A 144,179-nucleotide genomic window follows, 5' to 3' on the forward strand; every position below is an offset into this window, starting at 1 on the left:
CCCGGTTTTATCCCAGGCTGTATCACAACTGGCCGTGATCGGGAGTCCCATAGGTCGGCGCACAATTGGCCCAGCGTAGTCCGGCTTAGGGGAGGGTTTTGCTGGGGTAGGCAGTCATTGTAAATAAGAATTTGTTCTTGACTGACTTGCCTAGTTAAATAAAGGTTAAATAAAAAATACAAAAATACATTTCAGCCACTAAAATGAGCCCGTTCTCCTATAGCTCCTCCCATCATCCTTCTCTGTTCAAAATGGCGCTGCTCGTGCTCTAACAGACGTCTTAATAGGACAGATACAATGATGCGATGTCTATCTCTGTCTATGAACATTCCTGCAATATATTTTTTCTATCGTTCACTAACTCGTACAGTAGGTGGCAGCAATACACTTTATAGGTTGAAGTCCGCTAATAAACCTCGAAGAAGAAGATTCGCCAACAATAAGGTGTTTCGATTAATCTGTCCCGGGTGACCGAAGGTAGGAAATTGATTGCGTTTGTTTTGAAACCGGGCTGCCTCCCGGGCGTGAGCCAGGTGCCCCGTTCAAAGCCCACTGCGTAGTCGCTTAAAAAAACGTTAAGTGACGTAATTAAGCATGTGGAAACTAGTAGGATTCTGTGTTTTCACATGCGAAAGTGATTGCTTTTGATAAAAACGCTTTATCTGCCTTCCCAATGAAGACTAGTTTGAAAATGCTAAGAGATGTTGTATGATTCTGGACGATCCACCGTGCTGCCTTGTGGACAACATGGCCGAGTGGCGCAGATTACTGTTCTATTTGAAAAGTGCGGTCCTCCCTCACCGCTTTTGCCCATTCACGTCACGGGCCAGAGTCCGGTGCCAAACGGTTCAGCATAATCGAACTTACTCATTGGTCCCTTCCGCCCCATGTCATTTGATTGGTGAAGTAGTTTGCACTGCAGTCACAAGGAATGTAGCAACATGAACTGTCAGACACAGACGGTGCACTTGACATGGAGAGGTATCGGTAAGCTGTCTTCTTTTTTCTTTTGGGAACTTGGAGTAGACTAGACAAAATAGCACCCGGTACAGCATGTCACCTATCTATAAATATCGCGCGTACTATATGGATAGAGCAAGGTTAATTGGCTGTCTATAGCTAACGTTAGGTAATTTAGATAATGGGCTTTTCCATGTAAAACGCCCCATGATTCACGAGCACTAACGAAGTTCATAAGAACACATTATATTTGGTGTCAAATGAATGCTAAGAGTCTATATTGTAATGAAACAGCAGGGAGCAGGCCTCGAACCCTCGACCTTCTTGCCCGAAGTCCAGTGCGCTTTCGACTGTCGATTTCCGCGCATATAAACCCAGGTCGTTACAATATATATATATATATATATTTTCTACGAAATGCGTCATTCTGTTACCAAATAGGTAAGTGACCGATAAATCAGTAACCGGATGACTGCAACTTAATTGTCTACTATGGGAACTCCTAGTAGTCACAACTCTGTTGGGTCACCTTCTACTGTAACGTTACTGTCATACAGTTGTGTTCATAACTGTTTTCTTTATGTCTTTCGTGTGGTGGTCAACGCAGATGTGTGAAACAAGTCTTAACTGTCTGTCGCTGTCTTCCTCTCGCTCTCTCTTCCTCTTTGTCTCTGTCTTTCTTCTCTCTCCAGTTAATGTCATCTCTCGCAGCTCTTATGGAGACCTACCCATGAGCCCCCTCTATCCATTTACTGTAACCAGCTTTCCCACCCTCTGAGAACTGACTGGCACCCCGGGTGTCCATGGACGTTGGAATATAGTTGAAATTTGGTCAATCCAAATCTGAACCAATCATAGACGTCTGTTTCACAAGTTTGGACAGTACAGTGAATACAACTAGAGTAGAATGTAAGTCAGTATGTAGAGTTCAGTATAGTACAGTAGAGCCCACTCGAGTACAGTATAATTTACTGTAATGAACTACTGTGCTGTACTGTTTTTTTTATTATTTTTTTATTTCACCTTTATTTAACCAGGTAGGCAAATTGAGAACACGTTCTCATTTACAATTGCGACCTGGCCAAGATAAAGCAAAGCAGTTCGGCACATACAACAACACATAGTTACACATGGAGTAAAACAAACATACAGTCAATAATACAGTGAAAAATAAGTCTATATACAATATGAGCAAGTGAGGTGAGATAAGGGAGATGAAGGCAAACAAAATATATATATAAATAAATAAAAATATAAAAAGGCCATGGTGGTGAAGTAAATACAATATAGCAAGTAAAAAAACACTGGAATGGTTTGTTTGCAGTTCGAAGAAGGTGTAAAGTAGACGTGATGTCTGAACTTGTGAAACAGATGTCTATGCTTGATCCAGACCATCCAAATTTGGTTTTGTTTTGGAGCGGAGCTCATTAGAAGTGTCAGTGTGCGAATCCTCATACTAACATACTTAATAGTATGCAAAAAAATGTAAATAGTACTCGCGTCGTATTGTGAGATTGCGTTGACACGTGCCATTCGTTAATTTTGGTACAGCGCGTCAATTCATCTGATTATCAGCTGTTGTCAAAGACGAGTGAATTGTACTAGATCAAATGTAGAAATGAGTGTGCAGTTTAAGTATGTAGTGTGCTTGTATGGGTAGTTTGACAGGGCTAGTGTGTAGAGTAATACCCAAACATGCAAAGGAGGATTTACATTACCGTTCAAAAGTTTGGGGTCACTTACGGACGCCTCACAAGTCCTCAACTGGCAGCTTCATTAAATAGTACCCGCAAAACACCAGTCTCAACGTCAACAGTGAAGAGGCGACTCTAGGATGCTGGCCTTCTAGACAGAGTTCCTCTGTCCAGTGTCTGTGTTCTTTTGCCCATCTTAATCTTTTCTTTTCATTGGCCAGTCTGAGATATGTCTTTTTCTTTGCAACTCTGTCTAGAAGGCCAGCATCCCGGAGTCATCTCTTCATTGTTGTCGTTGAGACAGGTGTTTTGCGGGTCCTATTTAATGAAGCTGCCAGTTGAGGACTTGTGAGGCGTCTGCTTCTCAAACTAGACACAATATATGTTTTCAAACTCAAGGTGTCATATACGGTAGCTGACACCCCATTCTTTCTGCAGACATCTTTGAATCTTAATTCCGAGTACATATTTAACCAAGTTATTGGAAAACGTGGTCACACAACTGAGGGAGATTTTACAGTCATTCTGTTGCTAAACTTTACATATTGCGCTGTTCTTCAAGTAAATGTCGTTTTCAAAAATCTGTGGCCTAGTCCTCGAGTTGTATGGTTTGTTTAACTTTGCAATCAAAGTTTTTTTGTTTGGCATACTTTTGAAGTAAAAATCAGTGTGTTACCATGGAATTGCCCTTATCTCAGGGCATAAAATTAACACCTGCTACCTGCCAAATGCAGTTTGATTTAGGTAGTGGTGGGTAAGAATGTCTATTTCACCTGCCACGTTGGCGGGTGGTCAATTTGCAGGGCTCTACAGTGAATTACATTTCTGAATAAAAATAGTTAAGGCAAGTTGAGCACATGTGAGTTGCAACTTATTGTAGAAAAATGCTGCAGTAGTTGTTTTCAAAGTATGTCTTCTATTTTGATTCAGAGATGCTAATCGCACAAAGAAATACAAATTCTATATCCCACATCACGCACCAACACTGCCTGGCAGGAGAGCTGTACGCTATGAGTGAAGTACTGATAGATTCATTTTTGGAGGCGCTGCGCAGAGGCATAAAAGTTGTTGGTCTAATTTAGTCTAAAGTCTACAAAGTGAGACTTTGTACTCGCTTCTTGGCTATTTAGATTGTTTTGTTCACAAGCTCTGTTATTTTTAAATGTTAGTTTGAGTCTGCTGCTTCAGCTGATAGTGAAGAGATGTCCAAATCGCACACACTGACACATCATACTACTTGAGTGACCCTGTTACCTTGGTAACCTCTTATCATTTAAAGGGGCAGCTGAACATTTTGTATCTGATATTTTGGTTAAAAGACTTGGGTCACAAAAAATGTAATTCAATTTAGCAACATACCACATTATTTCTTACTAATAATACATTTCTTGCTTTTAGAAACATTACAAGGCATGCTCATCCATTTTGTTTTTATGTAATTATGGCGAGAGAGCGAGAGAATACTCACACAGGACACCAGATAAGACAGGAGAATCTTACCCGATAGGACAGACTGACCCTAGCCCCCCGGCAAATAAATTATTGCAGCATAGATACTGGAGGCTGAGAGGGTCAGGGGACACTGGCCCTCTCTGACGATAGCCCCGGAAAGGGCCAACCAGGCAGGATATAACCCCACCCACTTCGCCAAGGCACAGCCCCCACACCACTAGAGGGATATCAATGGACCACCAACTTACTACCCTGAGACAAGGCTGGTATAGCCTACGAAGATCTCTTCCATCGCACAATCCCGAGGGGGGCGCAAAACCGGACAGAAAGATCACATCAGTAGCTCAACTCACTCAAGTCGAGTATAGCAAAAAAAAGCCTGGTACAACGTGACACAACCCTCCTAGGGACGACATGGGAGAGCACTAGTAAGCCAGTGACTCAGCCCCCGTAATAGGCTTAAAGGCAGAGAATCCCAGTGGCGAGAGGGGAGCCAGCCAGGCAGAGACAGCAAGGGCGGTTCATCACTCCAGTGCCTTGCCCTTCACCTTCGCCACCAGCCATGCATTCAACATAGACAAACATTGGCAGTAGAATGGCTCGTACTAAAGAGCTCAGTGACTTGCAACGTGGCACCGTCATAGGATGCCACCTTTCCAATAAGTCAGTTCATCAAATTTCTAACCTGCTAGAGCTGCCCCGGTCAACTGTTAGTGCCGTTACTGTGAAATGGAAACGTCTAGGATCAACAACAGCTCAACCCTGAAGAGGTAGGCCACACAAGCTCACAGAATGGGACTGCCAAGTGATGAAACGCATCGCGCGTAAACATCATCTGTCCTCAGTTCCAACGCTCACCGCCGAGTTCCAAACTGCCTCTGGAAGCAATGTCAGCACAATAGTTGTTCGATGGGAGCTTCATGAAATGTGTTTCCGTGGCCGAGCAGCCACACACAAGCATAAGGTCACCAAGCGCAATGCCAAGCATCAGCTGGAGTAGTGTAGAGGTCACCCCGTGCACAAAGCGAGGTCCATACAGAAGTTGTTTGTCGAGATCGATGTGGAAGGTCTTGACTGGCCTGCACAGAGCCCTGACCTCAACCCCATTGAACACCTTTGGGATGAGTTGGAACACCGACTGCGAGCCAGGCCTAATCACCCAACAACAATGATGGGTAGGACGTCATTGTAAATAAGAATTTGTTCTTAACTGACTTCCCTAGTTAAATAAATGTTCAATAAAATAAAACCTTGCTAATGCTCATTGCTGCGTGGACTTGCTTCCATTCAGCCATCTTCCAACATCTAGTAGAAAGCCTTCCCAGAAGAGTGGAGGCTGTTATAAGAGCAAAGGGGGAACCAACTCCATATTAATGCCCATGACTTTGGAATGAGATGTTCGAGCAGGTGTCCACATACTCTTTGGTCACGTAGTGTATGTACAGCAGGACCAAATTGGAGACATTGGTAGGAGAAAGTCCAGTAAAACCTTGGAATCAGCCCTAGCCTTAACAGGAAGCCAGTGTAGATAGGCTAGCGCTGGAGTAATATGGTCTAGTTGTCTGGTTCTAGTCAATTGTAGCAGCCGTGTTTAGCACTAACTGAAGTTTATTTTGTGCTTTATCCGGGTAGCCGGAAAGAAGAGCATTGCAGTAGTCTAATCTAGAAGTGACAAAAGCATGGATTCGTTTTTCGGCCTAATTTTTGGACAAAAAAGTTTCAGATGTTTTAATGTTACGAAGATGGAAAAATGCTGCCCTTGAAATATTCTTTATATGTTCGTCAAAAGAGATCAGGGTCCAGAATGACGCAGAGGTGCTTCACAGGTTTTTAAAATTTGAGATGGCTTTACAACCATCTAGATTAATTGTCTGATCAAACAGCAGATCTCTTTGTTTTTTGGGACCTAAAACTAGCATCGCTGTTTTGTCCGAGTTGTTTAAAAGTAGCTTACACTGTCAGAAGGTTGCATTAGGCTACAAAGTAACTACTAGCTAACTACTAGCTACATGTGTTGTCAAAGTCATTAGAATCACATTTTCTGGATGTCGTCAGTGGATAAATGTAGACTTTGTTATTTAGCTATCTTAGTGTTCAGTTTTGAGGAACATGCGTGTGAAAAAACTACTAAATTGTTTTATTTCTACAGACTTTTTCCCCAGAAATGTTTCAATTGTGTAAGACATTGTCATTACTGCTGTTTTTAGGGACTCTAAATTGAAATCGTAGTAGTTGACTGACCTCCATGTATTTTCTGTTTTCAGTGACTGGTAGTGACCTCAGCAACCCCATCAGCGTGGCCAGCCACGAGAGCTGCTATCTGAGGACTTAAGCCACTATGAAGGTCCCTGCCAACCTCAATATTTCATATGGGGACATGGATCCCTCTGACACCCCTCCCACCATGTCCATTGACCAGCTCTTCCCAGCACTCCTGGAGTGTTTTGGGATCATCTTGTGTGGCTACGTTGCTGGGCGTGCAAACATCATCACATCCACACAGGGCAAAGGATTGGGGAACTTTGTGTCCAAGTTTGCCCTCCCAGCATTGCTTTTTAAGAACATGGTTCTGTTGGACTTTGGCAATGTCATCTGGCCATTTCTGTGGAGTATTCTCATCGCCAAAGTGTCTGTGTTTTTCATTGTGTGTGTGATTACACTTCTGGTTGCCAGTCCTGACACTCGCTTCAGCAAAGCTGGTCTCTTCTCAATCTTTGCTACTCAAAGCAACGACTTTGCTTTGGGATATCCTATTGGTGAGTCTTGTGTTCTTCTTCTTTCCATCCTTTCAGTTTCCCTTCACTTGATGACGGAAAAAGGAAACCACACACTGCTCTTGATAGTAACACTGATCTTTAATAAGCTTACGTATCGGTGCGTCATTTTATTAAAGATCAGTGTTACTATCGAGAGCAGTGTGCGGTTTTCTTTTTCCTTCATCTTGTTCAACTGTTACCATGCACCTGCATAAAAGATTGCTCAGATGTGCGAGTGCCTTTTGAGTTTCACTCCACTTAAAATTTGAGAGCCTCCTCCTTGCAGATCCTCAGAACAAAGGAAATTGATGTCTTTTATACTATAAATCTTATTTGGTTGGTTTGTGACACAGATTTTGATTCACTCTGCTCTCCTCCCGAAAATATACCTTCCTAAACTGTACCTCTTTTTTTGTTTTCTTCTTCACAGTTGAGGCCTTGTATAAGAACACCCACCCAGAGTACCTACAGTACATCTACCTGGTGGCCCCAGTGTCTCTCATGCTTCTCAACCCAATTGGCTTTGCCTTCTGTGAGATCCAGAAGTGGAGGGACCAGAGAGACCAGCAGCAGAACAAACTCCAGATAGTGGGTGTGGTCATCCTTCAGGTTCTGAAGAACCCCATCGTGTTCATGGTTGTTATTGGCATTATCTTCCACTTCATCCTGGCCCAGAAGATCCCTGCTTTCATGGAGCAGTTTGTGGACGGCCTGGCTAACTCTTTTGGAGGAGCGGCCCTGTTCTACTTGGGCCTCTCCATGGTGGGCCAGTTGGGAAAGCTCACCAGGTCTACTGTTGTAGCCCTGATCCTGCTCATCACTGCAAAGCTGTGAGTGTTTTTGGGTGGAATTAGGAGGGATTGTTTGAGTTTGAAAATATTAGGGTAGATTATTACATGTGTACAGTATAATGGCTTTTTTTTTTTTACCTAATCCTGAGTTAAGCATACATGAACTGTAATTCATATTCATATAGGCCTGCAGTTCATCCTGTTCTTAAAGGGTTAGTTGTAATTATACATTGTTAGGACCTAAGACCACACCTGCTTGTTATTACATTTTGTGTTGGTGTAATGCCATGCAGGTCTGGGCCTGTCGGAGAGCTGACAACAACATGTTATTGACTCAGAACTAACTGTAGATCCATATAGGTCTGTCACACACAAGGGAACCGTAGGCTCAGGACTGCCGTTGTATTGTGTATTACCAACGTTCTTCAATGCTGGCACCCACCCACATTTTAGTGTTTTGACCTGCAGAACGTTATTGTCAAGGGTTAGGAGAAGAAATAAAGTCTCTTCCTTCTCACCTGACGATTCATTGTGAAGGAATCCAGCATTTCTCTGTAAACTTTAGAAACATTCAACTTTAAATAGCGTGGGGGGTTTTTGTGTGTTTTTTTCTGGAGGTTGGTGATGCCGTTGATCTGTCGAGAAATGGTGGAGCTACTGTATGCCGACCACACCAACTCTGGTCTCAACCAATCCAGTCTCTCCAACTATGCCTTCCTCTATGGAGTCTTCCCTACCGCCCCCAGTGTGGCCATCTATGCTGCTCACTATAACATGGAGCTACAAGTTGTAAGTCATCAACCCTCTCCTGTATGGATAGAAATTAGGGATGCGCCGATATGACATTTTTGACCGATATCCAATATTTTCCTTTCCCCCAAAACAACGATACCGATATATATTTTTTAAATGGTGGCCTTTTAAGCATTCTAGTACAGTTAAATAGTTGAAACATACACACTGACCAAAAAGTTATTTTGTTGGCATTTACGTATGTCCCCATTACCAGTAAAACGTAATCAAAACCTATTTCTTTCACTTATTTGCTGTGCTGTTTTGTTGTTCGGTCTCAACCAGGATTTCATCATACATGTCAAGCAGTGAAGTTTCAGCTCTCTGTCCGTGGCGCCTCTTCCTTGGTGCGCACTGTCACTGTGTCCATTTCCATCTTGTCCAACTGTGTCTGGAACATTTCACGTAAACCCTGTTTCTTGTCTGCATCGAAGTAGCGGTCCTTATACCTAGCATCGCGCATGGTGGAGACACAGTAGAGGCTCAGAGAGAATGTTACCGAATCGCTTGTTCACAGCCTCAATTAGAGTACTTTTCCAAGTTAACCCCACAGTCTGTGTCGGCATTTTTGTTGAGCAGGCGTTTCAATGCCATGACAGAGGGTATAATGTCTGCTGCAGACACAGTTTGATTAGCTTATTTTTATCCAGTCAGTTGTTCGAATGGAGCTAGGAGTGTTCAAGTTTCAAACACGTTCTCAAATGCCATTGAAATGGCAGCAGCGGTATGAGAACAAACACATTCTTGAGCATGCAATATGGCTTTCCTCAGTACGAGATCCTCGTCGACCCACTGTGCTGTCAGACTCAATGCTCATGGGGCTGATATCGCTGGTCCAAATGCCAGTCATGAAGTTAATAGCAGTGATGCCCATAGCAAGTAGCTCATAGATGTGAGTTTCAACAATACTGTGTAATTCTGGTAGGGCAACATTTGAAAAATAGCGCCTACTTGGTAGTGTTTACCGCTGCTCGATCAGTCGGCGAAAGCCAACATCATCCACGACAGAGATCCGTTAATTGTCAAGGGCAATGAATACCATTATCTTGGCATTTAATGGATTTCGCCATTGAGTTGTCTCGCTGAAATGTTCTTACTCTTTCAAAAGATTGCTCGACTTGTTGACTGTTCGATCCACACAGCAGACATTGTGGGCTAGGTTAGGAATGCTGTGTTGCACATGTAGTGCTGTTTTATATTATGTTGTGCATCCCTAATAGAAATGTATGCCATAGGAAGACATTGACAGTGTCATAATTGTTTTCTAACAGGTTACCTCGGGGATGGTACTAAGCACATTCCTCTCAGCTCCCATAATGTATGTTTCTGCTTGGTTGCTGACAATACCATGGATGGACCCTAAGCCATTGATGGATTCACTGCAGAATGTCAGCTTTAATGTCAGCATCATCAGCTTAGTTACACTGGTGAGTTGTTGACTGCCTCCCACCATTATGAACGAAGAACTATCATTAACTGTAGTCTTTATCTCCTGACTGGCTTTGTGCTGGTTAGCCTATTTTATTTCAGACAGGGTGGTCGGATTTCAGGAAATTATAAGCCCCAAGCAGGGTGCTGTGTTGATTTGTACTAAAGTTTCTTTGTACCTAATCCCATTTATATTGTGGAATTCGGGGACAGTATTATTAGGTGATACTGTCTAGGCTGGGCTACATCAATTCTGTATTGAAAAAGGGATACAATGATATTGAAAAGCGCAGGAAGTCTATGAACAGCAGGGATGGGGATATGACTTGAAACCAAGCAGTTCAAAGTCATCAGAAGGATGTCTGTCTGGTGCCAATGATATGATGCGTGAGACTTACTTCCTCCTATAATGTGACCTCAGTTTCACTTCTGTAACGAATCGGGAACACATTGCTAGTAAAAATCTGATGGTGTAAAAAGGACTTTATAAATACATTTGATTTGGGACTGTTTATTTTCTGTTCCTGTTCCCATTCGGCTGGCCATTTTATTTTTATTTGTTTTCTAGACTGGTCATATCCAGTTTTATTTGTCACATGCGCCATATACAACTGGTGTAGACTTTACTGTGAAATGCTTGCTTAGAATGCAACTGTATACAGGGAGTACCAGTGCCAGGTCAATGTGCAGAGGTATTTGAGGTAAATATGTACATGAAGGCAGGGTAAAAAGGCTAGGCATCAGGATTAATAATGAGAGTAAAATAAAGAACAGAGTAGCAGCAGCAAATTGAGTGTGTGTGTTGTCGGTATACATGCACGTGTATATAGTGAATGTGATGGTGTCAGGCATGTGGAGGTCCTGGTCTGGGGTCTTTTTATTTCAGCTGAAACATGGGACCAACTATTTTGAAATGTTGTGTTTAATCTTTTTGGTCTAGGATGCATGTGGTGTTATGATATGGATTTATGAAATTTCAATTCTTGTTTACATGAAGACATATGGTATCGTTTTCTGTATGGTTTGTGTAGACGAGCATATCTAGTTTTGAGGTCTTTTTGTTACAGGTTTGGACAGTAACTGTCATGTTCCTGAGTAAGAAATTCAAGAGACTGCCTCACATGTTCACCCTCAACCTGTTCCTGGCACAGGCAAGGCTTTTGAATATCGGTTACTTTTCACAAAAACATTCATCAACTGACGTATTGTATGTTCAAGGAATAATGTGAACATATCATATTGTCCGTAGTAGAAAGTCGTAAGAGCAATATCACTGTGTAAAAGTTGTCATTGATTGCTGCTTTCTATTGACGTGTGCCTCTCCGTGCGTCCAGATTCTAGCTTGTGTCGGCATGATCTTGTGGAACTTTGTCGTGCGCCAAGACAGCTTCATTGGACACGTGTTGACATTCACACTGTTGTACGGCTCACTGTACAGTACTTACGTGTGGCCAGGTATGTCCGTCACCCGCACGACCATCAACGTTATACCACCACCATTCTCTCCTACAGTATGCTGTTGTGTGTTTAACATACTGTGATTCGAAAGGAAAAAGTGAAAGGTGCGGCGTCTAGCGACGATGATGATCTCGAGCTAGAGTGCGCATTGTGGTTTTAGGTCTGATAGCGCTTTCCCTTGTGCTGATGAAGAGCGGTGGTGAGCTGAAGGTTGCGCCAGGCTTCCTGCTGATTGCAGGCTGGGGGTGAGTCATGATTAATTTTCTTTTTTCCACTGAAATAATGAAATAGCTGGAAACCAAGGGATCTTTTTTTGTTTGTTGAATCTGCTGCTCAAACATAGTCCTTATCTAATGCCAACAGAGTCCCAGGCCTTGTGGCAGCAGTGCTCCTCCTAACTGGGGAGAGGATGCCTGACACCATCGACTCGGCGTTCTTCTACGGGACGCCCCAGGTGAGACGGACTGGGGAAAGTAGACATTCAGAATCGCCTCTCGTAGAACATGACTTCATCATCCTGACCTTCCGTCTTTTTGACTTGCGCAGAACATCTGCACCTCAGTTGTGCTTGCCTTCAGCATAGTGCTGAGTGGTGGCTCATTGATGGGCCTCAGTCGAGGCACGTGGGATTCGAAGTACCAGGTCCTGGAGAGAGACTCTCTGTTAGGCACTACTGAGGATCTGAGGCCCCAGAGTTGCCCCGATACCCAAACTCTCCCAGATATGTTGGAGCCAGGCAGAACCGGAAGCATCAACCAAGGTATACTTGCGTTAGCAGGATTTATGACATGTATATTACAGTAGACTTGTTAATCAAGTGTGTGATGCTGATCAAATGTATCCTCTGTGCGTGTTGTCAGAGTGCCATATGTGTGACTGTGCTCCATCCCAGCCCATGCCTGATATGATTGTCAGCACAAACAAAAATGACGCGGTTCTCATCGAGCCAGGTAGTGATTTTAAGAAACCTCCTAACCTACATCCCTCTAGTCTTCATTTGAATTTGTTGTGTCAGATACCTCCTCTTCCTGTAGACAAATGATATCGTTAAACCAAGGGCAAGGAGTTTCCCTGGTCAGGACAGGTGGTCAGACCAGGAAATCCTCCTTGCCCCAGTTATCCCCACACAAATGTCACGCTTAGGTTAAGTGATTCATTTGAAACTATGTCATTACCCTGTGGGTCACTAGCCATGTCTGCTCTGTGGCCTTCCTCAGGTCAGTGTGGGACTGGCTGTGAGTCCACAGGCTGTCTACTGGCCCAGGAGGAGCAGCAGAGGCAGCTAGCAGACAGACAGGTGGCCCGCCACGTGCTCCTATGCCTGCTACTGACCGTCAGCCTATTAGCTGTGAGTGACTCAACATCACACAAAGCTCCCTCAGGATAAGATAAAACCTAATTGGTTGGGATGTTGCTCAAGGGTCAGTCAATGTAGTGATGAAATGTTGTGATAGAGTATTATGCCTCACAGCTAGGCCTACCTTATGCAACAGAGCCTGTTGATTGTATTTTACCCCTGCCCTGCCCTTCAGTGTTTGGGTTAGTATGATGATCCCTGTTGGATTGCATGTCTCTCTCCACGTTTTTAGAACCTGTCCAGCTGCCTGTGGTGGCTGTTTAATCAAGTTCCTGGGAGACTCTACTTAGAGCTGCAGTTCTTCTGTGCTGTGGTCAACTATGGACAGGTACAATAGGCCTCCCTGGCCTAGACATAATGGCAATAACAACGGCTCTATTCATTTTAATTGTGGTGTTTACATATGTGTTTTCTGTCCTCAGGGCTTCATCTCATTTGGGATTTTTGGTCTGGACAAACATTTAATAATACTGCCATTTAAAAAGAGGTAATTGGTTCCCTGACAAGCATTTCATAGGATCTAGTAGTAAGCTGTGTGTTGAATAAGAAGCCTTGACATGTATTTTTGTCCAGGATGTCCAGTCTGTGGCATAGTATGAAGCCAGAGGAGCAGCCTCAACTGGTTGTGTCTGACGACATCATGATGACCTGCACTCAATTCACCACGTACCACAAAGAGCAGTGTGTCCGGGACATTGTCCAGAAGAAGAGGTTAGGGGTCTGACTTTGTTTATGATTTCACAGTCTGGCATAGTTTTTGTATACCCATTGATCATCCCTAATATAAATAATTTTTTTCATGGCTTTTGGTGCATGGGTTGTGTTCTCTCTTGCTTTTGTCTGTGCGCCATCTTCCTCCTGTCTATCGGCTCCCTCCTCTCCCTCTCTTTCTGTCGTTCCTATTGGCGCTGGTAGCTGTGGGGAGTGCCTAACTGGCCTGTTGGTGAATCTGTCCTCCGACACACAGGTGTGGGGAGAGGATGGTGGCGGACACTTTTCTTGGCAGTGAGCTGGTGGAGTGGCTGTTGCAGGTGGGTCTGTCACAGGACCGAGGAGAGGCCCTGCTCTACGGTGGCCGACTGCAGCAGGGTGGGGTTCTCCAGCACATCACCCAGGAGTACGGCTTCCAAGATGACGAGCTGCACTACCGCTTCACTGCGTAAGGTGGGCCCTGGGCAGGCCCAGTCTCAAGGGCTCTCCTGAGGCACAGGATGACAGAGGTCGGCTACCTACCAAACCTGAAACCAGGTCTCTACCTACCTAGCAGTAATAACCAATAGAGGTGAATTGAAGAGTGCTGCTTTTTGAAATACTCATACTCTTTTGCACATGGGAAATATGCAGTCATAACAAGCATTGAGCACTTGTTTTTCTGTTGAACTGTCCATTGTAATATGTTTGTGCGGTACTGTATGCATAACGAGATTTAAGTTTGTCAAGGAGGCAGAACTAATAATGAATAATCTTGCAAAATGATGGATGTCAAATATCTTGCATTATCATCTCAAGTTATACAGACTAGCTTGTATACCCTTGATGACACTCGTATACCATGAGGCTGATTGAACATGTTTTTATTTCGTTCGGGTGACAAGAATGGTATTTGTCAATGTGACTTCAGGTATTAAAAATAGAAGTCTGTAATGTTGCTGTGTATTCTAAAAATCCTTAATTTGGCCATTGTTTAGAACTTAAATAGGATACGGCAGCTAGATCTATTTTGAATAATGTAGATGGAATGGTGTCAAATGTTTATGGATGCAGACTTGTCTGCTAAGGCAGAATTGTGTTTTTGGTTTAGACTTATTTTAATGATTCTTGGCCAAGAAATATACATTTCTGATCAGCTATCTTTTGGGATTTTTAAATACACAATTACATTTCAGTTTGTTGGGAGAAAAGGAGTACAATACCAAATGTGCCAGATTAAATGTAATCTGTATTATGTGTTATTTTGGAGCGATGTTACTTTGTCCTTTTAATGGGGTTGTGCTTATTACTGTTGCTAATAAGGTAAATGAGCCATGTATTCACCTCGTTTGGCATTATGAATGTTTGAATGATGGTTTGTCAATGTATTTTTTTTATGTCACTTGACCGAGAATATACGGTGTCATGTACTTTGAAGCCAACTAATGCTGCATGTTCCTCTGATTCCCAGCCTGTTCTGAAAAAAACTAACTATTGCACCTCTGGTTTACGCGATTCCTTTTATACTGGGTAAAACAGAGCTGGTGGATACATGGTGTGGTAACGCGTGGGTGTGGCTCTTTAGGGCTTTTCAGGGTGTTTACAGATGCCTGACGGCAGTGGTGTAATAACGTGAACTTGTCCTGTTCTTTTACTTCAAATAAGCCTATGTAAATCACTCAGTAAACAGCTCAAATGTCAAACTAAAGGCAACTCTCTCCTCAACTGCTCTAGTATTATTGTTTGGTTGAATGTTTTAAAATATAAAACTAGGATTTTAAAGAAAAATGACAGGCTGTAATCATGATCCAGATGTATTAATACTTTTTACTGATGAGCAGCAATTTATGAAACTACCATTTACTGTTACAATGTAGTGAAATGATTGCATAGTGGGGCATGCTGGGGTTTGATCTTGAAACAACCCCTTGTCATTCCAATATGAAAGATCCCACTAAATGTTACTGTACACGCTCAGTTCTTCCTGGCTTGAGGTAGAAAACAGGTGCACAACTGAAGTAGGGTCTTCAATACCAGTTGATAAAAGTTTCTCCATCTCAGCCATCTTCTCCTTTTCTAACTCTCTCATATTCTGCAGGATCTTCTTTCCTTTGTCCTAAAAAATAAAATGCTAAATTTAAGACATATTTGCTTAATCTTAAAAGGGTTAAGATGTATAGATTAGGAAAAGTTCTGTACCTTGGTGCTGTCAATGATTGCAGCCACCACCTCGTGTTTGATAAACAGTGGATGTTTGCGATCTGGCTTGCTCTGGAAACGAGGTCTCTTCTTCACAGGGTCATCAGGGCCATAACAGGGAGAGCTAGTTTGCTTCAACTGTTTAATGTCTTTCACAAAGATGAAAGGTTTGAAAACAGACCTGTTGGGAAAGAAAGGGCCCTTAATATACAGCGATTTGCATAAGCTTCAGATGGAACAATAACAAGGCTAGGTTGAGCGGTGGCTGGCTACCTCTCAGGGTCAGGTGTTCCAGTGATGTAGTGCACCCCTGGCAGGGTGGAGTCTGTTGGTACGACAGACACCATGCTTCCTGTTGTCATGAACATCCCCTCCATGTTGATGCCACTCTCCTTGTCCCTCAGGATTTCCATCATTGTCTCAGCTGTGATGTGTCCTAAATACTCAAAAGTAATTGTAAATGGTTTGTCATCCTATATCAGGGCTCTCAAACCCTGTTGCTGGAGAGCTATGGTCGGGTAGGTTTTCACTACAAGCCTAATTTAGCGCACCTGATTCTAATAATTAGCTGGTTGATAAGTTGAATCAGGTTAGTTACAACTGGTGATGGGGCGAAAACCTAAAGGTCGGTAGCTCTCCAGAAAAAAACGGGTTGGAGAGCCCTGTCCTCTATGGATTCACTATTCAGTTTTGATTCAAATCTGATCAAACTCATTTTTCTCTACACAAACAACTAATCCCTAAAGCAATGGCCTACATTCATCTACACACTTAACTCACCTTTACTTCGCTCTAGTAGGTTCCGTCCTTCGCAGTATCTGCTGCTAGATGCCTCTATTCTGGCTGTAGTCATGAAAGAGTATGTCTCAGCAAAACTGAACGGGGCCTTCCCATCCCACCAGCCATGGCTCTTGGCATACTCCCTCATCCCAGGGTGTTCCTTGTCTATCTTGGTTGTTATGGAGTACTGATTGGAGATATTACGATATCCATCTAGAGGAGGATCAAAAACAACATTCAAAACTGTTATTGCTCTGCAAGTTCACAAGTTGGGCAAACTTAAACACTGATAGCTTATTAAAATGTACCTCCCACTTTCTCTGCTGCCCAGTACTTCCCAGACGTCTCCATCACCCAGGCCTCAGTCCTGTCGGAGATGAGGAAGCTGTTGTGGTAGGTAAAGCCAGACTGGTCCTCCATGCAATTTCCTCCCTGGCCATATTTCTCCAGCAGCTCAGCAATAACATCCACAGCCTTCTGAGCAGTCTCTGCTCTCTCCAGACCAAGTCTGCAAAGACAAATCCATCACATTGATGTGTCCCCATTATTTGCTTTACAGTGCAATGCATTTTTATTTTACAAGCAATAATTTACAAATACCTGAGCAATGCTTAGTTGAAGAAGGACAAACTACAGACAGGAACAGATATGTATGAATCAGCTGGCAGATATTCACCTGACAAAATCCATGCCAAGAAGGGCCTCCTCGTCCTCAGCACTCTCTCTGCCCCAAACTGCCTCATTTCCGATGCACACCTGATGCTCGTTAGCCCCCATCTCAGCCCCCCACAACCAGGCTGGTCTGCTCAGCACAACCGCATTGGTATGGGCTGCCTGCTCAATTTCGATGTACGTACACTAGTCCGAGGAGCAAGACCGAAAGGGGACACAGCTGTCATTGTGTACCTACTGAGTAAGACAGGTGACATTTTCACATCACTACAATATACATGTTGAAAACATGTACAGAGGAGGTCTTAAAGACTTACTTCAACTTTTTCTCCTGCATTGTAGTCTCTTGCAGGGAAGTAGACCACCTCCTGGACCTCATCACAGGGCCTGTCGGAGTTCTTTCCGAAGACGATGCGCTGTCCCTGGGTGGCAGGGGGCAGAGCCACAAAGGTATCACAGGAAGATGGGTACATTCTGGTGGGCAGAAAGAATTCAGCAACCAAACCCAACCCACTGGGCAAATAACGTTATTTCAACCTGGACATTTTGGTCATATTTGGTTGAGACGTTGATCAATAGGATTTGTACATTTATTCACCCACTCAAAAAGGAAAGACAGAAGTTTGTTGTATTCCCAATGTGTTACAACTTTCCTTTCAACCATCTAAAAGCACAAATTCCAATGGAAAAACAATGTGTGATTTTTTGGTTTATTTGTCATCTAAATGTGTTATTACTGCGCTTTCAACCATTTAAAAGCACAACAAAGTTCAAATGGGAATGTAATGTCAGATATTTTCTATTTATACAACTTAATGTAGTCTGGGTAGCCATTTGATTAGCTGTTCAGGAGTATTATGGCTTGGGGGTAGAAGCTATTTAGGAGCCTCTTGGACCTAAACTCGGTGCTCCGGTACCGCTTGCCGTGCGGTAGCAGAGAGAACAGTCTATGACTAGGGTGGTTGGAGTCTTTGACAATTTGACACCGCCTGGTATAGAGGTCCCGGATGGCAGGAAGCTTGGCCCCAGTGATGTACTGGACCGTACACACTACCTTCTGTAGTGCCTTGTGGTCGGAAGCCGAGCAGTTGCCATACCAGGCAGTGATGCAACCCGTCAGGATGCTCTTGATGGTGCAGCTGTAAAACCTTTTGAGGATCTGACGACCCATGTCAAATCTTTTCAGTCTCCCGAGGGGGAATAGGTTTTGTAGTGCCCTCTTCACGACTGTCTTGGTGTGCTTGGACCATGTTAGTTTGTTGGTGATGTGGACGCCAAGGAACTTGAAGATCTCAACCTGCTCCACTACAAGCCCGTCGATAAGAATGGGGGCGTCCTCAGTCCTCCTTTTCCTGTAGTCCACAATCATCTCCTTTGTCTTGATCACGTTGAGGGAGAGGTTGTTGTCCATGCACCACACGGTCAGGTCTCTGACCTCCTCCCTATAAGGTTGTCTCATCGTTGTCGGTGATCAGGTCTACTGTTGCGTCATCGGCAAACTTAATGATGGTGTTGGAGTCGTGCCTGTCCGTGCAGTCATGAGTGAACAGGGAGTACAGGAGGAGACTGAGCACGCACCCCTGAGGGGCCCCCATGTTGAGGATCAGCGTGGTGGATGTGTTGTTACCTACCCTTACCACCTGGGTGCGGCCCGTCATGAGCTTTGAGGGCACTATGGTGTTGAACGCTGAGCTGTCAATCAATAGCATTCTCATATAGGTGTTCCTTTTGTCCAGGTGTGAAAGGGCAGTGTGGAGTGCAACAGAGATTGCATCATCTGTGGATCTGTTGGTGCGGGATGCAAATTGGTCTAGGGTTTCTGGGATTATGGTGTTGATGTGAGTCATGACCACCCTTTCAAAGCATTTCATGGCTACAGACGTGAGTGCTACAGGTCGGTAGTCATTTAGGCAGGTTACCTTAGTCCCTGTGCCCAAGAATACTATGGTGGTCTGCTTGAAACATGTTGGTATTACAGACTCAGACAGGGAGAGGTTGAAAATGTCAGTAAAGACACTTGCCAGTTGGTCAGCGCATGCTCGGAGTACACGTCCTGGTAATCCGTCTGGCCCTGCAGCCTTGTAAATGTTGACCTGTTTAAATGTCAGTTGCAGTAGGCTAACTTCAAAATGTGGCCATGGATGTGTTACTCATTTTACGCTTGAATAAATACTGTCATGTTAGTTTAGAAGACAGCCTTAACTGTATTACTAAAGTATTACTGAATTGTGTTTGGTTGACAATGCAGCCAAATATCATAATTTAAAGAGTATCTAATGCTTGGATAGAGCCACTGGCTTAAACTTATTATTTAACTTTTAGTTTTGGTTTGGTTGGAGATGTAATTATTTATTTAAAGTGTTTTATTTAACCTTTATTTAACTAGACAAGTCAGTTAAGAACATAATCTTATTTACAATGATGGCCTCCTGCGGGGACAGGGGTTGGGATTAAATATAAAATATAAAGATGAATCCAATATATATTTGTTAACTTGTCGACTAGTAAATAGGCTATTTACTGTATTGCAAAAGTGGAATTGAATTGTGTTTGGTTGAAAACGCAACAAAATATCAACATTTGAAGGAGATGTATCTTTGGCTTTAATTCCAGTTTGTCAACAAATTAATAATTGATATGTTGGATTCACGTCTCCATCTCAACCAAGAATCAAAGTTAAAGAATAGGACTAAATCAAATCAAACTTTATTTAAAGTATCCCTTTAAAGATACCAATAAAGTTAGGGTTGGGAATTGCCAGGGACCTCACGATACGATATTATCACGATACGTAGGTGCCAATATGTATTGGGATTCTCACGATTCTTTATGTATTGCGATTCGATACTGTGATTTTATTGCAATTCATTATTCCAAACATATTGCTCACTATACAGTATGTCTGCTGCAGAGGGACAAGAAAGCCCTAGAAAACGAGTTTAGATCAGTCATGGAAATAAAAGTGCTTAAAACAAATTGACTCCCTATTTAAAAAGAAGATGGAGAACAAGCTATGAAGGGGAAATACTGGAGTTTTGGTGCAGGTACAGCCAACAAGCACAACATTAATATTGCGGATATGTAACTGTATCGATTTTTTCCCAATCACTAAATAAAGAGCATAGTTGTAGATCAACTCTCCAATCTACAGTAGGAGGTGCTGCCCACTAAAACGGTGGATATAATGTTGAATATCTGACGTTGTTTAAAAGGTACAAATTGAACATATTTTATATGTGTCTATGTTGAAAATGTGTTGAAATGATGACATAATCCTGTGGTTGAAATTTCACCCACAAAACAACAGTTTACATTAATGACATTTAGATTCCACGTCACAATACGTTGACAAATTCCGTTGAGATAACTGATTCAACCAGTTTGTGCCCAGTGGGAAGCTACTGTGACAGAAGGCTATTTACAAAGAACACACTGTGATAAAGTACGCAGAAATGGTTGATGATTTTACAACATGAACACACAAACAAAGCACTTGAACATGCACTGGACATTGCCTGTCTAGTGTACCATCTGAAATAATCTGCTGATTTCAACTAGGCATGTTAACATTACCTGTAACCGCAGCCAAGTACCGGATCACAAATTGTAGCCGACAATTTAATTTTTGTATGTGTCCCGCTGATTCATTAAACTATAAACTTTCGTCCTTACTTTCACTTTTATTTCAATCTTTACCAGATTTCACAAGTGCGCACAATGAATGTTGTGACTGCCTCACTGTACGTCAGAGGTCACGCACGCAGAGAGCTGACTCGGAAGAAGATTTGAATGACCTTGTTTTGGGTGTTTCCACTAGTTACCACAGCCACAAATTGGTTTTTATCGTAAAAAATTTATGAAAACAAAAATTTGCTTTTTGGTGTTCATTTATGGTTAGGCATAAGATCAACAGGGTGGTTAATATTAGGGTTAACGTTAAGTTTAAATCACATTTTAAGAAGAATAAATTCTACAAATATGCGGTGTTTATCTCTTTTTTTGGCTGTGGTAACTAGTAACGACAGTTTTGTTTTTGTCAGAACGAGTTTGACAACATTTCGCATTTAATCCCCTAGCTAGCTAGCTAGCTAACTAATATTCTTCAATCATGGGGAAGTCTTTTGCTAATTTTATGTGCAAGAAAGATTTTCACCCTGCATCTAAGTCAAATATAAAAAAGGTAAGTGGCAAATCTTTGGTATAGATTTACTCACCAGGAAGTAACTAGCTTGGTTAGCTAACTGACGCATATAACCTAATTTGGATTTAGCCAGCTAACAGTTATCTAGCTAGCTGAAGAAAATGTATTTCCAATTTGAACGTATCACCTCTAGATGTAATTTAGTTATGAGAAGAATGATCCCTAGCTAGCTATTATAGGCGTATATGTTCGTTAAATCAGTCAGCTAACATTGGCAAGCCAGTATGAAGCTAGCTAGCTAACAAATCAAATTGTACGTTATTGGTCACATACACATGGTTAGCATATGTTAATGCGAGTGTAGCGAAATGCTTGTGCAACTAGTACCGACAATGCAGTAATATCTAACAAGTAATCTAACAATTCCACAACTACCTAATACACACATCTAAAGGGATGGAATAAGAATATGTACATATAAATATATGGATTAGCAATGACCGAGCAGCATAGGCAAGATGCAATAGATGGTATAAAATACAGTATTAACGTGAGATGAGTATGTAAGATATGTAAACATTATTACAGTGGCATTATTAAAGTGACTAATGATCCATTTGTTAAAGTGGCCAATGATTTTGAGTCTGTATGTAGGCAGCAGCCTCTGTGTTAGTGATGGCTGTTTAACAGTCTGATGGCCTTGAGATAGAAGCTGTTTTTCAGTCTCTCGGTCCCATCTTTGTTGCACCTGTACTGACCTTGCCTTCTGGATGGTAGCGGGGTGAACAGGCAGTGGCTCGGGTGGTTGTTGTCCTTGATGATCTTTTTGGCCATCCTGTGACATTGGGTGCTGTAGGTGTCCTGGAGGGCAGGTAGTTTGCCCCCGGTGATGCGTTGCGCAGACCGCACCACCCTCTGGAGAGCCTTGCGGCGGTGATCGGTGCAGTTGCCGTGCCAGGCGGTGATACAGCCCGACAGAATGCTCTCAATTGTGCATCTGTAAAAAATTGAGGGTTTTAGGTGACAAGCCAAATTTCTTCAGCCTCCTGAGGTTGAAGAGGCACTGTTGCGCCTTCTTCACCACACTGTATGTGTGGGTGGACCATTTCAGTTTGTCTGTGATATGTATGCAGAGGAACTTAACATTCTACCTTCTCCACTGCTGTCCTGTCGATGTGGATAGGGAGGTGCTCCCTTTGCTGTTTCCTGAAGTCCACAATCATCTCCTTTGTTTTGTTGATGTTGAGTGAGAGTTTATTTTCCTGACACCACACTCCGAGTGCCCCCACCTCCTCCCTGTAGGCTGTCTCATCGTTGTTGATAATCAAGCCCACTACTGTTGTGTCGTCTGCAAACTTGATGATTGAGTTGGAGGCGTGCATGGCCACGCAGTCATGGGTGAAAAGGGAGTACATGAGGGGGCTGAGCACACACCCTTGTGGGGCCCCAGTATTGAGGATCAGCGAAGTGGAAATGTTTCCTACCTTCACCACCTGTGGCCTAACAACAGTTGTTGACTAGCACATTAGCTAGCTAACTACATTATGTAACATTCAGAAAGATGGCTAGCTAGCTATGTCCCATAGATACAGTACATATACTGGGATACAAATATGATTTGGCTATTCTCAATGTTATCCATTTTACCATTGTACAGGTATGGATAGCAGAGCAGAAATTAACATTCGAGAAGAAGAAGCAGGAGGACCTCATGAATTCTTACCTAAAAGAACAAGACACCTACAACAACAGGTGGGTTACAGAAATTCCGAGGATCTGTGGCTGCACAACATGATCCAGATACTTGGATCTCAATTATGCTATGCCTTTACATAGGACTTCTTATAAGTCTCTCATTTTTTAACCACTGGAAGTTGGTGTACTTGTCATATAACTGTATACCTACATTTTGTCTTGTGTAAAATCACAGCTCTAATTGATCACATAAGATTGAAACCCGTTGTCTGACGTTTTGGCTGTTAAAACCTTTCTCCTTAGACTGTTGATGGGGGATGATCGTGTGAAAAATGGTCTCAACTTCATGTATGAAGCTCCACCTGGGGCAGACAAAGGTAACTACATCAATCCTGGTTCTGCTGCTTTAATGTGCATTTTTTCACCATACTAAACAAACCATATGACTTTCCACTGATCTGTGCTCTCCTTTCTCATGCACTCTCCACTCTACTGAGAAGAAGAGACCAAAGAGGTAAGCACCTCATGTTTAAAATCCCCTCTTGTTCAGAGGCTTAGACTTCTCTAAGAAAGCATTAATTAATACACTGAACAAAAATACACTGCTCAAAAAAATAAAGGGAACACTTAAACAACACAATGTAACTCCAAGTCAATCACACTTCTGTGAAATCAAACTGTCCACTTAGGAAGCAACACTGATTGACAATAAATTTCACATGCTGTTGTGCAAATGGAATAGACAAAAGGTGGAAATTATAGGGTTAGGGTTAGGGTTATGCTTCCTGGCTGATGTTTTGGTCACTTTTGAATGCTGGCGGTGCTCTCACTCTAGTGGTAGCATGAGATGGAGTCTACAACCCACACAAGTGGCTCAGGTAGTGCAGTTCATCCAGGATGGCACATCAATGCGAGCTGTGGCAAAAAGGTTTGCTGTGTCTGTCAGCGTAGTGTCCAGAGCATGGAGGCGCTACCAGGAGACAGGCCAGTACATCAGGAGACGTGGAGGAGGCCGTAGGAGGGCAACAACCCAGCAGCAGGACCGCTACCTCCGCCTTTGTGCAAGGAGGTGCACTGCCAGAGCCCTGCAAAATGACCTCCAGCAGGCCACTTCCGGCAGGGGGGGGGGGGTGCTCAGGAGTATTTCTTTCTGTAATAAAGCCCTTTTGTGGGGAAAAACTCATTCTGATTGGCTGGATCTGGCTCCCCAGTGGGTGGGCCCATGCCCTCCCAAGTCCACCCATGGCTGCGCCCCTGCCCAGTCATGTGAAATCCATAGATTAGGGCCTAATGAATTTATTACGATTGACTGATTTCCTTCTATGAACTGTAACTTAGTAAAATCTTTGAAATTGTTCCATGTTGTGTTTAGATTTGTGTTCATTTATACTCTGGTAAATGTTGTAGACTTTAAAGGCATGTGTTGGTTTATTATTCAAATCACATTTTATTGGTCACATACACATGGTTAGCAGATGTTAATGCGAGTGTGGCAAAATGCTTTTGCTTCTAGTTCCAACAGTGCAGCAATATCTAACATGTAATTAACAATTCTACAACTGCCTAATACACACATCTAAGTAAAGGAATATGTACATATAAATATATGGATGAGCAATGACAGAGCGCCATAAGCAAGATGCAATAGATGGTATCAAATACAGTATATACATATGAGATGAATGATGCAAGATATGTTAGCATTATTAAAGTTATATACGTTGTATCTTCTCTTATAGGAAGGTGAATCAGAATACAAGTTTGAGTGGCAAAAGACGGCCCCTCGAGAGAAGTAAGTCGGTAATTGTGTTGATCAGTACAAACATTTAGATGACTTGAGTTTAAATGTATATTTGTTTATACTTTCTCTTTAATCTTTTTAGGTATGCCAAGGATGACATGGCTATTAGGGATCAACCATTTGGAATTCAGGTGAATATACACTACTGTTCAAAAGTTTTAGAACACCTACTCATTCAAGGGTTTTTCTTTATTTTGACTTTTTTCTACATTGTAGAATAATAGTGAACAAGACATCAAAACTATGGAATCATGTAGTAACCAAAAAAAGTGTTAAACAAATCAATATTTCACGCAGTCTCCTCTGAACAGTTGATGTTGCGATGTCTGTTACTTGAACTCTGTGAAGCATTTATTTGGGCTGCAATCTGATCTGCAGTTAACTCTGAACTCATCCTCTGCAGCAGAGGTAACTCTGGGTCTTCCTTTCCTGTGGCGGTCCTCATGAGAGCCGGTTTCATCATAGTGCTTGATGGTTTTTACGACTGCACTTGAAGAAACTTTCAAAGTTCTTGAAATTTTCCGTATTGACTGACCTTCGTGTCTTAAAGTAATGATGGACTGTCGTTTCTCTTTGCTTATTTGAGCTGTTCTTGCCATAATATGGACTTGGTCTTTTACCAAATAGTGCCATCTTCTGTATACCATCCCTACCTTGTCACAACACAACTGATTGGCTCAAATGCAATAAGAAGAAAATAAATTCCACAAATGAACTTTTAAGAAAGCACACCTGTTAATTGAAATGCATTCCAGGTGACTACCTCATGAAGCTGTTTGAGAAAATTCCAAGAGTGTGCAAAGCTGTCAAGGCAAAGGGTGGCTACTTTGAAGATTCTGAATTATAACATTTGTTTAACACTTTGTTTGGTTACCACATGATTCCATATGTGTTATTTCATAGTTTTGATGTCTTCCCTATTATTCTACAATGTAGAAAATAGTTTAAAAAAAATAAATGCGTGGAATGAGTAGGTGTCCCAACTTTTGACTGGTTGTGTGTGAACCTTTTTTAATAGATTAATAATGTGCCCATTTTATGTTTGATTTAACCTATTGATAACAATCTGCTCTTTTAATATCATCGTCAGTGCTAAATACTCTTCTGTTAACAAACATGTGTTGGAATTTGACACTTGGTGGCGCTAAAGGAGAAGGATAATGTTGAACTCAGGATTACAATGTGTTTATTTACGTTATGTCATGCATACCTGCGTAGCAGGTCCTATTGGAGGTAATATGAGCGATGGAATGAATGGATGTAAGTTGAGTCTAATCACCTGTGATTCTCAGGTTCGCAACGTGAGATGCATCAAGTGTCACAAATGGGGCCATGTGAATACAGACAGAGAGTGCCCTCTCTTCGGCCTGTCTGGGATCAATGCCAGCGCTGCACCCACAGAGGAAGCAGGTACAAATAACAATCTGTTTTTAATTGACCTATCAGGATAAGTAGAGGTAAAAAAAAGTTAGCCGGCTGGTAATTATGAATAGTATTTCACAGACGTAATGGTTTATAAAAAATAAATCTTTGTATTCACATTGTCATTCTCAACGACAAAATTAGATTTTCTTCACCAATTCCTTTGAAATAATTTGAATAAAGAACTTGTTATCAATGTATGATGCACCTATGGCGCACAAAAAATTCTATAATAATTTGTCCAATATAATATTATTCACTATTACATTGTATATTTGTAAAGAGTCTATACTAGACCTGGGACAATAAACTGAATTATCAATACCAAATACTTACCGCAGGCATTTTGCTGATTTCGTTCATTATGATAAATAGCCTATATAGAGAAATGTGAAGTTTGAAATGAAATACGTTTGCTAATATGGGTGTTTTTTTTTTTTATAGGACAACTGATGGCTACAACTATACTACTAGTAGTTTAAATGATCATTTTAAAATCTGTGGTGCACATTGTTATAAACTTATCGTTCTATTTGTTATCGTATCAATTCAGGCAGTTTATTGCAATGTGGATTTTTTGTAAATATCACCCAGCTCTAGTCTGTAGCAGTAGTTGCCATCGTTCCTCGTGTCCTGTGGAGCTGATTCTGACTGCTACAATCAGGAAGTGGATTAGTAAAGTAATGTTTACAGTGGGACAGTCCTGTGAATGGCGTTGATCGTGTAGGCCATAATGGAGCCCCTCCTGTGCTGGGAGAAAAATGAAAGTATTCTGATTCCCCTAACCACTGCTTTGGGAGAATGATATTGTATGATTTGCTCAACCAGAAGACGAGTGAGTTGATTTGGTATCCCTTTCTGTTAACAAAGCCACCCCTGAATTCCCCACTGTTGAGGCAGTGGTGGATGCGGTCAGACATCAATGGGACTTTGAGGCTGTGATTTGTGCTAACAGGTCCGTCAATGCACCCCTCTGAGTTAATGGCGGAGATGCGGAACAGTGGATTTGCCCTGAAGAAATGTGTCCTTGGGAGAAATTCTACTGTTTGTGATCCATCGCAGGTAATCTTCTTCTGTTCCTCTTCTCCCCCTGAAGAAAAACACCAACAATATCCATGGCAAATCCCTGGTCTAAATGTGATTGCTGCAAACTGCCCAATTATCAGAGTAAACCAAACCACAGCACTATTCCAGTTGCTTCAAGTTTAAAGTTAGTCTCATCACATGTGACCAATTGACTGTGGAAATTGTTTGCAACACAAGATGCGGTGGTATATACACTGAACAAAAATAGAAACGCAACATGTAAAGTGTTGGTCCCATGTTTCATGAACTGAATTAAAATATCCCAGAAATTTTCCATACGCACTACAAGCTTATTTCTCTCAAATGTTGAGCACAAATTTGTTTACATCCCTGTTAGTGAGAAATTTGCCTTTGCCAAGATAATCCATTCACCTGACAGGCGTGGCATATCAAGAAGCTGATTAAATGATCATTACACAGGTGCACCTTGTGCTGGGGATAATAAAAGACCACGCTAAAATGTGCAGTTTTGTCACACAGCACAATGCCACTGATGTCTCAAGTTTTGAGGGAGTGTACAATTGGAATGCTGACTGCAGGAATGTCCACCAGAGTTGTTGTCAGAAATTGTTAATTTCTCTACCATTAGTCGCCTCAGCATCGTTTAAGAGAATTTGACCGTACGTATAACCGGCCTCACAACAGCAGACCACGTGTAACCATGCCGGCCCAGGGCTTCCACATCCATCTTCTTCACCTGTGGGATCGTCTGAGACCAGCGACCCGGATAGCTGATGAAACTGTGGGTTTGCACAACCAAAGACGTTCAGCACAAACTGTCAGAAACCGTCTCGGGGAAGCTCATTTGCGTTCTCGTCGTCCTCACCAGGGTCCTGACCTGACTGCAGTTTGACATCGAAACCGTCCTCAGTGGGCAAATGCTCACCTTCGATGGCCAGTGGTACGCTGGAGAAGTATGCTTTTCACGGATGAATCCCGGTTTCAACTGTACCGGCCAGATGGCAGACAGCATGTATGACGTCGTGTGGGCGAGCGGTTTGCTGATGTCAACGTTGTGAACAGAGTGCCCCATGGTGGGGTTATTGTGTGGGCAGGCTTAAGCCCTTGACAATGAACACAATTGCATTTTATTGATGGCAATTTCAATGCACAGAGATACCGTGATGATCCTGAGGCCCATTGTCGTGCCATTAATCTGCCGCCATCACCTCATGTTGCAGCATGATAATGCACGGCCCCATGTCACAGGATCTGTACATAAATCCTAGAAGCTGAAAATGCCCCAGTTCTTCCATGGCCTGCATACTCAACAGACTTGTCAACCATTGAGCATGTTTGGGATGCTCTGGATCGTCGTGTACGACGGCGTTCTTGACAATATCCAGCAACTTCACACAGCCATTGTAGAGGAGTGGGACAACATTCCAGAGGCCACAATCAACAGCCTGATCAACTCAATGCGAAGGAGATGTGTCGTGCTGCATGAGGCAAATGGTGATCACCCCAGATACTGTTTTTCTGATCCACGCCCCTATCTGTGACCAATACATGCATATCTGTATTCCTAGTCATGTGAAATCTGTAGATTAGGGCCTAATGAATTTATTTCAATTGACAGATTTTTTTCCTTATATGAACTGTAACTCAGTAAAAATTGTTGCATTTGTATTTTTGTTCAGCCGATGTTATTGTCTTACTTGCCTCCTCTAACCATTTGTGACATCTCTTCTACATTAAATTATATGCACGTTTAGTTAGTATTTGCTCTTTAATTATATTGAATTGTGTTTGACTTATATTTTTTTCATTGTTTTTCTGCTATAGGAGTATGTCGCCAGTGAAGAAGAGGAGGATCCTGAGGTTGAATTCCTGAAGTCGTTGACTACTAAACAGAAAGAGAAGCTCCTCAGGTAGGAGAGCATTCATTCATAGATTTAGTTGTTTGGGATGTAAGTATGCTCATTGTAAAATAAGACAAAGGATGATTAATTCAAAAATAAAAGTAAACGTGATCTACTAACCTATATTGTCTTTTTTTTTAAGGAAACTGGATCGTCTAGAAAAGAAGGAGAAGAAGAAAGACAAGAAGGGCAAAAAGCAGAAGAAGAAGAGAAAAGGAAAGCAGAAGAAGCATGATAGTGATAGCTCCAGTGACAGTAGCAGCAGCAGTGATGGTGACAGTGACTCAGACTCTGACAGCAACTCTAAGAGCCAGAAGAAAAAGAAGAAAAAGGACAAGAGAAAGGACTCCTGTTGTGATAACACGAAGAGTGAGGGACTAGTCAACAGTAAGACTAAGGCCGCTTCTCACAGGAGCAGGTCACGGAGCCCAACCTCCAGACAGAAACGGCACAAAGACGATACCAGAGAGAAGAAACAAACGAGGGCTGAGCCAGGCAGGAGCGAGGGCCGAAAGCACAGTCCAGAGAGAAAGATGAGGGTGGAAGAACGTCAGGAGAGACACAGACACGACAGCAGGGAGAGGCAGATAACCAGCAGCAGCTCCCAGCCTGGCCCAGAAAGAAGCAGGAGCAGTGAGAGAGACAGGGAGAGAGGTAAAGACAAGGTTCAACGTAAGGATGAGGGGAAAAGTAGACGAGAGAGGAATAGGAGCAGAGATGGAGCGGAGGGTAAAGCAGCAAAAGAGGGGAGTAGAAGCCACGAGAGAGAGAGGGGAGGAGCAGGGAGGAGCAGGAGTACGGGCAGAGGGAGGGAGAAAAGAGACAGAAGCCGAGATAGAGCTGAGAGAAAGCGCTAAACTGTGAGAGTAGACAATCTTACAAAGTGGAACAGTAATGGCATACCTGTTTATTTTGCTGGCCTAAACAAAGTTAATATTTTTTTGACACGAACGTGTAATGTTTTATGATGCTACTGTAAAATGTATTTTTTTTCTTCTTTTATTAAACATTAAACAACACATAGAAATCAAAGTTTTAGTAGCCTGCACAGTATTGGTCATGTTTTGATGTTACCTGCTATTTGACTGCTACAGCATCATGAGAGCGCAGGCCCTCAAATGTTATTATTTTTCTCCACTAGAGGGCAGCAGTAGATGTAAAATAACTTGAACCACAGAAATATTTGTTGTCATGGTTGTCATTTTATTCCCGATAACTCTTCAAAATACTAAAAGAATATTATAGCAAATCGAAATGAAAATATTTTGGTTTGGTGAAAGTGTAATAACCCACTGGGCAATTATTATAATTTTTTAAACCAATGTTGTTTCCCCACGTCATTTAAACAACAAATTGTGTGACGTTGAACCAACGTGGAAAACTGATTGTCAAAGTAATGGAATTGGGGGGGGGGGGGGGGTTCACCCAACTTTTACCCTAAATCAAATGGCATGGTGAATTGTTTTGTATATATCACGTTAGTTGACAACTCAACCAAAAGTAAATCAGAACTAGACATTACTGAACAAAAGTGAAATGATGTCTGTGCCCAGTGGGAAACGGTTCTGTTCCCACATGCTTGTAACCGTGTTTCATCACATTTGTTACAAGTCTAGCCTGATCATGTAGACTTGTTTCACAATGGTATTTTGCAACAAGTGCCCTAAACAGGAGCATGGTTGACTAATGACACTCCATCTCTGAGTGATCAGTAGCCTATGCGATCCATATGAGTGTGCTGCATACGTGATTAGTGTGTAGACCTCAAGTTTGTTTCAAATGTTTAACACTGAAGACCCAATTCTGAATTGAAGTCAATTCATGTAATTTTACTTTTAGTGTACAACTCAATGCATGTTTTACGCAACACTGCGTGCCTATTGGCCTTTAGATATTACTTGTAAACTACCTGCATGACAAGATCACCATGATGGACAAAACTGAAGAAAGCATGAGGTCATTGGGGTTCATTTGACATAAGGAAAAGTGTAACCTACGAGTCCGTATTTGTTTGGGAGCCATATATTTTTGGAAAAGCCATAGCAATTGGCTTAGATGGATAACTAATGTCCATATGATATGCTTTGACGTTTTGTTTCAGTCGCTTCAGATTTGTATATTCTGTATAGGCAATTTAACTCCAATAAGGCAGGGAGATGTGTGCATCTATAAGCTTGTACTTTAAATGCTTTAGGCTATCCAATTGGTTTGATGAATTGTAATTTTGTCATCACAAGAAAAATATTTTTGCCATCTTCCATTGTGAGATGATGGACATTGTTTTACCCTGGGGAGGAGAATGGCGTGAGCCCTTTAGCAGCGAAATGTGTCCCGTGACGTCGCACTGGTTCTCTCCTTTGATCTCTCTCTTTTATTGTGGCTTGAAAACAAAGATGACTTCTGCCTAATGCTCAGTGAGAGGGCATTCCAGGGAAAGCCATAAAGCGATAACTGACAGCACTTACTGTCCGCAACACCAGGCGTCTCTCTCCCAAAAGCATTTGGACGCACTTATCGTTTTGATTTTAACCACCTATTGTAGCCATATAATTGCAAATTATGTTAATGATTTACAGCATAATACAAAATGTTTTAGGAGAATTAATTTACAGAAGAAGAAAAAATAACATCAGAAAGTCACTGCAAATAAACAGCTAATGTATCATTTAAAAAATAAGCACAATTGCAACTGCAGGTTGCATCGATGTATTATTTGTTAGTCTATATTATAGTAGCCTGATTTTGAATAGGCCTATTTTATTTGAAATCATGCCTGCACATTTAAAAGGTCACATTGATATTAAATGCTAAATATATGATATATGCCTTTGTTTGTTTTTTTGCATTTTAGTCTTCCGTTTTAGTTGTTTATTCTTGAACTCAAATTTGGTGATCATTATAGAACCTGCAAATGTTATTTTTGGTCGTTATTTTCCTGATCTCTCCCTTAAACCCAGCCACACAAAAGGAAATGAAAATAATTTTCCTCTATTGCCTTCTGGTCAATTTAACTTCCTCTTCAGGAAGAGGTTGTCTGGATGAGATGCCTCTCCCTAATGTATTCCCAGGCCTGGGCTCACGCTGTAATTATTCCCCGGGTTTTTCTTTGAGATCGGACGCTGCACTGGGTAAGCACAAAGAATTCAGAGAGCATCCTTGAACCCTTTCAGTACGGGGCCACTGATATTCAAATAACATGCAGGAACCATTTGACTGCGCCGCGACAAGAGCATTTCAAATTCAACATTTGCATATGGCTTTTTACCCCTTCTTTCCTTTTTTTTTTAACAGTTCCCATAACATCAAATCAAGTGTATAGTTTCTAGGAAAGCTTAGAGATGCTTTATCCTTATTATTGGACTGCCATCTTTCCGTTTGACATGCAAATTAAAGCAGTTAATTTGGACAATTAAAATAAATATTCAGGGGGCCTTTGTCATCAACACCCCCTCGGAAGCCCCCAGATAAAGTAAAGCTGAACAAATGATGTCTCGGCGATTAATTAGATATTTGATAAGACACGAATCCCTAATCGCAAATGCAAGACACATGGGGGCTGCGATGTGCTCCAAGTCATAATTAATACCATTTAACAAGATTTTCATTTGGGCATGAAATGTCTTTTCCGGCCATTTACTAGGCCTATTGATTTATTCCTCAGAGAGAATGCACGTCTATGTGCGATTGCCAATATCAGCAATGTATGATTGATTTTATGTAATGAACACTCTTGCTTATCTACATTTTACGTTTGGCAATCGTATTTATTTACGATCAAATCAAATACCTTTTTTCATCATTTATTTTCATTTGGAATAATGAAAACAAATATGGGACACAAGATAGTAAAACATTCCCATCACATGACTACTGCCTCAGATTTTACATCATTTTAATTATGACAAAATGAAAGGCTTATACGTGTGATTTTATACAAGTAAACATTTATATATTTTTAGCAAAGAAATGAAATGGTTAACTGAATTTAAAAAGCTGTGTACATACATATCCACAAAGTGCGTTAAAAGTAAACTCCCTGAATTTCAGGATCCCAAACACGAATAAAACAATCATAATTAACATTTACATGAAAAGAACACATTGTTTGTTGCCAATATGTACAAGATGATGGCGACTCACATGGGCCAACCAAGTTCATTTGGGTTAACTTACCCCTTTTACGCACTGATCCGTTTAAAATGTCCTCCAGCTAATTTTTAAGTTGACAGCTTTATAGTCATTTTCTTACAATAGCCTATAGAATAATTATGCTTTTCGTTTGATGGTTAATAACGAGTTGAACATTCAATCAATATGGTGGTAAGATCTAATTATTTTTAGTTTCCAAATGCTTTGCCTAAAATAATTGTTTCCTCCAATCCTGTCTCTCAAACCTAGACCCGTTTTTATTACATGTGCCAGTTTTGATGCCTACTGGTCATTTGCTTTATAAAGTTGGTTTCGAAGTCATTGAAATAACAGCCTTCAGGGCTCGTCATGAGGAGATGGGTCCTTGATCGTGATTCTGGGGTTTACCCCGTCTAAAATGAGTTCTGGGGACTCGGACCTGGGGGTCTCCAGGTTACTGGTGTCGGTGTCACTGTCGCTTCCCTTTTTGCCTTCACCACCACCGGCAGTGTGGGTTTTAATGTGCTTGCTCAAATGGTCGCTCCTCATAAAGCGCTTGTTGCATACTGGGCAAGCAAACCTTTTCTCACCGGTGTGGGTACGGAGGTGTCTCTGAAGTTCATCTGATCTTGTAAACCTTTTGCCACAAAAAAGCCAATTGCAGACAAATGGCCGCTCGCCAGTATGCCATCTCAAATGGGCTTTAAGGTGAGAGGTTTTGCCATACACCTTACCGCAGCCAGGAATGTGACAACTGTGAAGTCCTTTCCTCCGTAGGCTGGCCCCTGCAGGCCCGAGCCGCTCAGCCTCCTGACAGTTCGGACAGTCGCATGTGGCTCTGCCGGAGTACCTCCTGGATGACCTTGAGGAACCAGAACTGGAACCTGAAATCATAGCGTTGGCGGCAGAGGCGTCCGTGTATGTTGGAATGACTGTTTTGAATCCCTCTTGTGTTAACAGGTGTTGGCTAGTTGATAGAAGATGCGATGCCGTGGGACTTATACCGGTTGAGCTGAATGCCGAGTGTGTCAAAGTGGAGAAGTCAGGGTTATAGCCACTGAGCTGAGAGTGTATGGCCTGGGGGGTCCCGGAGTGCAGGGAGGTCTGCAGCGAGCTTGCAGGGTTCTGGACCTCGAGCCATGAGCCAGGGTTGGTGTGAACGTCCCACCACGCGGACGCTCCGTTCGTAACATCGCCCGAGATGGTTGAATGGAAACCAGACTTGTACCACGACTCATACGGATGTGCCATCCCTACCCTCGGATACAGGGTTTCTGCTGATGAGTGGACTTTGGAGATGAAGGCGGATTGCCCAGACTCTTGAGACGAAATGCTCGCTGAGTTGGAAAACAGACTGCTGTACTCTGTGGAAAACGCAGAGGAGGTCGGGGAGGTGGAGGCTAAGCAGAACGCGCTGTTGCCTGTGCCAGTAGTTGATGTAAGTCCGGTCGATCCGCGGCTTGTTGCTACAGTGAATCCAGGGAGACTGGATCCCAAGTTGCAACTAGAGGAGGTTCTTTTCCAAGGATGAAATCCGCCTTTTGAAAACGCACTGGAATCAGGTAGAGTGGTAAGGGGACTGGTATTGCCAATTTTGTTACAAGTAGCAGCCAGCATAGCTAGAGGGGTAGTTCCAAATCGTGGTTCTTCCTGTAAAGAGATGAATATCTGTACTTTAGAACATTGCAAGCAATGTAAATAATATAGCCTACATGTATTTGATAGAAGTATAATTTGCGTCTGCCTATGTGATCACCAACCGTTCGGTTGTCATGCTTGTTTGGATAGCAATTATTGCATAGGCTACAAAATGATTTACCGTAATAATGGATACAAAATAAATGTCTTGAAAATGTTTATTCATAAAGAGTGTATCAAAATGTGACCCAAATATCCACTGAACCAAATAAACAGCCACATTCATCGAGGATATACAGTAATGTCACTCAGTTTACTACGTGTCTCGAAAGTTTGCTCACAATGTTGGGTATAGCCTATTATGAAAGTTGGCAAAAGCTACAATTCTTTTGATTGAGGAAAGTGGTCTATAAACCGATATGAGTCACGATGTACAACATATAAACAAGCAGTTTCAATACCTATAACCAACACAGCTGAAGGATAAAACAACATTGACCACAAACTTTTTAGAAAGCGACAAAGTATAAAGCCTACTTTCACGCATGTTTTACGCATTGAATTGAAAACTAATATTTTGTCGCCTTACCCCAAGTATAGACGTAGCCATATCCAGGGTCTTTGCTATGTTGAATTGGTCACAATTCTGCAATAGTGTACTTTTCCAATTCGACTCAGGCACTGTGCTTTTTCGTAGCCACACGATTTCTCTCTTGGCTCGGAGCTCCTACACTACCTAGTTGTAGAGAGCGCGTTCTTTGAAGTACAGCTGGCAAGAGCAAGCAGCCAATCTAAGTGCTGGATTATTGGCAAGGGGGCGATGTCAGCCAATGAGAGATTCGGCTAAGGACAGAAACGCTAAAAGATTCACGTCAATCAATAACTATTGTGCGGCTCTGACTGTCAAGCAAGACACGATGTGGTGTTTTTATACATTTTAAGTATTCTCTCATCAAGGCTCAATGTGTCCTTTCATTGTAGAATCGAGCTCATTTTGGTGTAAACCAGTCCTCTGAAAGAGGTAAGCATTTGATATGATATATTTTATTTAGATGACGCACTCGGTTGCATTTCCTAAAGCTTTCTGACAAATTGTCTTGTTTTATTTCAAATGCAGCTTCTTATTGAAATAGTTTTCTCTAATTGCATATTATTGTGAGGTATACTGTTCTGATGTAAGCTATAGCTGCCACTGGCATTTATCCCTCCTGGAGTCCCAAAAAATGTTTTATGTTACATGACATGACATAAGGGGATTGGTGATTATTGAAAAAATATCTAGGCCTATAAGAATTGCGGTGCCTTCATATTTGTCAAAACTAAAGCTGTCATGCACTTTCAGGAATGGAAACGTCTTCATTTGCAGGGCATGATGTGCTTGCTCACAACGTCCATGGACATGAATTTAAGCAGAAGTTCCCGTACTCTCACCAGGAGGCCAGAAAATACAATACGCTGACCCATTATCACTGAATAATGGCTGACTGAAGTGAAGAAGCTTGCAATACAAGGTATGTCATTCAACAGGTGATTTATCTTAATGTTTCCATCGGCTCAAGCGGTGTTGCCAGGTGTGCGTGAAAGAGAGCATCGTGGACTTGTTTGTAAACTGTGTGTGTGTGTGTGTGTGTGCGTGAGCGTAAAGCGCCAGTATGCCTGCCGGTCTGTGCCAATTTACGCGTGTATGTTGAGTGTGTGCGGGGGGGATTTTTGGTCAATTAAAAAGTGACAATTAACTTGATGAGTGGTTGGTGTTCTGAAGGGTTACAGCCTGTAAACTGTACTAAAATACAATTATTTGAAAAGATATTGCAGACGTTCTCATAATAATCACATGAGATGTTGTTTCCCTCATGTCAGCCTGGCGAATGGATTTCATTCAACGATACAGGCTGATTTCATATGGCACAATGAAACCATAGAGCATTGCACACTAAATATTTAGGCTAACTAACGTTTGGAGATACAATTGAATCATAGAAACCCCATGGGGAGCTCATCAACGTTAACCTTTTTTTCCGCCAAATGACTATAGTTTTTTTCTTCCTCTAGATAATTTTTTTTAAAGATCACAATGCAATATATGTCAACGTGTTTCACAGCTTGTTAAACATTTAGGGGTAATGACATAATGTAACAATGGCCTGCTTTGGTGTGAATCATCATCCCTTTAAAAGTTAAAGCAATTTTCCAGAGAAAGGCTTCACTGAAAGCTGTGCATTACAGTATTCAAAACGGGCAAATAATGCTCCATTATAGCGCTTGAATGCTGCCAGTCAGGCAAGCGCAATTTGTTCAAAGGCTCTCTCTGCTTTAAATCCCCACCTTTAGAGAGGTGAATATAAAACAATTTCATCAAATCCATCGAACGGAGCCAAGAAAATTGCCTCATTTTTTTGGAATCATGGCAATTTGAGTGGAGTGCTATTAGCACTATCAAATGTCGATTCTGCATAAACAAATTTGATTGTAATGCCAAAGTAGCTCGAACAGCGTGAGTGTCTGATAAGATGTATGTGAGCATGTAAGAATTCATTTCTCTTACTCTTTTTGGCATTTTTGTAATTACAATTCGAAATGTTTTGTCTGGTGTAATGCACTTTTGGTTAAAATAAGGCCCATGTCATTATTGTTGATTATCTGTTGTTGATGTTCTATATATAATCATATTCTGGTGTTATCTAGATCTTTATACTGGATTTCTATTTTTGTCTGTAAATAAAAGAGGAATCATTTATCACCGAGCGAGGGGAAGATAATGCCTTCGATGGAGGACTTGCTTTTAATTAGAGTGATTATTCCCACATTATTCAACATCTAACTGATTATTGAAACATTTATAATATGAAGTCGTAAGGTAATGTATAACGAACAAAAAAAACTTTAGCGGTGTAGGCAGATAGGGACACAAGAGCACTAAAACAACGATTATGTTTCAAAATGACAGCTGTTGTCAAAATGTTTGATCACATGAGTGCCAATACTCATTTTGAAACAGTGTTAGAATATTTACTCATTTTGAATGGCGTTGCACATGTACTTGAGTTTGGAATTTTATACAAATTCATGTAGGCCTATCATAATAAAGATGTGATAGCCTGTCAATGTGCGTAATGGTTGGTACCGAAGGCCAGCATCCTTGAAGAAATCTTGTCCTGAAAAATATTTTAACAGTGTCATTCAAATGAGAATTTGAAGTTGAATCTCGCATGCAGGACTCCATCCGAAAGCACTTTTCTGTGGCAATTAGGAGCCTATTACAAGTCATTAGATTGATCAATGTACCTTAAACAATGAAAATGATTTATTTGGTAGAATATTTGGTAGAACAAAACGTTGTGCATCTATTGTGGTGAGGCTAAGTGACGCTGCATCGATCAAGGCGTTCAACAACAAAAGATACATGATTAATCCAAAACTATTCATTTAAATTATTGGTACAAAAGGCATTTGATTTCCTCAAATGTATATTATTAGAGGCTCATTTTATGCATGTTAAACGATGCAGGGGGCTGGATTAGAGCAATATTTCTGGTCAGTTCCTGCACGGATTAATTTCCTTAGGCCTTGAGGAAGGTTTATTTGTGGACAATTAACTAATCGGTGCAATCTCATGGTCGGGATTGTTGGAAATCCACAGGCCTACAGCTGTTTCTGTCCAAGGGATGAAACAGTTTAGGGGCAATGATGCCTTGCTTCAATTCTAAGTAGTTTTACATGTTCATTTATATAATTATCTTAAAACAGGTGTATGAAAGTTTAAAAATATATATATAGAGAGAGAGATTTATTTTTTATTTTTTAAGTAGCCTACAAGCAGATAAAGATGGTGGTGTTTTGGGTCATACTGGTGGTAGCCTACTTCATTTTTATGTAGAAAACGTTATTTTCTCATAAACTCGTGTTATTTTTATCTTGTAAAATCTATATCAAGATGCACAGTAGGCCTATCTCCTTTTATATGATTTGTAGACTAACGCACGAGATCGTCGAAGTGAGTAGGCTATTTGCATATGCAAAGACTTGCATGCCATATCGTTCTCCATTCATTTTGAATGTACAGTATTCAACCTGTTTCTCGTCCCCGCTCTTGCATGGTAATTATTGCTGAATACCTTTCACATTTTCCATCCGATGTTTGTACATTTCTGGTTGTCAAGGGAAGCTTTTTTTAAAGAATATGTGGGAAAGACTAAAATTCACTATGCAATGGTGCTTAACAGGCAGATTGATATTCAATCATATTCGTGTTCAGAAAAAAAACATTTATCGGGGAGGGAGATAACCCTTAGGGAAAACCAACGCTGTGGCAAGGAATAGCATAGAAGATTCACATTGTTAAAGGAGTAGTAATCCCCCAGCTGTTTACTTGCATTGATTTAACCCTCCCTGATATGAGGTACAGCCTAACCAGCACACTCTGCCACTGTAATATTCTGTGTTAGAGACTGTCATTTTGGTTATAGGCTTGACTCTTGGGTAGTCTCCTGTAATAAGTCTTGTAGTAACCTATAATGGTGTGTTGTACGTTTGAAATCAGTTGTAAGTGCATGTGTTGCAAGTCAAATGCCTTGTGCCAGACAACACAGTCAGGCACACATGAAAAGTATTTACCTGTTCCAATGTATATGCGCCAATGTGGGCATACATTTTCTATGACAAAATTAAGTTTAGCTCAGCTCAAGTAGAGTAGACCTACTAGGCCTAATATTATCGAGTGTGTGTTAAATGTAGAGACATGGGTCAGATAGCAAGCTACCAGTGTAGTCTTTCATTTCAGGCAGAATCATGTCCTATTTTGAGAGCACGGCGTTAGTGCGGTCGACATCAGCGTGGTGTTAGCGAGACACCTATTAGATTATTGTCTCTAAATCGTGCATTTATGTTTTTTCACTATACTTTAAGCGCAGTTTTAGTAGCCAGCGCAAACTGAAGAAAAGGACATGGCTCCCAAGAAGGTGTGTTTTATGTATACCACAGTAGCTCAGGCCAAAGCTGAATGTGTACCCTAGATTACATAATGCTATGAGCTCTCACGCTCAATGGACATTGACATGTTGTTTTTGTTAGCAGAAGGGAGACGATTGACAGCAGCCACCACCACTGATTGGACGGTTTGGGACCTTTTTAAAAATAGGAATCGTTGGATTGCCCATTGTAGGGTGTGTCTATAGTCTTTAAATCTAAACTGGAAATATACATTTTACTGCTTAGCAAACATGGACTATGCATTTTTAAGTACTTCATTTATTTTATGCCCCACATGAGCCAGTGTAAAGGTATTCTGGTCATTCATTGACTAGGGCAGTGGTTCCCAACCTTTTTCAGTTACTGTACCACCAGCTAAATTTTGCTCTGCCCAGAGTACCCCTGAAGTGCCTCCTCATGTGTATTTTACCAGTAGGCCAATGGTCTCATGAGTCTTCTCAAGTACCCCCTGTGGATACGTCAAGTACCCCCAGGGATCCTACTTCCCCTTGTTAGGAACCACTGGACTAGGGGTTCTCAAACTTTTTGGTTCCGGGAACCCATTTTGTCATAGCAAATTCTTCAGGGACCCCCCCCCCCCATAATCAGAACACAACTCGAGTGAGATAGAAATAGCGAACAAGGAGTTTTACTAAGACTTTGGCAGTGCAGGGCTAGACAAACCAAGTCTCAGGTCCTGGGAAAGAACATTTTAAAGGCCTGGCATTGGAGATATTTTTTGTGTGTACTAATTTCCTGCATTTCTACACATTTTGTCAGTGGCAGAGAGTTTTTGTTGTTGTTGCAGCTTTGAAGCTTTAATACTCTGCAATTCAACACATATACTGTAATTCTACACAGTTTTACATGAGGCAGAGAGACAGTTTTAAAGCTTAAATTATTGTGCATGTATGGGGAATACAAGAAGTGTTGATTTAAAAAAAATTATAATTGGTGGAGTACTGTGAATGCCAATATCCCTGTGAGCCTCCCAAGCCCATGTTGCCCGAAGTTAAAGTTCCAATACAGACGTTTTTATCTCAATATCAAGTAATTTCTGAGTAACTATTAAGTACCTTACTGTGATTGTTTTCAATTAAAATGGTAAAAAAATACACAAAAATAGCTAGCTTCTTACCAAAGAGCAATTTTTCAAGCAAAAGTGTTTCCAGGACTGTCTGTGAGTGGTCTGAGTCTTGGTAAACCCCTGGGACCAGCGACGCTGATAACTAGCACAGCTGGTCCTATTGTTGCAAAGAGTTATGCGATATTAGAATCTCGTTGTTTTAACCTTTGTTGTCTTCAACCTACAGTTGAAGTCGAAAGTTTACATGCACCATAGCCAAATACATTTAAACTCGGTCTTTCACAATCCCTGACATTTAATCCTAGTAAAAATTCCCTGTTTTAGGTCAGTTAGTATCACCACTTTATTTTAAGAATGTGAAATGTCAGAATAATAGTAGAGAGAATGATTTATTTCAGCTTTTATTTCTTGCATCACATTTCCAGTGGGTCAGAAGTTTACATACACTCAATTAGTTTTTGGTAGCATTGGCTTTAAGTTGTTTAACTTGGGTCAAACATTTTGGGTAGCCTTCAACAAGCTTCCACAGTAAGTTGGGTGAATTTTGGCCCATTCCTCCTGACAGAGCTGGTGTAACTGAGTCAGGTTTGTAGGCCTTGCTCGCACACACTTTTTCAGTTCTGCCCACACATTTTCTATAGGATTGAGGTCAGGGCTTTGTGATGGCCACTCCAATACCTTGACTTTGTTGTCCTTAAGCAATGTTGCCACAACTTTGGAAGTATACTTGAGGTCATTGTCCATTTGGAAGACCCATTTGCGAGCAAGCTTTAACTTCCTAACTGATGTCTTGAGATGTTGCTTCAATATATCCACATAATTTTCCTTCCATATGATGCCATCTATTTTGTGAAGTGCACCAGTCCCTCCTGCAGCAAACCACCCCCACAACATGATGCTGCCACCCCGTGCTTCACGGTTGGGATGGTGTTCTTCGGCATGCAAGCCTCCCCCTTTTTCCTCCAAACATAACAATGGTCATTATGGCCAAACAGTTCTATTTTTGTTTCATCAGACCAGAGGACATTTCTCCAAGAAGTACGATCTTTGTCCCCATGTGCAGTTGCAAACCGTAGTCTGTCTTTTTTATGGCGGTTTTGGAGCAGTGGCTTCTTCCTTGCTGAGCGGCCTTTCAGGTAATGTCGATATAGGACTCGTTTTACTGTGGATATAGATACTTTTGTACCTGTTTTCTCCAGCATTTTCACAAGGTCTTTTGCTGTTTTTCAGGGATTGATTTGTACTTTTTTTGCACCAAAGTACGTTCATCTCTAGGAGACAGAACGCGTCTCCTTCCCTGAGCGGTATGATGGCTGCGTGGTCCCATGGTGTTTATACTTGCATACTATTGTTTGTACAGATGGAGGTGATACCTTCAGGCATTTGGAAATTGCTCCCAAGGATGAACCAGACTTGTGGAGGTCTCCAATTTTTTTCTGAGGTCTTGGCAGATTTCTTTTGATTTTCCTATGATGTCAAGCAAAGAGGCACTGAGTTTGAAGGTAGGCCTTGAAATACATCCACAGGTACACCTCCAATTGACTCAAATGATGTCAGTTAGCCTATCAGAAGCTTCTAAAGCCATGACATCATCTTCTGGAATTTTCCAAGCTGTTTAAAGGCACAGTCAACTTAGTGTATGTAAACTTCTGACCCACTGGAATTGTGATACAGTGAATTATTAGTGAAATAATCTGTCTGTAAACAATTGTTGGAAAAATTACTTGTGTCATGCACAAAGTAGATGTCCTAACCGACTTGCCAAAGCTATAGTTTGTTAACAAGAAATTTGTGGAGTGGTTGAAAAACAAGTTTTAATGACTCCAACCTAAGTGTATGTAAACTTCCGACTTCAGAAAACTGAAAATTAGCTTTTATTTGCAGAGAGGTTTGAAACTCTCTTTCTTATTGGTCTATTAACTCATTTACTGCCTGGTGATTACACCAGGCTGGCCAAAATTCCATCCTACCAAAACAGGCAGAAATTTCAGGCTGTGTTTTAAAACAGCTCTTTCATTAAAAGGGCATTATCATAATTTTCACAATTTCCCAGTATTATTTCAACCTCATAGTGTGGAAATATATATAAAACACAAGACAATCTAGTTTTTGACTGAACTGGCCCTTTAAGAACATAAATTCTAAATGAATAAAATACATTGTATTGTATTACACCCTCTAAACTTATTCCACGGATCCCTTGGCAAAAATGTATTTAATCTGCTGTTTTTAGTAATATTATTAAAACAAAATATAAATAAATAATAATGTTGACCTCACTTTAAAAAATATATATATTTTGAGATCTGGCCGTAGACCCCCTGCAGTACCTACGCGTACGGACCCCACTTTGAGAATCCCTGGACTAGTTAATTTCAGGCCACATGCCATAAGGCTCTCACTAGACTTGTGAACACAGGAGTATGTATACCTTTCACTGTACAGTGCATGTGAACCCAAAGGTCGCGAACCCTGCACCAGTAATGTCTGGGATTACATTAGCCAAATTTAATTCAATACTTCAGAATATCAACTGACTCTTAAGTGTAATAGATTAGAATAAACAGCCACAAAAGGCTTTTGATTGATGAGTGTGTATTATAAGATTCTACCCAGATAAAAACATACAACAAAGGATACCATGCTGTCAAATCCTAAAGCCTGCCAAGGAGCAACATCTCGCTCATTATGATATTTGGCTTTTTCCAGTCATTTCCACTGTACAGGGATAGTGTGTCCACTGGAAATAATCTCTCCTGTATGAAACATTAGCAAGCCTGGGGCTTCACAATGACCCCTGCCCTCACCCTGCTCCCCAACCTACCTGGCAAGCACTGTTGTTCAATTGGCCTCATGCTCTGTGATGAGCTGATGAATACAAACATGAGAGATGATTGAAGCGACATGTTTTTGTCCACCACTGTAGGCAGAATAACACTAGTCTTCATTAACATTAAGGTCAAGTCATAAATATTCTTTGACTATATACAATCCCCTTTGTCTGGGGACATGGGGAAGCGCTCCGCTAATATCCTCATATGCCATTGTAAATCATAGGCAGATTGTATATTTCTGAGGATGATCTCAAACATCCTTGAAATATCTACGATAACAGATGGAACAATCCTGCGATATGTGAGGAATCCATGCTTCATCACAGCAATCTCCAGGCAATTCGAGTCTTGTAGATTTTGGAGTCTAAACCAACCAATCATTGAAATGCGGAGAGCATCAGGTGAGGAGACCAAGATAGAACTGTCCAGGATTATATTTAACTGCCTTGCCGTTATTACACTTGCATTCATTGGGTAGTCAGTGCAACCTAGAGCACTCTTGAGGTGCTTGTGCTGTGGAACAGAAACCTCTCAGTGAGCACGACATGGGGCTATGTTTGGCTGATCTCATTCAACAGCTCATATCTATCAGAAACGTAATTTTCTCCTGGATTCCAACCACAATTGATCTATTATGGGATTATATGACTTTGTAAATGGGCTTAATGTTTTACAATCAGGACATTTATGATTTGGAAGCTCAAATGTTCAATATATTAGATTGACCTCTTTCCCATGGTGGAGGTGAAATGTTCTTCCTGCCTTGCAGGCTTTGCTGAGGACTTTGAATAAACCAACATCATACCCTCAAGCCATCAGGATCCACAAACAGTTTCTGGGATGTGTTGACCTCTCTGCTGTTTTTCTTTCTAGGAAGTCAACCTTTTTCAACGTACTGACAAAGAGTCAAGCTGCAGCTGAGAATTTCCCCTTCTGCACCATTGACCCAAATGAAAGCCGAGTGCCCATTCCAGATGAACGCTATGATTTCCTGTGCCAATTCCACAAGCCTGTCAGGTATGGGGTCTCACTGTTCACGTATTATTCACACTTCAGACTTGGGCTCTCTGGCAAATATGTATTGGCCACCGCAAATGTACACTACTGCAACATGAAAGACACAAACATTTTGTTGACATTGAGTTGCCAGTCCTTTACAATACATATAAGGATAACTGCAGGTTTCCATGTTATTTTGTCTTTTAAGTAAGAGGCCCTAACATTTAAGTGTCAGTGGCTGGCTATCATATCTCATTATGAGTGAGGTTAGACCATCCTATTGGTTTGACGTGAGAGAGGGTCATAAATCACAGCAGGGAATTAATGTCTCTCTGTCTCTCTGGGGTTGATGGTATTGCGAAAGCGACTGTATAACATGTTCAGCACTGAGCAATGCAAAAAATATTCATTATGACTCTGCTAGGACTAATATGACATAAACCCTATCACCCTTTAGTCACAGCTCTTGTGTCTCAAACCATATATTCCAGAGTGTAGGAGCCTGATGATGAATCAAGGTATGGCACATACCTCTGTTGTCAGTAGGAGGATGATTAAGGTGTAGAACCGGTGTTGGTGTACAGGCTGCTGCTTTGTTTTTATTTCTCCTTTATCTGCATTAAGTGGGAGGGCTGATAGAACCATGGGCCCTAGGGCTACCACTTAGTCAGCGATAGATAGCTAATGCCCCAGACATGATTTTAAAGACATATATATATTCCATTGAAAACAAGAACGTTTGATCACAGAGAATCCCCTCTGGCAGTATTGATTCATATGTAAAACCTGAGAAACACTTTCACTTTCCAAACGTTGTCCTTTTCTGTATTTTGTTGGTTATATTAGACATTAAACTGAGTTATAGAACCTCTGTTTCTTTTCCACTACACTAATCCCCACTACCTGTTCTGGAACAAGGTACCGGCCTTCCTGAATGTGGTGGACATAGCAGGACTGGTGAAGGGAGCTCACGCTGGCCAGGGCCTGGGCAACGCCTTCCTGTCCCACATCAGTGCCTGCGATGGCATCTTCCACATGACACGTGAGTCCCACCTGCCAGGCTATAGCACACTGCATATCACTGTCTAAAATGACAGGCTTTTCATCTGGTTAGAAATGTGTCCCAATGTACATGCACTGCCCAGAATGAGGTAGTAAAGAGAACAATTACTGAAAATGTACTTCATACTTCGCTGTAGAATCTTGTTGAAAGCAGTTGGCAGAGCTTTTTACTGAGGCCTATATGGTTCTGTCTGCTGGGTTCCAAGACAAACACAATATTCAGGAATAGAGCAGATGAAGCCAGACCCAAAACTCACATTCCTATTGGGAGTTTCTCTCTGAATTGGAATCAGTTAATGAAAGGGCCTGTGCCTAGTTTGGTAGACTCACTGCTCACTACTCTGTGGTTGGGAAATACAACTAGACTCAGACGGAAGTCTTTAGCGGCTTCCTGTAACCACAGATTATTGTAACTTGATCCCAAAATGACACAGTTTGATTATGGTTGGGCACAACAAAGGTAAGTAGCCTGTATGGTAAAAATACAGTACGATTAAAGAGTAACTGAACGTAATAAGCAACTTCTCCTTTTGTGGCATCGATATGAGTCAGAAACATTTATTCTAGTGTCAAAATTGACTGCAAAGTGTAAATATGATCATTTTGGTCATGAAATCAGTCTTGTCCAAAACGAAGATTTGCGAGATAATTCATAAATAGTATGTCATGGAATGAATGGTACCGTAACAGTTTTCCTCGGGTTAGGTTTATTTCAATCCTGCCCACAACTGGCAGCACCCAAGTAATCATCAATTCAGACCGCAGCTGCATGCAACCCGATCGTAATGCCCATGGTCAATTTGGTTTGACATTCGATATCCCTATGGGGCTAGTTAGGCACCATCAGTAAATTACGCAATGTATATGGGACAATATTTTAACATTTCAATAGCTCCAAATTTCAATGACTTAAAAGCCTCAAATCAATTATAAATTGTAGAAATTCATATACAAATATTGAAAACATCTAAACAACTAAACGGTGTGCAACATGAAATTATTGTTCTATTTACATCATGTCATTTATTGACGGTCCCTAACTAGCCCCACAGATAGGCTATCCAAAGCCAAACCAACTTTGCCACGGTAGCACACCAGGCGGCTGAAGCTAATTGGCTAAAGAAGTTGGCTAGCTTGCTAGCTAGTTTAGGATACTTCCAGACACAAGACCTGGTTAGACTGTTTCAAGTTACATAGGAGGGTGATTGACGGTAACTGTTTTGGCAGAGTGAAAGTACAAATGCTTCCCATGTTCGAACACACACACAAGAGACACCCACATCAAAGCACGCCTCCAAAACCCAAATCTCGTTCTCAGTCGCATTTCCTAATGAGGCGAATTGAAACCGAGACGAAATCAGAAGGTTCAGCCTCCCCTTTAAGATATTGTTTATTGTGAAAAACTGAGTTTAAATGTATTTGGCTAAGGTGTATGTAAACTTCCGACTTCAACTGTAAGCACATATCAATTGACGCAAAACATATAAGAACATCTTGAAAATACAGGTAACTGCCAAAATAAAGGAAACACCCACATAAAGTTTCTTAATAGGGCGTTGGGCCACCACGAGCCAGAACAGCTTCAATGCACCTTGGCATAGATTCTACAGGTGTCTGGAACTCTATTGGAGGGATGCGACACCATTCATCTACGTGAAATTAGATCACTTGGTGTTTTGTTGATGGTGGTGGAAAAATGCTATCTCAGGCACCGCTCCAGAATCTCCCAGAAGTGTTCAATTGGGTTGAGATTTGGTGACTGAGACAGCCATGACATATGGTTTACAGATATAACCCTCTGGGAAGGTCTAACTGATGACATAAAGTCAAATAGCTTTTTAAAACACCTGAGTCGCACAGCAGAATGGAAGCATGTTTTCTAAACGGTGTCTTGTGAGATATGGCTTGAAGTGGCAATGCTCTATTGGCCCCTAGACTGGAACCAGTGAACAAGACCAATATTAACACGGCTGCTTCTCCCTGAAGCAACCACAGACAGGGGACAGCACAGCATCACAGGAAGCCTACCTGTATCTTTAAACTGAATATCACACATTTTAGTAGTGATATAACGTCAATATAGTACATGTAAGTTAACATAATACCTGTTATAAACAGTACAACCTCACAAGAACAGCGGTTTCACAGAGACAATTGACAAAATTGACGGTTACAACATATGCTCTGTAGGTAAATCTCACCTTGCATTACTTTCTCCTACAGAGTAAATCATTGCTAAAGCTTAGTTGTGGTTGGTCCTACAGTGGGTGGTCCTCCATTGCATCAACAAAAGCAGACAACCTCCTCTCAGACCAATTGTCTAAGGAAACGATATCCTTCCATACCCAACACACCCTTTCGTGGAAGTCATCCCGTGACCTCCACTGGATACTGTACAGTATATTTCAATGGTTTGTTTACAAGGAAAGGAGGCTGCGTTTTGATGTCCTTCTATATATTTGAGGAGAGAAAACGAATCCCTTCCTGAGAGTTTTCTTAATCACAGGAAAAAAGAATAGCCATGTAGAGGACAAACAACAATTGGTCTGAGAGCATTGCCACCTGTTCCATACAGCAGGGTGATAACTGTTCCGTGGATGTGCTCAAATATGAAAATGTCATAAGCAACACATTTGAGATAATCATCAGAGTCTTGAGGTAGTTCTAGACATGCAGTCTCAGTCTGTCGCAAGGAGTCAGTTTAAAGGCTATTGGAAAATGGCCTCAGAAATGAAATGACACACTTATACTGTCCACATAGTAATCCCTTGCAGAGAGAACTTGGGAACAATTAGGAAAATGGCCTGTATTGTAACCCTGTCCATTTGGCCACTCTGCCTGCCACAGCCCAGTCACTAATCAGAGCTCTTTTCACAAAATGGGAAAGTCAATAGCTGCATACAATCAGTAAACAAATTCAGCTATTTTTATACGAGCCTCCATCTCCATTTTAGTAGCAGCAATTTAAATTATTCTAGCGTGTAACACTTTAATTGTGTAAGACAAAGATGATGTCAGAGGCACAAAAGAACTTCAGGCAGAGGGAGACCTATAAGTAATTTCTATGCTGCCACAGTGAGCCAGACAAGTGAGAAGTATTTTGTGGGTGTTGTTTTGCTGATGCACTCACATCTGTGTATTTACTGAGAATACAAAGGCAGTTAGTGGGCATGATAAACTGAAAGCAACAATGCTGAATTGTACCCGTGTTACAGAAATGGCCTTTCAGCTTTCACGGAATAGTTTCACTATCCCTAAAAAGTAATTTATCTGCATAAAAATTAGGGGAGGGACTCAGTGATTTACAGTGAATTATAAGTGAAATAATCTGTCTGTAAACAATTGTTGGAAAAATTACTTGTGTCATGCACAAAGTAGATGTCCTAACCGACTTGCCAAAGCTATAGTTTGTTAACAATGTATGTACAGTTGAAGTCGGAAGTTTACATACACTTAGGTTGGAGTCATTAAAACTTGTTTTTCAACCACTCCACAAATTTCTTGTTAACAAACTATAGTTTTGGCAAGTCGGTTAGGACATCTACTTTGTGCATGACACAAGTCATCTTTCCAACAATTGTTTACAGACAGATTATTTCACTAATAATTCACTGTATCACAATTCCAGTGGGTCAGAAGTTTACATACACTAAGTTGACTGTGCCTAAAAACAGCTTGGAAAATTCCAGAAGATGATGTCATGGCTTTAGAAGCTTCTGATAGGCTAATTGACATAGTTTAAGTCAATTGGAGGTGTCCCTGTGGATGTATTTCAAGGCCTACCTTCAAACTCAGTGCCTCTTTGCTTGACATCATAGGAAAATCAAAAGAAATCTGCCAAAACCTCAGAAAAAAATTGGAGACCTCCACAAGTCTGGTTCATCCTTGGGAGCAATTTCCAAATGCCTGAAGGTACCATCTTCATCTGTACAAACAATAGTACGCAAGTATAAGCACCATGGGACCATGCAGCCATCATACCGCTCGTTCTGTCCCCTAGAGATGAACGTACTTTGGTGCGAAAAGTGCAAATCAATCCCAGAACAACAGCAAAGGACCTTGTGAAAATGCTGGAGAAAACAGGTACAAAAGTATCTATATCCACAGTAAAAACGAGTCCTATATCGACATAACCTGAAATGTCGCTCAGCAAGGAAGAAGCCACTGCTCCGAAACCGCCATAAAAAAGACAGACTACGGTTTGCAACTGCACATGGGGACAAATATCGTACTTCTTGGAGAAATGTCCTCTGGTCTGATGAAACAAAAATAGAACTGTTTGGCCATAATGACCATCGTTATGTTTGTAGGAAAAAGGGGGAGGCATGCAAGCTGAAGATCACCATCCCAACTGTGAAGCACGGGGCTGGCAGCATCATGTTGTGGGGGTGCTTTGCTGCAGGAGGGACTGGTACACTACACAAAATAGATGGCATCATGAGGCAGGAAAATTATGTGGTTAATTGAAGCAACATCTCAAGACATCAGTCAGGAAGATTAAGCTTGGTCGCAAATGGGTCTTCCAAATGGACAATGACCCCAAGCATACTTCCAAAGTTGTGGCAAAATGGCTTAAGGACAACAAAGTCAAGGTATTGTAGTGACCATCACAAAGCCCTGACTTCAATCCTGTAGAAAATTTGTGGGCAGAACTGAAAAAGTGTGTGTGAGCAAGAAGGCCTACAAACCTGACTCAGTTACACCAGCTCTGTCAGGAGGAATGGGTCAAAATTCACCCAACTTATTGTGGGAAGGTTTTGGAAGGCTACTTGAAACGTTTGACCCAAGTTAAACTATTTAAAGGCAATGCTACCAAATACTAATTGAGTGTATGTAAACTTCTGACCCATTGGAAATGTGATGAAAGAAATAAAAGCTGAAATAAATCATTCTCTCTGCTATTATTCTGACATTTTACATTCTTAAAATAAAGTGTTGATCATAACTAACCTAAGACAGTAATTTTTTACTAGGATTAAATGTCAGGAATTGTGAAAAACTGAGTTTAAATGTATTTGGCTATGGTGTATGTAAACTTTCGACTTCAACTGTATGTGCTCGCTTTTTTATAGTGACAGAAAAAATGAAGCAGATCCTCAAACCAAAACCAGCTCTTTTATGTCTGTGTGTAGAAAACAGACTTTCTAAATAAGGATGAGATTATGCTGGTGCTTTTACTGTCACTTTACCACGATCTGTTTTGACGTACCATTGTTGTCCCTCTGTGGACTCCTTAGAGACTAAGCTGTATGTTCCACAAGTTAACCATTAAACATTGCTGGTTTTGTTTTGCAATTATATAAATGTTTTATCTGGTGTCAGGCAGTATAGGCTGCAATATTCCAGGCACTTCTTTTATATTGCTTGATTATACGGTTGGGGTGAGCACACTTTTTCTTGTCTGGAACGGCATGTTTGTGTCTGAAAATTAGAAACGGGTTTCTCCAAACATCCTACAAAAGGCTGCTGCTCCATGGCAGAGCTAGCGCTCAACCTAAGTGAGTGTCAATAGTGTGCTTGTTAGATCATGTACCTGTGCCTGACTGGTTGACCTGATCCTGATCAAATGAAGTGGGGGAGGTTTGGAAATCTCAGCCATACTCTACAGTAGACCAGCCGTAAAACTGAACTTTTTTACTTTTGGTTAATTCCCAATTGCCATTATGGAAACCCTTTGTGAATGTAGGTCTACATGCAACTGTTTCCCTTGGAAACGAGGGACTAAACTACGCTAGACCATACATTTTTGACATTTTTCTCATTTTGTTTAAATGATACATTCTTGTCAGTAGTGATTTGTCCCTATATTATCAGAACTTAGAGGAAGGATGCTCGATCTTGGACAGTATAGACCACTTCCTGGTTTCAGCTTCAGCTCTACAAACACTCTACTCTACTCTATAAGAAGGAAAGCATAATTGCAGTTGATATTGTCTAAATTGAAATTCATCACTTTTCCAGCCCAACAGCTGCAAGTTGCTATAGAAATCCAGTTTGATTTAACTACACTGCCTCTGTTGTTAATCCGAAGATTCTGGAAAAGATACATTTAAATTGTGTTTTCCTTTAATAGTCAAACATTGCAGTTTTAAAATGTCTCTATCATTAACTTGTTGGTATATTGATGTGCATGGTTATGTTCTAAACCGGGGATCATCAACTAGATTCAGCCGTGGATGAGCTGATGTTGAGCGGATGTTGAGCGGATGTGGCCCGTGGGCCGCCAGTTGGGGAACACTGTTCTAAAAAGTGCATCCTCCTCCAACTTGACATACCTTAGCTATAGACTTATCGAAGCCAGGCAGTGGTCAAACAGGCTTTTCAGCCTGGTGTGGGAACTTTGATGTCAAGTCAGACAAAGTTGCTCAATTCTCCCAGTAGTCTGCATGTTATGAATCTTTTTCAACCCCTAATGGTTTTGAAAAGCCTGTATAAACAGTGGATTTTCTTTTAACGAAACCTTCCAAAAACTATTAAGTGGCATTATGGCATCCTGAAAGCTGGTTCTATTAAATGCCCAGATTTCATAAGGGAGTAGTTTGAAGGGTAAGTGCTCCGAGTGCTTCTGCAGTGACTGGAACACTGTTGGATCCTCTTCCTGAGACACAGACACACAGACAAACTCGTTCCTGCTCACAGACTCTACTGAGTCACCTGTGTCCCTTACCAGCAAGCATGCTTCCCCACATGGCCACATTCACATTGGTTTCATCTCCAGCTACTTATTGAAGAAAGAGGATGCTCACAGACTAGTCCCTAGTCGTTGCGTGAGCAGGTCGAAGGCAGTATCAGAAATCTTATGCTTATGAATAGTCTGTTACCAGAGTCTGATACTGTACATAGTTGTGAGTCATTCTCATCCATGTGTTTGCCTTTCTCAATGTGCGTAGCCAAAGCAGTAGTATAAACTGTAGTACATTCATCCACAAAGATTGGATTTTGTCAATCAATTGGAAAGCAGCAGTTTTTCTCGGCTCACACTCTTCTCACTTTAATTGAATGCCTTGAACACCTGCATACTACTGCGTTTAAACAAGATTCTCCTTAAACCAGCAGAAACAGGCTTAGCATAGCATGAGGAAATATTGAGAAAGGATTGAATCGGTTACAGTCATAATATAGTGTTTGCTGTCTGTAATTTGACGAATAAAAACACTGAACTTGAAACTCTGTGTAACGGGTGTCCTCCTCCTCTTCAGACGAAGAGGAGGAGTAGGGATTTGACAAAAACGCAGCGTTGTGATACGACATGAATATTTAATAAACAAGACGAAAACTAAACATACTTGAGAATATACAAAATAATAAACGAAGTCAAACAGACCCGAACAAACGAACTTACATAACACGAAGAACGCATGAACTGGTACAGACGACACAAACGAACGAACAAACGAACGAAACAGTCCCGTGTGGTGCACAGACACAGACACAGACACAGACACAGACACGGAAGACAATCACCCCCAAACAAACAGTGTGAGCAGCCTACCTTCATATGGTTCTCAATCAGAGGAAACGTCAAACACCTGTCCCTGATTGAGAACCATATAAGGCTAATTACAAACAACCTAAACATAGAAACACAAAACATAGAATGCCCACCCCAACTCACGTCCTGACCAACTAAACACATACAAAAATAACAGAAAACAGGTCAGGGACGTGACACACTGAATTTAAGAAAATTTTCATTTGAATTTAATAAAAATAAAGATGTCAACAACTCAGATACTGGTCATATTTACCCATTACATTGATTTTCTGCCAAATGATGGCAAAGAGGTCTGGGTATGAGACTGTACGCTGGCTTTCCTGTGGAGGCCCCTCTGGTGTTGGTATGGAGGGGGATCATGTGACTCACAGAGATGTTGTAGACAGGAACCTCTGGGGATGACAATTCACCCTGTTATTTCTCAGATTCTTTTACGATATTTCCTACTTCTGACATTTAGGCACTACTAGTGTCTATGTTCCCTGGGTAATGACTGCGTGACAGAATCATCCACTGGTATTGTAAAATACTGTTAATGATGGAAAGGAAACGACCGTGATGAAAGCATAATGAATTGACAGCACCCTGTAGTGTCCTCGTAGCTAGTCACACTGCATTCACAAACATGACTGTTTAGTGGATAAGCCACAAAATGCACAGACTGGAAGTGGTTGTGTTTTGTCTTTGTTTACATTGCTGGAGAGGCACTTCATGTTGAACTAGACTCGTGTTTTGTATGTATGAGCATTTGTCACAACTTTATTGAGCAGTTATAATACAAGTTGATTTGTATTCAGTAGTCATTAGAGCATACTCCAAACTATTTCCAGTATTAAAATAAATAGTACCTGAAATGGATTTGACCCCAGTCCCATTTCCAAGTGTTCTACAGATATCAAAGGATTACATCCTTTCCAGAATTGCGTTTAATCTGCAGAGCAAATAAATGATGCGTTAAGTTACGTTATTTTTATGCACGAGCACTATCATTTATTTTAGAAATGCAGCCTGTGTGTTGTTGTGTGAGCCCCTGCATTTATATGGTCTGCTGTTGTACAGAGTGATGTGATTTCCTGGAGACAGAGCGGATGCACAGCATTTTGCTCTGTTTACTGGCGAAGGCCAGAATCCTCCTTGTGTTTGTGGGCTGTGTTGAGATATACTGTCACGCCGTTTAAAAGAGCATTTTGATTCTGCCAGAATGAATGAGTTTTTGTCAACCTCCACTCATCGTGGCTGACTAGACTAAAACGTCTACCCATCTTGACTGGAGACACACAGCAGCTCCAGATAACATGCTTGGTGATTGAAGGTCGAAATATTTTGAATTCTAATGGGGCTGCTGGATGAATTGCCTGAAATAGACTGTAGAATTTGTCTGCTTCCTTCTCCTGCCCCCCTTCCCTGTCCACTGTGAAAAGAAGCATTGGGAATGGCTGGGCCCGATGATCATAGAATTATTGGATGTTGATTCTAAACCCCTCAAAGAGGAGTTGCTATGGAGATCTCGTTCCAAACTGTGAAATGATTCACCGTTGAAAGGCTGGAGGGTCTGAAAGCCGTACCCATCATTGTTCAGGTGGCGGTTGGTTAGGAAATTGCTGGTGCCTGTGCAATCAGCACCGCTATGGTAGTTAAGGATCTAAAAAGGTTTGTTCTCTGAATGATGTGGGACAACAGTGATGTGCATATGATGGTTCCTTTCAATCAAGGCACCCTCAGACCCACTGGCTTGAAAGAAATGACAGAGGGAATGAACACCATTATTGTCTATCAGAGTTAATGAAATCTGGAGCCTCCCTCGTACATTAATTCTTCAGCTGCATAAATAACCAACTAGACTGAGAGGTTATCTTCCCAGTCAGATGTCAGCTCTTTACTTTGGTAACCATTTTCAGTGGCAAAAATATTTGCTGAAAGGATACACATTTGATACATCGGTTTGGTTGGAAGTACTGCAGTTGGCTTGAGTTTAAATTGGAATGGGAGATACCTTATGAGGTAGCCGACTAATATTCATAGGATGAAACAATGTCATTTTGTTACAATCAATTCTGAAACGTGGGATCTTGTCGGAAAAATGAGGACGTACTTGAAATATACAAACATAACATTTCTGATGTCCTTAACAAAAAAAAGTAAGATACAGATGCATTTTCCGTTTTTGCTCTCTGTTGAGAAACTAAATAACCTAAAAGAAGTGAGATGAGTCCTACATGAAAGTCTGCTATCATCTTGTTTCATGATATATATATATATATATATATATATATATATATATAAAGATATTCCCAGAATCAACATAAATAATCATGTCGGTGTTGGCAGTGTTTTGATGCAGGGAAGGTGGCCATAATGTGCTTTTCCTGACAGGCTCATAAAGTAGCTTTTACTGCTCTGAATACCAGGAGAATTGCGGTACTAGGTTTGTATAGAACATCTTAAAAGCTGGGCCAGGAATGCAAGCGCTTCAGATGTGCTCTTCCCCCTCTCGCATGTGAAAACATGCACAGGAAATTAGCAGCCAGTGAATACTGTAATTTGACTGAATTATGTTGACCACATAGCCTCTCCAGGTAGCAACATCAGAGTAGTCAGTTTGATCAGTATTGATCTGTTTCCTGTCTCTCCTTGTCTTTGTACTTGACAGAAAAGTAATGACATCAGCCCCTCAAACTAGCTGCATGTTTTCAAGTGTTTCACCTCTACAAACTGAATATATATGGCCTCTTGAAACAGTTGTCACCATGGTTCATTGAAAGCTCACATGTCAGCACCCCAGAGGAAAAACAAGGTGAAAAAACAAAAGAAACAATGAACCCACTATAGTGCCAAATGATTTGAACTAGAGATGTAACAAACCTTGCTCGCCACCTCGATTAACCTGTACCATGCACATTGACTCGCTACCGGTACCCCCTGTATATAGCCTCGTTATTGTTGTTTTATTGTTACTTTTAATCATTTTTTACTTTACTTTATTTGGTAAATGTTTTCTTAATTTACCTCTTTCTTGAACTGCATTGTTGGTTAAGGGCTTGTAAGTAAGCATTTCACAGTAAGGTCTACACTTGTTGTATTCAGCGCATGTGACAAATAATGTTTGATTTGATACCTATTTGTCATTTTTTATGTCTGTTGAGATACAGCCTATATTGGCCTATATTAATTCAAGCTACTTTTGAAGCACATGTTTTGCCCTAGAAACTAATATATAAGACTGTAAATACATTTGTTTATTATAAATTATACAATGGGTGGGTCTAATCCTGAATGCGCAATCCACTGTCTCATCAACCCAGCCAAGCAATTTATACATTTGATCTCCACTATAAAAATTATCTAGACATTATCTCACATTTCTTATAGACTAACATTTAGTTTTCAATGTGTATAAACCTTGCTTTCTGTCTCCGACATTTCAAAATGGTTTCAATATTAAAATTTGATCTCCAGCAGACAGACAGGCAGCGTTTTTCAGCCAGTCGAAATCATGTATCAGCTGGCATAATTTTTATGCATATATACAAAGAAATGTCAATTCAAAAAAGGTAAAACGAAATGAAGTGCAGGTAGTTCGCAGTCTTTCCAGCTTCAGTTTGAAGTGATTGTGTTAGCTGTGTTGTTGGCTAGCACCTCTGAACAACAGTGTCCTGATGAGTGAGCACATTTTCTATGCCATGGGAAATCATGCCTCATTAGCTCATTGTTATAGATGTGTCCAAATAAATGTCCCTAGAAAACAGCTTTAAAAAATGCAAATGCAGCTAATTTGCTGTTATTCCGGAAGCGTTTTTTTTTATGTGACTGTAAGTTAGCCGTAGTTGGCTAGCTAGCAAGCAAGGGATAAGAACTTTGCCAGCCAGTATGACAATGGAACATTTAGAACGAACGACTGGTTCGCGTCCATAGAGAAAGAACAAAAGACTGATTGGTTGGGTCGCGTCTCTGGCAACCGAACCGATAGAATGAACGACCAGCCGGCTTGGGTAGCAACCGAAGATTTGTGTCAGGACTATATCTTGTGGAAGGATGAAATACTATGAATAAATTCATCCAAATAATGTTTTTAATTAAAATATGTCAATCATTATTTGAATATGTTGGTAACACATTGTATAAAAGTGATAATGCTATTGAAGCCGGTGTTTGGCGGATATATTGGAACGGTTTGCCGGCCCCCGAGAACACCCATGCCAATATATCCTCCAAACACCGCCTTCTCAGTCATTATCACTTAAAGCTAAAATGTTGATATGAATACCTGTCATGTGGAATATTAGGTTTCTACATTGTGTAAAAGCACAATTTTCCTATATCGATGCATTACATTGAAAATCATACGTCTCTTTAAAAATGAAAGGTTTGTGATGACAACATGCAAGAGATCTGCCATTCAGTCATTGCTATCTACGATCATTGATCTCCTGAAGAAGCTATCCCATTTCCTTTTTTTCAGTGCCCCCAAATGTTTGGATATACTGGTAAAGTTACCAGGTTTGTTAGCTAGCTAGCCAAGGAGGTAACATCACTAAACGAATGTGAAACAAATGGTTAACAATGTTGACGTGCGAGTAGTTTTAGAACGTCCCACGACATGGTTTCTGAATGTAAAATGTGGTCCTGGAGACTCGCAATAGGAAGATACAAATGTTGCGCTGGTATGAGTCAGATCTTTTGACCTGGCTGGTTGGGCTAGAAGCAAGCCATTTTCGCTGTAGTAATGGTGCAACCATTGAGCTAACGAATCTGCACTCGCTTGTTTTTCTAGGGCCCTCGGAAACAAAGGTAGCCTAATCATTACAACAATTATTATCTGGGAGATTTTTTCGTAGTCGCACAGTGCTCCCAAAATAAAACTCCTGGTCATACAGCAAAATATTTCGTTGCATATGCAACCAAATTAGTCGCACTTTAGAGCCCTGGTCCTATCCCATGACTATGTTGAGGCAAGGCTTCCCCAGACTCCACTCCTCTCGGCCGTCCTCAGGTCAGGGCAGTGTTGAGCCACAAGCCCTGAGAAGATAACGTCCTTTGTTCTGTCAATAAAGGCACACCTGGTAATGGTCTCTTCAAAACATACAGTATTTGAAATGAAGTAGTAAAACGTTAATTGCAAGATAAGCTTGACTCCTGAAAACCAGCCCCCCCCCCCTTTTTTTTTACAGTCTTGCTTGTGGCTTTGTGTGGCGCCGCCGTCTCATAAGTGCTGTCTTCACAGAGGCCTACCCAGACCCAGTCGTTAAAGGCCTAATTGTGGAGATTTCCCTCCTGTTTTTTCTTCTTCTCTTTTTCTCCTCATGCATAGATAGTAGCCCACTTACTAAGGCCTGAATGGGCCTGGTGTGATGTAAATGTAAAATTAGAGGAAATGAAAGTAAATGACTTTGCAATGTAGTGTTCAGTAAAGACTGTCTTAGATCACTGAAGGGGTTGTGGATCAGCTGTTCTTAAACTTAGAAGGACAGAGGAGCTTATTTCTTTTGCCGTGATGATAGTCAAATATTGGCCAAATTCACACTCCATTTTTGAATTCTGTGTGTTTAATCATGAGTTAGTATTATGTTCTTCGGTTTAATATAGCTTTTTCTTGATATAGTATTTGTCCTTTTGTTGTGAGGGCATTATTTAAATGATTAACTGTTTCAAAATATTGCTATTATTATTAATTATCACTTATGTAAAGCCTTTCCAACAATGTATTAGGTAACCACCAAATGGATATTATAGATGTAGCCTATAGAACAATAAACCCTCACAAACACTATTGTTTTATCCGTCCTCCCCAAAAAATCAGAATCCTTTGTCAGTATGCACATTTGTGCCTCTCACAAATGATTCACATTGCATTATTTTCACTTTAAGTTCATGGAGGGACCGTGCACACAATAGCACATTTTCATTCCAATCAGTGTAGAACTGGGAGCTGGCAAATTGGAGCAGCAAAACAATAATTCCACTGATTGGCCTCTTTCTGTGTGGCGTAAGTGAACTGTTTATACTGTGGAGTACCTCTGGAAGAGGAGAGGAACCAAAACAGCCTGATTAGGCAAAGAGTAATTGGATAAGTTCATTTTACCATGAACACGACGACGCGCATGATCATGACAGCTTGCACCAAAGTGTAGAGCTTCTGTTGACTTGAATGAGACTGGAAAGTTTGATTTCATGTTCGTCTGTAATTTTGTTGTCGATCTCATCACGCTATCACACAGTTCAAAATGATTGAATGGTGATGTAAGCAGTTGCAGATTGCTAGTTTTATTTGAAAAAATCCACATACTGTTGTGTAATGTCAGGGGCCAGAAGAAGCCAGTCTAACAAGTGCATAAAGAATGGATTTGCTGATTGTTTCTCTGTCTCTTGATTGTTTCATTTTTTTCCCACTTTCAGACTCCCAGTGATGAGCAGGGGTGTTGTTGGTCAGTCAGAGATTTGATATTCCCTGCACAGTAGGGAGTCTGGAACACACAAAAAGAAATGCTAGGTTATAAACAACACATAGCTGGGTAAATAATGTACAGGACACACATTGGGTTATTTTTGATCCAGTCAGTTGGGTTATTGAGTTATGATCCACCGGGTCAGATCAGGAGCGGGGCTTAGTAAGGGTGTGGCTTTCAGATAGTTATTTTTGGCCACCGGTGAGAGTAAATGTAATCCCGGTTCATCTGTTCTGTTATATCGTCAACACACTTTTGTAGCCAATTGAGGCTTACACAAGTTGAGTTCTTCAAGTGCCTATGTGTATCCCAATGTTGGGAAAGTTACAATTTTGATGTGATATTTAAATAATAATGTCATTAAAATGTGCAAAAATATTGAGGGGAAATTTAAGTTTGCAGTGTACAAACTTACCATGATGAACAGGAATGACATTTACTCTCACAAGTGGCCAAAACTACCTATATGTAAGCCACACCCCACTCCTCCTAAAAAGAACCTATGAATTACATTTTTTTATTTTATTTAAATTACTTATGAATTACATTAAAAGAATACCCAGCATGAAAGTTAATAAAAACCCAACTGATCTTTAAATTAACCAATGTTTAAGTAATCCAAAGGCGGGCTTTTAGTTAGTTATTTTTAGTCACCCGTGAGAGTAAATGTCATTCATGTTAAATTTGTACACTGCAAATTAAAATGTTCCTTCAATATTTCTGCACATTTCATACCTTAATATAAAATGTATAGCATTATTATTTAAATATCACAAATTGGTAATCATCCCAACATTGGGATATGCATAGGCACTTATGAAACTCATACTCTTGTGTAAGCCTTATTAAAGCTAGAAAAGTGTCAATGCTCAACCTTAGCATGTGTTGACAAGACAACAGAACAGATTAACCGGAATTACATTTACTCTCGTGGGTGGCCAAAAATCACTATCTGAAAGCCACACCCCTACTAAGCCACGCCTCCAGTCTTCTGATCTGACCCGGTGGATCATAGCGCAATAACCCAGCATCAACAACCCAACTTTAAATAAACAATGGGTTGTTTGTGACCTAACTGGCTAGGTCAAAACATCCCAACTTGTGTTCTGTCCAATATTTACCCAAATTGGGTTGTTTTTAACCCAGCCTTTTTTTTGTGTGCAGGACTGTCCCTTACCAGGGGAAGGGTGGGGAATAGGGAGTGGGGTGTGATGGTCCTTGCAGCTGGGCAATAATCTGGATATAGAGAGGATTCTGGGTGGATGGGTGGGTGGAATCTTGATGAAGTCTACCAAAGAGAGTACTGCTTTCTTAAGTGAACTGACAAATGTTTATGTTTATATAAACCAGATAGACAATACATTTACATTTAAGTCATTTAGCAGACGCTCTTATCCGAAGCGACTTACAAGTAAATACATTCATACTTTTTTTGTACTGGCCCCCCGTGGGAATCGAACCCACAACCCTGGCATTGCAAGCGCCATGCTCTACCAACTGAGCTACACGGGACCACTGTGTAGCGGGATCAATACAATAACTATAAGAGTCCTATTACTCATTTTTTATTTAAAAAATGTCACCTTTAATTAACCAGGTAGGCCAGTTGAGAACAAATTCTCATTTACAACTGCGACCTGGCAATTATAAACCGAGTGGTTTGATCCCTGAATGTTGATTGGCTGACAGCGGTGGTATATCAGACCGTGTACCACGGGTATGACAAAACATTTATTTTTACTGCTCTAATTACGTTGGTAACCAGTTTATAATAGCAATTAGGCACCTCAGGGGTTAGTGGTATATGGCCAATAGGCAAGTTGCGTTGTGCATAAGAACAGCCCCTAGCCGTGGAATATTGGGCAGACCACAACTCCTCGTGCCTTATTGCTTAAATATAACACACGTCACTGAATTTGTTTAAAAATCAGGTTGAGGAGAACTTAGGAAACTGCAGAGGTGTTCTATTGCCCATTAAAACTCCGCACCATGAATCAATATTTCCAACATGAATCATGGTTGAAACTTGTTCAGAATCAGAAGTATGACAGCCATGATAAGTGGCATGAATCAGTCAAATGACTAACTTTCTCACCGGGCCTCAACTGTCAACAGTCCTCTCCACTGAGGTGTCAGCACTTCAACCAGGAGTGCTGTTTGAATTAAGTAAGTCTTCGCCAAGACGCAGATGCCGAACACAGCGCGCGTCATTCATCAACACAGCAATGTTTCTAACCTGAGTTTCAGTGTCCTGACAGCCACCACACAGGGGGATGATACACTTCATATTATCGTGACAATGGAAAGTGTACGTGCAACTAAAGATGTCAGTGCTTAACTAAAACTGTTTTAATTATTTTCTAAGTAATCTCATAGCTAATGCTTGCCAGGTAGAAGACGTGTAGTGAGCTGAATGAGCTGCTAATGCTAATGAGCTGAAACATACACAGAAAGAGCATCTTTGTATTTAGTTACATGGTGTTTTACCTGTGACTTAATAGAAGTAAAACTTTCAGAAAATAGGTTTATATATCAGCCGGATGTCCAGGAAGCCTTGAGTGATTCTTGTCAGCTGCCAGTTGGGTGAATGATAACGATCACTGTGCTGACACTAGTTAATGACATGGCGGATAGTGGTCCAGAGAGGTGCCCTTTGCTGGTGTTAAAGGGTTGTCAGTCCCCATCTGACAGATGCCCCCCCCCCCCCCCCCCCCCTTCCCATCCCTTCCAGCCCCGTGGCCGGAACCCTCAGCCCTTCTCCAGAATCAGAAGGAGGACATCATCAGTTGCTGCCTAAATTGTGTGGTTAAGTGCTTCATTATCTAATCACCATCAATACTATGGCAAGTAGGGCATTGATTAGCAGAGGGAAGGCCCTATTTTATATGTACTCTTATTTCCAGTAACATTTTAACAAGTTATGGATACATGTTAATATCCAGGCGGTCATTATTTAACTGTTTGTGTTTGGTTTGCACCTCACCATTTTAAGAGGCTCGACCAGAGCGGAATTACTGGCTACAACACACCATACAGATTTACATTTTGGCACAGAAAGTAATTTTGTTTCTCAGCACAATAAAAACAGAAACGCCTTTGGCAACACTCACATATTGTGGTACTAAAGTTGGCAAGGAGCTCATGTTTTCCATGTAAGGAAACGACAACTGTTAGAGGAATTTACCACGACTCTGCAAGTTGAGGAGTCATAGTAGTGCTTACAAAACATGTGCTGGCTTACAGTATGTGTTGTGTAGAATAGTCAAATGTATTGTGAATGGGCTGTTACATTTAGCATGGTTTTCTTATATCACCCACTGTGCTTTTTGAAGTGGAAGTATTTTATTTATTTTTCCCCCTGAGAATGTAATCATTTTTGGGTACCCATAGTGCAATGTAGTAGGTGTGTGTGTGTGTGTGTGTAAGTATGTCCCAGGAGGTTGGTGGCAACTTAATTGGGGAGCACGGGCTCATGGTAATGGCTGGAGAGGAATATGTGGAATGGTATCAAAGACACATGGTTTCCATGTGCGCCATTCCGGCCATTATTATGAGCTGTTCTCCCCTCAGCAACCTACACTGATGAATATGTGTATGAATGTGTGTATGTATGTGTGCATGTACAGTACCAGTCAAACGTTTGGACACACCTACTCATTCCAAGGTTTTTCTTTATTTTTTTATTTTCTACATTGTAGAATAATAGTGAAGACATCAACACTATGAAATAACACATATGGAATCATATAGTAACCAAAAAAGTGTTAAACAAACCAAAATCTATTTTATATTTGAGATTTTTCAAAGTAGCCACCCTTTGCATTGATGACAGATTTGCACACTCTTGGCATTCTCTCAACCACCTTCATGAGGTAGTCAACTGGAATGCATTTCAATTAACAGGTGTGCCTTGTTAAACGTACATTTGTGGAATTTCTTTCCTTCTTAAAATGCATTTGAGCCAACCAGTTGTGTTGGGACAATGTGGGGGTGGTATACAGAAGATAGCCCTACTTGGTAAAAGACCAAGTCCATATTATGGCAAGAACAGCTCAAATAAGAAAAGAGAAATGATAGTCCATCATTACTTTAAGACATGAAGGTCAGTCAATCCGGAACATTTCAAACGGAACATTTCAAAAACTTTGAAAGTTTCTTCAAGTGCAGTCCCAAAAACCATCAAGCGCAATGTTGAAACTGGCTCTCATGAGGACCGCCACAGGAAAGGAAGACCCAGAGTTACCTCTGCTGCAGAGGAAAAGTTCATTAGAGATTAGAGAACATTAGAGAACCCAAATAAATGCTTCAAAGAGTTCAAGTAACAGACACACCTCAACATCAACTGTTCAGAGGAGACTGCGCCAATCAATCAATTAAATGTATTTATAAAGCCCTTTTTACACAAGTCGATGTCGCAAAGTACTGTACAGAAACCCAGCCTAAAACCCCAAACAGCAAGCAATGCAGATGTAGAAGCACGGTGGCTAGGAAAAACTCCCTAGAAAGGCAAGAACCTAGGAAGAAACATAGAGAGGAACCAGGCTTTGAGGGGTGGCCAGTCCTTTTCTGGCTGTGCTGGGTGGAGATTATAACAGAACATGGCCAAGATGTTCAAACGTTCATAAATGACCAGCAGGGTCAGATAATAATGATCACAGTGGTTGTAGAGGGTGCAACAGGTCAGCACCTCAGGAGTAAATGTCAGTTGGCTTTTCATAGCCGATCTTTCAGAGTTAGAGACAGCAGGTGCGGTAGAGAGAGAGTCCAAAACAGCAGGTCCGGGACAAGGTAGCATGTCCAGTGAACAGGTCAGGGTTCCATAGCCGCAGGCAGAACAGTTCAAACTGGAGCATCAGTATGACCAGGTAGACTGGGGACAGCAAGGAGTCATCAGAGTGAATCAGGCCTTCGTAGTCAAATTGCTGCAAAGAAACCACTACTAAAGGACACCAATAATAAGACAATACTTGCTTGGACCAAGAAACGCGAGCAATGGACATTAGACTGGTGGAAATCTGTCCAAATTTGATATTTTTTTCCAACCATGTCTTTGTGAGATGCAGAGTAAGTGAACAGATGATCTCGGTGATTCCCACCGTGAAGCATGTAGGAGGAGGTTTGATGGTGTGGGGGTGCTTTGCTGGTGACACTGTCAGTGATTTATTTAGAATTCAAGGCACACTTAACCAACATGGCTACCACAGCATTCTGCAGCGATACGCCATCCCATCTGGTTTGCGCTTACTGGGACTATCATTTGTTTTTCAACAGGACACTGACCCAAAACACACCTCCAGGCTGTGTAAGGGCTATTTGACCAAGAAGGAGAGTGATGGGGTGCTGCATCAGATGACCTGGCCTCCACAATTTCCCGACCACAACCCAATTGAGATGGTTTGGGATGAGTTGGACCGCACAGTGAAGGAAAACCAGCCAACAAGATCTCAGCATATGTGGGAACTCCTTCAAGACTGTTGGAAAAGCATTCAAGGTGAAGCTGGTTGAGAGAATGCCAAGAGTGTACAAAGCTGTCCTGAAGGCAAAGGGTGGCTACTTTGAAGAATCTCAAATATAAAATATATTTTCATTTTTTTAACACTTTTTTGGTTACTACATGATTCCATATGTGTTATTTCATAGTTTTGATGTCTTCACTATTATTCTACAATGTAGAAAATAGTAGAAATAAAGAAAAATTATTGAATGAGTAGGTGTGTCCAAACTTTTGACCAGTATGTATCTATGTACTGTATGTATGTGTGTATGTATGTATGTAAGTGTGTGTGTATGCATGTGAATCTCTGTAGCTACAGCAAAGGTTTAAGTAATTATGTGTGTGGTAGGGTGTTATAGTGATGTTATACTGTTGCTGTACTCTAAAGGTGCGTTTGCAGATGAGGACATTGTCCACGTGGAGGGCAACGTGTACCCTGTGAGGGACATTTAGATCATCCATGAGGAGCTGAGACTGAAGGATGAGGAGATGATCGGGCCCATTATGGAGAAGCTGGAAAAGGTGGCCTTGAGGGGAAGCGACAAGAAACTCAAACCAGAATATGTGAGTCAGTGTCTCAGCATGTCCACGGGATCCCCCACACAGCACGCAAAACATAAAAAATAACCCTCCCACACACTGCCAATGGGAAAAATGTATTTTTCTGTTCCCCCCATTGGGTCTCCCTCTGCCCCATTTTTCTTTCTTTTTCTGAGATTGAAAGTGATCGGGGGTCAGGGTATTCTGCTGTAGAAATCATTAATAGAGATTTACGTATTCAGCTGCTAACCCTGGGTCACAGTGCTGGGCTAATGAAAGTGTTTTCACAAGTCTCTTTTCATCTGAAGTAGTACTCAAATCACAGCACAGCTCTCGCTCTGCGCTCTCGCACCCACAGCAGTCTCTGGAAATTGGGTGAGGCCATACAAGGGGTGACCCACAATCCCACATCTAGATATGAATACAATAAATGTTTGGAATGTGCTTTGACAGAACATTCTTCGGTTTTCCGCAGTGAGAAACCGAATAGACTGTAAGATTAGAGGGCATCCAAATACACTGTATATCATATTGAAATGCATGTGGAGCCAAAACGACATAATCATATTGACTTAAAAGGAAGCTCTGCAGTATTTACTGCTATAGTTCCGCTTCTGTTTTGATTGCGTGCTCTGCTCTGTCCCTCCACCGCTAGTGAAGCAGGATGCAGGCAGTGATGCTGCCTGTGTCATGTACTCTCAGTGTGCAGGGCAGAGTGAGTATGACCCCTTTGCAGAATGGGTGAGTAAGCGAGGTAATCTGGTCTTTCAGAGGGAGCGGTGTGCCCAATTTCAGAACCCCGGCACATGAGGGTCTGACCGCTCATTACACTAACGAGCGGGGCCATTTCACCTGCTGCAGGGGCCCTGGCCGGTCGGTCCCCTTCAGAGTAATCCCCCTTAGCAGCCCGGCAGACGGGCAAGCCATTCAGGCCAGGCAGGTGGCCGCTGACGCACGTAATTGCTGACAATTTTAGGCAATGAATAAAAATGATCTGCATTACTTGTCAAAGGTTGTGTGTGCCTTTCCAAGCAAAATCTATAGAAGGTGCCTTTAGAGTGCGGTCCTTATCAACGGCTCTGGCGAGCTTTACAGGGGATATAATGCATTTCTTATAGGCCCGAATTTGGTATTTGACACATTCAACTGAGTTTGATTTTGGGGGGAAAGAAAAGGCGTGTTACTGAGATTATCCTTCATTCTTGTATTTATGTCCAGGTTTAGGGTTTGGTATGTAGGCAGTACCCTCTGCCAATATATACCATGACTCTCCTTAATTTACTGCAGTGGGCTAAGTCAGGGTCACACAGAGTGATTCTTGGTAGTCTTAAACAAATCTACTTTGAAACAAAAGTGTACACCTCACACACATGGTTATGGGCTTAAAAACAAGAAGACACCTGTACCATGTCAGACATAGAGTTGCATCCCAATATTATATTTTTTATACATCACAGAAGACTGCAATATTTGTAAAAAACTTTAGAAATAGAATGTTTATTAGAATGTTTATTAATTACAAAACAGGACGCATGAGGCCAATAGAATGCGATTTGGTCATTTGACTGCAGGAAATGGGTACTAATATAAATAAATAAATGGTTTAGCATCACGTCCTTTTATAATGCCAGGAGTACCATAAAATAACCAGGTAAATAGCATGTAACTATATGAACTTAAACAGTAATTACATCCTGAGATTTGGCACTTACTGAGTAATTATCGAGAAGTTAGAATTAAGCACTAATTTCCGTAGCTGCCGCATGTTTTCCCAGATCTCCTCAATCAGTCCTCTCTCTTTCGAAAATACTCCTGAATTCTGAATTAACACATTTTTAAATAGAGATATTTTTTACATTTCTGTAGTGTGACATATCATACACATTTCTCAACAAAAAAAAAATATATATATTATGTTACTCAATATTCTATAGCTAGCAAGATGCATAAGATATTGATAGTATTGAGACAAACATGGGGTGTTTTGTAACTGGACCTGATTATTCCTGTTACAAAATAAACACAACAAAAGAGAATACTCGGCCAATTGAACCATGCATGTATTTATTCAGCACGAATTCAACTGGCTGATTGTGGGCTCACGAGAAAATACGTCTTTATATAGTAAAACACTATAGGCATTATGTCGCAACATAGCAAGCTATTCAAACTCATATTACAATAGTTTTGTTATGGTCACTTAAATCCATTTGAGATCACGATGTACATTGAACAAGGAGAATGTTTCACTGCTTTTTTTTCAGCTGAATCCCAGAATTCCCTGCCCTTAACAAACAATAATAGTCAGCAGCTAAGACCCCCAGCAGTGTTTCCTGGTGGCAGGCATATGTGTTTGACCCCTGTGGGATCTATTTGCCTTTTATTAACACCTGCCTGTTAGAGGAGCGCTGCATGGAGGCCCAGAGCTGATGAGGGAAACCTGGAGCGGGTTCAGCCTGTGTCACTGGCCGTTTGCTGTTTCCATTTCACACATGATTAATCTCTCTGTGAAGGCTTAGGCTGGCGCGGGCGGAGTGTGCGGTGCTCTTCCTGCTCTCTCTCCTGCTGGCCGCACTCTGGCTGCCTGACTAAAAGGCCTTTAGAATTCCTGCGGAGAGAGATGTGCAGAGAGTGAATGCAGCTGGCTGGGGTTCAGTGTGTGGAGCTTTTTCTGCCATTGTGTAATTGAGGCTCTGACAGGCGCTTTTCCTCTGTTCTTTCAAAGGGGAGTGTGATTGTGAAGTGCTGCTAGGGTTTGGGGAGGAAAGAGGAGGTAGGGGGAGGGTTGCAGGGGTGGAGGAGTTTTTATATGAAGGGGGAGGTTAAGTTAAGACAGGAACAAAAAGAATGTGTTCCGCTAATTTCTGTGGGGCCAGATCAACAATAATAGGCTCAATTTCTTTATTACAAATTTTATAACTGCCTCCCTCCCATGTTCCCACCCATTCCCACTCGCAGATCCTGTCACGGCCCAGTCTTGCCCGTGGTCTCAACCCACTACTGCTTCAGTAATGAATGTGGCAAACATTGCTGGAAAAGCCTAATATTTTCTCCAGTAGGAGCAGTGTGTAATTAGTACCTGACTAGTGCAAATTCAATGTGACTGCTCACTGCAGAGAGCCTAGGGGATTGAACATCATACGTATATCTCTAACGAACTTGCTTGACCTTTTCTCTCTCTCTTTTTTTTCTCTCTTTTTTCCCCCTCCTCGTACTTTTATTATTGGATGGTCTTCATTGAATACAAGTGTATCGAATAGGTGTGACAAGCAGGTGAACATAGTGAGAGTAGGGGGGGGGGGGGGGGGGGGGGCTTGTGCGTGCCATCCATGTCAAAGCCTCCCCTGTTTCAATATGAGCATGCATTGTTCATTTGGGCATCAGGATACCGTGCATTTAGGAAATAATTACCCTGTACCCTGCTGGGTTTATATTATTGTTCATCTCCTTTAATGGCTCCTCATTCATTCTCTTTGAATCCCGAACAGGACGTAATGCTCAAAATCAAGAACTGGGTAGCGGATGAAAGGAAACATGTCCGCTACTGTCGCGATTGGACTAAGAAAGAGGTAAGGCTTTGATGTCACACTCAAATGTATTAATGCCATTTATCAGGCTCATCTTTTCATGTCAGACTTCTGCTTTTGAGCAAAACGCTTTAATATGCAAATCCCTTAATGTGCATGCTGTCTTTTTGGGGGGTATTTCTGTATTGCTTTGTCCGGCCTGATATTGATCTAAACGCTTTATAGATGCTCCCTGCAGAGTCCAGACCAGATTCTAATTTGATTTGGCTTCACTTTTTTACTCCACGTCCTCCTCAAAGGCTACTTTGGAAAGTTTGGGTCCTCAGTTCTTCCCCCCGCCCCCCCCCCCCCCCCCCTCTCTCTCTGTCACAGATCGAAGTGTTGAACAAATACTTGTTTTTGACATCCAAGCCAATGATTTACCTCATTAACCTCTCAGAGAAAGACTACATCAGAAGAAAGAACAAATGGTAAGTAAGTGCTCAGAAATAGGGTGGAACCCCACTGACTTGACAACCATGGACAACCTTCCCCTTTTACAAATGTGTATTTACTTACACCATTGACAACCATGGACAACCTTCCCCTTTTACAAATGTGTATTTACTTACACCATGGACAACCATGGACCTTCCCCTTTTACAAATGTGTATTTACTTACACCACGGACAACCATTCATTCCCCTTTTACAAATGTGTATTTACTTACACTATGGACAACCATGGCCTTTCCCCTTTTACAAACATGTATTTACTTACACCATGGACAACCATGGACCTTCCCCTTTTACAAATGTGTATTTACTTACACCATGGACAACCATTCCCTTTTTACAAATGTGTATTTACTTACAGCATGGACAAACATGGACCTTCCCCTTTTACAAATGTGTATTTACTTACACCATGGACAACCAGGAACTTTCCCCTTTTACAAATGTGTATTTACTTACACCATGGACAACCATGGACCTTCCCCTTTTACGAATGTGTATTTACTTATTAAATGTTGACTCCCTTACCTCTCTCATCCACAACCATGAAATGATAGTTCATATTATCTGTTTATTTTATACCAAAACTTCCATTGTTAATTTCCAATATTCGCTAACAATTTGTTTTAGAACGCGTCCCCCCTCTGACAGGTAACTGGAGATAGATAGTTATGAGCTGTGATGCAGTGATAAAAAAAATAGGTGTGTTAACACTGATCACCGATCGCAGTGAGTAAAATAACGCTTCCTATACTTTCAACGCATTTTTTACCACAAAAGGTGGATAAACAAAATAAAAAGGCCCGTAAACGGCCCTTACGTGCATTTACACTCCAATACACCACTGGTTACAAGTGATGTTAGATAGGCCTACTGTACAGTACTCAAAGTAGTCCTGTTGTGAAGCTTCCTCATTCTCCACATGCTAAAGTGATCCCTCAGTCACTGTGGAGTAAGTTTGTCTACTACTACAGTACCCACGCTGCTCTACTGACTCCACACAATAAGATAGTGACTCTGTGACAGGACATGTTTGGGGGGTGGTACTCAGCCCCCTCTGACACTCCAGTCACAGCCAGCCCTGCAAAACCAAAGCAGCCCCCAAACTCTGCACTTCATTAAGTACTCTAAAGCCATATGGTTTCCATTTTCTATCAGAAAATGCTCTTTTCCATGTGATATCAAAGAGGGGAAAGGCTTCAAATGACAACAAAAAAATAAACATTCATAGACTCGAAACCCAAAAAGTAATTAACGTCGTATGAAGAGAGCCAATAAATCATAAGCAGGGTTCTCTTTAAATAGTGTGACGTCTACAATTGTTTTTCTCAAAATGTTTGGTTTTGTCTGAAGAGTTCACTGTTTACAGATGTTGTTTGCTCTTCATCAAAAAATGTCTTACTGTGTTGACTCTCTATGTCCAAATACGTATTTTACATGGAATTCAAGTGAGACATCTGCAACCCCAAAATTTGTGAGGCTATATCACCTACTGTAATGTATTTACTTTCTATTGAACAGGTCAGAAGGTTGTTTATGTAATCAGGGGTATGGTACTATTTGACTTGTCATCTTAAGCCCGGCCTGACTTATCTCTGTCCCATAAACTCTAAGATGCGACCTTATTCTATATGGAATGGTGTCAGAGTGTTTCCAAATGTATTTGTTCAGGTCTGGTAAACAGTGGCTCGATGTCCCATTCATTCACCTGAGTTACATGGGCCAAACTGTATAGCTGTGGGCTCTGGCAGAAGGCTAGTGCAGCCAGAGTGGTGATAAGAGAGGACTTTTCCACATGACCACCTTTGGGAGAGTGGAGTTCTGATCTGGCGACATAGAAAGCAGGGATAACAAAGTGGACAACATCCATTACAGGTGAAAGGGATACTTGTCTTATCTACGTTACAGACACATACTGTCAATAACCAGTAACTTGTGGATTGGTATCACACTTTTTCAATTGCCCTCTAGGATTTGGTGTCAAACAGTTTGCCTCTGCGTTTGTTTTTCTCTGTTTTGCTTGGCAGCTGCGTTCGATTAGGAGGGAAGTTGTTAACCTGATGACTGTTGGTTCAAATGTTCCTGACACGAAAGAAGGTCTGTCTGTCTGATAGCGGGAGGAGGGAACGTTGCGTCAGAAACGCATAAATCAGATGATTCATGACGTGCGGAACATCAGTCATGGGCAGGAAGTCTTTTTTCATGTTACCTGTGTTTTTTTTAACTGTGAGAAAGGCAATAAATCTTGGGAGTTTTCAAATGGCCAAGCGGTAGTGCGGCGGTGTCCTGAGGGCTGAGCGTGAAACAATGCAGACATCAAAGTGTTTATGTTTGACAAGTGATGAGTCACTTCCCTTGTCCAGAGTTGAGCCTACACCTGTATGGAGATGATTACAGGTAGATTCGGCTGCCCTTAAATGTACACTAAATGCTGCTCTCAGCCCTAATAGCAGGCAGTCTGCTGTGGAGACGCCAGACTGCCATTTGGCTGTCGCCAGACTCCTGTGTTTTTCCCCAGAACAGTTGAGATGATTATACGGTTAAGGACTATTCAAAGCAAACAGCAAGACAAATTGCAATCGCAGCTTTTAATGTGAGCAGACAAGAAAGAGGAACACAGCATAAGGCAAATAGACCAGTGTTGAGTTTTTTGTTCAGGACACTGAGGCCATTTGGCAAGCGTACAGCACTGTATTCATGTACATATTTTCAATGTTTGTTAATCACATATTCACTTTCAGGCTCTCTTCAGTTGGTTGTATGTTTCAATTATTTTGCCACAAACGTACTTTTTAACGGCACACTTTCCATTTGAACGTCTTGTTTGATCACAATGGTCAGTCAGCGTGGCGAACGCAAAAGGCCTTGTGAGTGACAGACCTCGGCCTGCTGTTGTAATTGTGTGTGCTTACATCAGAGAATAGTTCCATGTTATATAACGTAGGGAAATAGCTCTACCAGACGATACTGATGTCCAGAAAAAAAAACGTCAATTTGCTCGACCACAATTACCCTATTTGGAGTGCAGGGTTGTGTAACCACTACATACCAACCTGACCCCATTTTAACAAGAATAAACAGTATTAGTTTTAGCATGAAGCCATCATTAATGGTGGGATCATAGAGGGACGAGAGGCTCCTTTCATCCTCAGGTTCTCTGCTGGAGACGGTATATCATTTACTGTAAAGGGAGGGCACGTGGGTATAATTCCATACAGTGCAGTGTGTGTGTATGAGAATGTGTACATGTGCATGTTTGAAGTCTGTTGCCGAGGCGACTCCATGCTCATTTGGATGTTGGCGTAATTGCGGTGTGGAGATCAAAGGCCGGCTGGCCGAGTGATGTTCCAGAGGAGCCTTTACCATGCGTCCCTCTCCTCTGTGGAGCGGAGGCTGCCTGCTGCTCGCGCCGCTCCCCTCTCCCCTCCAGCCATGCGCTGCCTCCTGCACATCCCCGCTCGTAAAAAATGATTAAGACCGCATTTGTCATGTGTTTATGACTGAGAGGCATTGCGTGATAGGGAATGGCATCTACAAGAGTCTACCGAGAGGCTTTCTCCTCTTTCTTCGGCGTCAATAGGCTGCCCGGAACACTTTTGTCTGTACCACATAGTTTGTGTGTTAGAGAGGGTCATTACTCCTCCAATGATAATGTGGTGGTTTGTCTGCTGTTTGTGTGTTAGAGAGGGTCATTACTTCTTGGTTGATAATGTGGTAGTTTGTCAGCTGTTTGTGTGTTTTCACTTGTCAAAGCACAAGCTGGTAATTTAAAAGTTCCTGGTCTTTAATATTTCCTTTAGGGTTGATATTATTCGATATTTAATCCAATGTCCTTAGCAAGAAAAATAACTGCTGTCACATTTAGAGAGACAGCCTGTTTTGCTGAAGGGTGTGCTTTAAAGTAAATTGGACCTCTTAAGTAGGTGTTTCGACCTTTAAGAAAACTGGAAAGGGTGACCTCTGAGAGTACCGTGAGTGGGGAGAGGAATGGCCAGGCACTGAGGCTCCTCACAGGGGGCTTTTACATACAAGAGGTGAGTGAGTGAGTGAGTGAGTGAGTGAGTGAGTGAGTGAGTGAGTGCGTGCGTGCGTGCGTGCGTGCGTGAGTGATTGAGTGATTGAGTGAGTGATTGAGTCATTGAGTGAGTGAGTGAGTGAGTGAGTGAGTGAGTGACTGAGTGACTGAGTGAGTGAGTGAGTGAGTGACTGAGTGAGTGATTGAGTGAGTGATTGAGTGAGTGAGTGAGTGAGTGAGTGAGTGAGTGACTGAGTGACTGAGTGACTGAGTGACTGAGTGAGTGAGTGAGTGAGTGAGTGAGTGAGTGAGTGAGTGTGTGTGTGTGTGTGTGTGTTTGTGTGTTTGTGTGTTTGTGTGTGTGTGTGTGTGTGTGTGCCTGTCGTATATGTCGTATATGTATTGCTATCTGTCTGCATATGTCCTGTGTCTCCAGACATGTCACTTTGTTTTTACTGAGTGTCTGTGCATTTCTCTCCTGGTATGGAAAGGAAACCAGCAGGTATGTTTGCTCAGTGAACTACCCCAGCTGGCCTGTAGGTGGTGCTTTGACAATTAAAGTAAAGGTACCCCTGCAGGGAGTCTTAGCAGGGTGGCGGTCTAGCCACGTTTAGTTTTAAGATCTCACTGTCTGAGAGGATGTGCTTAATTTGTCTCTCAGTTTCTACAACCTACTCATCCATGTTTTGTTGAGGTCTTCTATTCATTAAGATTCCAGGATTTACTTTATTTGTAGTTTTATTTTGTTGCAGAGTAATGATAACTGTATATTTTCTTTAATATCAGATGATTTGTTAGTGAACTGTCAAGCGAGCATGTCTTGTTCCCCATTACATTTTGAGGCCACCTGGACAAACTGACTGAGGGAAAGTACTGTTGTGATCTTTTCAGAATCGTTACATGAAAGCGGTGGCAGCAGCCCACTTCTGCTACTCCAAACCATAATTCCCATAAACAGAATTGAAAGTTAGTAAGTGCAACACCACTGGCTCCATCCAAAGTTTTAGGAACTGCTGTCTAGGCCACGGTTTGCCTTTCAAAGCGATGTGGGAGATATATGATCAGTGGGTCCCCTTTCATTCTGTGCACAGCCGTCCACTTCTCTCCCCTCTCCCCTCTTCCTTCTCCCCTTGTGTACTGTGGGATCCTGAAAACACTTTCCCATGGTAGGAAAGACGTTCCCTGCTGCCCACACTAACTCCTAATGGAAGCCTTCAGTTAGGCTTTGTAATGAGTGTGAACGACTGGAGAGGCTATGAGAGGAGTAAAACATAACCAGATGGTGTCTCATAAAATCCTGCAGGATCAGTTCACTTGGCTTTGTTTTTGACCGTCCCTGGTCTGTTTCTCCTTCAACGTCAGCAAAACCAAGGAGCTGATCTTGTACTACAGGAAAGGGGGTGGGGGGGCAGCACGCCCATATTGACATCGGTGGGGCTGCAGTGGAGAGGGTAAAAAGCCTAAAGTTCCTCGGCTTGCACATCAAAGGACCTGACACGAATCAATCACGCCAACGACAGTGCCTCTTCAACTTCGGGCAACGGAATAAATTTGTCACGGGCCCTCAGATCCTCAAAAAGTTCTAGAGCTGCACCACCAAGAGCATCTTGAACGGCTGCATCACCGCCTGGTACGGAAACTGCACCGCCCTCAACCCAGGCCGTCAGACTGCTGAACAGCTCACGCTAGATGTCTCCCTGTACAGACCTGCACTTTAGAGACTATTTGCACCTTAGAGACCATCTGCACTTTAGAGACTATTTGCGCCTTAGAGACCATCTGCACTTTAGAGACTATTTGCACCTTAGAGACCATCTGCACTTTAGAGACTATTTGCAATCTCTAAACATCCAACCCTTACACACAAACAAACAAACACACACACACACACACACACACACACACACATAAACAAACACACATAAGCACTCCCATGCACACACATACACACACACACATACAGTCAACGCTGCTGTCCTATTATATACTATTCATTCAAATGCATGACCAAGACACCACCCACTTTGTGCTCCCCTCACGAGGCACAGGAGGCTCCTGAGGGGAGGACGGCTCATAATAATGCCTAGAACTAAGTGAATGGAATGGTATCAAACACCTGGAAACCATGTGTTTGATGTTTTTGATACTGTTCCATTCATTCCGTTTCAGCCATTACTATGGGCCGGTCCTCCCTAATTCCAGCCGCCTGTGGCGCCATGTCATATTGTCTTTATTATTGATTATTGTACTGCAACACAAGCATTTAGCGGCACTTTTTTAAACCTGCTGGAAACTGTGTACGTGACGAATACAATTTGATTTGCACACGTCACACACTGTGTCACACTGTTGTTCACCATGTTGGACAAGTACAAGACATTGGGTAGCCTGGCTGTCTTTGTTGTGGTCTGGTGGGGTCTGGTGGGGCTTGGTGAGGCAGACAGAGACAGCTCTGTTCTGTTGTTGTTATCACTAATGAGATCCTGACGGTGAGTGTCACAGCCTTCCGTCCTGGCCGTAGGAACAAAGCAGACACTCGTTTGTTCTCCGTTGACCTCACAAGACAGCGACTAGTTCCTCAAAACATCCCTCTTGTGTGATAAAGATGGGGACAATGCCAACTGTGTATGTACTTGACCAGAGAGATCGGTTCAGGTTAGATCTTCACCAGAGAGATCGGTTCAGGTTAGATCTTGATCAGAGAGATCGGTTCAGGTTAGATCTTGATCAGAGAGATCGGTTCAGGTTAGATCTTGATCAGAGAGATCGGTTCAGGTTAGATCTTGATCAGAGAGATCGGTTCAGGTTAGATCTTGATCAGAGAGATCGGTTCAGGTTAGATCTTGATCAGAGAGATCGGTTCAGGTTAGATCTTGATCAGAGAGATCGGTTCAGGTTAGATCTTGATCAGAGAGATCGGTTCAGGTTAGATCTTGATCAGAGAGATCGGTTCAGGTTAGATCTTGATCAGAGAGATCAGTTCAGGTTAGATCTTGATCAGAGGTCCCATTTAGCTGATTAAAGCTTTCTTACCTCTTGCACTTGACACTCTCAAAGGGCACATAATGATTGATCCATTGCTACTTTTTGTCATACTTTTTGTGTTACATTTGCAGTGACAACACTGTGTTACTAGATCAACTGCAGTGACAACACTGTGTTACTTTATCAACTGCAGTGACAACACTGTTACTAGATCAACTTCAGTGAAAACACAGTTACTAAATCAACTGCAGTGGCAACACAGTTACTAGATCAACTGCAGTGACAACACTGTGTTACTGGAGCAACTGCAGTGACAACACTTGTTACTAGATCAACTGCAGTGAAAACACAGTGTTACTAGATCAACTGCAGTGGCAACACAGTTACTAAATCAGCTGCAGTGACAACACTGTAACTAGATCAACTGCAGTGACAACACTGTTACTAGATCAACTGTAGTGGCAACACAGTTACTAGATCAACTGCATTGACAACAATGTTACCAGATCAACTCTAGTGACAACACTGTGTTATTAGATCAACTGCAGTGACAACACTGTGTTACTAGATCAACTGCAGTGGCAACACAGTTACTAGATCAACTGCGTGACAGCACTGTTACTAAATCAACTGCAGTGACAACACTGTGTTACTAGATAAACAGCAGTGACAACACTGTGTTATTAGATCAACTGTAGTGAAAACACTGTGTTACTAGATCAACTGCAGTAGCAACACTGTTACTAAATCAACTGCAGTGACAACACTGTTACCAGATCAATTGCAGTGACAACACTGTGTTACTAGAGCAACTGCAGTGACAACACTGTGTTACTAGATCAACTGTAGTGGCAACACAGTTACTAGATCAACAGCATTGACAACAATGTTACCAGATCAACTGCAGTGACAACAATGTTACCAGATCAATTGCAGTGACAACACTGTGTTACTAGAGCAACTGCAGTGACAACACTGTTGATAAATCAACTGCAGTGACAACACTGTGTTACTAGATCAACTGCAGTGACAACACTGTGTTACGAGAGCAACTGCAGTGACACCACAGTTACTAGATCAACTGCAGTGACAAAAATGTTACCAGATCAACTGCAGTGACAACAATGTTACCATATCAACTCTAGTGACAACACTGTGTGACTAGAGCAACTGCAGTGACAACACTATTAATAAATCAACTGCAGTGACAACACTGTTACTAGATCAACTGCAGTGACAACACTGTGTTACTAGATCAACTGCAGTGGCAACACATTTACTAGGTCAACTGCAGTGACAACACTGTGTTACTAGTGCAACTGCTGTGACAATACTATTACTCGATCAACTGCAGTGACAACACTGTTACTAGATCAACTGCAGTGACAACAATGTTACCAGATCAACTGCATTGACAACACTGTGTTACTAGATCAACTGCAGTGACAACACTGTTATTAGATCAACTGCAGTGACAACACTGTTACTAGTGCAACTGCAGTGACAACACTGTTTCTCGGTCAACTAAAGTGACAACACTGTTACTAGATCAACTGCAGTGACAACACTGTGTTACTAGATCAACTGCAGTGACAACACTGTTACTAGATCAACTGCAGTGACAACAATGTTACTAGATCAACTGCAGTGACAACACTGTTACTAGATCAACTGCAGTGACAACACTGTGTTACGAGTGCAACTGCAGTGACAACACTGTTACCAGATCAACTTCTGTGACAACAATGTTACCAGATCAACTGCAGTGACAACACTGTTACCAGATCAATTGCAGTGACAGCACTGTTACCAGATCAACTGCGGTGACAGCACTGTTACCAGATCAACTGCAGTGACAACACTGTGTTACTAGTGCAACTGCAGTGACAACACTGTTTCTCGATCAACTGCAGTGACAACACTGTTACTAGATCAACTGCAGTGACAACACTGTGTTACGAGTGCAACTGCAGTGACAACACTGTTACCAGATCAACTTCTGTGACAACAATGTTACCAGATCAACTGCAGTGACAACACTGTTACCAGATCAACTGCAGTGACAGCACTGTGTTACTAGATCAACTGCAGTGACAACACTGTTACCAGATCATCTGCAGTGACAGCGCTGTGTTACTAGATCAACTGCAGTGACAACACTGTTACCAGATCAACTGCAGTGACAGCACTGTGTTACTAGATCAACTGCAGTGACAACACTGTTACTAGATCAACTGCAGTGACAGCACTGTTACCAGATCAACTGCAGTGACAGCACTGTTACTAGATCAACTGCAGTGACAACACTGTTACCAGATCAATTGCAGTGACAGCACTGTTACCAGATCAACTGCGGTGACAGCACTGTTACCAGATCAACTGCAGTGACAGCACTGTGTTACTAGATCAACTGCAGTGACAACACTGTTACCAGATCAACTGCAGTGACAGCACTGTTACCAGATCAACTGCGGTGACAGCACTGTTACCAGATCAACTGCAGTGACAGCACTGTGTTACTAGATCAACTGCGGTGACAACACTGTTACCAGATCAACTGCAGTGACAACACTGTTACCAGATCAACTGCAGTGACAGCACTGTGTTACTAGATCAACTGCGGTGACAGCACTGTGTTACTAGATCAACTGCGGTGACAGCACTGTGTTACTAGATCAACTGCAGTGACAACAATGTTACCAGATCAACTGCAGTGACAGCACTGTGTTACTAGATCAACTGCGGTGACAGCACTGTGTTACTAGATCAACTGCAGTGACAGCACTGTTACCAGATCAACTGCAGTGACAGCACTGTGTTACTAGATCAACTGCAGTGACAACACTGTGTTACTAGATCAACTGCGGTGACAACACTGTTACTAGATCAACTGCAGTGACAACAATGTTACTAGATCAACTGCAGTGACAACACTGTGTTACTAGTGCAACTGCAGTGACAACACTGTTTCTCGATCAACTGCAGTGACAACACTGTTACTAGATCAACTGCAGTGACAACACTGTGTTACTAGTGCAACTGCAGTGACAACACTGTTACCAGATCAACTGCAGTGACAGCACTGTGTTACTAGATCAACTGCAGTGACAACACTGTTACCAGATCAACTGCAGTGACAGCACTGTTACCAGATCAACTGCGGTGACAGCACTGTTACCAGATCAACTGCAGTGACAGCACTGTGTTACTAGATCAACTGCGGTGACAACACTGTTACCAGATCAACTGCAGTGACAACACTGTTACCAGATCAACTGCAGTGACAGCACTGTGTTACTAGATCAACTGCGGTGACAGCACTGTGTTACTAGATCAACTGCAGTGACAGCACTGTGTTACTAGATCAACTGCGGTGACAGCACTGTGTTACTAGATCAACTGCAATGACAGCACTGTGTTACTAGATCAACTGCGGTGACAGCACTGTGTTACTAGATCAACTGCAGTGACAACACTGTTACCAGATCAACTGCAGTGACAGCACTGTGTTACTAGATCAACTGTAGTGACAGCACTGTTACCAGATCAACTGCAGTGACAGCACTGTGTTACTAGATCAACTGCGGTGACAACACTGTTACTAGATCAACTGCAGTGACAACACTGTGTTACTAGATCAACTGCGGTGACAACACTGTTACTAGATCAACTGCAGTGACAACAATGTTACTAGATCAACTGCAGTGACAACACTGTGTTACTAGTGCAACTGCAGTGACAACACTGTTTCTCGATCAACTGCAGTGACAACACTGTTACTAGATCAACTGCGGTGACAACACTGTGTTACTAGATCAACTGCGGTGACAGCACTGTGTTACTAGATCAACTGCGGTGACAACACTGTGTTACTAGATCAACTGCAGTGACAACACTGTTACCAGATCAACTGCAGTGACAGCACTGTGTTACTAGATCAACTGCAGTGACAACACTGTTACCAGATCAACTGCAGTGACAGCACTGTGTTACTAGATCAACGGCAGGGACAGCACTGTGTTACCAGATCAACTGCAGTGACCGCACTGTGTTACTAGATCAACTGCAGTGACAACACTGTGTTACTAGATCAACTGCAGTGACAACACTGTTACCAGATCAACTGCAGTGACAGCACTGTGTTACTAGATCAACTGCAGTGACAGCACAGTGTTACTAGATCAACTGTAGTGACAGCACTGTGTTACCAGATCAACTGCAGTGACAGCACTGTTACCAGATCAACTGCAGTGACAGCACTGTGTTACTAGATCAACTGCAGTGACAGCACAGTGTTACTAGATCAACTGCAGTGACAGCACTGTGTTACTAGATCAGCTGCAGTGACAACACTGGATTTGGTTTGAATTATCTCACCTGTCAGCATATTATTCATTATCACAGCCCTATTCAGATGGTAAGTTAAGGTCCTTTTCATTTAATAAAAATTGCAATTTCTGTTGGAACACAATATGCTAAGCTCTTCTAAAGCATTCATACAGGAGCACACTGCCTGTCCCAGAAGCAGCTCTGTGATGGGAAAAAAGAATCCCTTGGAAACCTTCTTTCTGAGATTGAGAGCATAAGATTCTCCATGTGTTTTAAGTCAAGCTAATGATATATTTTGATGGCAGGTTGTGTTGTTTATTATCTTTGTGATAAGGGCTATAACAAAACACACATGTCACAGCAAGTGTCCTGCAGCCTGCCAGCTTTAATGAGATAAATAAATGAATTTAGTGTTGCCACATACAGCTCCTGAAAGCTTGTTATCAGAGTGATTGTTGAACTGTTATGAATGGGAAAAGGATACAGGAGGGAAGAAGAGGGGGGGGGGGCATGATTGGCTGATGTTGCATATGTCCTTGATTACCTTCTCTCTGCTTTTATTCTAATAAGTGGCATTCTTTGTACTCCCTTGGACGGCTAGACAGTCTGACACAAGATGAGAATAAATATTGCATGTGGTACACATTAAGCTGTCATCCAGGAAGAGAGAAGGAGATATGGAGAAATCCACCGCGCCCCATTCTGCTGCCTGTGCTACACTTTGCCTGCTCTTGTCACAATTGTCACATTTTGATGACCTTCTCCCCCTTCGTTTTCTTGCTCGCAGTCAATTGCAATGAATGACAGCCCTGCTGCCCTGTATAGAGAATAATTTGAGGTGATGTAGTATGTATGTACTCCTGGGGGTTACTGTTTGAATTTCTGATCGTATTCTTTATTTTTTTACTCCCGTACAAATTGCAGTAAGCTAGGCTGTAGCTATTCTACTGTAGTGCCACCTCTGTCATTTAAAGGATGAGATTTAAAGGAAGTGTCCTTTCTATGAAGCCATATTCACTATTGATTTTGTGTATGTATGTTTTCAAGGAATTGTTTTTCAAGAGAGAAAGTTATTAGCGAAGAAAGTTATAATCAAACGCCTGTTGTTAGCATGCCCTTGTTGTGCCTTGTGAGAAAAGAGATGCAAGAGGATGCTGTTAATTAAGCCTCTTCCCATTGTGCCGGTACCGCTCCGTTTCCCTCTGCTGTGACTGCTTTGAAGAGGGAAACAAGTTGACAATACTGGCTGTGATGTGAGGAGAGCAGTGAGAGGCTGAGGCTCTGCTGGCTGCCTGGCTCTCAGGGTTGTCTGTGGCCACGGGGAGCAGAGAGCATTTGCACTCGTGTCCTCACAGGAGCGCACCACTGGGAGGATGAAAAGCGTCCCACAGAGCCCCTGACTTCCCAGCCTCAAACGGCACCATGAGCTCATACCCCCCCCCCCCCCCCCCCCCCTCGAGGGAGGCGCGGGGGCTGAGAGCTGGTCGAGATGCTGTGTGATCCAGAGCGTTCAGCTGGGACTGAGAAACAGAGAGTGTGGGGGGGGGGGGGGGGGTGTTAAAGCCTCTGGGTTATGATTTGATGAGTTGGTGCATTGCATGCAAGCCAGCAACAGCAGACAGATGGGGAATCCTTAAGTTGCCTGTGTGTGTGTGTGCATGCGTGTGTGTGCATGCGTGTGTGTGTGTGCATGTGTGTGCGTGCGCAATATCCAGGTTCAAGTGCTGAGGAGCTTTGTTTGGCTGTGTGTCTGTCCACCTGTGGGTGGGTCAGTAATGAAGTAATGGAGAGGGAGAGGCTGTTAGAGGATTACTCCTCAGGCCTGTCAGCATTCAATTGCATCTGAAAGACAGATGCTGGGTCCCTTTGTCCCCACCTTTTACAGGCTTACCTGACTAAGCAGTGATAATGAAGCCGGTCCGTATGAATGCAGGGCAGACACAGGGCCAGGTCACAAGCTCAGGTAGCTGCATCTGTACTTTAGGATCTCCCATTGTCTCCCCCTCCCAAGTCCTTTAAGCAGATCAAAGCTGTGACAAAGCCCAGGGCAGCCCCAGGCATGCGGAAACACAGGAATTATTCCCCCTTCAGTATTCTCTCACAGAACAAGACAAATAGACATGGCACTGAGAGACCCCCTGTGGGATGTGTTCATCCAAGCCTACTGTGCTGGAAGCTCTTTTGTTTTTAGTAGGTTGTCATTACTTTACCATAGGTTATTCCGTTGAGTAGACTTATTGTAATTGCTGCAGGCGTCTATTGCGGAGCTGATAACGTATAGTAGTGTGTATGAAGGTATTGTAAGCTTATAGCAAAATATAATATGTAGGCTACGCACAGAAAAGCTATTTGGGCATCGAAAAACGGAATGTTTAGGATTTGGTTGTTTTGAATATGAGATCTAAACAACATAACCACATACAGTGGACATACAGTAATATGTAGGCATATACCAAAATGTCTCCTCTTTCTGTTCAAGCAAATGCATAATGTGCCTAAAAATACAGTGTATATCAGATTGAACGGAGATTGAAATAAATACATTATTTAGAAATGCAAATGGTAGGAGGAGTCCGGTTTTAAAGAAAATACTAATATATCATATTTGCCTTTAAAATGTGTATTTTTTTCCTTTGAATGAGACTAACAGGAAAAGCAGCATGAACATGACTTGTTCCCCAGTCTTGTTGGAGTCTTTTAAGCCGGTGAGTGATTAGCAGAAATAATGTCCCTGTCACCCTTAATCACATTAAAACGTGGTCAACATTTCATTTTTCCTACTTGATATGCAAAACTTTCCACTAGATTTGCAGCGAAGGCCATTGAAATTCCATTATAAAAAGAATAAAAATGTCAGGCATCATTTGTTCAAAGGCGATCAGGACCAGAAAGTGCTGAATCTTTCTATTAGCAGGGCTGTGAGAGATGGCACTCTATACTGAGGCATAATGGGACAGTGACAAGACACACACACACACACACAAAAACACACACAAATACACACACAAAAACACAATCTTTTCTTTCTGTCTCTTTTTCTCTCCCCCAAAAATCTATTGTAACTACTTTGATATTTTGGCATCTTTGACAGTGGCCACCCGACTTTTACAAACGACACATTTGAACTCTCAATTGCATGTTAAGGATTTTTTTTTTTTTACTTTGAAGTAACCTTGGATATGCATTATTGGGTAGAGTTGTATACTAAAACTCAAACATTTGAACAATGTAATATACACTGAAAAAATATATAAATGCAACAATTTCTAAGATTTTTTGAGGTACAGTTCATACTAGGAAATCAGTCAATTGAAATCAATTTATTAGGCCCTAATCTATGAATTTCACGACTGGGAATATAGAAATGCATCTGTTGTTCACAGATTCCTTTAAAAAAGGTAGGGGCGTGGATCAGAAAACCTATAAGTATCTGGTGTGACCACCATTTTCCTCTGCAGTGCGATACATCTCCTTCGCATATAATTGATCCGGCTGTTGGTTGTGGCCTGTGGAATATTGTCTCACATCTCTTCAATGGCTGTGCGAAGTTGCTGGATATTGGCTGGAACTGGAACACGCTGTCGAACACGTTGATCCAGAGCATCCCAAACATGCTCAACGGGTGACATGTCTGGTGAGTATGCAGGCTACGGAAGAACTGAGACATTTTCAGCTTCCAGGAATTGTGTACAGATTCTTGCGACATGGGGCCATGCATTATCATGCTGAAACATGAGGTGATGGCGGCGGATGAATAGAACGACAATAGGCCTCAGGATCTCGTCATGGTATCTCTGTGCCTTCAAATTGCCATCGATAAATGCAATTGTGTTCATTGTCCGTAGCTTATGCCTGCCCATAGCATAACCCCACCACCACCATGGGGTATTGTTCACAACGTTGACATCAGCAAACCACTCGCCCACACAACGCCATGCGTCTGCCATCTGCACAGTACAGTTGAAACCGGTATTCATCCGTGAAGAGCACACTTCAAATCAAATCAAATGTTATTTGTCACATACACCTGGTTAGCAGATGTTAATGGGAGTGTAGCGAAATGCTTGTGCTTCTAGTTCCGACAGTGCAGTAATATCTAACAAGTAATCTAACAATTCCCCAACAACTACCTAATACACACAAATCTAAAGGGGTGAATGAGAATATGTACATGTCAGTATATGAATGAGCGATGGCCGAGCGGCATAGGCAAGGTGCAGTAGATGGTATAAAATACAGTATATACAGTACATGTGATATGAGTAATGTAAGACATGTAAACATTATTAAAGAGGCATTATTTAGAGTGGCATTGTATAAAGTGACTAGTGATCCATTTATTAAAGTGGCCAGTGATTGGGTCTCAATGTAGGCAGCAGCCTCTCTGAGTTAGGGATTGCTGTGTAGCAGTCTGATGGCCTTGAGATAGAAGCTGTTTTTCAGTCTCTCGGTCCCAGCTTTGATGCACCTCTACTGACCTCGCCTTCTGGATGGTAGGGGTGTGAACAGGCAGTGGCTCGGGTGGCTCCTTGATGATCTATTTGGCCTTCTTGTGACATCGGGTGCTGTAGGTGTCATGGAGGGCAGGTAGTTTGCCCCCGGTGATGCGTTGTGCAGACCACACCACCCTCTGGAGAGCCTTGCAGTTAAGGGCGGTGCAGTAGCCGTACCAGGCAGGTTTTGGGTGACATGTCAAATTTCTTCAGCCTCCTGAGTTTGAATAGGCACTGTTGCGCCTTCTTCACCACACGGTGTAAGACCGACGCCGGGGATGAGAAGCAGGTACGTGGAGTCATACATTTAATGGGAACAGACAGGTAACAGGACAGAAACAGCGTCAGCACACGGGTATACAAGGACATAGGAACATTATTGCAGAAACAGGGAACAGAGAGGGGAACCAGACATATAGAGAAGGTAATGACAGAGGTGATTGAGTCCAGGTGAGTTCAATAATCGCTGATGCGCGTGGGGGAAGGCAGGTGTGTGTAATGATGATGGCAGTAGTGAGCAAAGCTGGGGTACCTGCGCCCTCGAGTGCCAGGGGGGATTAGCGGGAGCAGGCGTGACAGTACCCCCCCCCCCTCTAGGGGTGCCACCCAGCATCCCACCTCGCCGAACCTGATGTGTACGGAGAGTCAAACATTTAATAGGAACAGACAGGTAACGCTGTCTGTGTGGGTGGACCATTTCAGTTTGTCTGTGATGTGTACACAGAGGAACTTAAAACTTTCCACCTTCTCCACTGCTGTCCCTTCGATGTGGCTAGGGGGGTGCTCCCTCTGCTGTTTCCTGAAGTCCACGATCATCACCTTTGTTTTGTTGACGTTGAGTGAGAGGTTGTTTTCCTCACACCACACTCCGAGTGCCGAGTGTCTCGTCGTTGTTGGTAATCAAGCTCACTACTGTTGTGTCGTCTGCAAACTTGGTGATTGAGTTGGAGGCGTGCATAGCCACGCAGTCATGGGTGAACAGGGGCACCAGTGTTGAGGGTCAGCGAAGTGGAGATGTTGTTTCCTACCTTCACCACCTGGGGGCGACTCGTCAGAAAGTCCAGGACCCTATTGCACAGGGCGGGGTTGAGACCCAGGGCCACCAACTTGATGATGAGCTTGGAAGGTACTATGGTGTTGAATGTTGAGCTGTAGTCAATGAACAGCATTCTTACATAGGCATTCCTTTTGTCCAGGTGGGATAGGGCAGTGTGCAGTGTGATGGCATTGCGTCGCCTGTGGACCTGTTGGGGCGGTATGCAAACTAAAGTGGGTCTAGGGTGGCCGGTAAGGTGGAGGTGATATGATCCTTGACTAGTCTCTCGAAGCACTTCATGATGACAGAAGTGAGTGCTACGGGGTGGTAGCCATTTAGTTCAGTTATCTTTGCCTTCTTGGTTACAGGAACAATGGTAGCCATCTTGAAGCATGTGGGGACAGCAGTCTGGGATAGGGATCGATTGAATATGTCCGTAAACACACCAGCCAGCTGTTCTGCGCATGCTCTGAGGACGCAGCTAGGGATGCCGTCTGGGCCAGCAGCCTTGCGAGGGTTAACACGTTTAAATGTTTTACTCACGTCATCCACGGAGAAAAATAGGGGGGGGGGGGTGCATTCCTTGTTGCCGCAACGGTGGCACTGTATTATCCTCTCCATCGTGCCACCGAATAGGAATCGTTTACGAGAGACAGTTTCTGACAGTTCGTGCAGAAATTCTTCAGTTGTGCAAACCCACAGTTTATTCAGCTGCCCAGCTGGTCTTAGGCAATCCCGCAGGTGAAGAAGCCGGATGTGGAGGCCCTGGGCTGACATGATTACACGTGGTTCTGCGGTTGTGAGTCCAGTTGGATGCACTGCCAAATTCTCTAAAACGACGTTGGTAGAGAAATTAATATTAAATTCTCTGGCAAGAGCTCTGGTGGACATTCCTGCAGTCAGCATGCCAATTGCACGCTCCCTCAAAACTTGAGACATCTGTGACATTGTGTTGTGTCACAAAATTGCACATTTTAGAGTGACCTCTGTATTGTCCCCAGCACAAGATGCACATGTGTAATCAAATAAAATCAACTGTTATTTGTCACATGCTCCGAATACAACCTTACCGTGAAATGCTTACTTACAAGCCCTTAACCAACAATGCAGTTCAAGAAAAATATGTACTAAATAAACTAAAGTAAAAATAGTCAAATAAAAAGTAACACAATAAACAACAATAACGAGGCTATATACAGGGAGTACTGATAGTCGAGTTATTTTGTACATGTAGGTAGGGGTAAAGTGACTCTGCATTGATAATAAATAGTGAGTAGCAGCAGTGTACAAAACAAAGGGAGGGGGGGGGTGTGTCAATGTAAATAGTCCGGGTGGCCATTTGATTAATTGTTCAGCAGTCTTATGACTTGGGGGTTGAAGCTGTTAAGGAGCCTTTTGGTACCGCTTGCCGTGCGGTAGTAGAGAGAACAGTGTATGACTTGGGTGACTGGACTCTTTGACAGTTTTTTTTACCTTCCTCTGACACTGCCTAGTATTTAGGTCCTAGATGGTAGGAAGCTTGGCCCCAGTAATGTACTGGGCCGTACGCACTCCCTCTGTAGCGCCTTACGGTCAAATGCCGAGCAGTTGCCATACCACGCGGTGATGTAACCGGTCAGGATGCTCTCGATGGTGCAGCTGTAGAACTTTTTGAGGATCTGGGGACCCATGCCAAATCTGTTCAGTCTCCTGAGGGGGAAAAGGTTTTGCCGTGCACTCTTCACGACTGTCTTGTTGTGTTTGGACCATGATAGTTCGTTGGTGATGTGGACACCAAGGAACTTGAAACTCTCGACCCACTCCACTACAGCCCCGTCAATGTTAATGGGGGCCTGTTTGGCCCACCGTTTCCTGTAGTCCACAATCAGCTCCTTTGTCAAGCTCACATTGAGGGAGTGTAACGCACTGATCTGTTTCACCTGTCCCTGTGATTGTCTCCACCCCCTCCAGGTGTCGCTTATTTTCCCCAGTGTACTTATCCCTGTGTTTCCTGTCTCTCTGTGCCAGTTCATCTTATATGTTTCGTCAAGTCAACCAGCGTGTTTTTCCCCGGACTCCTTTTCTATTCTCTTTTGCTAGTCCTCCCAGTTTTGACCACTGCCTGACTCTGGACTACTTTCCCGCCTGCCTGATCATCCTGCCTGCCCTGACCTTGAATCTGCCTGCCCTTCGGTACCTATTGGACTCTGAACTGGTCTCAGCCTGTAGGGAGGAGGTCAGTCTCATCGTTGTCTGTGATCAGGCCTACCACTGTGTCATCAGCAAACTTAATGATGGTTTTGGAGTCATGTTTGGCCACGCAGTCGTGGGTGAACAGGGAGTACAGGAGGGGACTAAGCACGCACCCCTGAGTGGCTCCAGTGTTGAGGATCAGCATGGCAGATGTGTTGTTGCCTACCCTTACCACCTGGGGACGGCCCGTCAGGAAGTCCAGGATCCAGTTGCAGAGGGAGGTGTTTAGTCCCAGGGTCCTTAGCTTAATGATGAGCTTTGTGGGCACTATGGTGTTGAACGCTGACCTGTAGTCAATGAACAGCATTCTCACATAGGTGCTCCTTTTGTCTAGGTGGGAAAGGGCATGCGTCATCTGTGGATCTATAGGGGTGGTATGCGAATTGAAGTGGGTCTAGGGTTTCCGGGATGATGGTGTTGATGTGAGCCATGACCAGCCTTTCAGAGCTCTTCATGGCTACCGACGTGAGTGCTACGGGGCGGTAATCATTTAGCCAGGTTACCTTCGCTTCCTTGTGCACAGGGACTATGGTGGTCTGCTTGAAACGTATAGGTATTACAGACTCGACCAGGGAGAGGTTGAAAATGTCAGTTAAGATACTTGCCAGTTGGTCCGCGCATGCTTTGAGTACACGTCCTGGTAATCCGTCTGTCCCCGCAGCTTTGTGAATGTTGACCTGTTTAAAGGTCTTGCTCACTGGCTGCCGAGAGCGTACACAGTCGTCCGGAACGGCTGGTTATCTCATGTATGCTTCAGTGTTGCTTGCCTCGAAGCGAGCATGAAAGGCATTTAGCTCATCTGGTAGACTCGCGTAACTGGGCAGGTCGCGGCTGGGTTTCCCTTTGTAGTCTGTAGTCTTCAAACCCTGCCACATCCGACGAGCGTCAGAGCCGGTGTAGTAGGATTCAATCTTAGTCCTGTATTGACGCTTTGCCTGTTTGATGGTTCATCTGAGGGCATAGCAGGATTTCTTATAAGCGTCCGGATTAGTGTCCCGCTCCTTGAAAGCGGCAGCTCTAGCCTTTAGCTCAGTGCAGATGTTCAATGTAATCCATGGCTTCTGGTTGGGATATGTACGTACGGTCACTGTGGGGACGATGTTGTCAATGCACTTTTGGATGAAGCCAGGGACTGAGGTGGCATATTCCTCAAATACCATTGGATGAATCCTGGAACATATTCCAGTCTGTGCTAGCAAAACAGTCCCGTAGCGTTGCATCGGCGTCATCTGACCACTTCTGTATTGAGCGAGTCACTGGTACTTCCCACTTTAGTTTTTGCTTGTAAGCAGGAATCAGGAGGGTAGAATTATGGTCAGATTTGCCAAATGGAGGGCGAAGGAGAGCTTTGTATGTGTCTCTGTGTGTGGAGTAAAGGTGGTCTAGAGTTTTTTTTCCCTCTGGTTGCACATGTGACATGCTGGTAGAAATAAAAACTGATTGAAGTTTGCTTGCATTAAAGTCCCCGGCCACTCGGAGCACCGCTTATGGATGAGCATTTTCTTGTTTGCTTATGGCCTTATACAGCTGGTTGAGTGTGGTCTTAGTGCCAGCATCAGTTTGTGGTGGTAAATAAACGGCTACGATTAAGATTAATATAGATGAGAACTCTCTTGGTAGATAGTGTGGTCTACAGCTTATCATGAGGTACTCTACCTCAGGCGAGCAATACCTTCAATATTAGAAATTGTGCACCAGCTGTTTTTTACAAATAGACACACATCCCCGCCCCTTGTCTTACCACACATAGCTTCTTTGTCCTGCCAATGCACGGAATACCCAGCCAGCTCTATAGTATCCGGGTGGTCGCATAGCCACGACTCCGTGAAACATAAGATATTACAGGTTCTATTGTCCCGTTGGTAGGATATTCTTAATTGTAGATCATCCATTTTATTTTTCATTGAAACCACGCAATGATGGGGTTTGGGCCTGGTCTCGAGAAAGCAGTATATCCTTCACATTGGACTCGTTAAAGAATAAATCTTTATCCACTTCGAGGTGAGTAATCACTGTTCTGATGTCCAGAAGCTCTTTTCGGTCATAAGAGATGGTAGCAGCAACAACGCAAAAAAACGAGCAAAATGGTACAGTTGGTTAGGAGCCCGTAAAACGGCAGCCATCCCATCCGGTGCCATTATTCTGATTAATGATCATGCTGTTTAATCAGCTCCTTGATATGCCACACCTATCATGTAGATGGATAATCTCTGCAAAGGAGAAATGCTCACTAACAGGGATGTTAAAAAAATTATGCACAGAATTTGAGAGAAATAAGCTTTTTGTGTGTATGGAACATTTCTGGGATGTTTCATTTCAGCTCATGAAACATGGGACCAACACTTTACATGTTGCGTTTATATTTTTGTTCAGTGTACATTACCAGTCAAAAGTTTGGAGACGTCTACTCATTCAAGGGTTTTCTTTATTTTTACTATTTTATACATTGTTGAATAATAGTGAAGACATCAAAACTATGAAATAACACATATGGAACCATGAAGTAACCAAAAAGGTGTTTATATTTTCTTTAAAGTAGCCACCCTTTGCCTTGATGACCGCTTTGCTGTCTTAACTTTTGACTGGTACTGTAAATATACAGTCTTTAGTGCCTATAGAAAGTGTACACCTCCTTGAACTTTTGCCACAGAGGTCATTTGAAAATCATGTCAAACCCTATTATTTCACAAATTTTGACTTCTGAAGTTATCCTTGCCTACACAAAAGGAGTGAATAGGTATGCAACAATTATATTTTATTTGTAGAATTATTTTTTTCATTTTACTATGACATTATGTGCTTCTATATCTGCATTGCTTGCTGTTTGGGGTTTTAGGCTGGGTTTCTGTATAGCACTATGTGACATCGGCTGATGTAAAAAGGGCTTTAGAAATACATTTGATTGATTGATTGATTGACTCCACAAGAATTACCTAAATGACAGAGTGAAAAGAATAATCAAATATAATAAAAACATATTCCAATAATGTATATGTATGCAACAAGGCACTAAAGTAATAATGTATATATATACAACATGTAACAGTCCTGACCTGTTTTATGTTGTTTTTATGTGTTTATGGTCAGGGCGTTAGTTTTGGGTGGGCAGTCTATGTTATTTGTTTCTATGTTGGTTTTGGTTTGCCTGGTATGGCTCTTGATTAGAGGCAGGTGGTTTGCGTTTTCCTCTAATCAAGAGTCATATTTAGGTAGGGCATTCTCACTGTTTGTTTGTGGGTGATTGTCTCCTGTGATGTCTTCGTCGTTGTCGATGTATTTTCACTTACGGGGCTGTTTGGCTGTTCGTGCGTTTTGATGTAACGTTCCTGTCCGTGAGTTTACGTTTTAGTAATGTGAGTTTATGTTCAGGTTTCGTTCTACGTCGTTTTGTTATTTTGTAAGTTTGTTAAAGTGTTTGTTTTCATGTTGCCATCATCATCTGTTTTTCGGTTATAAATAAAAAGATGGCTTATTTCCCGCAAACCGCATTTTGGTCTGAAGATCCTTCTCTCCTCACCTCATCCGAGGATGAGGAGAGCGACAGCCGTTACACAACAAGGCACTAAAGTAATAATGTATATATATGCAACAATGCACTAAAGTAATAATGTATATGTTTGCAACAAGACACATAATGCAAAAAAAATGGCAAAGGAATGCACATTTTGGCTTAAACACAAAGCCTTATGTTTGGGGAAAATCTAACACAACACATCACTGATTTTCAAGCATGGTAGTGGCTGCATCATGGTATGGGTATGCTTGACATCGGCACAGACTGAGGAGTTTTTCAGGATGAAAAGAAACGGGATGGAGCTAAGCACAGACAAAAGTTGCTTACCAAGAAGACGGTGAATGCTCTGGAGTGGCCAAGTTACAGTTTGGATTTAAATCTGTGAGGTAGGTTAGGCGTTGAAAAACAGAAGAATATGCAGCAAAGTACCTACGGTAAAATATAGTGGTTGATCTTTGATGTTATGTTTTTTTTCCCTTCCACTGGTCCTGGGGCCCTTGTTAAAGTCAATGGCATCATGAACTATACCAACTACAGGGACATTTTAGCCAAAAACCTGGTTGCCTCCTGGCCAGGCTGACACTTGGCCGCAAGTGGATCTTCCAGCAAGACAATAACCCCAAGCACTAATCAAAATCCACAAATAAATTATTAATTGAACACAAAATCAACATTTTGCAATGGCCATCTCAGTCTCCAGACTTGAAACCCATTGAAAATTCTGTTTGAAGGATTGGTCTAAGATCCCTCTCAATGTGTTCTCCAATCTCATAAAATATTTTAGAAAAGTCACAAGGTGAGGTATTGAAAGGTATTGAGAACAGTGGTGCCAAACATTTTGACGCTCTTTTTGCCAAAAAAATGATGTATTACTCTTTCAACAAATCTCTTTCTCTGAGCAGTTAGGGTTAGGGTTAGTATAAAATAATATTATTTCCCAATTTTGTTTGAGTATAGCTCAGTATTTGTATTATTTATTTCATACAGTCATTTTTGCTCATCTTTATGTGTGTGTACGTGTGTGTGATTAAGTTCAGCATTTTAATTCATTAGAGAGAAGCCATATTTTTGATGTTTTGGTATTAACATTTACCCAATTCATTTGTCGAGATGCGTTTGTAACGGTAGTCCTCCTCCTCTTCAACCGAAAAGGAGGAGTAGTGATGGAACCAAGGCGCAGCGGGTTGTGAACACATAATTTATTTAAAGACAAGACGAAAAAACACGAACTTCACTATAACTAACAAAACAACAAACGGAGTAGACAGACCTGGACAACGAACTTACATTAAACACGAAGAACGCACGAACAGGGAAAATAGACTACAGAAAATGACGATGTACAAAAACAAACCGAACAGTCCCTTATGGTGCGACAAACACTGACACAGGAGACAACCACCCACAACTAACACTGTGAAACAACCTACCTAAATATGACTCTCAATTAGAGGAACGCCAAACACCTGCCTCTAAATAAGAGCCATACCAGGCAACCCTAAATCAACACAGAAACAGACAACATAGAATGCCCACCCAAACTCACGTCCTGACCAACTAACACATACAACAAACTAACAGAAATAGGTCAGGAACGTGACATAACCCCCCCCCATAAGGTGCGAACTCCGGGCGCACCAGCACAAAGTCTAGGGGAGGGTCTGGGTGGGCATCTGACCACGGAAGTGGCTCAGGCTCAGGGCGTGACAGCGTTAGAGAGGATGTAAATAAGATTGTAAAGTGGCGTGTCTAGACTGGGGAAGTTGATGAAGTTGGTCAGGAAAGTCATGTTGACAGAACATCAAATCTCATTTGACAGTGCTGCGTTCCCTCTGTTGGGAGAAGGGGGTGTACCTTGTTCCTGTTGCAAGGTGTTTGTCTGCTCCTGTGTCACTCTGTACGCGGACCCAGGGACCCCCGTGCTCATTTGGCGCTCATGTTCTCCATCTCGGCTTCCACATTACTAAAATCATCCCTCAGCGCTCCACCAAGAGCCTCTTTGTTGCTTGGCTGACGACGCTCGATTCTGTCAAGTCTTCACCAATTACAGTCTCAGGTACAATGGCCTATTCACAGGATCACAGCCCTTGACTGGTGTCGGGAGAGTGATTTGTGAATCATTATTCAGTCGCCTGTAGAGAACGTGATACCTGAGGAATGCAAATAATCTGCCAGCGAATAGACGGCTAGGCTCCTAAAAGTGACAAACTACAGCTGTTATTATCCCAGATTGGATTCTTTTCCCTACTTGGAAAGGCAGTCATCTCCTTGGCTTTTGAGTTTGAGTTTCCACTAAATGTACATTTTTCCCTTCATGAGAAGTGGTGACCAGCTCATAGTGGCGCCTGTCAAATCCTCAACTCTAGTTTAAGTGCATCACAGCCTCTGTGTTAGCAGGAAGTGAAATATTGGTTGTAGATAGATGGTTATGCTTATTGTCGAGAGAATACACTGATGGTCTGCCCTGAAGCACATTTGGCATCACTCAGTAAGATAAATCAAATGATCAAAAAAGCATCCAAGCAACCGCAGCTGTTATGAAGCTGCAATGACATTTCCCAAAAGTTGGAATTCTTCTCCGATATTTAGCATCGATTGTATTGTTCAGTTGTAAGTGGTAGAAAGACACCAGAGATTGATTGACTGAACCAGTGGTCCAATAGTTGGATGATAAACGGGTGACATTGTTATTAGAATAGCTGTGGTATTGAGAATGTGCGGTCATTCCCAGCCTTTGATTTCTTCTAGGTTTTGTAAACAGGAAACCAGGATTACAGATAATGACGGGCCTTTAGAATCAATCCAGAAGCATGGGAGCTCTCTCTGTCGGGCCCGATGTGTGAAAATGGGTCTGTGTGATGCTGCTCGTTGGGCTTCGTCCAATCCCAGGACAGGCTGTAAACGCGTGGGGCTAATCTCATAATTATCCGACCCCCCCCCCCACCCCACATTGTTCTGGCAGAGAGTTACCATTAACTGTGAGGATATCTTTGTCCTGCAATGTCAGGTCTCCCGCTGAGTCACAGGGCAGAAAAACACTCTTAAAAGGGATTTAAGGGAATGACTAAGACGTTCATAAGTGGGAATACTATACTTACATCCATCCTCCAGGCCTTAGGGCAATTACTGGACTGGCTACTTACTGTTTGATATAAATCGACTTGTACTTAACAGTAGAGCTGTAACCTTGGAGTGAATTTGGGGTAAAACACTGCCATTTTAACCATGTCAACAATCTGCTTTTTCTTATTGGGATGTCATTGCATGTATTCATACATACGCATGACATGGCAAACTTATTCCTGAACTGGGAACTTGTTAATAAGGCAAACTCAGTAACAAAGTGAAACTGTGCAATCACAGCGCGACCTTGGGAAGGCAATGTTCCGAAACCACACGGTAAACAGGCACGGCTGTTCTCTCATGAATATGCATAGGCCAGCCGACAGATAACAAACGCTGCTCTGTTCTGTCCTGTCAGTCAACACCGACACCATGAAGCTCCAACCTGCCTGTGTTGTTGTGTCTACTGTCCAGGTTGGTGACAATCAAGAGTGGGTAGACAGTCACGACCCCGGGGCGCTGGTCATCCCCTTCAGCGGAGGAGTGGAGAGTCTCCTGCAGGACATGAGTGAAGAGGAGATTAAGAAGTACTGCACCGAGCACAAGACTCAGAGGTTAATTAGCATTCAGTCTCCTTTAATTGCGTGCACTGATAGAATAATACATGGTAGAGTAATTACCATTATAAAGCAAGGATCCCTCTCTATACGGGAACAACTCAGTCAAAGGGTTTTCTTCTAAATTAAGTTTTTAACTGTCATCTGTCATCTACAGGTATAATTATAACTTGGGCATTTCGGGTGTATTGTTCGCATGTGAAACCTCTATGGAGGAAGAGAAATCGTGACAGCAGATTTTTTTTCTCCTGAGATCAGAGAGACGTTGGGAGGAATTCTTAAAGGTGCTAAATAAGACGGCAAGCGTGACAATTTGTTTGTTTTTTAAATCACTGGAGAATGAAATGTTCAATGTTGACCCTATTTTATTTATTTAAGGAGTTTATGTATTGGAATTGAGGTGGTCTTGCCACAGACGTGAACTTTGGCTACGAATCAAAGCACCACTAAAATATCCTAAAAGACCTAGCATTTACAGCACCACGAACAACATGGAAACTAAAATTGCTTTCACCCTGCTTATTCCGACAGCGTTCTGACAAGGATCATCAAGGCTGGCTATGGAGCCCTACAGTTGGAGTACTTCTTCACAGCTGGACCAGATGAGGTCCGTGCGTGGACCATGCGGGTAAGACCCTGCCCCCGCGGCCGGCCGTGCCGCATACCGTTCCACCCTGCTGGCATGCAGCCTGATATCAGCCACTTTCAACTTTGTCATGGTCCTGCTTTAGCTAGTCATTACAGACCAAGGATAACTTCAATTACTGTTGAGCTGCTGAACAGTGAAAGTGGGGGCTACTTTGATTGAGGAGGGCAACAATTGATTTTGCCCACTACTTCCTGAGAATGTTTCCATCCCGTGCAGATCTGCCTGCCCTCCTCCTGCCGCGGGAGATAAGGGGCCCTAGCATTGTGCCTGCCTAATCTGTGTGACGGGGGTTGTCTGTGCTGAAATTGATGTGGCTTTTTATTCAACCGTTTGTGGGTCTTGCTGGGGGCTCCTCCTCTCTGTGTCTCAGTTTACTGAGCCCGCTGAGAGCCTGGGTGACACTGAATCACAGGAGGATTTACATCGATACAGATGTTGGCTCGGCGCACTGGTATTGTGCAAATGTTAAAAGGATTAAGAGCAGTCATAATAAGGTTTTAACCTGTCAGGAGTTGCATTGTGATTCGCTAGTCGATCTGTGTAAGGAACGTGAGCATATTTTTTTTTTTTTTACAACTAACTCAACTGAAAGTATGTATGTTATTAAGAAAACGTTTTAGGTTGATAATAAACAGAACATTTTATTTGGGTGACATCATAGTGGTTAAATATATGAGCCACCTCCGGCCAGCCATGAGTGATGTCCTCAGTGTGTTTAGGAAAGTAACAGAAGTCCTCCAAGCATTTCTCCTATGGGCTTGTCTCCTTTGACATAACTGATTACAGCTGGCCTTGATTGTGTGTGAGGCGTTTAGTCAGGTAAGCATCAGTGAGTAGCTATATTAACCCAATACATCTTACATTGTAAAAACGACACTCTGTAACGTGGTGCTGCTAAGCCCTTTAGCATGCTTTATTAGGCAGCCTCGAGGTGACCATTATCTATCAGGCTGCTCTGCATAGCTGTTAACTGCTATGATGTGTATCTCTTGTAATGCGCTATAGGACAAAATCAGCCCCTAATCTACTTTTCTCTACCTAGACAAACCTTGATGCTGATTAATGGTAGTTAAACTTACAAGCACTCCGTCAATGAGATTGTATAGGGATGGTAATGTATTGGAGTCATTAAATGCACATCATTCTTTTGGCATGAAATATGTTGACCCCAGCCTGATTATATACATAATTAAAAGTGCTCCGCAGTTTTGGAGCACAGTGCTACAGAGCCGAGAGAGAGGGAGAGGAGGTCGACAGGCACAAGTCATAATGATGCCGAGCAGGGATGTCACTTATTTGGGTCATTTGTCATTTTCCCAGGCATTATTTCAATGCATATAAATTGCGTATTTTATCAGAGACCGCTGTGACTTCTGATGCTAAATGGGATTTAATGTAGGAAGAATTTATAAAAGTTAGGGGGGGAAAAACAGTTGTTTTTTGTTCTTGGAGAAAAACAACCAATTTCATATTTTCCATGGTCATTCTGTATTAATGTTGGTTACATTTTAAATTCTGATGTATATTCTATAAAGGGATCCTTTATATTTCCTTTCAATCATCTGCTGTGCTCGGAATACATTTTGAGGAAGTTCAAACATGACAAAGGGGATATACCGCATACACTGTATATAAAATGTGGTGAAAGTTTCCATTTCAAAATGGTCAGGTATGATACAGCCAGGTCAATACAGTGTGTATCCCACTGCAACACTGCCTCTCTCCCTCTCTGACGACCTGAGGCCAGAGTAGCAACCCACAATGAGGGAAGATTGCTTGGACAGAAATCAATAGCACCACGGAATCAGAAATTGCTGGTGGGCATTGATAGCAGCGCAGGCTCCTTATCGGCCTCAAGGCTACTCTAGCAAGGCACAACCGTGTGTCGTGCTATCCAAAAATCAGGAGTGAGGCAAGAATACCCCCAACACACCCCCTACCCATGCTCACTTCACCATCCCCCTATCAAACAGCATGTCAGTCCTGTGCTGAAATCCATCTTCTCCAAAACAATTAATTTACCTTGTGTGTCCTTTCTCTTTCTTCCTCCTGACAGAAAGGAACCAAGGCTCCACAGGCAGCCGGCAAGATCCACACGGACTTTGAGAAGGGCTTCATTATGGCTGAAGTAATGAAATTCGAGGATTTTAAAGAGGGAGGCAGTGAGAACGCTGTCAAGGTGAGCCGTCAGGGTGCAGATGAGGGAAGTCTCCTGTGATCAGTGGAGCTGACAGTCACCACACTGCTTGCACTGCAAACACTCTTCACCTTTAGCCAGGGGAAGAAATTACTGCACACACTCCGCCAGCGCACCTGACAAGCCAATGGATTCTGTCTCTAAACACTGCCATTCTTCTCCTGCGGCGCATATCTTTATCACAATCTGTTTTAACAGGCTCGCGGTAGGCCTTTCTTATACCTCAGACCAGCCTCTCAGAGGAAGCTCTCTGTACCCCACAAGGCCACATCTATAGAGCAGACCGTTTTTTTTTAAAATCTTTATTTAACTAGGCAAGTCAGTTAAGAACAAATTCTTATTTTCAATGACGGCCTAGGAACAGTGGGTTAACTGCCTGTTCAGGGGCAGAACGACAGATTTGTACCTTGTCAGCTCGGGGATTTGAACTTGCAACCTTCCGGTTACTAGTCCAACGCTCTAACCACTAGGCTACCCTGCCGCACCGTTAGCTCGGCACTTTTTGTGACAGTGATATAAAGAGCCAAGTTAAATAAAGTGTGAAATTCTTTACATCAGGGCTGTTGCACGGATGAACAGCACATAAATGTGGCCTGCATATCTTATTTTATTACTGCCATTGTTTGTTTTGACCTTTTTACTGGGCTGTGGCTTTTACATGGGCGCTGCTCTGTCCAATATAATCACTGTATTTCATGGTAAATTTGAGAAGACTATAGCGTTGTGATAAGTATAGCAGGTAGTGTCACGGAATGCTTTAAAGGTTTTTTTTTCTCCCTCAGTGAGTGTGTGCTAATGTTCAGGGTAACTGTAAGACATTGGCCTCATCTGTAACACCTCTCATCTGCCTGGTTGAGGTAATGCTATTTGGTCTTGCTTTTTTTTCTCCCCAGAAGAAAGCTTGGGGCAAGGAACAACATTCCAAAGTGTTCCATGTCACACAATGGATTGGAGCAATTTCCCAACACCCAGCGTGACTTAGCGTGTCTGATGCTGTTGGTTTGTCTTGTATGGTCCTGCCATTGAAACAGCAGGACATGAATGTGTCAGTGTCAGTGGTTAGCACGCGTCTGGAGGAAGTGCCTCTATTGGTTTACCTCCAGAGACTTGACTGGCATCTGTTATTATAGTGTGTACAAAGCACTTCACAGTCCTATTATGTAGATAGTCTTGGTACTTAAGCTTCAAACGCCATTAAACTTGACCACCAGCCAATAGCTGTTGATGACATCAAACCATGATGTAATTGGATACCTTTTACCTGTTAAATTGTCTTGGGTTCTGTTTAAAGTGTAGCAGGTCTAAAAGTATTTCTTTCACCAATGGAATATATGGATTAAACAATTAGGGATGTGGACAAAGTGGAAATCAGAGTATCAGATGCTAATCCCTTCTAAATCCTGTGCAGGAGATGTGTGATTAGCACTGGCAAGCAGTGAGAGCTTGCCCTACTTACTCATATTATCACCAAGTAGCTCTCCTCAGCTCACTCAATGGCCAGCCAAATCCTCTGTCTGGCAGATACTTATACACTACATAACTTGCCCTATAGGGATCCACATCGGAAATAAAAAATACATTACCAGAATATTACATTCAATATTTCACCTCAGGTCTTTGTAAAATGTATATAATTCAGCTGTAATCTATTGTTGGTTACTACTTCCTAAAGTGTCAGTAGAGGGGAAATGTGCCGGGCTCTGGGGGTTTGAATGCTGATGTTATGGAAGCCTGACAGACCTCCCGAGTTGCGCAGCGGTCTAACGCTCTGCATTGCAGTGCTTGTGGCGTAACTACAGCCAGGTTCGATCCCAGGCTGTATCACAGCTGGCTGTGACTGGGAGCTCTATGATGTGACGCACAATTGGCCAGGTCGTCCGAGTTAGGGGAGGGTTTGGCTGGTCGGGATTTCCTTGTTCCAATGTGCACATTCGACTCCTTGTGGCGGGCTGGACGCCTGCAAGCTGACTGGGGCGCCTGCAAGCTGACTTTGGTCGCCAGCTGAACTGTTTCCAGGTTAAGCGAGCAGTGTCAAATAGCAGTGCGGCTTGGCAGGGTCGTGTTTCGGAGGATGCATGGCTCTCGACCTTCGCCTCTCTCTCGCCTCCCGTAGGGGAGTTACAGCGATGGGACAGCACTGTAACTACCAATTGGGGAGAAAAAGGGGTAAAAAGTACAACCAAAAAATGGAAGCCTGACATCAGAGCCTCAGGTACGGCTGCATGCTCTCTTCCTAATCCCTCATTCCCTTGTACACTGAGTGTAAAAAACATTAGGAACACCTACTCTTTCCATGACATAGACTTGCCAGGTGAAAACTATTGATACCACCTGTTAAATCATTCTAACTGGTTCATTTGCACTTTATATATGGCAGTGCACCTCCTTGCACAAAGGCGGAGGTAGCGGTCCTGCTGCTGGGTTGTTGCCCTCCTACGGCCTCCTCCACGTCTCCTGATGTACTGGCCTGTCTCCTGGTAGCGCCTCCATGCTCTGGACACTACGCTGACAGACACAGCAAACCTTTTTGCCACAGCTCGCATTGATGTGCCATCCTGGATGAACTGCACTACCTGAGCCACTTGTGTGGGTTGTAGACTCCGTCTCATGCTACCACTAGAGTGAGAGCACCGCCAGCATTCAAAAGTGACCAAAACATCAGCCAGGAAGCATTGGAACTGAGAAGTGGTCTGTGGTCACCACCTGCAGAATCACTCCTTTTTTGGGGGTGTCTTGCTAATTGCCTATAATTTCCACCTTTTGTCTATTCCATTTGCACAACAGCATGTGAAATTTATTGTCAATCAGTGTTGCTTACTAAGTGGACAGTTTGATTTCACAGAAGTGTGATTGACTTGGAGTTACATTGTGTTGTTTAAGTGTTTCCTTTATTTTTTTGAGCAGTGTATATATATATATATATATATATATATATATATATATATATATATATATATATATATACAGTATATATATATGGACACAGAGCGTTTCTGACTGCAGCATTAAGGCCAATGCTATTTATGCCAGTTGTGGGAATGGGCTGTTTGAATATGCCAGCGTACAGTGATATCACATTATTAGGAATCATATCTGCTTAAGCCAAGCCTGCTTCTCCAGATGGCTGCTTTCAAGTGCAAATGAACCAGTTAGACGTGTCTGGTTTAATACATACTCAGGAATCACAAATAGCCATTGATTCCCCCCCCCCCCCCCCCCCCCTCCCTGTCTCCCTCTCCAAGCAGTGTTTCTGGTGCTATTTGGTCTGGATTAAATGGTCTCCTGAGCCTTTAAAGGGACATTGGTTCTTCTAATTAATTGTGCCTTGTGCAGAACCAGAATGCATAAACCCGTCCATATTAGCACTTCAAGTCAATTATTTTGAGTTTACCCGGGAAGGGGAACAAACACATCTAATGTATACAAAAGAAATGTTGGAACTTATTTTGTTTCCTTAAGAAGTATGAGGATGCTATAATGAAAGAGCGTTATTAAAATGTTACTTGTACATATGAATGGAAATTGACAGAGAAGAGGGTTATTCACTCAGTGGGATTCTAGACACCGTGTGTGTGTGTGTGTGTGTGTGTGTGTGTGTGTGTGTGTGTGTGTGTGTGTGTGTGTGTGTGTGTGTGTGTGTGTGTGTGTGCGTGTGCGTGTGTGTGTGTGCGTGTGCGTGTGCGTGTGTGTGTGTGTGTAAGACAGTGAGATGATGTGTACGTGTGTTCATTGCTAATTTGCTATTTCTTGTTTTTTATAACTGTCATTAATTAGGTGTTGTGTTTCTCTATTTTACAGGCAGCAGGGAAATACAGACAACAGGGAAAAACCTACGCTGTGGAGGACGGAGACATGATCTTTTTCAAATTCAACACGCCGAACCAGCCCAAGACTAAGAAGTGACTCAGTCACAGTCTGTCGGCTACCAGAATGGACTGTGCCGTTAGAGAATTCTTCTTTGTTTTAGACAGAATGAAGCTGGAGATTGATTGCTACCTGCCAAATCGGCTCAGTCCTTCCTACTGGCCACACTGCCACATTATCCCTGTTTATTTTCTGTCCAGGAGAATTCTATACAATCCCCCTTGCCAAAGCACAGGTCCACTAAACACTGACAGCTTTGCTATTTAAGATCAGGATGGCCCCCCCTCTCCAAATGGTAGGAGCATTTGAAGAAGAGTATTACTCTCTTGATACTTCATTAATCTCCATCACTGGTGCCAGACCTGACACAGCTGACAGCAGGGACAATGCGACCTGCTCCTCTCCTCCTTCCAGAGATAATGCATGTTTTACAGTAGCCCAGATGTCTACACTCAATAAAACATTTGACAAAACCAGCCGGTGTGTGTTTGGGGATGTCTGTATTGACTGGCGCGGCATGCAGGCGGCGATAGTGGGTCCTGCTGGCAACTGATTACAGAATTAAAAGACACAGTTGACAGTGGCTCTGGCAGAGAGGTGACAGCAATAATTGTATCTGTAAAGTGAGTCTTATTTTAGAGGGCTAAGTGTGGGATACTGATTATTTCATACAAGAGAATTGGTCAGGTGAAATTGTGTTTGAATGAACCTTTCCTCCCCATGGTTATTCCTGCTCTCATTTGAGTCCTGGTATTCTGATATGTTCTGTATTTCAAGAGATTGCTTATAAATGTGCACCCCATTATTATTGAGAGTGCCATTAGCTATTATCACTAAATGTAGGTATGCCTGAAGGCTGTTTTTGTCAAATTCTCCTGTGTCTCCATGCCACTGAGTGATTGGAGGACAAAACGTAACAACAACAAAAAAAAAACATCCATTCCAAAAGTCTTTATTTATATGAAATTCTGAAAAGTAAAAGGAAGTCACAATTCAGAAGCACAACCCCCAAAAACATTCCTAGTCCCACTGAAGTAGTGTTTTTCTCACCTGTATACTTTGTGTGTAAGTGTTTTTGAGGCATTTATGCTGATAGAATGGTATGGCTGGAGCTGCGGACGGTGCTACAAAGTGAGATTGCGTGCTCCACAGGAGTGAGAACACAGAGCGGATCAAGCTCCTTCGCTGAATATCTTGCCGCTATAAATACCCCCTCTCTGCAGAGAACAAAATGGCCTTCTGATGGAGGCACAAAGATTGAATAAAAATGGTAATTTCTCATGAAGGGTATTGCATGTACTTGCTTTAAAAGTCGTTGTTTACGAAACAAAGACTGCACAAGCACTATAAAGCGTTGTGTTTGGCATCGAAATAAAGTTGTATTACTATCTTCAAGACATAATCTTGATCATAATTGATGGGGGATGTTGGGGGTGTGGAAAGCACCTTTATAACGTTTTGTAGGCATGCATTCCACAATGTATATCATAGTCGCTATGTACTGTATGTTCTACATTCTTGTCCAAGTTGAGCTACTGGGGGTATTTTAGGTTAAAGGGATACTTTAGGATTTTGTCAATGAGGCCCTTTATCTACATCCCCAGAGTCAGATGAACTCATGCATACCATTTTAAAGCCTCTGTGCAGTTTGAAGAAAGCTGCTAACTAGCATTAGTGCAATGACTGGACGTTTATGAGTAACCAGTCATTGCGCTAACGCTAGTTAGCATTGGCTCACAAAACTACCACTAGCTTCCTTCATACTGGACACAGAGACATAAGAATGGTCTCCACAAGTTCCTCTGACTCTGGGGAAGTAGATAAATGGCCTCATTGGCAAAATCCTGGAGTATCCCTTTAATCATTGTCTGAGTGAAAACATGAGGTTTCTCCAGGGACTACAGCGAGGGCTAAAGGCATTCCTTCCCCTTCTTTTTAGGCAAGAGGGGTGTTGTTGTTGTTAACCAACCCCCAAACCCCACATTGAGGCCCGTTCAATAGTCATAAGGGCTTGGATGGACAAGTTGATCTCTGTGGTCTGCCTCCAGTGTTTTGTTTTTCATATAATGAAGTATCAGTACATTTCTTAGGAACAGTAATAAAGTTATTTAGAATGATGCAGATGTACCCCTTGAGACAAAAAACAATAAAAGTCTTCTGGTTTTTAATCATGTCATAAGTAGGCCATTTTAGGCTTTAATACCAACAAGCTGGCTATCAAAGGGCCAGAGCAGAGTTCATTTGATCTCATTTCTGTAAGGGAACTCCTCATCTGTGTGTATACTGAGTGTACAAAACATTAGAAACACCTGTATATTCCATGACATAAATTGACCAGGTGAATCAAAATATGATCTCTTATTGATGTCACTTGTTAAATCCACTCCAATCAGTGTAGATTAAGGGGGGAGAAAGGTTAAAGAAGGATTTTTAAATCCTTCAGAAAATCGAGGCATGGATTGTGTATGTTTGCCATTTAGAGGGTGAATGGGAAAGACAAAATATTGAAGTGCCTTTCAATGGGGTATGGTAGTAGGTGCCAGGCGCACCGGTTTGAGTGTGTCAACAACTGCAAAGATGCTGTTTTTTTAACTCTCAACAGTATCATCCCGTATGTATCAAGAATTTGCCTCCCCCAAAGGACATCCAGCCAACTTGACACAACTGTGGGAAGCATTTGAGTCAACATGGAACACCATTCCACTGGAACGCTTTTGACACCTTGTAGAGTCCATGCCCGACGAATTGAGGCTGTTCTGAGGACAAAAGGGGGGTGCAACTCAATACTATGAAGGTGTTCCTAATGTTTTGTACACTCGTGGAACGAGGGAGAGTTCAGTTTGTTGTTTTGGAAAGTTTGTTGCAAAGTTTGTTGTTTTGAAAGTCTATTGAAAAAGAATGGTTTATCACTAGCTACCTTTTGAGTTTGGATCCTGCGATGTGGTTGGCATCAGTTGCTGGGACTGCTACTATCTGTCCAGTGATCCTGCCGACCAAGGCCTGAGGACCTGCTTTGCGTAGCAGCTAGCCTAGCGACGCACTTAGCCAATGTGGCTGGGATAGCGGATTGTTCCAGGCTTGTGGCTGTCTAGATCCCTGCTGTTTGTTGTTTCCAGTCTTCCCTAAGAACTGCGAGGAGTAACAGCGTGACATTTGTTGCTACCATGACAAAGACCAAAGCCGGTGGGAGTACCATACTTCTACAAGCAGTTGCTACAACAACAACAAAAATTGCTTCAAGTGTTGTATCCAAATACTAGTGGAGTCAACTAATAAAAGAATAGACGACTTGACCAGAGAGGTCCAGGACCTGAAGAACAGTTTGCAATTCTCCCAATTCTCCCAAGGTCAGCTCGATGAGTTTGAACATGAGAACGAGAAGATGACAGCAATCTGTAAGTCATTGAGAGAGGACATCAGTTCTGTATGTGAATTCATGATAACAATGAGAGCAATCAGAATATCTCGAGGGACAATCATGGTGGAACATTGTTGTGGACGGAATTGCAAAATATCCACGAGACCTGAACGGAGTCTGACAAAGTGAGGGAAATGATAACTGAGAAACTGAAGATAGACCACAGGAAGACTGAGGTGGAGTGTGCCCACAGGACTGGAAAACCCACCGGTGGGCCCAGGTAACAGGCCCAGGCCTATAGTGTTCAAGTTCCTGAGGTTCAAAGACATGTTAGCAGTTCTAAAAAGAGCCAAGAACTTGAGAGGAACATACATCTTCCTCAGTAAGGACTATCCTGAAGCTGTGTGCCAGAAGAGGAAAGAACTTTACTTTTGATTTTGACACCCCCTTTGTTCATGGACACATTATTCCATTTATGTTAGTCACATGTCTGTGGAACTTGTTCAGTTTATGTCTCAGTTGTTTAATCTTGTTATGTTCATACAAATATTTACACATGTTAATTTTGCTGAAAATAAACGCAGTTGACAGTGAGAGAACGTAAATTTCTTTGCTGAGTTTATATTAGCAATTTCTGAGACTCACTTAGATAATTTATTTGATGATAAAGCAGTAGCAATACAAGAATATAACATCTAGAGAAGAGACAGAAATCCTTATAGCGGAAGTGTTGCTATAGACACTGCTCAAAAAAATAAAGGGAACACTAAAATAACACATCCTAGATCTGAACGAATGAAATATTCTTATTAAATACTTTTTTCTTTACATAGTTGAATGTGCTGACAACAAAATCACACAAAAATTATCAATGGAAATCAAATTTATCAACCCATGGAGGTCTGGATTCGGAGTCACACTCAAAATTAAAGTGGAAAACCACACTACAGGCTGATCCAACTTTGATGTAATGTCCTTAAAACAAGTCAAAATGAGGCTCAGTAGTGTGTGTGGCCTCCACGTGCCTGTATGACCTCCCTACAACGCCTGGGCATGCTCCTGATGAGGTGGCGGATGGTCTCCTGAGGGATCTCCTCCCAGACCTGGACTAAAGCAACTCCTGGACAGTCTGTGGTGCAACGTGGCGTTGGTGGATGGAGCGAGACATGATGTCCCAGATGTGTTCAATTGGATTCAGGTCTGGGGAACGGGCGGGCCAGTCCATAGCATCAATGCCTTCCTCTTGCAGGAACTGCTGACACACTCAAGCCACATGAGGTCTAGGATTGTCTTGCATTAGGAGGAACCCAGGGCCAACATCACCAGCATATGGTCTCACAAGGTGTCTGAGGATCTCATCTCGGTACCTAATGGCAGTCAGGCTACCTCTGGCGAGCACATGGAGGGCAGTGCGGCCCCCCAAAGAAATGTCACCCCACACCATGACTGATCCACCGCCAAACCGGTCATGCTGGAGGATGTTGCAGGCAGCAGAACGTTCTCCACGGCGTCTCCAGACTCTGTCACGTCTGTCACATGTGCTCAGTGTGAACCTGCTTTCATCTGTGAAGAGCACAGTGCGCCAGTGGCGAATTTGCCAATCTTGGTGTTCTCTGGCAAATGCCAAACGTCCTGCACGGTGTTGGGCTGTAAGCACAACCCCCATCTGTGGACGTCGGGCCCTCATGGAGTCTGTTTCTGACCGTTTGAGCAGACACATGCACATTTGTGGCCTGCTGGAGGTCATTTTGCAGGGCTCTGGCAGTGCTCCTCCTGCTCCTCCTTGCACAAAGGCGGAGGTAGCGGTCCTGCTGCTGGGTTGTTGCCCTCCTACGGCCTCCTCCACGTCTCCTGATGTACTGACCTGTCTCCAGGTAGCGCCTCCATGCTCTGGACACTACGCTGACAGACACAGCAAACCTTCTTGCCACAGCTCGCATTGATGTGCCATCCTGGATGAGCTGCACTACCTGAGCCACTTGTGTGGGTTGTAGACTCCGTCTCATGCTACTACTAGAGTGAAAGCACCGCCAGCATTCACAAGTGACCAAAACATCAGCCAGGAAGCATAGGAACTGAGAAGTGGTCTGTGGTCACCACCTGCAGAACCACTCCTTTATTGGGGGTGTCTTGCTAATTGCCTATAATTTCTACCTGTTGCCTATTCCATTTGCACAACAGCATGTGAAATTTATTGTCAATCAGTGTTGCTTCCTAAGTGGACAGTTTGATTTCACAGAAGTGTGATTGACTTGGAGTTACATTGTGTTGTTTAAGTGTTTCCTTTATTTTTTTGAGCAGTGTATATTCAGAGCCATATCCTTGATCTTATGTCAAGTGATATTGAAGTGTTGTGGTTGCAGGTTCACCTGGCACAGCTAAAGCCTTTTCTTTTGGGGTGTTGCTTTTGGCCACCAAGTGCTAACAGTAAGTATCTAAATAATGTGTGTGAAATTCTTGATAGTGTACAGTATGTGATGTAAATAGATAGGTCTACTTTTTTTGGGACCTGAATATTGACTGGTTTTCATCAAGCTGCCCGCTCAAGAGGAAGCTTCTTACTGTAACCAGTGTCTGTAATCTGGTTCAGGTTATTAATCAACCTACCAGGGTATTTACAAACACTACAGGAACAAGATCATCCACATGTATTGATCACATTTTTACTAATGCTGTAGAACTTTGTTCTAAAGCTGTATCCGTACCCATTGGATGCAGTGATCACAATATAGTGGTCCTATCCAGGAGAGCCGAAGTTCCAAAAGCTGGGCCTAAGAGATCATAAAAAAGATTTGGCTCTTATGTGGATGATGTTAAATATATTTGTTGGTCTGATGTGATTAATAAGGAGCATCCAGACACTGCACTTGATGCATTTATGAAATTGCTTCTTCCAATTATTGATAAACATCCACCTGTTAAGAAACTTTTAGAACTGTTAAGGCTCCATGGATTGGTGAGGAATTGAAAAACTGTATGGTTGAAAGAGATGGGGCAAAAGGAGTGGCTAATGGCTGCACATCTGACTGACTGACTTACTGAAAATTGAGAAATGATGTGACTAAACTCAACATAAAGAAGATAGAAACTGTATTATGAAGCCGAGATTAATTATAAAAAGAATTATGGGAAAAAAAACTTTGGAGTACTTTAAATGAAATTCTGGCCAGAAAGACAAATTCAACTCCATCTGTCATCGAATCAGATGGCTTATTCATCACAATAGGATTTGATGTTTGCCAATTATTTTAATGTTAACTGTAATGGCAAAGTGGGCAAACTTAGGCAGGAAATGCCAACAACGAACAGTGAGCCATCGTATTCATGCATTTGAAAACTAATAATGAAAATAAAGTTTTGTACATTTGAATTTGTAAAGTTAGTGTGGGAGAGGTGGAAAAATGATTGTTATTGATCAATAATGATAAACCTGGCATTGATCATTTAGATGGAAAGTTATTGAGGATGGTAGCTGACTCTATAGCCACTCCAATCTGTCATATATTTAATCTGAGCCTAGAGGAAAGTCTTTGTCCTCAGGCCTGGAGGGAAGCCAAAGTCATTCCGCAACCCAAGAGTGGTAAAGCGGCCTTTACTGGTTCTAAGAGCAGACCTATCAGCTTGCTACCAGCTCTTAGCAAACTGTTGGAAAAAAATGGTGTTTGACCAAATACCAAATGCTTTTTCTCTGTAAACAAATTAACAACAGACTTGCAGCATGCTTATAGAGAAGGGTATTCAACATGTACTGTACTGTCACAAATGACTGATGATTGGTTGAAAGAAATTGATGAGAAAATTGTGGGAGCTGTACTGTTAGATTTCAGTGCAGCCTTTGATATTATTGACCATAACCTGTTATTGAGAAAATGTACAGTTGAAGTCGGAAGTTTACGTACACCTTAGCCAAATACATTTAAACTCAGTTTTTCACAATTACTGACATTTAATCCTAGTAAAAATTCCCTGTCTTAGGTCAGTTAGGATCACCACTTTATTGTAAAAATATGAAATGTCAGAATAATAGTAGAGAGAATGATTTATTTCAGCTTTTATTTCTTTCATCACATTTCCAGTGGATCAGAAGTTTACGTACACTCAATTAGTATTTGGTAGCATTGGCTTTAAGTTGTTTAACTTGGGTCAAACATTTTGGGTAGCCTTCAACAAGCTTCCACAGTAAGTTGGGTGAATTTGGGCCCATTCCTCCTGACAGAGCTGGTGTAACTGAGTCAGGTTTGTAGGCCTCGCTTGCACACACTTTTTCAGTTCTGCTCACAAGTTTTCTATAGGATTGAGGTCAGGACTTTGTGATGGCCACTCCAATACCTTAGGACTTTGTTGTCCTGAAGCCATTTTGCCACAACTTTGGAAGTATGCTTGGGGTCATTGTCCATTTGGAAAACCCATTTACGAGCAAGCTTCAACTTCCTGACTGATGTCTTGAGATTTTGCTTCAATATATCCACATAATTTTCCTACCTCATGATGCCATCTATTTTGTGAAGTGCACCAGTCCCTCCTGCAGCAAAGCACCCCCACAACATGATGCTGCCACCCCCGTGCTTCACGGTTGGGATGATGTTCTTCGGCTTGCAAGCCTGCCCCTTTTTCCTCCAAACATAACGATGGTCATTATGGCCAAACTGTTCTATTTTTGTTTCATCAGACCAGAGGACATTTCTCTAAAAAGTACGGTCTTTGTCCCCATGTGCTGTTGCAAACCGTAGTCTAGCTTTTTGTTCTGGAGCAGTGGCTTCTTCCTTGCTGCGCGGCCTTTCAGGTTATGTCGCTATAGGACTCGTTTTACTGTGCATATAGATACTTTTGTGCCTGTTTCCTCCAGCATCTCCACAAGGTCCTTTGCTGTTGTTCTGGGATTGATTTGCACTTTTCGCACCAAAGTACATTCATCTCTAGGAGACAAATGCGTCTCCTTCCTGAGCGGTATGACAGCTGTGTGGTCCCATGGTGTTTATACTTGCGTACTATTGTTTGTACAGATGAACGTGGTGCCTTCAGGCATTTGGAAATTGCTCCCAAGGATGTACCAGACTTGTGGAGGTCTACAATTTTTTTCTGAGATCTTGGCTGATTTAATTTGATTTTCCCATGATGTCAAGCAAAGAGGCACTGAGTTTGAAGGTAGGCCTTGAAATACATCCACAGGTTCACCTCCAATTGACTCAAATGATGTCAATTAGCCTATCAGAAGCTTCTAAAGCCATGACATCATTTTCTGGAATTTTCCAAGCTGTTTAAAGGCACAGTCACCTTAATGTATGTAAACTACTTACCCACTGGAATTGTGCTACAGTGATTTATAAGTGAAATAATCTCTCTATAAACAATTGTTGGAAAAATTACTTGAGTCATGCACAAAGTAGATGTCCTAACTGACTTGCCAAAACTATAGTTTGTTAACAAGAAATGTGTGGAGTGGTTGAAAACGAGTTTTAATGACTCCAACCTAAGTGTATGTAAACTTCCAACTTCAACTGTATGTGTTATGGCTTTTCAACCTATGCGCATATTGTGGATTCAGAGTTATCTAATAGAACTCAAATGGTTTTCTTTAATGGAAGCTTCTCTAATGTCAAACATGTAAAGTGTGGTGTACCGTAGGCCAGCTCTCTAGGCCCTCTACTCTTTTCTATTTTTACCAATGACCTGCAACTGGCATTAAACAAAGCATGTGTGTCCATGTATGCTGATGATTCAACCATATACGCATCAGCAACCACAGCTAATGGAGTCACTGAAACCCTTAACAAAGAGTTGCAGTCTGTTTTGGAATGGGTGGCCAGTAATAAACTGGTCCTGAACATCTCTAAAACTAAGAGCATTGTATTTGGTAAAAATCATTCCCTGAGCTCTAGACTTCAGTTGAATATGGTAATGAATGGTGTGGCTGTTGAAGGGACTAAATTACTTGGTGTTACCTTAGATTGTAAACTGTCATGGTCAAAACGTTTAGATTCAATGGTTGTAAAGATGGGGAGAGGTCTGTCCGTAATAGATGCTCTGCTTTTTTGACACCACACTCCACAATGCAAGTCCTGCAGGCTCTAGTTTTATGTTATCTTGATTATTGTCCAGTCCTATCGTCAAGTGCTACAAAGAAAGACCTAGTTAGGCTGCATCTGGCCCAGAATAGAGTGACACGTCTTGCTTTTCATTGTATTCAAAGGGCTAATATTAATACTATGCATGCCAGTCTCTCTTGCCTGAGAGTTGAGGAAAAACTGACTGCCTCACTTCTTGTTTTTATAAGAAACATTAACGTATTGTAAATTCCAAATTGTTTGCATAGTCAACTTACACACAGCCCTGACCCACACATTTACCCCACCAGACATGCCACCAGGGGTCTTTTCACAGTTCCCAGGTCCAGAACAAATTCAAGGAAACCTATAGTATTATACAGAGCCATGAGTGCATGGAACTCCCTTCTATCTTATAATGCTCAAGTGAACAACAAACCTGGTTTCAAAAAACAAATAAAGGTACACCTCACAGCACAACGCCTCTCCCCCATGTGACCTACTTGTTGTGTGCATGTACTGACATGTACGTGTAACTGATAGATACAAACACTACATGTTAATGTTTTTAAATGTATGTCAATTGTAGTCTTTTTTGTCTGTAATGTGTTTTTCGTTATGTCAGACCCCAGTAAGACTAGCTGCCGCCATTGGCGTCAGCTAATGGGGATCCTTATAAATCAAATAAAAAATATGTGTATATCATGTCTTGTTAAAAAGTTTCCATTAGCAGAAGCTACTTAACTCAAGCAGTCTAATTTAATAACTCAACATTATTGGTGAACAGCTTCAACGTTACAGTGAATTCTCTGCTTGCTTTACTGTAAAATGCTTTCCATTTTCATGCTGTATATCACACTGCATTGGTGTTATTATATCTTGCATGACATTGATATTCATATGCAATGTTTTGAAGGTAGTTATATTTATTAAAGTATATTGAATTCAATTCATTTACAGATTGAAACAGTAGTTGGATCTAGGGATATTATCAGTGATTAGTAGCTGGTGGGACCCTCTGTTTATTGGTACACATTTTCTGTCAGAATCATCAATCAAGTGGTGCCACTCCACCCAGAGGCTAACCACAATGGCACCAAACCAAGAACGTCAGAGAGTAGAAAGACAGCTTTAAAAAGTGCAGTCATGAAACACCAAAGCCTGCTATTGTAAATCACAATAGCTCAGCTTAAACCCCAAAAGAACTTGAGAAATTACAAAGCATTTAGGGGATGATAAATTAACACATAAATAACTTTGACGTGTTGAGTACAAATAATGCACACACAAGGGATACATGTTTGGAAATTCAATGGATACTGAAGAATTATTGCATTCAATGGCTCTTGAGGGGATCCCAGTGTCTGTTTTGGAATGACAAAAAAAACCTTTACTAAACACACAAAAAATATAATCTTCAAATATCCAAACGATGTACCCGTCCAGGTTATTCTGTCCTTCAGACTAGAAGGAGTACAAATCTGATGAAATGAATGACTTGAATAAGACACACGTTGACATTTACCACCCAAGTAGGTAATTATGTCAAAGCCAGTGCACAGTAGCATTCGATTGAAAAGTTGTTACAACAGGAAGAGCATAACTTAAATTTGATTTACGGCTGTCACCTTCAGGCAGAACAAATGTTCACCCTTTTATAAGAAAGCACGTGAGGGAGTGTCAATGGCTTGCTACAAGATATTGACAGATCTAGCATTCCTTTACTTTCACCAAACTGAAATCTGCTTGTTTATTGATAGACCCTAAGGTCACAAGCAGATCTGACAGAGTGATGGAATTCATTTGAATATGATTTTCTTGCAGAAAGTATAAAGTATAAATTGTACACAAAACGGAAGGAAATTTGATAATTTTTTTCCAAAGGTGCATCACTCCAGAATATACAGTAGCCCTTTCTCATGTTATTAAAATAAATAAGGCACATCACAGGCCTGTGTTGTTTGCCCTATATATATTAAACTGGGTTCCAGTGAGCGTAGATGAAGATCAGGAAGGGACTTTCATAAAGGGTCAAGCCTGCTACAGTACAGTAGATAAGAGGCTACCTACCTACACTTTAGAGCTCTTGCTCGTGTAATAAAGCTGAGCCCAAGTGCCTCCAGTATCCAGTATATTGTTTCTGTGTCTGTATTGGTGCCTTTCTCAAAGTTGTCATCCAGTTCCATTTGGTATTCTATCCATACTTCTCCCACCTGCACTATTCTAAATTTTCCCTCTGAGGTCCCATTTAGTGTCCCACAAGGTCTCCAGCATGGCAGTTTCTCCCCATGGGGTCACCTCTCTCATGGACTGGCCCTCAGGGACACAAATGTCAATTTGTTAATATGACACTTTCATAGCTGTCACACAGTCAGGCGGATGGTCTGTGTGTTTTGTTCTTTTCACCCTGGCTGACCAAGTACACGCTCTGCCTCATTGATTTGCTGAATTCTGGACAATGACAGATTTTACAGGGGTTGACTGCTTTAATTAACGTGATTAATCTTATCCAGCGTCGTTTAACCTTGTGCTTATCTCGTTTGCACTTCTAACCCTTTGTTAGCTATTTTTGTTACAGATTATACAATCTATTGCAGTGCTGAAATACAGTATTAGTGAAAGATGTGATGCTGTTCAAATTCACCTCAAGTTTGGTGTTATAATATAAACCGCATTCTATCAAAACTTCCACAGGGTAATGGCTATGAAAAGTCTGTTAGTCTGCCCATTGCAATCTCAGCAGGTGAATTGTTGGATATAGGGCCAGTCAATAAAACCAATACAATCTAATGTTCCTTATCATAGGTGCAGTTGCAAACAAACAAACACTTGGACAAACACTTGGACAAATCTTCTAGCAATTACCTGTCTTGTGCACTATGACTTCTAGGATGTTGTATTCGATGTATGCTCTTATTAGGCTGTACTGTATATTCGACTTTTCCTTTTAACGTGGAGGTCTTTGTTGAAATCGCTGATAACTTTCCTTGGGTTAGACAGACATAGCTGCAAGAATTTCTAAAGGCTGTTTCCGTAGACCTATGTTTACCTGACACATGGATTGACAGCAGAGTGATTGGAAATATCCACCATTCACAGGCGTGAGCTCCTGAGTGCCAGGAAAGTGCTTTTGTAGTCTGCCTGTAATGGGCCAAGTTTGAATTGAAGGTTGAGAGAAATGGCCCCACTCTGGTCACACTCTGTGAGGAACTGACATACCGCAAATAATGGAGAAGAGGTGAGGGCCTTGCATCATAGACATAGAGGAAAGACAGTACAACAGAATTATATTCCATTTCAATTAAATCTTGCTAGTATAGCATTCTATGTTCAAGCTACACTGAACAAAGATATAAACACAACATGTAAAGGGTTGGTCCCATGTTTCATGAGCTAAAATGAAAGATCACAGAAATGCTCCATATAAAGCAAAAAGCTTATTTCTCTCAAATTCTGTGCACATTTTTGTTTACATTCTTGTTAGTATTTCCCCTTTGCCAAGATAATCCATCCACCTGATAGGTGTGGCATATCAAGAAGCTGATTAAACAGCCTGATCATTACACAGCACCTTGTGCTGGGGACAATAAAAGGCCTCTCTAAAATGTGCAGTTTTGTCACACAATGCCACAGATGTCTCAGGTGTTGAGGGAGCATGCAATTGGCATGTTAACTACAGGAATGTCCACCAGAGCTGTTGCCAGAAAATTGATTGTTAGTTTCTTTACCATAAGCTGCCTCCAACATCGTTTTAGAGAATTTGGCAGTACGTCCAACCGGCCTCACAACCACAGACCACGTGTCACCACAAAAGCCCAGGACCTCCACATCTGGCTTCTTCACCTGCGGGATCGTCTGTGACCAGCCACCCGGACAGCTGATGAAACTGAATAGTATTTCTGTCTGTAATAAAGCCCTTTTGTGTGGAAAAACTCCTGCTGATTGGCTGGGCCTAGCACCTCAGTGGGTGGGTCTGGCTCCCAAGTGGGTGGGTCTATGCCCTCCCAGGCCCAACCTGCCCAATCATGTGAAATCCATCGATTAGAGCCTAATTTATTTATTTCAATTGACTGATTTCCTTATATGCACTGTAACTCACTAAAATCGTTATTGTGGCATGTGGAGTTTATATTTTTGTTCTGTATTGTTAACGAGAGAATTTGATACAGGTTTTATAACTCATACAGGACAGCACTATCAATTAACTGGACATCTATAGTTTATCTATTGTACCCTTGCCTAATGCCTACCAGTCTTTTCCAAGGACCTCTGTGCTAACTTCAATGATAGAAAAAAAGCAGAAATTACCTTTCCTTAGGAATGATGGCAAGTATGGTAAAATGTATCTTTGGTGCATGAGAATTCCAAAATCAACATTCAATATGAAAATAAAATACCACAGCCATATACCATTATATAATTTTAAAATGTATTTATTAGAGAAAGAAAAATATAAAATGTACATAGAGTATAATAGTGTCAAATTATGTTTGTTTACTTTTGGTGCTCCTTTGAACATAATCGCAACCACTGTCATACTGTCCAACCATAAATGATGAACAATTACATATACAATACCAGTCAAAAGTTTGGACACACCTACTCATTCAAGGGTTTTTCTTTATTTTTACTATTTTCTACATTGTAGAATAATAGCGAAGACATCAAAACTATGAAATGACACATATGGAATCATGTAGTAACCAAAAAAGCATTAAACAAATAAAAACATTTTATATTTGAGATTCTTCAAAGTAGCCACCCTTTGCCTTGATGACAGCTTTGCACACGCTTAGCATTCTCTCAATCAGCTTAATGAGGTAGTCACTTGGAATCCATTTCAATTAACAAGTGTGCCTTGTTAGAAGTACATTTGCGGAATTTCTTTCATTCTTAATGCGTTTGAGCCAATCAGTTGTGTTGTGACAAGCTAGGGGTGGTATACAGAAGATAGCCCTATTTGGTAAAATACCAAGTTTATATTATGGCAAGAACAGCTCAAATAAGCAAATAAAAACGACAGTCCATCATTACTTTAAGACATGAAGGTCAGTCAATCCGGGAAACTTCAAGAACTTTTCTTCAAGTGAAGTCGCAAAAATCATCAACCGCTATGATGGAACTGGCGCTCATGAGGACCGCCACAGGAAAGGTCCTCTGCTGCAGAGAAAGAAAACACCAGTAAATGACACCAATAAGAAGAGACTTGCTTGGGCCAAGAAACACGAGTACTGGACATTAACCAGTGGAAAACTGTCCTTTGGTCTGATGAGTCTAAATTGGAGATTTTTGGTTCCAACCGTCGTGTCTTTGTGAGACGCAGAGTAGGTGAACAGATTATCTCTGCATGTATGGTTCTCACCGTGAAGCAAGGCGGAGGAGGTGTGATGGTGTTTTGCTGGTGACACTGTGTGATTTATTTAGAATTCAAGGCACACTTAACCAGCATGGCTACCACAGCATTCTGCAGCAACATGCTATCCCATCTGTTTACACTTAGCGGGACTATCATTTGTTTTTCAACAGGAGAATGACCCAAAACACACCCCCAGGCTGTGTAAGGGCTATTTGACCAAGGAGAGTGATGATGTGCTGCATCAGATGACCTGGCCTCCACAATCACCCAACCTCCATCCAAATGAGATGATTTGGGATGAGTTGGACCGCAGGGTGGAGGAAAAGCAGTCAACAGCATATGTGGGAACTCCTTCAAGAGTGTTGGAAGAGAACTCCAGGTGAAACTGGTTGAGAGAATGTCAAGCGTGTGCAAAGCTACTTTGAAGAATCTCACATTTAAAATATTTTGGTTACTACATGATTCCATGTGTTATTTCATAGTTTTGATGTATTCACTATTACTCTAAAATGTAGAAAATATTACAAATAAAGAAAAACACTTGAATAAGTAGCTGTGTCCAAATGTTTGTACAATCTATTTTATTCAGCTGCCAACACAAGGGAAGTATCTAGCTACAAATGCAGCCATCACATCTTATCCTGAAAAAGGAAGGGTCGACCTGCCTCTGAAATCGCCGGGCAATGACAGATTAATGGGCTAATAGTTAGACTTTAGCCTGTTTTAATGATCTACTTTAGCGCAGTATAAGTTATCTTAATTGAAGTTAAGTGAAAGCAATTGAGAATATGTTTAAAATCCACTGTGGCTGCAGAAGGCTTCAATACATGAACGATTAACAATGGCCATCATCATAAATCCTGGCACCATTATTATCCTTGTTGAAAGAATAATACACAGGAAAGGAATTCGTCAGAAAATGACTGACATGGACACTGGTGAATGATAATACAGAGAATAAAAGACGGTAGCCAATTGAGTTTAAGAAGAACGGCGGGATTTCCTGTACGTGACTCTTGCAGGCCCCACCCTTTGTGTTTCCCGCACCGTCAATCAAAATAGAAAAAAATTGACTAGAATCACCGTTTTCAGCTGCCATCGATTAATGTAATCATGTTTGGCGTGTGATAATACCGAGATTCTGCGAATTTAAATAATTCACGCAATGACTGGTATGTAATATTCAATCTAACATCGGTATGTCTGTGCACCCTTTAGCTAAGCTAATGTTAGCTAACTTACTGGCTAATCTTTTTCAACAGTTTAGCCAACAGTAAACATTAGCCTGCATGCTAGCAACAACAATTATCACATAGCTATGTATGATTCGTAGCTAAATGGCTTCAGTTTGATCATCAACTCCACACCGCAAATGTAACGGAGGTCAGTCCAGCTTGAAGTGTATAACGTTAGTGGAATAACTACAAACCAATGTGCTGCCCTTTTCCGTGTGGAGATTGAACTTAACTCTAGTTTGTTTTGCTCCGATTCCTTCTTTCTGTGCCATGTAGCCCCAGAACAGCCAGTGAAACAAGAGGAAATGGCTGCCTTGGACAGCTGTCAACGCGAGTCTCTGCAGCAAGACGGTGGCACAGGAGATCAGGTACTGTTTAGAAATTGTTCTCGGTCAGGGATTCAGTAAGTGCGTGGTGCTTTGTGAAGTTCACACGTTTTAAAATTTGTAGTAAAAGTCGAACTTCCTGTGTGGCTCCGGACTAACGGCCACCCACTTTCTTCGTTTTAAACCCGCCCATTGTGGGTAGGACACTCAGCCATCACCGCTCGCTCTGCTGGCAGCTACCTGCAGCAAGATCGGGTCGCCATCGTCAGAGAGGGATAACGGTGCTGCCGCTGTAGTGGTAAGTCACCACCACCTCTGGCTCTGCTAGAATGTATGTAATCGACCCAAAAAGGAATCTATATTTTGTAATAGAACGCGAGTGGTGTCGGCAGAGCTCTAGTTCAGCCTAGTGTTCTGTTGTGAATGAGATATTCCCAAAAGGTACTCATGCAGTGTGCTCATATTTTGATCACACACTAGAAATTAGGGTTCTCATGCACCTTCTCTAGACAAACATGGAATCTGGTCTAGAAACGCCTCTAAATCAATCTTCACATTTGTTGCTAAATCGTGTGAACAAGCAGCACCAAACTCATAACGTTTGTGATTTTTATGCATTCAGTGTATTAATTATATATTTTACATTTTATTGAATAATAGCACTTGATGCCATGTCTTTTCCAACTGGCTAGATTTCTGAATACAATAACTATTTGGCTTGCAGTCAATATTTCACTGCTATGTCTAACATTAGCATTACATAATTAATCACAACATTGCAATTTGCATCTTGATGATGCATCTTCTAGGCAAATTAATTGTTTTATTCATCAAAACAATATTTTTTTTCATCCACAGACTACAAACCTAACATCCATCCAGTTAACAGGGAACCCAGATAGATGGGAGGTTTTGACCCCCACAACCACAGTGAACGAGGAACCTGGCGCGGTCCATATCCAGACTCAACGAATTATGACATCAAACGGACAGTATGTTCTTCCTCTCCAGAACCTTCAGAGCCAACCGATTTTTGTGACATCAGGAAGCGACGCCTCCGCCAACGCAGTGCCTAACATTCAGTACATTCAGACAGCTGATGGACAGCAACTAAGCTTCTCCACCTCCTGTGTGGAGGGGGGCACTCTGAGCCAAGATGCCACAGGGCAGATCCAGATCTTGCCTGACGGAACTCAAACTATAAGTGTGACAGGGGCTGGAGACATCCTTACTAACAACCAAAACCTCATATCACAGACTGGTCATGTCCAGCAGATCCAGGGTGTTTCTATCGGCAGCTCCACCTTTAACAACCAGGGACAGGTTGTCACTAATGTGCCTATGGGGTTGCCAAGGAACATCACCTTTGTCCCCATTAACAGTGTGGACTTGGACTCCCTGGGCCTCTCTGGTGCTCAGACTATAGCAACAGGGGTCACTTCTGATGGCCAGCTAATCATGACCAGTCACCCTGTAGACAGTTCTGAGAGTTTGGAGAAGACAGCTGACCAGCTCTCGCAAACTCTATCTGTAAATGACTCGAATGCTAACTCAGAAATGTATCTACCAACATCCTCGGCCCAGCTGCCTGAGACCATAGGTGAGCCGGGTGTTCTGACCCAAGCCACAGAGCAGACCGATCCCTCTGGTCTCCAGGAGGGCTACGTTCATCAGAACCAAGTTCAGAACATCCAGGTCTCCTCAGGCCAGTCCATCATCCAGCTGCAACAGGTGCCGGTCCAGACCAGCGATGGTCAGGTGCTGCAGGCAGGAGGGGGGCAGAACGTGCAGCTCTTCAACCCAGGGACCTTCATCATCCAGGCCCAGACCGTCACTCCCTCAGGCCAGATCCAGTGGCAGACCTTTCAGGTGCAGGGGGTCCAGAACCTGCAGAACATCCAGCTGCCGACCAACCCAGCCCAGCAGATCACCTTGGCCCCATTGCAGGCCCTGTCTCTGAGCCAGGGATTAGCGCAACAGATCCCCAACCTGCAGACTGTGACAGTTAACTCTTTGGCCCAGACAGGCATTCATTTCCAACAGGCAGAGGATACCAACAGCACTGGAGGTACAGTCTCCTCCTCCATCATCAATAAGACATGCTCACCATGATAGTGTAGAACACTGTTGGTTGTATGTAGGACACCATGGGGTTCTGAAAAAAAAAGCTAATCCGCAGGAAGCACTATTTACAGTATCGAGTCACCTGACAGGAGCCTCCTGAGGCAACAGGCATTATTTACGCCGGTGAAGATTGTCGTCACATTGATTTTTTTGTAGGAAAATAATTTTCAAACTTGTAAACGTACACACATTTACCAATAGAACACTAAACTTAGCAGGTCTTTAAACAATTGTCTGACCATGTAATTAAGATTTATTTTATAGATCTGTGAGATATCCAAGCATATTATTAATTATTTGAAGATTTAAAGGGAGTGTAAATTATCAAATGGTTTTGTCAAGCTATCCATCCACACATTGTCAAGTTTGAACAGGTGTTTCGAATTTGTTCATAGCCAAACTGTCACAATCTTTTTAAAAGCATTTAGCGAAGAAGCACTTTTCACTGTAGCTTTTTGCAGGCCATTTAGCATGCAATTGTTAATGCTTGTGTTCATATGGATGTGTGGATTGATTGGTCTCCCTCCAGATATCCAGATAAAGGAGGAGCCGGACTCAGAGAACTGGCAGCTGGGTAGTGACTCCACTCTGAACACCAGTGACCTGTCCCACCTGCGGGTCAGGCTAGTGGACGAGGAGGACCAGCTCGACGAGGGGGGCAAGAGGCTACGAAGGGTGGCCTGCACCTGCCCCAACTGCAAAGAGGCTGGGGGGAGGTGAGTGAGTTCATACTGTGTACGCTGTTTAAATCGTCTACGATTAGAGTGCTCAACAGCTTATAGTGCTCAGAAATCATTGGATGGAAACTTTCCTATACTAATGATGTTTCAATTACTGGTATAAGGGTATGAATGGGAAAGATAAATATGTTTTCATACATTTTCTATTACCTAAATTAGCCCCCTCAATCTAACACTGTCCTACTGTAACAAAATTCCTTTCTCAAAATCATCTTATGTCTTCCATTAGCCCCCTGAAAGTCTTGACTGTTGACTGGTCACCAGCATTGGCGCGCAAGGGCCAAAAAAAAAACAGCGCAAGTTCAGGTCTATTTGGCTATAAGTACAGTATATGAATGTGTTTCTTTGATATATGAGTGTGTTTGTATGTCTTCTCTCAGAGGATCCAACATGGGCAAGAAGAAGCAGCACATCTGTCACATTCCGGGCTGTGGGAAGGTGTACGGGAAGACGTCCCACCTGCGAGCGCACCTGCGCTGGCACTCAGGGGAGCGGCCCTTCGTCTGCAGCTGGATGTACTGTGGGAAGAGGTTCACACGCAGCGACGAACTGCAGAGACACAGGAGAACACACACAGGTGCACTCTCACTCACGTCAACATTTGCATTACATTTTTCACTTGAAAACCTGAAATATATAATTTAGTACAGTAGCATTAGTCCTGTAATACAGATTACATAATGAGTTCATAGAAGTGATAGACATTGAACAAAAATATAAATGCAAACATACAACAATTTCAAAGATTTTTTTTACAGTTCATATAAGGAAATCCATCAATTTAAATAAATTAATTAGGCCCTAATCTGTAGATTTCACATGACTGGGAATACAGATATGCATCTGTTGGTCACAGATACCGTAAAAAAATAGTGTACACATCCTTGCAACATGGGCCCGTGCATTATCATGCTGAAACATGAGGTGATGGCGGCGGATGAATGGCATGACAATGGGCCTCAGGATCTCATCACGGCGTCTGTGGATTCAAATTGCCATTGATAAAATGCAATTGTGTTCGTTGTCCATAGCTTATGCCTAGCCATACCATAACCCCACCGCCACCTTGGGGCACTATGTTCACAACGCTGACATCAGCAAACCACTCGCCCACAACGTCATACCCTGCCATCTGCCCGGTACAGTTGAAACCGGATTAATCTGTGAAGAGCACACTTCTCTAACGTGTCAGTGGCCATCGAAGGTGAGCGTTTGCTCATTGAAGTAATTTACGACGTCGAACTGCAGTCAGGTCAAGACCCTGGTGAGGACAACTAGCACAAAGATGAGCTTCCCTAGACGGTTTCTGACAATTTGTGCAGAAATTCTTTGATTGCAAACTCAGTTTCAACAGCTGTCCGAGTGGCTGGTCTCAGACCATCCCGCAGGTGAAGAAGCCGGATGTGGAGGTCCTGGGCTGACGTGGTGACACGTGGTCTGCTGTTGTGAGGCCGGTTGGACGTATTGCCAAATTCTCTAAAACGGCGTTGAAGGTGGCTTAAGGTAGAGAAATGAACATTCAATTCTCAGGCAACAGCTCTGGTGGACATTTCTGCAGTAAGCATGCCAATTGCACGCTCCCCCAACTTGAGACTAGAGGTTGGCCGATTATGATTTTTCAACGCCGATACCGATTATTGGAGGACCAAAAAATTCGATGCCCCGATTAAAAAATATATATATATATTTTGTAATAATGACAATTACAACAATACTGAATGAACACATATTTTAACTTAATATAATACATCAATAAAATCAATTTAGCCTCAAATAAATAATGAAACCTGTTCAATTTGGTTTAAATAATGCAAAAACAAAGTGTTGGAGAAGAAGGTAAAAGTGCAATATGTGCCATGTAAAAAAGCTAACGTTTAAGTTCCTTGCTCAGAACATGAGAACATATGAAAGCTGGTGGTTCCTTTTAACATGAGTCTTCAATATTCCCAGGTAAGAAGTTTTAGGTTGTAGTTATTATAGGACTATTTCTCTATACCATTTGTATTTCATATACCTTTGACTATTGGATGTTCTTATAGGCACTTTAGTATTGCCAGTGTAACAGTATAGCTTCCGTCCCTCTCCTCGCCCCTACCTGGGCTTGAACCAGGAACACATCGACATCAGCCACCCTCGAAGCATCGTTACCCATCGCTCCACAAAAGCCGCGGCCCTTGCAGAGCAAGGGGAACAACTTCTCCAAGTCTGAGAGCGAGTGACGTCACCGATTGAAACGCTATTAGCGCACACCCCGCTAACTAGCTAGCCATTTCACATCGGTTACACCAGCCTAATCTCGGGAGTTGATAGGTTTGAAGTCATAAACAGCTCAATGCTTGAAGCATTGCGAAGAGCTGCTGGCAAAATGCACGAAAGTGCCGTTTGAATGAATGTGTACGAGCCTGCTGTTGCCTACCATCGCTCAGTCAGACTGCTCTATCAAATCATAGACTTAATTATAACATAATAACACACAGAAATACGAGCCTTTGGTCATTAATATGCTCGAATCCGGAAACTATCATTTCGAAAACAAAACGTTTATTCTTTCAGTGAAATACGTAACGTTCCGTATTTTATCTAACGGGTGTTATCCCTAAGTTTAAATATTGCTGTTACATTGTACAACCTTCAATGTTATGTCATAATTATGTACAATTCTGGCAAATTAATTACGGTCTTTGTTAGGAATAAATAGACTTCGCACAGTTCGCAACGAGCCAGGCGGCCCATACTGCTGCATATTCCCTGACTCCTTGCACGGAACACAAGAGAAGTGACACAATTTCCCTAATTATAAGAAATTCATGTTAGCAGGCAATATTAACTAAATATGCAGGTTTAAAAAAATATACTTGTGTATTGATTTTAAACAAAGGCATTGATGTTTATGGTTAGGTACATTGGTGCAACGACAGTGCTAAATCATCACACGTTTGGCGAAGTAGGCTGTGATTCGATGAGAAATTAACAGGCACCGCATCGATTATATGCAACGCAGGACAAGCTAGATAAACTAGTAATATCATCAACCATGTGTAGTTAACTAGTGAAGATTGATTTTTATTTTTTTATAAGTTTAATGCTAGCTAGCAACTTACCTTGGCTTCTTGCTGCCCTCGCGTAACAGGTAGTCAGCCTGCCACGCAAGCTCCTCGTGGAGTGCAATATAAGGCAGGTGGTTAGAGCGTTGGACTAGTAACCGGAAGGTTGCAAAAACGAATCCCCGAGCTGACAAGGTAAAAATCTGTCATTCTGCCCCTGAACAAGGCAGTTAACCCACCGTTCCTAGGCCGTCATTGAAAATAAGAATGTTTTCTTAACTGACTTGCCTAGTTAAAAAAATAAATACCAAAAAAACGGTCAAATCGGTGTCCAAAAATACCGATTTCCGATTGCTCTGAAAACTTGAAAATCGTCCCTAATTAATCGGCTACACCTCTGTGGCATTGTGTTGTGTGACAACTGCACATTTTAATGGCCTTTTATTGTCCCCCGCACAAGGTGCACCAGTGTAATGATAATGCTGTTTAATCAGCTTCTTGATATGCCACACCAGCCAGGTGGATGGATTATCTTGGCAAAGGGGAAAGGCTCACTAACAGGGATGTAAACAAATTTGTGCACCAAATTTGAGCGAAATAAGTTTTTTGTTCGTATGGGAAAATGTTGGGATCTTTTATTTCAGATCATGAAACATGGGACCAACCCTTTACATGTTGTGTTTATATTTTTGTGTAGTATGGTCTGTCCGACTATTAACCCTTGTCTGGTCTCTCTGTGACAGGGGAGAAGAAGTTTGTTTGCCCAGAGTGTTCCAAGCGCTTTATGCGGAGCGACCACCTGGCCAAGCACATTAAAACGCACCTGAACAAGAAAGGAATCATGAACTCTGTGAGCAGCGCGGTGGTGGCCTCCATGGAGTCTGCGGGTTCGTCAGACAGCATCATCACGGCTGGCGGCACTACCCTCATCCTCACCAACATCCAGCAGGGCTCCAGTAACGCCCAGGACATTCTGGCCAACGCTGAGATCCCCCTGCAGCTAGTCACAGTAGCAGCCGGGGAAGTCTTGGAGATGGCCGAGTCACAGTGATACTCATTAACTCTTCATGAACTTCTTTATCACTAATGTTCCCTGCTTGTTTTTATATATATACATACATGAATATATATTATATTTTTAAGAAGAATGATAGCATTAAATGTGGTTCCAATACATACCCACTAAAATGCCTTATTTTGTATCATACTGTGGAGTTGAAAAGGTGGAACGGCGTGTGGTTTTTAAGATACTATCAATTGCTTAAAGGTTTGAGTTAAATGTGTATAAAAAATATTGGTACAGAAATGAAGTGATTGGATATTAGGTCTGTCAGATTCCTTTAAGCAAAACATTGAGTGTGACTCCAGTTACTTTCCTGAAGTAAGTTCTTGCTTACGTACAGATATGTCTTCGTGTAAATGTTGTAATGTAATTTAACTTTTTTTTTGTACTATGCAGTTCTTAATTTTTTTTTGTTGTACTTATTGATTTGTTATTTGTGCTTGCCTATACCTCAGCAAGCGTGTCGTTGCCCCCCCCCCCCCCCCCCCCACTCAGTTGCATCCTGAATAATATTGCAGGTGGCAAAAAGAAAACATTTATTTAAAATGCTGTATAATTCCTATTCAACAACTACAATTGATCTAATGATGTAATATGCATTTCTTGCAAATCAAGTATTTTGAGTGTTACAGCTCTTTTATATTAGGCTTTGCATAGTAAACTGGTTTTGTGCTATCTCAAGGTCCAACATCTTTAAAAGGTTTTTAAAATGTGTATAGTGTAATATTCATGTGTTTCTTTTGTAAAAAAAAATATTTCTAAATGATTCTCAATTTAAAAAAGAAAAGATGAGTCATTTTCATGAGAGAAAAAAGCCATGCTTAGGGGTTAAATTGCCAAATTTGACTAATCTCAGGGTGACTTGGTCATGCAGTGCTGTCAGGTTGCACGGTAGAACAATCCTCCGCTGTAGTCGCTAGGGCTGCTATGGGGTGTTGTGTAGAGATGTGTTATTCCATGGATCAAAAGCCAAGGTGAATTATACTGTCGCCATGTTACCTATGCTCTTTGAACTGTATATGTCAGTCTTTAAATGACAACCCCCCCCCCCCCTTACCTTTATGTAATAGTTAGGGAAAAAGATGCATTCTGTGTCTGCGCCTCAATCAATCAGTCCTCTTAAAACAGAAATGAAATGGTGTCACTGTATTGCAGTAGGTCGGTATTCTTTTAATAGCACTGTTCTCTTCACCTGCAGTTTGTTAATGACCTTTTTGTATAAAACTCTTCGTATACTGCCCATGAAACTGTTGGTTATGCTCTGTCAGTTTAATATACATGTCTCTGTCTTATAATTTCTTTTAATTGGAGTGGGTTTTGACTCCCTTTTCTGTAGTAATATATCTACGTATCTAGGTTTTTATTCAGATTATGAAATGTAAGGTTGAAGAAAGTGAATTGTGTGCATTGTGTCTGCTGCCGGGATTGTTTGTTGTGACGTTCTGGAATATATTTTCAACTCATAAGGCCCCCAGTGGCTTTAAGCCCACCGTCATATAATTGAAATGTACTATACCCTGTGTGGTCATTAACAAAACACTGTTATACCTCACAGATTCACATTTAGAAGTGAACATGACATTTTTACAATCTCAGAAAGTTTAAATCTGGATGTTTGTCATGTTATAAATCCTTGGTTCATTATGAACATTTTGTAACATTTGCTATTCATTTCACATATTTTAATTCCGTTTTGTTTTCAAAAAGCGAAAAACAATTGTACATGGTCCACTTTTTGTGCGCAGCATATTATTTCATACTAAAATGACTAAACATTACCTGCTAGTAAGTTGTCGTGTTATTATTCTACTATTATATTATAATAATATCTTATACTATGAAACGGCAATCTGATTGTTCAAAAATGCATTACAGTCGTGGTATTACAACTGCATCCAAGTGGCATAATCATATTGAAACAAGAAATTCAGTATTTGTGAAATAATGTCATTAGAGTAGTACCACAAGAGTCGGCAGCTATCATAGATTTTTCTGCACATTGTCATTGGACTTCTTAAAGTGTTGGCACCTCTCTCTGTTTGGCAGTCCAGTCCAGTAGATGTCACTGCAGCCAAAGGAGCAGGAGGGGAGACAAACTGACCTTCTGACCCTCCTAGACCCGCCTGCAGTTTCACTCATCTAGCCACTGAAGCCAACAGGAGGTAGAAAATAGTTCATTTAATGTCCATGAATATGCCTTTCTGGGTATATGAATTCCTGTTTCATGACGAACATGATCTGTAGATGTCTTCAACTCTTTATAATAGTGTGATTCCTCACAAAACCCAGATACTGGAGTCTTAGGTGAGGCCAAAATGTAATAAATATGACAACTTTTATTATTTCTCAGGCTTTTAGATACAAATGTCAAAATATGTCCAAAATCCTTTCTTCAAAGGACTATTCTATGGATTACATTTTGTGAAAATCCCCCAAATCATAGTATTTTCTTGTCTGGGTTTCGTGAGGAATCACTCTATAATAGGTTAGATGTAAATGATGGATTTTTTGCCTACAAAATTATGAAAGTTTAAGAATATATGATCAAAATGCAAGTAATCCTTGCAGCACTCCTCTCAATCCCTGTCGCAAAGATGCGTTTGAAAGGTCCGTACAAATAAGACATGTTAACAATGCTTTATTGAATGCAATAGATATTTCCTGCAAGAACGCAGGCTATTGCCCGAACATCTGTGTTGTTCTCAATTTAGATTAGTGCTTTTAAGAGGCTCACTTTCATTTAACTCTCAAAGCAGAGTATGCATTGTTACAATCAGTCACTCTATAACTCATGCCTCGACATGATTATTTTAGATTGCTCCACAATTTAAGGTTGTTTTGTAGTGGTTTTAATTTGGAACTTCTTGTTTGTGTGAAAAAAGTTCTTCAGCATAGTGTCACATAGTGCCTTTTCTCTGCAACTGATAGAAATGCATGTGCCTTGTGCTGGCCACAGTTATTGCAGGGCTCCATAGGAACATCATTAAAAGATTGCTGTATGAATGCCTATATCCGTCAAATCAGAGTGAAAAGCACATAGAGTCAATTTGCTGCAGACGGGAGTCAGAAAATGTGGTCTAAATGTTAAAAGGACACGTCCATTTTGTGGTACCTTTCATTTGCATAATTCAATTCAATTGATTGTAATGCAATACCAAGTGCACCGCAAACATAGAATGACAGTTTTAGCTAATGAAATGTGTTAACGGTATCATCATTTACTTGTATGTTAATTAGTCCAATTAATTTCCCCTGCTCGGTAATCCGAATATTGTAATAATCTTTTGCTCCCCTCCAGGAATGAAATCTGCAATACACCGAGGTGTGGGGAGAGGGCAATCTCTCAGATAAGGCACACAGTATCTTGAAGATTTACCTGCGATATTCTTAATTATTGGTTTCCTACGTTGTATAATACAACTTGTATTTTATAACAAGCTAGCTATTGGTAAATCTTAAGAAAGGGGGATGCTCATTCATTCACAAAATACTGACTGGGATTCAGTGACAGAATATGTGAGATCTGATGGTAAAATGTTGAGCGACACAGTTTGGGAAGTAGTTGCCCAATATTGCTCAGTTGAATTTGCGCAATCTATGTAGGATTTTATCAAATTAGTGGTGGTGAGAGACTACAGGTACTATAATTTATAATTTCTTACTTCCTCTTCTGTTCTGCACTTATTTGGCCTGTGTTGGTGGTGTGCAGCTTTCACCCAAAAGTAGTAGGCCTTCACTTGCCAGCACCTCAACAACACTGATAAGTGGAAGCGCTTCAGTGCCACCGAGGAGAAAACACGTCTGCTGGACTTCCCAGATAAAAGCTGCCATCACCAAACGATCCTCCTCGGCAGCTCAGTCACAAGGTTGAAAGAGGAATAGAGATCCCTGCGTAGCTGAGCATGACATCGGACTATATGCTGTCAGTCATTTTCTACTGAAGCATTTATAGTCTTGTGAAAGTTCACTTGGTATTGCAGATTATGTTCATTCACCTCACCTGAACCACTCATTTTATCATGGGAGTGTCTTGATTTACAAAAATAAATAATCTCTAGTTTTAGATCAGATTGAAATTCAAAGACATTGAGATACCGTTTTCCTAACACAGTCTTGACCTTCCACCAAGGGTCAGGAGCTATTCAAGGCTATATTAGCTGTATTCTGTAGCTGTTTCATCTAAAAGACAGGACCCATCAGGACGGTGTGTGCTCTATCCACTGATTGTCCCTGAGAGTTTTCAGTCCCGCATTGTAGAGAGATGATGCTGCCATTGAAGTACCTCTGTTGTGAGCATAGTTGAAACCATTGTACTTAAAGAGATGGGCACTTACTATCCTGTTGACATTGAAGAATATTTGGTGCAGGTAGGGCAATCTGCTGTTTTGATTGACTGTAGAAGACTGTCACACAAATGAAACTTCCTATGTATAATACTGGTCTGTAAATATGTTATGAAACAAATGACACTGCTGAAGTGAAATTGTCTAGGAATCTGTTGACAATGGAAATCTCAAGTAAAAGATGCATACTTAAAGAGTAAAAGATGCATACTTAAAGAGTAAAAGGAAAGATTTTCCAGGGGTTGCAATTTGGGATTGAAAGGTATAATCCCAAGTCTTCATCCTTTAAATTGTTTGTTGTTTGTAGTGCAGAATAGCTTTTCTGCGATAGATTCCTCTTATTTGAATTGCACCCGTGTACATGGTGCTCAACTTCAGTCATTCCAATGTATGTGAAAAATACATAAATAATAAAATACTATAACAAATAAATAACTATAAGGAAGGCCACATGCTATAATAATGTAATGGCATTTCCCACTGTATTTGTGAATGAAGTTTTAAATACCATAAGGATTATGGATCTCTGTTGGCAGAAATGACTTATTTAAATTATTCCGTCCCGAAGATGCAGCACCCTTCAAAAAGAGGAGTGTTTCATCTCTTTCCCCCTTTTTGACTAACTATGTCCCACAGTGTTGTTGAAAGACTTGCCTGCAATTTGACAAAATCACTACTATTCCGCTTTTCACAGGGAAGAATCCACAATACCAAAGTACAGTGCCAAGAATCATTGAGGCACAACAGCTGTGCTCATTTAACATTGTATATCGGTTGAAATACTGTGCTGCTAACACACATAGCATTTAAAGTCCTTTTTTAACATGTGTTATTTAAAATATTAGTAGGTATATGGCTACTTAATGAGTGACTTGCAATGTACTGTTCAATGTACCTCTTGTTCTGTAGGGCACTCTCTTTTTGAGTCAGTTAGGAAAGTGAAAACTCTGAAAGTCTCCTGCTTGGTCCCTCTCCACTCTACATTCCAGACACACTCTTGCCCTTGATCAACTGCAAAAGACAGCAGACAATGGAGCAGATCATTTTCCCCTGGCAAGGAAACAGCATGGATCGACTCAATAACCTGATATTCCCTGTCTACTGAATATGGCCAATTTTGCAGTAGGTCAGTGATTTTTTTTTATTATTCCAGAAACAATTTGGTGACCTCCCTCTGGAGTCTCAGCAGGGCTATGGGAGAGAGTGGCTGTGTTGACATTGTGTTTAGGGTTGGCCTCCTCAAGGTGAACAGATACCTGGGGTGGGACAGGGGGGCTATTATGCAAACCTGATAGTAGCCACCAGCGGCGGCCATATTCTGCACTTTGTTTTGCTCCTGTTTCCTGACATTATTTGTCTTCAACGTTTATCTGAGGTGTCTGGGTGGGTGTTGAATTGAAATGTGTGTGTGGGGGGGGGGGGGGGGGGGGGGGGGTTGTCGGGTGGTTGTCGGGGGAACAGCCCAGCTGCAATTGTTTCATCTAGCTTCCACCAGAAGAGCGAGGTGTGTTATTCACAGGGTCTAATTAGGTGCTTTCTTGTTTCAGGGAAATTGCTGGTTTGCATCGCTGTTCTCTTACGGGAAGGAGGAATCTCAATAGTATTATTCTATGTCATCCTTGTTTATTTAACAGTTGTTAAGTGACATCTCACAAGTATTTTAAAGCTGTGTTTTGTGAGTGTTTTCAGTTTCTTACTGAATAAATTCCGACCAAATTCATTACAGGTCTGACTGAAAAACAAAAACAAATAACACCCGTGCCTTTTGTGAACGAACATTCGTACTTAACTGTTTCCTGCCAGCACTGAGTTTACTGATACATTTGAAGTCGGATGTTTACATACACTTAGGTTGGAGTCATTAAAACAAATTTTTCAACCATTCCACAAATTTCTTGTTGACAAACTATAGTTTTGGCAATTCGGTTAGGACATCTACTTTGTGCATGACACAAGTCATTTTTCCAACAATTGTTTACAGACAGATTTTCATTTATAATTCACTGTATCACAATTCCAGTGGATCAGAAGTTTACATACACTAAATTGACTGCCTTTAAACAGCTTGGAAAATTCCAGAAAATTATGTCATGGCTTTAGAAGCTTCGGTTAGGCTAATTGACATAATTCGAGTCAATTGGAGGTGTACCTGTGGATATATTTCAAGGCCTACCTTCAAACTCAGTGCCTCTTTGGTTGACATCATGGGAAAATCATAAGAAATCAGCCAAGACCTCCACAAGTCTGGTTCATCCTTGGGAGCAATTTCCAAACGCCTGAAGGTACCACGTTCATCTGTACAAACAATAGTACGCAAGTATGAACACCATGGGACCACGCAGCCGTCATACCGCTCAAGAAGGGGACGCGTTCTGTCTCCTAGAGATGAACGTACTTTGATGCAAAAAGTACAAATCAATCCCAGAACAACAGCAAAGGACCTTGTGAAGATGCTGGAGGAAACAGGTACAAAAGTATATCCACAGTAAAACGAGTCCTATATCGACATAGCCTGAAAGGCCGCTCAGCAAGGAAGAAGACACTTTTTGGAGAAATGTCCTCTGGTCTGATGAAACAAAAATGGAGGAAGGAGGAAAAACGGGGGAGGCTTGCAAGCTGATAAACACCATCCCAACCGTGAAGCACGGGGATGGCAGCATCATGTTGTGGGGGTGCTTTGCTGCAGGAGGGACTGGTGCACTTCACAAAATAGATGGCATCATGAGGTAGGAAAATTATGTGGATATATTTAAGCAACATCTCAAGACATCAGTCAGGAAGTTAAAGCTTGGTCGCAAATGGGTCTTCCAAATGGACAATGACCCCAAGCATACCTCCAAAGTTGTGGCAAAATGGCTTAAGGACAACAAAGTCAAGGTATTGGAGTGGCCATTACAAAGCCCTGACCTCAATCCCATAGAAAATTTGTGGGCAGAACTGAAAAAGCATGTGCGAGCAAGGAGGCCTACAAACCTGACTCAGTTACACCAGCTCTGTCAGGAGGAATGGGCCAAAATTCACCCATTTTATTGTGGGAAGGTTGTGTAAGGCTACCTGAAACGTTTGACCCAAGTTAAACAATTTAAAGGAAATGCTACCAAATACTAATTGAGTGTATGTAAACTTCTGACCCATTGGAAATGTGATGAAAGAAATTAAAGCTGAAATAAATCATTCTCTCTACTATTATTCTGACATTTCACATTCTTAAAATAAAGTGGTGATCCTAACTGACCTAAGACAGGGAATGTTTACTACGATTAAATGTCAGGAATTGTGAAAAGAGTTTAAATGTATTTGGCTAAGGTGTATGTAAACTTCCGACTTCAACTGTAGCTACAACACTTTGAGGAAAAATTTACTTCCTGTGGCTGAGATATGGGGTTGGCCCATCTAGCTATCTTAAGATGAATGGTACTAACTGTAAGTCGCTCTGGATAAGAGCATCTGCTAAATGACTAAAACGTCAATGTAAAGAATGACCATTTCATGATCCTTTTAGTGGGTTTGGATTCATGCCTCTCCTTTTTCTGCCATAATGTTGCCAATGTGTTCTGATGTTGTTGATGACCTGTGTTGTAAAGCTACACTATCCTTGATGCTAAAAGTATGAACATGAAAATTGTTTCAACTAGGAATACAGAGGAGCAACGAAGCGCTCTATATATGTGTGCAAGGGTCTCCAAGTGACGAGCTGGCCTTTAATAATATTCAGCTTGATGAGAAATATTTTAGTGGAAAACTGAACAGTTTATGTCTGTGAAAATGTACATTGGACCGTGTCAACAACATCCCAGCGGTCAGCATGGAGTCCCCATGGAGACAGACGGCGGCCGGGTGGCTCGGGTTGAGGAGGCGGTGAGAATCGACACCCCTCTGAGTGGCGGTGCGTTGATGGCTCTCAGTATCTCTCGTCACGTCCCTGGCAGCTTTGACACAGGTAATATGCATGCAGTCTAACAGAGCCGGAGATGTGCACCGGCAACAATGATGTACATATAATTTTCCTTCCTGGCTGATTGAAGCCCGTAATTTGTGCTGGACTTTCTCTCTGATTACACACGTCTCCGTCTCAGGGAGCAAAACAAGAACTCTGAATTTGCCGCTGGGCACCCGGCTCATCCTCGGCTTTCAGCCTTCGAGAGGACTGCACTCTAAGGTGAGCCCAATTTTAGTCCCATTTACACTATTGTTACAAGTGGCATTGTGGTGGATAGTGTTCAAACACTGACTGTCTGCAGATGACACTGATGTACTCCCAAGGTCATCCCATTCTCTTCATCATTCTGTGCATTGCACAGTCTCAAAGCAGACACGTACAAATAGAAAGAGACAGAGTAATGCATATTACATCATTGTGTTCTGAATGGCTGAATGGTGGGTAGAGACCTCTTCTGGGACCACAGTCCAGAGAATCCTGACCCAGCAGCCTACCAGTAAACGAATCCCTAATACAGCTGAAAAAGAGTAGTGTGCTGATTTACTGATATGCTTACGCTCTTTGTTCGCCAGTGGACCTCTTCCTTTAATATACAGTCTGAATAAATCACAGAGGCTTGTGTTTAGCAATAGCCTATGTAAACTACCATATTTGGGAGCAAACTTCAGCTTCTTTTCAGACCATGTCCAACATGCACTTTACTGTCCCTGTAACCTTGTATCTTACATTAGTCTCTCTTTAAAATGAAAGAGATTTCAATGTTGACAATAGGTTGCTCCTTTCCAGAAGGTACCTAGCACATTAGGTTAGTGGTTAGTTATAGTCGATGGTTTGTCTCCAGGGAGAAGTAATGGGTTCTGGGCAATTGACCAACCTGCCACGGTTTACTACACCTGCACTGAGTTAGAGCTGTCATCATTACCACTTCCTATAACGTTCCCACGGCAACCCAGGTCCTCCCACTTAAAGCCATGCAGAACAGAAATGTAAAAGTGTCGTAGCACTGTCGTTTTAATACTCTCATTTGCAGCAAAGCTTACAGGCCTTCTTCTTCATGGTAAGTCCATGCTCCCTCCAAATGAGAAACAATGCAATAAACACCAAAGAAATAGAATGAATAGAACGGGCTTGGACCCTCAAACCCTGTCAATTTGACTGGTAAACTCATGGGTGCACTTGCTTGCAATGGTTGCTTGGTATTATGATGCAATAATTTTCATTGTAATTTAGAATGTAAATTCAAATGATGTTAACTGATGCGGCTCATGCAATGGAATGTATTTATTTTAATGTCAGTTGAGTTGAATCAACAAATCACTACACATGTTGATGAATATACTTTTTGCTTTTACTTCCTGCTTTGCTCCTATGGTTACACTCGCAATGGCTGCCAGTCCACCCATTATGCTATCAGTGATTTGAACGGGGACACCCGTTCTATTCATTCTAGTTCTATGTTGAACACATTGAAAGTTTATGACAGGTTTTGTTCGAGCCCCTATTTAAATTGTGAAGAGGGACAGAACAGTGTAGTACTAGTGATTGTAGAAATGTTGCAAAATATAATGTAGTTCTTATCACTTCAGTGGCTGTCTAAATGTCAGTTTTTGTTGAAGTTGATTCATTTATATATATATATGCTGTTTTAGAAGCTTACCAGCTAACCTCACAGCATAGACTTGTCCTGAGAAATGAGAGAGGATTTTGGCCAACAGAGCAAGCTTGTAACTGCTTCACTTTGCCTTCCCTCAGTTTTCTTTTCCTCCCACTCATGTCTTATATCAGTGTTTCTGAATCCAAACGAGCAGCTTGTAAGAGAAAGGAGAGGAACTTTACATTGTGTCAGAAAAGGAATGGAAAATTACGGGCAGTGTCAGATAATTGAGCTTGTCTTAAGAGACATGTTAATAACAGACGTAGACGCGGAAGACATGTCACTCCGTACCCCGGGTGACAGACTCTCTCTCCTGTTGATAAGCTGTTTAGAGGGGAAATTGTTCCATGCAAACACCATCGTTATTACAAGCTGGCAAGCTGCTTGCATGTGTACCCAATTCAGCTTGAACTGACAGAATCCAATTGACCGGCACATATTCATGCACTTTATTTTCTTTATTCTCACCAACAATGCAGATAATTACTGCGCCAAGTAAAACTGAAAATAGAATTTTGCAGAACATAAGAAAACAAAGCCGGAGCTGTCTCAGCAAGACTGTTTTAATGTCTGCTGAAATTGCTGTGACTGGTATTCACGCTTGGTTGGGAGAAAGCATCAATCCAAGATGTTCTTACCTAGTTAAAACATACACAACCAAATTCACAACTTCTACCATTTAGATAGCACATTATGGCGCACTAGGAAAGCATATTGATTGTAGAGGTTGAGGTGAGACAGCCAGAGATGGGCCTTCATACTAGGCAAGCATATCCCAAAATAATCAATGGTGCACTTCCAGCAAAGGCCTGAAAAATTGTACGTCTATCTGGTTGTGGGTTTTAGTGTAGTATAGTGTGAAGAAGTAATTGAGTGATGTGTTATTGATGCCATTAGGGACCAAGTGAATCGGCTGTTGTCTTCACACAAACCACTGCCTAATACCATATCCTGGCAGAGTGGAGCAGGCAACAGTCAGCCTGGGACTAGGACACTGCCTCTCAACCTCTCATCCTCAAAGTCAACTCATTCATTTGGACACTTGCTTTGATGTATCTAACCCTGGTCTTTTGCAACTTATTTGTTTGTCATTTTATTCATGTCTCCCTCCCTCAGGTAACGGTTTCTGTCATACGGAGGTAAGGGGATACTTCGGTGCTGTCCAACAAGGCGTCTGTTATCAGAGGGAAATGTGTCCGTTCAGAGGTGAGGGGGGCTTTGTGCTCTCAAGCAAGCCACCTCTCTGCCTTTGTCGTGGTAACAAGCTCAGCTCAGGCTCCAATGAAGCGAGAAATTGTAAACTCTCCAGAGAGGCCCAGTGGAGAGATAAGGGTTTAGTGTTTGCTGGCTGTGTGCTTGGGGATGCATCAGATAAGGCAGAGTCCCACGCCAGAATGGGAGTGATGATACCTCCCCTTCTATGAAGAGTTATGTTTAATCCCTTTGGTAGTGTATTCACTTGCAAATCCTCCTGTCACCATTAATATGTATTAACACTTTTCAGACAGTGTTCAATACAGATTTATCAGACTCTATTTTCCTCTTGTATGCAGAGTCGTTTCCCCTACTCTGGAGTTGTGGAGCTTTTTTGGCAAACAGAATACACGTGTCTTTCAGTGCTAGTATTGAGGTAACATGCTTTTGCTTTAAGATACCAGATATTACTGTGCACTCTCTATCTATGGGCTTTCTCTGGACAGTTCCTTCTTCATTTTAAGTTTTTTTTTTTTTATGTTTAAAAAAACTTGTGTTCTACTTAAACCCCTCTACACATACTTTTTGGGGAATATCGTACCAAGATCACATACTGTATGAATATGTGCGATCCCTCAATCTCGGAAAGTATTGGCTCACTAATCAGTGTTTGATTTGTTCAATATAAATCTCAGTAACTTCATACAGAGCTCAAAACCTCTCTTTGAATTCCAATCTGTTTATCTATTACTATTATGTCATTAATAATAGCGGTGCATTAATCCAATAAAATGAAGCATATTCGATGAGGATGTTTTAGGAGATTTAGTTTGCACCAATGTGTTAGGTGGCCTAATCCACACAAAGCCCTGTGAAGCTCATTATGGCCTGGCGAGGCCGAGGCGCTAGTGGTAAGGTACCTTGAGCATTAAAAAAGCCTAGCAGCTCCATGGCCTGCCAGCCTAGCTGTCAGCTCCCTGGCAGAGCCCAAATCAAGCTGTCAATTACTGGACGTGTTTATGGAAATTACATGTTTGTGAACATGCTGGAAAAATGTGCTCTCGGCTCAAGCAGCATGATTTTGGAGAACGATTTCGCTCTGAAATCACCTTTCAGTTTGATATAGGTTGATCCTCATCAGATCACAGACATGGGAGACATTTAACAGTCACTATCCACACTGAGATGAATCACATTGAGCACTGGCACTGGATTTGGAGGCTCCCTACTAACTAGGAGCTCTAACCCAAACTGGAGCTCTTATAACAAACTGACACTCAGATACGCAAATGTATTACTTTGTATAGACAGCTACAGGTAAGTACCAGAATAATGTAAACAGTTGAATAAATGAGGGATACAAAGTACTGTATATTGAAAGCAGGTGCTTCCACACAGGTGTGGCTCCTGAGTTAATTAAACAATTAACATCCCATCATGCTTAGGGTCATGTATGAAAAATGCCTAGTTGCCCATTATTTTGGCACCATGGATAGAAGAAGAGATCTCGGTGACTTTGAAAGAGGGGTCTCAAAGGAGAATAGGGGGATTAAAGCAGTGGAGGTTCCTCAGAGGAGGAAGGGGAAGACCATCTTCAGTGAATTTCATAAAAATAGTGAGACATTAAAAAAGTTATCCTTTTTAGATAAAACTATTCTAAATATATTCGCATGTCACCAAATAATTTATTAAAACACACTTTTGCTTTGAAGGTCTACAGTAGCCTAAACAGCACTCTGTAGAGTAGCAACATGGTGTAGCCGGAGTACAGCTACAGTAGTTTCCGTCCTCCTCTTGGTACACTGACTTCAATACAAAACCTAGGAGGCTCATGGTTCTCACCCCCTTCCATAGACTTACACAGTAATTATGACAACTTCAGGAGAACGTCCTCCAACCGATCAGAGATCTTGCAGCATGAACGGACATGTTGTCCACCCAATCAAAGGATCAGATAATTAATTGAGTACTGAAAGCATAAGCTACAGCTAGCTAGCACTGCAGTGCATAAAATGAGGTGACAATAGTTGAACAGTTTCGATGTACTTTTTTTTTCACTTACAAATTAAATTGTATTGGTCACATACACATATTTAGCAGATGTTATTGCGGGTGTAGCGAAATGCTTGTGTTCCTAGCTCCAACAGTGCAGTAGTATCTAACAATTCACAACAACACACACATATCTGGACCCCTAGAAATCAGCCGGGCTAGACAATCTGGACCCTTTCTTTCTAAAATTATCTGCCGAAATTGTTGCAACCCCTATTACTAGCCTGTTCAACCTCTCTTTCGTGTCGTCTGAGATTCCCAAAGATTGGAAAGCAGCTGCGGTCATCCCCCTCTTCAAAGGGGGGACACTCTTGACCCAAACTGCTACAGACCTATATCTATCCTACCCTGCCTTTCTAAGGTCTTCGAAAGCCAAGTCAACAAACAGATTACCGACCATTTCGAATCCCACCGCACCTTCTCCGCTAAGCAATCTGGTTTCAGAGCTGGTCATGGGTGCACCTCAGCCACGCTCAAGGTCCTAAACAATATCTTAACCGCCATCGATAAGAAAGAATACTGTGCAGCCGTATTCATTGACCTGGCCATGGCTTTCGACTCTGTCAATCACCACATCCTCATCGGCACACTCAATAGCCTTGTTTTCTCAAATGATTGCCTCGCCTGGTTCACCAACTACTTCTCTGATAGAGTTCAGTGTGTCAAATCGGAGGGCCTGTTGTCCGGGCCTCTGGCAGTCTCTATGGGGGTGCCACAGGGTTCAATTCTTGGGCCGACTCTTCTCTGTATACATCAATGATGTCGCTCTTGCTGCTGGTGAGTCTCTGAGCCAACTCTACGCAGATGACACCATTCTGTATACTTCTGGCCCTTCTTTGGACACTGTGTTAACAACCCTCCAGACAAGTGTCAATGCCATACAACTCTCCTTCCGAGGCCTCCAACTGCTCTTAAATACAAGTAAAACTAAATGCTTGCTCTTCAACCGATCGCTGCCTGCACCTGCCCACCCGTCCAGCATCACTACTCTGGACGGTTCTGACTTAGAATATGTGGACAACTACAAATACCTAGGTGTCTGGTTAGACTGTAAACTCTCCTTCCAGACTTACATCAAACATCTCCAATCCAAAGTTAAATCTAGAATTGGCTTCCTATTTCACAACAAAGCCTCCTTCACTCATGCTGCCAAACATACCCTCGTAAAACTGACCATCCTACTGATCCTAGACTTCGGCGATGTCATTTACAAAATAGCCTCCAATACCCTACTCAATAAATTGGATGCAGTCTATCACAGTGCCACCCGTTTTGTCAGCCTCATATACTACCCACCACTGCGACCTGTACGCTCTCGTTGGCTGGCCCTCGCTTCATTCTCGTCGCCAAACCCACTGGCTCCAGGTCATCTACAAGACCCTGCTAGGTAAAGTCCCACCTTATCTCAGCTCGCTGGTCACCATAGCAGCACCCACCTGTAGCACGCGCTCCAGCAGGTATATTTCTATGGTCACCCCCAAAGCCAATTCCTCCTTTGGCCGCCTCTCCTTCCAGTTCTCTGCTGCCAATGACTGGAACGAACTACAAAAATCTCTGAAGCTGGAAAAACTTATCTCCCTCACTAGCTTTAAGCACCAGCTGTCAGAGCAGCTCACAGATTACTGCACCTGTACATAGCCCATCTATAATTTAGCCCAAACAACTACCTCTTCTCCAACTGTATTTATTTATTTATTTTGCTCCTTGCACCCCATTATTTATATTTCTACTTTGCACATTCTTCCACTGCAAATCTACCATTCCAGTGTTTTACTTGCTGTATTGTATTTACTTCGCCACCATGGCCTTTTTTTGCCTTTACCTCCCTTATCTCACCTCATTTGCACACATTGTATATATACTTATTTTTCTACTGTATTATTGACTGTATGTTTGTTTTACTCCATGTGTAACTCTGTGTTGTATGTGTCGAACTGCTTTGGTTTATCTTGGCCAGGTCGCAATTGTAAATGAGAACTTGTTCTCAACTTCCCTACCTGGTTAAATAAAGGTGAAATAAATAAAAAAATATCTAAAAGTAAAATAATGGAATTAATAAACATATAAATATTAGGACGAGCAATGTCAGAGTGGCATTGACTAAAATACCGTAGAATACAGGATATACATATGAAATGAGTAAAGCAGTATGTAAACATTATTTAAGTGACTAGTGTTCCATGTCTATGTGCATAGGGCAGCAGCCTCTAAGGTGCAGGGCTGCGTAACCTGGTGGAAGCCGGCTAGTGATGGCTATTTAAGAGTCTGATGGCCTTGAGATAGAAGCTGGTTTTCAGTCTCTCGGTCCCAGCTTTGATGCATCTTTACTGACCTTGCCTTCTGGATGATAGCAGGGTGAACAGGCCGAGCATTAGATGGTTGATGTTCTTGATTATCTTTTTTTGGCCTTCCTGTGACATCGGGTGCTGTAGGTGTCCTGGTGGGCAGGCAGTGTGCCCCCTTTGATGCATTGGGCAGACCACACAGGCAGTGCAGTTGCGGTTGCAGGAGGTGCAGTTGCCGTACCAGGCAGTGATACAACCCGACAGGATGCCCTCAATTGTGCATCTGTAAAAGTTTGTGAGGGTCTTAGGGGCCGAGACAAATTTCTTCAGCCTCCTGAGGTTGAAGAGGCGCTGTAACTCAATATGTGTAACCCATCCCCAAAACGATACTGTACGTTCTTGAGCAGACTTTGAGGTACATTTGTTCCAGGGGAGAATGACTGCCACCTCGCATTGAGGATTTCAAGTTGAAGGCTGACCTCAGTACTGCAGCCATTTTTTCCAGAAAACCGTATAACGGAATAAAGATATAACTATTCACTATAATGGGGAAATGGCGATCTTCGTGATCAATATTTGTGGATGAAAAAAAAAATCCCAACACAATCATGGTAGCAATAATTGCTTATATTTCACCAGATGTTACAGTGCCTTCAGAAAGATTCACACCTTTTTCCAAATTCTGTTGTATTACAGCCTGAATTTAAAATGGATTAAATTTCAATTTTTTTGGCGCACACAATACCCCATAATGTCAAAGTTGAATGAAGTTTTTCAACATTTTTACAAATTAATTAAAAATGAAACGCTGAAATGCCTTGAGTCAGTTAGTATTTAACCACTTTGTTATAGCAAGCCTAAATACATTTTCTTAACAAGTCACATAATACAGTAAATTGCATGGATTTACTCTGTGTGCAATAATATTGTTTAACATGATTTTTGAACGACTTCCTCATCTCTGTTCCCCACACATACAATTATATGTTAAGTCCCTCAATATTAACCTAATTTACAGAGTGAAAAGAAGGAAGCCTGTACAGAATACAAACATTCCAAAACATGCAATCTGTTTGCAACAAGACACTAAAGTAATACTGCAAAAAAAATGTGTCAGGGCAATTTTTAAAAAAAATCCCGATTACAAAGTGTTATGTTTGGGGCAAATCCAATAAAACACATTACTGAGTACCACTCTCCATATTTTCAAGCATAGTGGTGGCTACATCATGTTATGGGTATGCCTATAATCGTTAACCCAACTGTGAAGCTAGCTGCAGCGGAGCTTCGAGAAACTAGCGGGCCTTTTAGTGATAGTGGTGGAGCCAGCACCTCCACCTCAGTCAAGTAGGCCTACTCTGCAAAACACAGCAACACAGTCTTCTATGGACCAGATTATGCCAAAGTCTATGTCTGTAGCAAAACAAGGCCACATTGATATTGCATTGGCTAAAATGATTGCCACCTATTTCCAGCTATTTTCGATCGTGGAGGACAGAGGTTTTAGAAATTATAGCAATAGTCTAAATCCAATGTGCACAATTCCAAGAAGGAAAACCCTTTCAAAATCACTTATTCCACAACTGTACGAGAGCACGCAGGCTTCAGTGTGGGAAAGAGTCCAAAAAGCTACTGCAGTTTGCCTTACCACTGACTACTGGACATCAAGGGTAACCACTTACATGTCGGTTACATGTCACTTCTTTGAAGATTTGTCGATGTCGATGTCTAGCTGTCTTCTGGACTGCTTTGAGTTCAGCGACAGACACACCTCAGAGAACTTGGCAGAGGAACTGTTGAGAGTGGCCAGAGAATGGCAAGTAGATGGAAAAGTGGTCTGTTGTGTTAGCGACAATGCAGCTAACATAACCAAAGCCATGAACATTTTAAAATGGACCCATCATCCATATCTTGCTCGTACAATCAACCTGATCGTAAGAGATGCTCTGAAGGTGAAGAAGCCGGCTCAGGCACCAGGGCAACAGGAAGAAGAGGGATCAGATGGAGCAGAAGCACCAGCAGTAGTGCCACAAACGTCTGTGTTTGGATGCTGTTTGACGAGAGAGCAACTGGGGACGCAGCACGAAGGAATCCCTCAGCAGATGCCATAATGGAGGTCCGATCCTATTTGGAGGAAACATTATCTTGCTTGACCATGTTGTAGGTCATGTAACTGTTTGTTATGCAATATTTGCTTTTTGGACTTCACCTGACAGATGTTGCAATCTCGTGTTTTGTTATGAAACAAACTATGTGTGGTTGAATTTATTCCATTATTCTGTGTGACTCTTGTCTTTTTGTTGTCTCTGCCTTATTGTAAATCAGGTTGGCGTATGAACGAATGGGTTATAGAGCAAACAAGGCTATTATCACAACATACTGTAGGTTGTAATATGGATTTTTTTGGGTGGATATTCGGTTTTCTCTTGTCAAAAGCTATTTCTTTATTAACCCTTCATGCCATGACTATGAAAATTATAAATTCTGAATCAGCTGAGGGATGGACAAAAATCCACCGTTTTTTTATTATTATTATTATTTTATTTAAATCTGGCTTTCAATCGTCAATAGTTCCTACACAAGGCGTGCCATGACTATGAAAATGATATATAGACCCCTTTCTGTATTTACAAACATTGCCGCACGAGGGAGATGCGTGCAAGTTGGTGGCAGAACAAGGGA

The 144,179-nt window shown here is 42.0% G+C and overlaps 5 protein-coding genes and 1 pseudogene across 8 annotated transcripts; 4 read left to right on the forward strand and 2 right to left on the reverse strand.

Moving 5' to 3' along the window:
• Positions 1-839: 839 nt before the first annotated feature.
• gpr155a (G protein-coupled receptor 155a) lies at positions 840-16,868 on the forward strand. Its single transcript, XM_055870534.1, has 16 exons — positions 840-987; positions 6,371-6,862; positions 7,293-7,692; positions 8,271-8,442; positions 9,717-9,872; positions 10,941-11,024; positions 11,208-11,328; positions 11,492-11,576; positions 11,695-11,785; positions 11,878-12,091; positions 12,192-12,281; positions 12,549-12,679; positions 12,921-13,016; positions 13,111-13,175; positions 13,262-13,399; positions 13,656-16,868. The coding sequence occupies exons 2-16, from the start codon at positions 6,445-6,447 to the stop codon at positions 13,849-13,851; spliced, it is 2,457 nt and encodes an 818-aa protein (XP_055726509.1). The 5' UTR covers positions 840-987; positions 6,371-6,444; the 3' UTR covers positions 13,852-16,868.
• On the reverse strand, positions 15,186-20,770 carry scrn3 (secernin 3). Of its 2 annotated transcripts, none has more exons than XM_055870539.1 (8): positions 20,603-20,770; positions 17,347-17,451; positions 17,034-17,266; positions 16,666-16,865; positions 16,358-16,570; positions 15,851-16,013; positions 15,578-15,758; positions 15,186-15,494 (listed from the first exon to the last, which is right to left on the reverse strand). In XM_055870539.1, exons 3-8 carry the CDS (start codon positions 17,132-17,134, stop codon positions 15,333-15,335), a joined length of 1,020 nt encoding a protein of 339 aa, XP_055726514.1. In that variant the 5' UTR covers positions 17,135-17,266; positions 17,347-17,451; positions 20,603-20,770; the 3' UTR covers positions 15,186-15,332. The 2 variants fall into 2 exon arrangements, with proteins under 2 accessions (XP_055726514.1, XP_055726513.1); XM_055870538.1 differs by having other exon boundaries at positions 17,034-17,215; positions 17,347-17,503.
• Positions 20,771-20,851: 81 nt separating this feature from the next.
• cir1 (corepressor interacting with RBPJ, CIR1) lies at positions 20,852-31,855 on the forward strand. The gene is made up of 10 exons (XM_055870535.1): positions 20,852-21,209; positions 22,828-22,922; positions 23,169-23,242; positions 23,366-23,379; positions 24,605-24,657; positions 24,749-24,797; positions 25,959-26,076; positions 27,044-27,150; positions 28,960-29,045; positions 29,179-31,855. Exons 1-10 carry the CDS (start codon positions 21,138-21,140, stop codon positions 29,891-29,893), a joined length of 1,383 nt encoding a protein of 460 aa, XP_055726510.1. The 5' UTR covers positions 20,852-21,137; the 3' UTR covers positions 29,894-31,855.
• A 967-nt stretch (positions 31,856-32,822) lies between these two features.
• Positions 32,823-35,543, reverse strand: LOC129816266 (transcription factor Sp9). Its single transcript, XM_055870536.1, has 2 exons — positions 35,392-35,543; positions 32,823-34,814 (listed from the first exon to the last, which is right to left on the reverse strand). The coding sequence occupies exons 1-2, from the start codon at positions 35,410-35,412 to the stop codon at positions 33,522-33,524; spliced, it is 1,314 nt and encodes a 437-aa protein (XP_055726511.1). The 5' UTR covers positions 35,413-35,543; the 3' UTR covers positions 32,823-33,521.
• Positions 35,544-43,972: 8,429 nt separating this feature from the next.
• LOC129816998 (obg-like ATPase 1) lies at positions 43,973-103,215 on the forward strand (annotated as a pseudogene).
• Positions 103,216-118,510: 15,295 nt separating this feature from the next.
• LOC129816268 (transcription factor Sp3-like) lies at positions 118,511-126,512 on the forward strand. Of its 3 annotated transcripts, none has more exons than XM_055870540.1 (7): positions 118,511-118,669; positions 119,009-119,100; positions 119,261-119,356; positions 119,917-121,126; positions 121,712-121,898; positions 122,303-122,499; positions 125,710-126,512. In XM_055870540.1, exons 1-7 carry the CDS (start codon positions 118,663-118,665, stop codon positions 126,015-126,017), a joined length of 2,097 nt encoding a protein of 698 aa, XP_055726515.1. In that variant the 5' UTR covers positions 118,511-118,662; the 3' UTR covers positions 126,018-126,512. The 3 variants fall into 3 exon arrangements, with proteins under 3 accessions (XP_055726515.1, XP_055726516.1, XP_055726517.1); XM_055870541.1 differs by having other exon boundaries at positions 119,270-119,356; XM_055870542.1 differs by lacking the exon at positions 119,261-119,356.
• The last annotated feature ends 17,667 nt before the right edge of the window (positions 126,513-144,179 follow it).

This window comes from Salvelinus fontinalis, chromosome 19 (genome assembly GCF_029448725.1).
Source record: "Salvelinus fontinalis isolate EN_2023a chromosome 19, ASM2944872v1, whole genome shotgun sequence".
Taxonomy (NCBI): Eukaryota; Metazoa; Chordata; class Actinopteri; order Salmoniformes; family Salmonidae; genus Salvelinus; species Salvelinus fontinalis.

Coding starts and splice junctions, on each gene's coding strand:
- gpr155a (XM_055870534.1), top strand. CDS start 6,445: ATGAAGGTCCCTGCCAACCTCAATATTTCATATGGGGACATGGATCCC. Junction 8,443..9,716: donor ATAACATGGAGCTACAAGTT/GTAAGTCATCAA, acceptor GTTTTCTAACAG/GTTACCTCGGGGATGGTACT. Junction 11,329..11,491: donor CAGTACTTACGTGTGGCCAG/GTATGTCCGTCA, acceptor TTGTGGTTTTAG/GTCTGATAGCGCTTTCCCTT.
- scrn3 (XM_055870538.1), bottom strand. CDS start 17,502: ATGTACCCATCTTCCTGTGATACCTTTGTGGCTCTGCCCCCTGCCACC. Junction 16,014..16,357: donor CCTACTAGAGCGAAGTAAAG/GTGAGTTAAGTG, acceptor TTGAGTATTTAG/GACACATCACAGCTGAGACA. Junction 15,759..15,850: donor GGAACACCTGACCCTGAGAG/GTAGCCAGCCAC, acceptor CTTTCCCAACAG/GTCTGTTTTCAAACCTTTCA.
- cir1 (XM_055870535.1), top strand. CDS start 21,138: ATGGGGAAGTCTTTTGCTAATTTTATGTGCAAGAAAGATTTTCACCCT. Junction 22,923..23,168: donor CAAGACACCTACAACAACAG/GTGGGTTACAGA, acceptor CTTTCTCCTTAG/ACTGTTGATGGGGGATGATC. Junction 26,077..27,043: donor TGCACCCACAGAGGAAGCAG/GTACAAATAACA, acceptor TTGTGCTAACAG/GTCCGTCAATGCACCCCTCT.
- LOC129816266 (XM_055870536.1), bottom strand. CDS start 35,412: ATGGCTACGTCTATACTTGGG. Junction 34,815..35,391: donor TGGCTACGTCTATACTTGGG/GTAAGGCGACAA, acceptor ATCTCTTTACAG/GAAGAACCACGATTTGGAAC.
- LOC129816268 (XM_055870540.1), top strand. Junction 121,127..121,711: donor GGATACCAACAGCACTGGAG/GTACAGTCTCCT, acceptor GTCTCCCTCCAG/ATATCCAGATAAAGGAGGAG. Junction 121,899..122,302: donor TGCAAAGAGGCTGGGGGGAG/GTGAGTGAGTTC, acceptor GTCTTCTCTCAG/AGGATCCAACATGGGCAAGA.